Source organism: Dendrobates tinctorius, unplaced genomic scaffold, assembly GCF_039654945.1.
Source record: "Dendrobates tinctorius isolate UK_male_01 unplaced genomic scaffold, ASM3965494v1 ptg000028l, whole genome shotgun sequence".
Lineage (NCBI taxonomy): Eukaryota > Metazoa > Chordata > Amphibia > Anura > Dendrobatidae > Dendrobates > Dendrobates tinctorius.
In genome coordinates, this window is record NW_027361696.1 from 34,453,375 (window position 1) to 34,575,270 (window position 121,896).

Here is a 121,896-nt window from a genome sequence, read left to right on the forward strand (position 1 = left end):
GGATTCGGAGAATGAGTGTAGGTCAAGGTGTTTAAGATTCCTGCGAGGGTGTGAAAGTTTGTGGGGTGGGGATTGTAGACATGGAGTGAAGAGGGAAGAGAATGTGAGCAGGTTGTGGTCAGAGAGAGGAAGAGGTGAGTTAGAGAGGTTAGATAGGGAGCAGAGGCGGGTGAAGATGAGGTCCAGTGTGTGGCCATCTTTGTGGGTGGCTGTACAAGACCATTGAATGAGGCCGAAGGAGGAAGTGAGAGATAGAAGTTTAGTGGCAGCTGAGAGGGAAGTGTCAATGGGGATGTTGAAGTCGCCCATGATGATAGTAGGGATGTCCGCGGAAAGGAAATGAAGTAACCAGGTGGTGAAGTGGTCAAAGAAGGTGGTGGCTGGCCCTGGGGGGCGGTAGATGACAGCCAGTTGGAGGTTGGAGGGGGAGTAGATGCGCACAGAGTGCACCTCAAAGGAAGGGAGGGTAACAGAGGGTGGCAGTGGGATTGGGGTGAAGGAGCAGGTATCTGACAGGAGAAAACCAACTCCTCCACCATGTTTGCTGCTGGGGCGGGGGGTGTGAGAAAGGTGGAAGCCGCCATACGAAAGTGCAGCAGGAGAGGCTGTGTCAGAAGGGGTGAGCCAGGTTTCGGTGATGGCGAGGAAGGAGAGTTTGGTAGTAACAAAAAGATCATGGATGTAGGAAAGCTTGTTGCAGACAGAGCGAGCGTTCCACAGAGCTCCTGTTAGTGGGACTGGGGAAGCGGGGGCTGGGTGAATGGGTATAAGGTTGGAGAGGTTACGGAAGATTGTGATAGAGCGTGGATGGGAGGTAGAAATGACTGTGGGAATGTGGTGAGGAGGACCAGGATTTGGAGAGATATCACCAGCAGTGAGAAGGAGCAGAGAAAGTGTTACCAGGTGGGAGCAGGAGAGGGCATGAGGGGGCTGTCTGTGTTTGGAGACAGAGGATTGTATGTTAAGGAACAGTTTTGAGGCGGAGGTGAGGTGGATGGGGAGGATTGAAGAAGAGATGAACAGTTCCTTACTAGGAGTAGGGATTAGGGGAATTAGCAGAAAGTGAAGGATTATTGGGGTGAAAGTGAAAACAAACAGAAACATTGTTTACAGTGACTGTGTCCAGTTTCCTTCAGTTCCCTTCTGGTTCAATTCTGGTTTTAATTCTTAAATTAATCTTCACATTAATCTAATGATGTAAGGCATGAATCCCTCTAATTCCCTGCAGCTGTCACATCACATGGTCTAGCCCAGCCAATCAGGGGGCCATCTCATCCATTAGAAAAAATGAGGTCGGCCAAGGAATGCTAATTTAGACCATTCCAACAGAAGGATTAAAGTCAGAGCACACAGCTCATTCCATATAGCAACATAATAAGACTAAATCTCATTGTGGTGTACTTGTACAGTGCTAAATCACACTGGAAATGGTAAAGGTAGTCTCTGAATAATAAAAATGAAAGGGAGGTGCAGGACCTGCATAGCAGGTGGGACTATGAATTGATTGATATGTGATATACTGCGGTAGCAATCCTTTAACAGCTGCTATTTTTATTCTTCACACACTTCAAGCAAGGAGGGGATATTAAGGGTATGTGCACACGTTGTGGATTTGCCGCTGCGGATCTGCTGCAGATTTCCTAGTGATTTACAGTACAATGTAAATCTATGGAAAAAAAAACTGCTGTGCACATGCTGCGGAAAAATGTGCGCGGAAAAGCAGCGGTTTATTTTCCGCAGCATATCAATTCTTTGTGGGGATTCCGCAGCGTTTTTACACCAATTCATTTATAGGAATCAGCAGGTGTAAAAACGCATGCCAAATCCACACAAAATCTGCAATAAATACACAGGAAAAATGCGCACATTTTTACCTGTGGATTCTGCCAAAATAAGCAGATTCCGTGTGGAAAATTCCGCACACGAATCAGCAACGTGTGCACATACCCTTAAACCACTCAGTTCTAATTTTCTTACTGAAGAAAAATCCTGAAGCCAAGGCTTGTGTGTCACAGAAAGCAGAGAATGCTCTTCCGAGTTATGAAATGGGCGAGTCATATATGTCTAGAAAGACCAAAATAAATCTTTAGCACAGCAAAGAGGGTCACAGAAACAAATGCAGCAAACCCACTTAATGAAGATGGAGGCAATAAAACTGCAAAATATTGATGAGACAATTACTAATAGCTTATCAATTCATGCTTAGTATTACTTTTTAATGCTAATACTGTCACCTTTTTTTGCTGTATTAATTCTTTAATTTTGGAGGAATTTTATTTCCTGTTTCCTTTGGCTTTGCTTTCAAACAAATTATCTAAAACAAAAGTCTTAAAATCGTTATGTTTTTACATAATTCTTTTACTAGAGTAATTTATCCCCTTAGTGACCAAGCCAATTTTTACAATTCTGACCACTGTCAATTTATGAGGTCATAAATCTGGAGTACTTTAACGTATCCCATTGATTCTGAGAATGTTTTTAGTGACATATCGTACTTCATGATAGTGTTAAACTTTATTTGATATGACTTGCATTTATTTATGACAAAAATTGAAATTTGGCAAAAATTTACAAAAATGTTGCAATGTTCAAACTTTTAATTTTTGTGCCCTTCAATCAGGGAGTTATGTCACCCCAAATAGATCATAAATACCATTTCCCACATGATTAGTTTACATCAGCACAATTTTCATAACATATTTTTTTTGGTAGAAAGTTATAAGGGTTAAAATTTGACCAGCAATTTCTCATTTTTACAGCAAAATTTACAAAACCATTTATTTTAGGTACCCCATCACATTTAAAGTGACTTTGAGGGGCCTATATGACAGAAAATACCCAAAAGTGACACCATTTTCAAAACTGCACCCCTCAAGTAGTTTAAAATCACATTCAAGAAGTTTATAACCCTTCAGTGGCTTCACAAGAACTGAAGCAATGTGGAAGGAAAATATTAACATTTAACTTTTTTCACAAAAAAATTACTTTAGACCCAATCTTTTTTTTATTTTCACAGGGGTAACAAGAGAAAATGGACCACAAAATTTGTTGTGCAAATTCTCATGAGCATGCCGATAGCCCATATGTCGGGAAACCCACTGTTTGGTCACACGGCAGGGCTCGGAATTGGAAGGAACACCGTTTGAGTAAAATTGACTGGAAACAAGAGCATGTCGTGATTGGAGAGCCCCTGATGTACCGAAACAGTGGAAACTCCCCATAAGTGAAACCATTTTGGAAACCACACACCTCAACATTAGGTATCATATTGAAAATGTAATTAGTGTTGAGCGCAAGTGCTCACAACTCCAGTTTGCATCCGATGCTTTGGTATACACCAAATATTGCGGGTGCTTGAGGGAAATGCTCGAGTCCTTGACCCGCATGTTTCACAGCTGTTAGACACCCAAAAAACATACAGGGATCCACAATACTCTGTTCATGCCCATCACCCAACGCAAGCTCAAGTTGTGAGCATTTGTGCTCAACACTAGTCGCCATATCATCATTTTTGTTTTACTTTTGAAAAAAATCCAATTCTAACTCCAACTCTAACACAACCCTAACCCTAACACAACCTTAACCCTAACACCAACCATAACCTTAACCCCAACTCTAACTGCAAAGAATGGAAAAAAAATTCAATTTTTTATTTTATAATTTTTATTTAACTAAGTGGGGGGATTTGATGTACTATTTTTTTGGATCACTATGATAGGGTCTACATAAAAGTTATATCTCAAATATAGCTCCTATTTTAGTGACACATATCATTTTATACTAATAAACCTTGAATATTTTCTTGTCTCTAACTTTTTTTTATGCTTAATGGCAGCTATTTTCTGCAGGTGCAGGAGGGAACACAATGGGGATCAAAATCTCCTCTTCACTTGCAAGTCTAGTTATGTCATGATGGGAAGAGTTGTGCATGTTTTCTATCAATAAATCGCTTAATTGTTGTTTTATTAGGTGGCGTGGATGCTGCATTGACGACCTTTTATTGGCACTATGTTGCGATGTGGCATCCGTGATACTTTTTTTTTACTTTGTCAATAACAATAATTGCAACCCAAAATTCTCAATCAATATTGAATCAGGTAGGTATCCTACACCATCTTTGTGTCTGACTACTTGGCTATTTTATTTGTGGTTTTTAAAGAAACACTGGATTGCGCGAGAAGGGTAGAATTTCTTTGTATTCTTTTTTGTCCTGCCGGCTGGCAAGTTTCTTGTGTTTCAATGGAAAAAGATGAACAGTTGGGCATTGAAATATATTGCTGGGTAAAAACTTTAATTAAATCACAGGTGTATTTTATCTGATCTTGTCTTCTTCTTTGGAGACTAAACCTGCTATCTGCGTTAATGCTTCTTGTTCTGCTTGGCTAAGACTTTGTTCATGACTCATATCTATACCCTTTGCTTTATTTCTGCTTTCCTGGAAATAGCCCACACTACGCTCTGATAGCATTGCCAATCCATAACTATCTTAACAATTGTGACCTGGGAAACCTTCTACAGCCGTGTCAATATTTCCTTGTCATAGAAAAGGGTGAAGACTATCATTCCACTCTCTAACTAAGTGGGCATCAAATGGACTATGCCAGAGTCCACATCCCAGACATAACACAATCCCTATGAAAAAAATGTGTTATTAGTATAAATTGGTCTCGTTTTCAGATATTTTCAAATAAACCATCATTTTCGGGAAGGGAACTTCTAAACCTTTTCTATTTGTATAAAATCATTTTGCTCATCTCCTTGTTTTTTTATTATAATAGAAATATATAAAACAATATAGTTTTAAATATTATATAAATATAATTAAAAAATAGTAAACTGAAACAAATTGATAAAAATAACTGCATGCTATTAACTGTATATTAGAAATGTAACAAATGTTTTATTTTAATTTCAAATATTTATTTATTTACTAAACTACTGCTATTATTATTAGGATTTATCATAAATCTAAGATTTTCTACTGGATTTACAAAACAAATACAAATAATACATAACAGCTGTGGACCATTGAGGTCACTTCACTCCATCATCCGCCCTTCTAGTTACCCACCTGTAGCTGAGATGCTCCATAAGATGCAGAAGAACAGGAGACATGAGCTTTTCATGACTTTGGAGTTCCCGGAGAATGATCTGCAAACAAGTAGTTTACTGTGCTGTCTGGGTTCAGATTTACTTTACAACAGGAGCGTAAGATTAATAAGATTATACCTTAAAAATCAGACAGGGGAGGGGATAAATAAAATGGAAATGGCTAAGAGCAGGACAGTAAAAGCCTCAGTATTACATCAGGTGTGTCTGAACTATCAGGAAATGGGATGTGTGGTGATCATGGCATGCATTATTTATCCTGTACTGATCCCGAGTTACATCCTGTAGATCTTTTATTATACAAATTAAAAACATAATAATAATAACAGAAACAAAAAAAAAAAAATCAGCCAGAAAAATAATCCGTATAATGAACACTGGTCCAGACGCTCATTCTCTCCTGTCACACATATAGACAGAATAATAACTAATATTAAGTACTTAAACCTTCTGGTCCGGTCACCAACAAACTAATTATAAACAAATAAAATAAACAATAGCAAACAAAAACTATAAACATACTTTTTTTTCAATTTTAAATAAAATAACCACAAACTATACAAATATATACAATACTAAGCTAATCACCACCCCACGCTCAAGCCCACCATTCCAAACCCCCGCACTGACCTGAGAGCTGGTCCTGCGTCTCATGCCTCAGTCCATGTCCTATGTCCATAGGCCAGATCAGGCAGTGCTAGTGTTTCCCCCAAACACCCCAGTGTCCCATAGTCCCACAAGATAAACCCACCCCCCCCCTTTTCCCACAACCCAACCTAACACCTACACCCAAATATTGATCCCTATATACAATATATACAGAAACAAACACTACAATACCCACAAATCACAAAGCCCAAGTTCGGAGCCTGCAGCACTACATCACTGTTTACTTATCACAAAACAAAACTCTTCAGTGTCAGCAGCAGCCCACCATCAGGAAAGGAGATGACCAGACTAGGGCACACTAAAAGAAAAGCCCCTCCAGAGGAGAGAGGCCCTATGTGTGCCCAGTCTCTCATAATCCAGAGAGTGCACCTTCACCAGGTCACCAAGTATGGTCCTAAACACATCGTCCACTGGGAGGATTTTCCATTGCGTCGATACTAAGCACCGTGCTTTCCATGTGTGATACCTAACCACTGTGTTAACTATAAATAAGGTGCAGTGGTCCCGACCACCAAAGTCTCCGAATGCCCCATAGGCCCATTCCGCATAGGAGAGACCGGCCAGCCGAGACCAGCCAATGGAGGCGCCCACCCTGTTGTACACCTCTGTGTTGAAGGGACAATGAAGCATGAAATGGTCCATGCTTTCCAGCATGGTACCCCAATGCTCCCAAGGACAGTTCCTGTCCTCAGAGCTCCTACACTTCAGATTGTCCTTCGCACACAGTTTCCCATGGAAGCAGTGTCAATCCAAGTCCCAAAATTTTGTGGGGATCCTGACAGAATTTAAATGATGCAATCCCACCCCAAGATCGCGACTTGGGAAATCCCTGAGCACCAGAGGCCCCTGGAAATGGGTCACCAGAACCCTATTGTCAAGGAGTTTCCTTGGCAAAGTCCTGATCTCCCACATTTCCAGACCCCACCGGTGAATTACCTTCAGAACCAAGGTAGCGTAAGTTGAAACATGTCCATGTGGTGCGTGAAGATCCTTCGCTTGCCCTCCTGTCTCCCATTCCTGGAAGAAAGGCTGAAACCATCCCCTATAGGAGAATACCCATGGAGGATGCCTCTCTTTCCAGAGGATTGCAAAATTGATCTTAATGAAGGTATCCACAAGGAATACCAAAGGGTTGACCATACCCAACCCTCCTAGTCTCCTCGTAAGGTAAGTAACCTCCCTCTTGACCAGGTTCAGTCTATTCCCCCATAACAGTTGGAAGAAAAAACTGTAGACCCGAGTTCAGAGAGACTCCAGCAAGATGCACACACTGCCCAGATAAATCAATAAAGGGAGCAGGTAAGTTTTGATCAAGTTTATCCTTTCCCTTAGGGCCAAAGACCAACCCTTCCATTGGTTCACCTTCTGAGTGGCGATCTCTAGCCTGCTGCCCCTATTTTGTTTGGGGTAATCCCCCTGGCCAAATTTGATGCCAAGGCCTTCTGCAGAGACTTTGAGTCCTAGAAGGGTGTCCGGGAGATCACAACCAGGATCTCCTCCTCCCAGCCAGAGACTCTCACACTTATCCCGGTTGATCTTGGACCCGGATACGTCCAAGGAGCGATCTACCTCTGACATCAGCCACTCTGCCTCCTCGTGAGAGAAAACAAAACAGTGACATTATCGGAATACACCATTACCCTCAGAGTGGCTTCCGGTGCTACCCGGTCCATCCCGATCCCGGCCAACGGTCCACGCTCCACCCTCCTAAGAAGTGGGTCAATCGTAAACATGTACAGCAGCGGGCTCAAGGGACAACCCTGGTAAACACCAGATCTAACCGCAAAATAGCTGTGAATCCAACCATTCACAAGCGGGAAACTCTTTGCCCCACCATACAAGGTTATAGGCCAAGCAACAAACCCTCCCAGCAGGCCATCTCTCAGAAGGACAGACCAGAGGTACTCGTGATTAACCCGATCAAATGCTTTTGCCTGATCCAGTGACAGCATGTACCCCTTCCAGTAACCAGCCCTACCCTGCTCCAACATCCTCCTGGACACCGAGCACAGCACTAAATGTGCTGCGACCTGGAACAGAGCAATGTTGGGCCTCCGAAAGGAGTCGGGGTGCAAATTTCACCAGCCGATTAAACAGCACCTTTGCCAGAACCTTCCTGTCTGCATTGAGAAGCGCTATGGGACGCCAATTCTCAATGCAAGCTAGGTCCTTACCCTTTGACAAGATGATCAAGGCAGACCTCCTCATTGACTTTTGCAGAGTGCCCGAGGAATGACACTCATTGAATACCTCAGTCAAGAGGGGAACCAAAGCATCCTTAAAGGTCTTATAGAACTCAGATGTTAAGCGATCTGGACCAGGCGATTTTTTTTGGGCAAGCCCTTCAATCGCTAACTTAACTTCCTCTTCCCTGATCATCTCTGTCAAAACATCAAGAGAGGGGTCTACCCCTGGTTCAGGAACGGCTTCAGCCAGGAATGCCGACATCTCATCCCAATCAAGATCCCTCTTCCCCAAGAGGTGCAATTAGAAGGATCTGACAACCTCCGGGATCCCTGCTCTGGATCGCCTCAGGGACCCCGTAGTATCGGCCAGTCCTTTAACCACTTTACTATTCACTGACATCTTGCAGTTTCTGTAAGGGTCGTGTGAGCGTTACTTCCTGTAATCCCTCTCAAAAACCAAAGATGCGTGTCTATCGTACTGACACCTCATAAGCAAAGATTTCACTTTGGAGAACTCCTCACGGCTACATCCAGTTAAGACAAGATGCTCGAGTTTCCTCCTCAGACCCTGATACAGGTGGTACCTGCTCAGACTCCTGAGGCTCGAGAGCTGGCGGAAGAATCTCACCACCCTTTTCTTGAACATCTCCCACCACTCTTACTTACTACTACAATGATCCAGAAAGGGTACCTGGCTCTGAGGAAAATCTTTATTGGACTATCTTATCTCCGCTTCTTCCAAGAGAGACGACTTGAGCCTCCAAAAGCCTCTTCCCATCCGGAGGGTCTCTGTAACATTCAGAGAAAACAAAATTAAACAGTGGTCGGAGAACTCCACCTCAACAGACACTACTGAAGAGTCAGCTCCTCCTTTAAACAATACCTATCTATTCTGGACCTACAGTTACCTCTATGATAGGTGTGAACCTGTCGTGGCCTTGGGTGTGCCGAATGTGGACATCCACAACGTGAGCCTCACTAGCTATACTATTAAGGGCAACGCTATCATAAGTCAGCTTGTCTCTGGAACCTCCTCTATCTTGGGGTCTCATGACAGTATTGAAGTCCCCTCTAAAGACAACCTACCGACTTGTAAACAGGTAGGGCTTGATCCTCATATAGAGACACTTTCGGTCCCACTTAGATTGGGGACCATAGAAGTTAATGAGCCTGAGCTCTTGTCCCTTCATGAGGACATCTAAGATCAGGCACCTTCCCATTTCTAACTCAATAACCCGTCGGCATTCCACCGCTGCGGTAAAAAGGACCGCCACTCCGCTATACGGCTCTGCCGCATGAAACCAAAAGGAGGTCCCGAGTCTCCACCCCCTTTTAACTTTAAACACGTCTGCCATATTTGGCAGCCTGGTCTCTTGCAAAAAGAAAATATCAGCTTCAACCCGGCTGAGAAAATCAAAGGCCTCAAATCTAGCTGTATTTGACTTTATGCTTGTGAAAGGGGTATTGGGGTGCGTCGTAATTCTTGGCAGTCCTTCCACTCACTGCATAGGCTATAGCAGTTTAGCAGACCAACTGTTTAATAATGGCCCTTTAAGCAGATTAATGCCGCCTGATGCCCCAGTAAAAATAGGCTCTGTGACTTTAAGAGTCCCTCCTTCATAAATTAATCAAAATATGTCAGCTTATGTGACACACACCACATGGCCAGCCAGGGTTGGTAAATTTTGCAATGACATTTCCCAGTAAAAGCATTTTCTTTGGTTGAAAGCAATGTGAAAGTTGAAAAACGCTTCAAAAACGCTGCGTCTGAACATAGCCCAAGTGGGGGAGGAACATTTTGGTCTGGGGTTAATTATTTACAAGTCATTAACCTGGAAAGCATGTACCTTAACATTTTTCCCAGCAAAATCTATTTTGGATTTGTTTTGGTATGTTTTTTGGTGCACCGGTAAAAATGGCATGAAACTCTGACAACATTGCTTAAAGCTGTGACCTAGGAGTCAGGAATGCTTCCAGGGGCGATCCCCATGATGTTCCTGTGTCATTTGAGCAGTGTTTCCATCATTTTCAGACATTTTTAGACCTTAAAAGTACCCCCGAGGGGATCGTGGTAAAAATGCTCGGGTCTCCCATAGACTTACATTGGACTTGTTGTTCTGTCCGAGTACCCGAATATTCCACTTTGCTCGACCCGAACAATGAGCACCCGAGCATTTTAGTGCTCGCTCATCACTAAAACTGAACTCTCACCATGCAGGTCTGACCAAAACAATGTAAGTAAATTGTATGAAAGTTTTTGGAACTGTTTGCAGAACTAAAGTATAAGGTACAAACTGATCATTACCCTGTCTAATGTTTATTATTCTCTGCTGCACCATTCCTGCTCCAACTCCCCTTGGAGCCTGCCCTAGTTGGGAAGGGGTTACTCATCTGGCACTGTCCATCACCACCTACTTCCCAGGGACCCCCATCAGTGCCCGGTCATACCAAGCCGAACATCCCAACTGGTGTCACAAACCTTTTTATTATTTTATTATTAACCCCCCACAATTGACAAAGTCTGACGTATGCCCCCGGGTGGACCATACAAGCACTCGGACCGCCGTGCACCATTACCCTAACTGCAGTGGCTCGGCCCGGGCGGCACATATCTGTGAGAGGTTGCCAGATGGTGCTGAGTTATTGTGTGATGCATTGTCATCTAGAAACACTATAGATTACTAGCTTTGTATTGGCATTTTTGGGTGGTAAATGGAATCATTGTGCTCATGCATACCAATCTGAGACTGGCATTAATTAGGGGTACAGATACTGATTTTAGCAATGTATCACTTACTGGGCTGCTTGCTGAGGATGGAGTTCAAATTAACTTTGCCATTTTTTTCTATCATTGCTGTCTATGGCATCATTGGGGGTTCCCTTCTGTATTCCATTTTTAGGAGTTTCCGATGGCAGCCCTTGGATGAACTTCATAAATGCAGTGTGAACAGGGCTTAACCCTACATTCACTGACATGATTCTGCTGACACTGCACATAGCTGTTAGTCTGGAACTTTTTGGCAGAGGGTGTCTGATCACCAGATGAACCCAGAGCAATGGAGGCGAGCTACTGCACCATCATATGCCTCATAGACAGAGCCAAATCTAACCTGGATGCCAACTAGATTTTTTTAGTCTTGGCCAAGTTGTTTCAACATCAGGGTACTAAACTACAGTAGCTAAACCCCTGTGAAATGTTGAGCTCTTTGACTCTTCTGAGGGTCTGAATTCCTTTTTGTGACTCCTCCATCTCCTGTAATTGTGCATTGGCCACATTTCTGATGATCATAAATGGCATTAACAGATATATTGCGAGAAAGTAGATGAAAGCTCTGGCCAGATGGATAATCACAAACAATAAATTATTCAGGTCATTATGTAACTCTGGCCAAATCCATCATCAATTAAATATAAGCTATAACTGTTCGACAATGCACACAAGTAAATCAGCCAGCGATGAAATCTCAACTGCATAGTAAAATGACCACTCTAGGGAAAAAAAACTCACTTTAGTAACATACAGAAACACTGAGCATTAACGCATGTGAATGGCAAACTGTACAAAGACAATTGTTCACAGGAGCAATTCAAAGATTACTGGTGGAAAAGACATCTCAGACACATGAGGGGTGGAGGTTGTCAGAGACACCGCACTGCACTTGCTCATAGAGCCAGTGCGTGTGTCCTGAGTACAGAAGCAGTGCTGAAAGTTACCTGTAGAGACGGGCAGCAGAGGTGACCATGCGTGCTTCAGGTTAATAGTGTCAGGGTCCAGTCAGCGATGGAAAGTAAAGAGGCATAGGACCTGCAGACACTGAAACTGAATAGTCTGCACGGGACCTATGGTCATGTGACTGCAAGGGGGCGGGGCTTAGCGTCCTGTATTCAGATAGGACAGGGCACCATACAACAACTCAGAGTCAGGCAAAACAGAGGTCACAGCAGTACGGGCAAACGAGGTACAGGAGGGACAACAGACGGGTAGTCAGACAGAGCCAAAGGTCATACACAAGAGGGCGACGTGGTACCAAGGGGACGAGCAGAGATAAATCGGGTCACAAGCAGAGAGTCATACACGAGAGGTAGCGCAGTACAAGAGGGTCAGGCAGAACTCGTAACAGGGACAGAACCAGATCACAACCGAACAAGCAAGCAAGATATCAGGCACAAGGCACACGTATACAAGAGGTCACTTAACTCAGCCGAGGGCAGGAGTATAACTGACACCGGACCCAGGTCCAGTGAGCACTAAATAGCCTCCTGCTGCCAGAGAGAGGCAGCACAATTAACCCATAGTCTAACCAGGATGGGTCAAAGCAAAATCCCATCCTGGATCATGACAGTACCCTCCTCTCAATGGGGGGCCACCGGACCCCCAGGTCTCTCAGGGTACTTGGCGTGAAAGGCTCGGATCAATCAATCTGCATGAACTGATCGAGCAGGAACCCATGAGCGTTCTTCAGGACCGTAGCCTTTCCAATGTATCAGATACTGAAGGGCGCGACGGACCAACCTGGAGTCGACAATTCGTTCCACCTCGTACTCAGCCTGCCAATCTGCCAGAACCAGTGTCGGGGAAGATGATGATCCCTCCCCACTGGACCTCACAGGTTTCAAAAGGGCCTTATGGAAAACATTAGGGATCCTTAGAGATGGCGTAAGACTCAACCGAAAAGCCACCGGGTTAACTGCTTCGGTAATTACATAGGGACCTATAAACTTGGGTCCAAGCTTCGCAGAGGGGACCTTGAGCCTTATATTTTTGGTGGATAACCATACCTTATCTCTGACCTGAAACACTGGACCCACGGATCGTTTTTTGTCCGCAAAAAATTTAAATTTGTCCTGGGCCTTCGTAATGTTATTCTGGACCTCCCGCCATACCTCCCCCAACCGCTGGATCGTCTCGTCCGCCCCAGGACACCCAGAATTCAAGCGGGAAAATTCTCCAAAATGAGGATGAAACCCATAATTGCAAAAAAAAGGAGATGTACCCGTAGACTGGTTAGTGCGGTTGTTAAATGCAAACTCAGCCAATGGTAGCACAGAACACCAATCATCCTGTCGGGCTGAGGTCAAACAACGCAGAATTTGCTCCAGAGACTGATTGGTCCGCTCAGTCTGTCCATTAGTCTCTGGATGGTAGGCGGATGAAAAGGACAGACCAATACCCAACCTCCTACAAAAAGCTCTCCAAAATCTGGACACAAATTGCACTCCCCTATCAGACACCACATTCAGGGGTACCCCATGCAACCGCACCACATGCTCCACAAACAATCTGGACAATGTTTCCGCATTAGGTAGAGCTGCCAAAGGTACAAAATGTGCCTGCTTACTAAACCTGTCCACTACGACCCAGACCACGGTATTACCCTTGGAAGGGGGAAGGTTGGTGATGAAATCCATGGACAGATGAGTCCATGGTCTCTCAGGAATTGGCAGTGGTATGGGGAGTTTTCGCACGGGCACAAACCTCACATGCAGACACATACTCCCCAACATCAGAGGCTAAAGAAGACCACCAGAATATTCTAGCAATGGCCTTCTGGGTCGCTGAGATCCCTGGATGTCCACCCAGAACTGAGTCATGGAACTCCTGGAGGACCTTGAGACGAAACTGAGCTGGCACAAAAAGTTTATCCAATGGCTTAGCTGGAGGTGCAAGAGCCTGGGCTTCTCGAATCTCCCATTCCAACACATTAGAAACCTCTGCCACCACCACCCCAGGCTGAAGAATGGAAGATGGAGGTTCCGGGGGGGACACCGGATCAAGACTGCGTGACAATGCATCCGCTCTGATATTCTTGGATCCTGGTCGAAAAGTGATCGAGAAGTTGAATCGGGAAAAAAAAAGTGACCATCTAGCCTGTCTGGGAGTCAACCTTTTAGCTGACTCAATGTAAGCTAGGTTTTTGTGGTCCGTGATTACCGTTATAGGATGAACAGCCCCCTCCAAAAAATGCCTCCATTCTGCAAAAGCCAATTTTACGGCCAGAAGTTCCCGATTCCCCACATCATAGTTTCTCTCCGCAGGGGAGAACTTCTTTGAGAAAAAGGCGCAAGGTCTTAAATTGGTCAAAGTGGCGGGTCCCTGGGACAATACCGCCCCCACCCCCACCTCTGAGGAGTCTACCTCAACAATAAATGGTTCAGAGGGGTCCGGTTGGATAAGAACCGGGGCCGACATGAAACATTTTTTCAAAAACTGAAATGCCGCTACCGCTGCGGTTGACCAATTCTTGATATCGGCCCCCTTTTGAGTCATGTCTGTGAGGGGTTTAACCACCTGTGAGAACCCCCTTATAAATTTCCGATAATAATTAGCGAACCCTAGGAAACGTTGCAGACCCTTCAGATCACACGGTTGAACCCACTCGAGAATGGCCTGCACCTTATTAGGATCCATGCGATACCCTTCAGCAGACACGATGAACCCCAGAAAGGACAGTTCCTGAACAAAAAATAAACATTTTTCAAGTTTAGCAAACAGACAGTTCTCCCTGAGCCTTTGGAGAACTGCCCGAACATGACCAATGTGAGTCTGTTTATCAGGCGAGTAGATTAAAATGTCATCCAAATACACCACCATAAAACGTCCAATCAAATTGGAGAACACATGATTTATGAAATTTTGGAAGACCGCTGGAGCGTTGGTCAGGCCGAAGGGCATGACCAAATTTTCAAACAACCCTTCAGTAGTGAGAAAAGCGGTCTTCCATTCATCTCCGTCCCGGACTCTGATAAGGTTATATGCTCCCCGTAGATCTAATTTCGAAAACCACTTAGCTCCGGACAACTGATTGTATAAATCAGGAATAAGTGGAAGGGGATAAGTATTCCTCACAGTTATTTTATTTAACTCACGAAAATTGAGGCATGGGCGCAAACCACCGTCTTTTTTTTTTACAAAAAAGAACCCTGCCGCCACAGGAGAGACAGAAGGACGAATATGTCCCTTACGGAGGCTCTCGGAAATATATTCCTTCATCGCAGCCCGTTCCGGACCCGAGAGGTTTTACAGGCGGGCTTTGGGCAATTTAGCACCTGGAACCAGGTCAATGGCACAATCAAATGGGCGGTGTGGTGGTAAAACCTCAGCCTCTTTTTCGGAGAAAACGTCAGTATAATCTATCAGGCACTCCGGAATGCCTTCTAGACCCACGGACGACACAGACACAGAAACAAGACATTTCTCAGAGCAATAGGGACCCCATTTAACAATATCCCGAGATTCCCAATTAATCCCAGGATTATGCAGCTGTAACCAGGGGAACCCCAACACCAGTCCCGCAGGCAGGTTGTTCATTACAAAACATGAAATACGTTCCTGGTGTAAGGAACTCACTTTAAGGAGAAATTCTTCAGTACAAAACACAATGTCATTCTTAACCAGTGGTGTTTTGTCAATAGCAACAAGGTGAATCGGAGTTTCCAACCTAACTGTCCCTAACTTACACCTGGCCACCAAGTCAGAGTCAGTAAAGTTCAATGATGAACCGCAATCCACGAAGGCAAAAGTGGATGTGGAGACACCCCCACAACAAAGTTCCACTTGAAATGACATTTTAGAAAATGCAGAAAAGGGTACCTGAGAGCCTGGGTGACCTCCACGATAATCACCCGGGCTCAGTCGCTTCTTGGTTAGAGGCCGGGAGGGGCAATCCTTTTTCCAATGTCCAGACTCGCCACTGTGAACACAGCATTTTCTCACGTGCCGTTGTCTCCTTTCTTCCTCCTTAAGGTTGATGGTTCCCATCTCCGTGATTTTCAATGAAGAACTGGCTCCCCTTCCTTGGGAGAATAATGATGTCACAGTTTGTATCACTCCCCTTGCCCGTAACCTGCGATCCATTCGGACGGCCTGTGTCATAGCTTCCTCCAGGGCATCAGGTGGGGGGTGGAGAGCCAAGGCGTCTTTCAGATGCTCAGACAGGCCTCTACGGAACAACCCCCGGAGAGCGGCGTCGTTCCAGCAGACCTCAGCAGCCCAGCGTCTGAACTCTGAGCAAAACCACTCGGCTGAGTGTTTCCCCTGGCAAACATTCATCAGCCTGTCCTCAGCCATAAGCACCCGATCAGGCTCATCATAAATATGCCCCAGGGCCTCAAAAAATGCATCCACAGTCAAACGCTCAGGGGCCGTGGTAGGAAGGGAGAAAGCCCAAGCTTGGGGAGCTCCCCTTAACAGAGACATAATGACCTCCACTCTCTGACTTTCATCCCCAGAAGAGTGTGGTCTTAAGGAAAAAAAAAGCTTACAGCCTTCCTTGAAAACTCTGAAGTCATTTTTATCTCCAGAAAAGGTATCTGGTAACTTCACTGGAGACTCAGGGGAAATTAATGTAACATCCCGAGCCCCCCATGAAAGAACTCCCTGCACAGTGTCAGCGATCAGCTGCTGAGACTGAGCCAGGACTCTTTGTTCTCCAAAGAGTTTCTGAGACATCTGCGTCAGATGCTTAACCTGCTCAGAAAGAGTGTGCATAGGATCCATCACACACACAGGTGAATGGGAGCAGAGAAAAAAAAATGGTATGGGTCAGTTATAATGTCAGAGACACCGCACTGCACTTGCTCATAGAGCCAGTGCATGTGTCCTGAGTACAGAAGCAGTGCTGAAAGTTACCTGTAGAGACGGGCAGCAGAGGTGACCATGCGTGCTTCAGGCTAATAGTGTCAGGGTCCAGTCAGCACTGGAAAGTAAAGAGGCATAGGACCTGCGGACACTGAAACTGAATAGTCTGCACGGGACCTATGGTCATGTGACTGCAAGGGGGCGGGGCTTAGCGTCCTGTATTCAGATAGGACAGGGCACCATACAACAACTCAGAGTCAGGCAAAACAGAGGTCACAGCAGTACGGGCAAACGAGGTACAGGAGGGACAAACAGACGGGTAGTCAGACAGAGCCAAAGGTCATACACAAGAGGGCGACGTGGTACCAAGGGGACGAGCAGAGAGAAATCGGGTCACAAGCAGAGAGTCATACACGAGAGGTAGTGCAGTACAAGAGGGTCAGGCAGAACTCGTAACAGGGACAGAACCAGATCACAACCGAACAAGCAAGCAAGATATCAGGCACAAGGCACACGTATACAAGAGGTCACTTAACTCAGCCGAGGGCAGGAGTATAACTGACACCGGACCCAGGTCCAGTGAGCACTAAATAGCCTCCTGCTGCCAGAGAGAGGCAGCACAATTAACCCATAGTCTAACCAGGACGGGTCAAAGCGAAATCCCGTCCTGGATCATGACAGAGGTATTACAGCTTTCAATTTAAATATTTGGAATATGTGGCATTAAATGTAACTCTAGTAATTTGTCTCCCTTTACATAAACTCTTTCCTTTCCAGTCTATCCTGAATGAGGTATACAGGATCATATTTGGCTCTTACACAAATGTCTCCACCCTGTAACTGTCATTGCACTGGTTATCCATCTACTAAAGAGTACACTTTAACCTTATCTATTTCATCTACAAAGCTCTCCAGTTATGAACCACGCTACATCTCTTCCCTCATCTATGTTTACCACCCTGCCCATCCTCTCCACAGTTATGTACTGCCTTCAAGCTGTGCCAGTCATTGCACTGGTTACCCATCCACTACAGAATACAATATAAACTTATAACTCTCACCCACAGCACATCCACAGTGCTGCGCCGCTCTACATATGCTTCCTCATCGCTGTCTCCCAACCACCTCATACTCTCAATTCCACTTATGACCTAAAACTAATATCCTCTATAATCCAAACCTCACATTCCTGTCTCTAAGACTTCTCTTGTGCTGCACATTTTCTCTGGAATTTACTAACCCAAATTCCCAATATAGACAGTTTTAAGCGGTCACTGAAAACAAAATTTGTTAAGCTTGCTACGTCACTAATTTAACAATTCCCTGCTCTGGTTTCTCAGAATCTGGCATGGTGCCCCTGAGGGTCCAGTTGCCACAGAGGTACTGCACCTCAACCAGAGGCGTAGTATCCCACCTTTCAGGTAAGATGGAGACACCTGACCTGGCTCTGATACAACACTGCATCCACCACACCACAGCAGCAGGTGTTGTGCTTCACCATCCCTGCTGGCTAGGAAAGGGTGTTAGAAGGTGGATGGAGCTAGAGGGTTAGAGCGAGAGAATAGAAGGGAAGATAGGTTCAGTCTTCCCATAGGGGAAGAATGGGAAAGACGTGCATAGGCAACCTTCCCGTAGGGGAAGGAGGGAAGCGATAGAATTGAACAGCAGACCCCTGGTCTGGGGGCTGCTGGTACGGACTGAAGGACTGAAGGAAGCTCTCTGAAGTGGGAAAGGGATTTCCCAGAGGCACGGGTAGAGAGAGTGCTCCCCATGGGGCTCATTCCACGCTGACTGACGTCAGGTGGGGGGAAAATCTAGGTCACAGAAGGGTCTTGGCCCCTTGACCTAGTGGAGTTGACAACAGGACTCAGCTAGCAAGCCTACAGGTGTGGCAACTTTAGGGGCCACAGCCAACCACCACAGTTATCTTCTCCGGAAAAGCAGTCAGACAGGATCAAGGAAACGTTTTGGCATGTTATCCGACAGCTGGCCTGGGACACTGACTGTGATGTGCTGGGAAGTAAGTGATGTGGAAATCAGCACTGTGAGATGGCCAGGGAAGGCACATCCTGACAGGGAGTTCTGGAAAGGTGTCTTCTTTCTGCCTGGAGGTCGGCTGGTTGCCTCACCTAGAGGACGTGGCACTAAAGCGGGCATCTGTGTGCACCAGAACTGTGAGTAAAACTTTGGAACTGCATTCAGCTATGTCTTCTGCATTCTTCCTGCGTCACCAACTCAGCACTGCAATATACCTTACTTCACACTACATCACCATCTTCCTCAACATCTTTCATCTGCCCTGGGACTAAGCCCTGCCTGTGGAGAGCTATTCCAACTCTGCTGCATCACATCATCAGTCCCAGAGGATCTGCCCTGCAGTGCTGGTCCCTTCTGATCAGATACCACAGGTGGCGTCACGAACACTTAATACAAAACCTCTTTATTCTTCATTCATCTGTAAATACTCCCCTTTTATGGGACGCCCAGGGCCACGGACCAGGTCACAGCCGCAGTGACACTGACCCCTTTAAGAAAGCGGCCCGGTACTGAGTACCCCACGGCCCTGGCAGTTGCTCCACCGGTCTCTATCATCTGTTTTCACACCCTCCTTGCACTCAGTAGCACCTTGTAACTGTACATATATAGACACTGTCTGATGTCAGCACATGTAGCCTCTATTTATTATATTGAAGCTAGCCCATGCAACACATTCCCTTTTCACTATTTTTGGGGGTCCCCCTATTGCCTCATAGACTGTGAACTTGTGAGCACTACCCTCACTCCTCTAAGGATGTGTTGAGTTATATGTTACTCTCTAATGTTATTTTGTTTGTAAAAATCCCCTCTGTGTTAAAAAGTGCTAAGGGTTATGTTGGCCAATTGATGAGAGCCCACCAGACACAACAAGGTTTATCTTAATTTGAAGAAAATCCAAACTTAATATTTATCAGATATACTTCTTCCAGAATAAAAGCTAAAAATATAAAGGGCAGCTAGAATACAGCACTAAATAAAAACAACCTCAGGCTGATGGAAGGAGCTCAGTCAACTATGGAGGCAGTAAACAACTCCAAATGTATGATATAAAGGAATATAACCCTGACCAGCACCGAACAGAATAAAGCAAATGTGAACAGGTGCAAGATGCTATTACTACATATTATACAAACAAAAGAATACAACAGCACAATGTGTGCACTAAGATGTGCAAACATTGACTATATCAAAATGCTCATATCTCACTATCTATTATCAGTTATCTATCTATTATCTATAATCTATCTATCCATTATCTATTTATTATCTATCTATCTATCTATCTATCATATAGCTATTATATTTGTCTTATCTATCTATTATCTATATTTCCATCCATTATTTATCTATATATCTGTCTATCTATCTATCCATCTATCTAGCTATTATCTACAGTATCTATCTATCTATCTATCTATCTATCTATCTATCTATCCATTATCTATTTATTATCCATTTATTTATCTATCATCTATCTATAATATATTTCTTTTCTATCTATTATCTATCTATCATCTATTTATTATCCATCTATATATCGATCATTATTTATCTATCTATTATCTATCTATCATCTATCTATATATCTATAATCTATTATCTATATATCTATTATCTATTATCCATCCATCTAGCAATAGAACATTGTATTTAGCTGATAATTTCCTTTTATGCTTTAATTACAGAACACTGAGTGATTCACGTAATGACGTTTGTCCTGCCGTAACCCCTGAGATCTTCTTAGGAGCTGTGTTCTGGTCTGTAGATTTCTCTGGCTCTTGAAAAAAGACGTCCATCATTTCATTTTATATAAGGACGGTATTCTCAATAGAATCTTGATGGCTATATCCTGAGATTTTTGCCTTAGTTATAAATACCTGTGTGTGATACAAGGATAAATGGTGTCTGCTGTGCAACAGATTTATGCTGAATCATCTCTGCAGATCTTGATCACAGACAACACCAAAAGCCTGAAATGAGAGAAACTATCAGAATAATGTTCTCCCCATCAGTCCTGCATGTATCGGAGGACATCTAGTGGTGAAATGTGGGTATTACAATCTAATTTAACCATACATCTCACTGCATCCTGTAGAGAGACCATTCTTTTACTTCTGAACCACAATGTTTCTTGCTGCACTTTCTTAAAAAGTAATAACACCTAGCGTAAAGTTTTACATTTTATAAAATGAGCAGACACGTTAACATTTCATCTTCATGTTTTGCGTGCATCTTCTTAAGTGCAGCTTTTAAGTGTACTTTAGAAATATACCAGAAATGTCACAGAAGGGTTAATAGGTTAGAGCTACCACTGCTTATTAACTGTACTTACCTTTCACCATGCTTACATTTGACCTTACAGTTTTTACTTCACTAATCCTCACTTGTTTTTGCTATCTCCAAACCCCATCACTCTCCAAACAAATAATTATTTCACCTTCCCTCTACCTGACCTCTTCTCCAGACATGTTCCTCAACCTCAGATCCCTTCTCCTCCCACCTCCTCTCTCTCCTCTTCTCCTCCCACCTTCTTTCCCTCTCCCATTCTTCTTCTCCCATCTGCTCTCCCCCTTCCCTTCTCCCATCTCCTTTCCCTCTCCCCTTCTCCTTCTCCCACCTCCTGTCCTTCTCCCCTCCTCCTTCACCCATGTCTTCTCTCTCTCCCCTTCTCCTTCTTCTATCTGCTTTTCCTCTCCCCTTCTCCTTCTCTCTTTTGCTCTCCCTCTCCCCTTCTCCTCCCATCTCCTTTCCCTCGTCCCTCCTCTTTCTCCCGTGTCCTCTCTCTCCCTTTCTCCTTCTCCCATCTGCTCTCTCTCTCCCCCCTTCTCCTTTTCCCACCTCCTTTCGCTCTCCTCTTCTACCACTCCCACATCCTCTCCCTCTCTCTGCCTCCCCTCATTGCTTGTGACATATCTCCCAATTCTTTACCTTCACAGCTGATGCCTCCAATTAATTCTCCCTCCCAGAGGCAGACACTGACATGGGCCCCCCTTCTTTTATGGCGACAAAGCTATATATGTATATATATATATATATATATATATATACATATCTATACGCTGCTCAAAAAAATAAAGGGAACACTTAAACAACAGAATGTAACTCTGAGTAAATCAAACTTCTGTGATATAAAGCTGTCCACTTGGGAAGAAACTCTGTTTGACAATCAATTTCACATACTGTTATGCAAATTGAATAGACACAGATGGAAATTATTGGCAATTGTCAAGACACCCTCAATAAAAGAGTGGTTCTGCAGGTGGGGACCATAGACCACATCTCAGTACCAATGCTTTCTGGCTGATATTTTGGTCACTTTTGAATGTTGGTTGTGCTTTCACACTTGTGGTAGCATGAGACGGAATCTACAACCCACACAAGTGGCTCAGGTAGTGCAGCTCATCCAGGATGGCACATCAATGCGAGCTGTGGCAAGAAGGTTTGCTGTGTCTGTCAGAGTAGTGTCCAGAGGCTGGAGGTGCTACTAGGAGACAGGCCAGTACACCAGGAGATGTGGAGGGGGCCATAGGAGGGCAACAACCTAGCAGCAGGACCACTACCTCAGCCTTTGTGCAAGGAGGAACAGGAGGCGCACTGCCAGAGCCCTGCAAAATGACCTCCAGCAGGCCATAAATGCGCATGTGTCTGCACAAACGGTTAGAAACCAACTCTATGAGGATGGTCTGAGTGTCTGATGACCACAGATGGGGGTTATGCTCACAGCCCAACACCGTGTGGCCCTCCAAAGAAATGCCACCCCACACCATTACTGACCCACTGCCCAACTGGTCATGATGAAGGATGTTGCAGGCATCAGAACACTCTCCATGGCGTCTCCAGACTCTGTCACATCTGTCACATGTGCTCAGTGTGAACCTGCTTTCATCGGTGAAGAGCACAGGGCCTCAGTGGCGAATTTGCCAATCCTGGTGTTCTGTGGCAAATGCCAAGCGTCATCCCCATCATTGCCCTTTCCACCACATCCAACATTTCCTCCTCCCTCACCATCCCAATAATTGCCCTTTCCACCACCACCATCACTGTCCTTTCCACCACCATCCTTGCCCATTCCACCACCCCCACCATTCCCCCCCTCCACCACCATCATTGTCCTTTCCACCACCACCATCTTTGCCTATTCCACCACCACCATCATTTCTTCCCCCTCCACCCCCTCATTATTGCCCTTTACACCACCTCCATGCCATCATTGCCTTCTCCCCCAAAACGATCATTACCCATTCAAACACCTCAATCATTTCTTTCTCCCCCACCACCCCCATCATTGCCCATTCCACCACCTCCATCATTTCCTCCTCCCCTCTCCCACCACCCCATCATTGCCCTCTCCTAACCTACACACACAGACACACACAGCACCAATCACCTCTCTGCACATTACCCCGCAGCACAAAGCATGCACGCACACGCACCTCTCCGCATGCTCTGCTGCAGCATCACCATTGCCTTCCTCTCTGTGGCACAGCCGGACGCTGAATGATGACATCGTCCAGCTGCTGTCTGTGTGAGAGGAAGCGCGGGCAGGAAACAAGACAGATCGCTTCAGCTCTGCTCTGCTGCTATTTCCTCTTGAAGGCAGCGGAGCTGCTGGGATCTCTCCCTGCCCGCCGCACATGAGGGAAATCTGGCCAGGGGCCGGATTGCCCTCATTATTAGCCACCCTGCAGTGGCCCCCCTCCACCTTCGGGCCCCGCAAAGGCTGCACATGCAGTATGTCCGCCCATGCTCCCTCCTATCAGTACCAACTAAAATAAACTACCGCAATAGCTGCAACATAAAGCCTATTTCTTTGACCCCCTACTCTGCCGTTTCTATTCTCTATATTGCTCTGGAAATCCCATTCCATCTGCAATAAGCTCCACATTATTCACAACTTCTTTACCGCTCGTAACCTATCCTTCCCGGACCTCACTGAAACATGGCTGACAGTCTCCAACATGGCCTCGCACTGCAGTCTTCTGGCTCCACACTGTCGCTGTAACCCCGTGACAGCTTGTGCCTGATTCATGCTGCTCAGGTATGGGCACCGTATTTCTGCAGTCAGGTTCACTTTAAAATGAGCAGTGGCCTCTATGATTGCGTTAATACACAGGATTATAGTGTAGTATATAATAACACCAAAGTAAATTTAGCAGGTTGGCCCTACCTTTTTGTTAATTTCTTGAAATTTTACCTATCACAATGAATTTGACTTTTTTTTTTAGGAGAAACATTATTTTTCTTTTCTTTTATTTTTTTTTTACATTATAGGCAGGTTTCCTCTGTGAACCTTACAAATAGGCAAAAAAAGTAAACACAGTTTTCTTCAAATATGTGTGCTATTGGATATGGGCTAAGATTGTAAACCATAGCATGAATGTAAAAGAAGAAACTTTTCTAAAGTTTATTATTTGTAGAATTACACATGCAATTGCAGAAATATTTGGGTATAGTTTTACCTTTGGTCCTATTTTTTCTGAAATCTGATAAGAGAGGTTTTAGAAAAATAAAAAAATTATATTTTATTACAAAACATATAATTTTTGTGTTTTCTAACGAACCATTTTATTATCTTAACGCAAAACCTTAACCATTACCCTAAAATTAGCCCTGAGTCATTTCTAGGCTGCAGACTCAAGCAGAAATACAAAGTTATAAAAGTTGAGTTGTTGGCTATAAATTTGTTCAGTACAGTATAAAAAAATAAAAATCATTGTAACACTATAAAAACATATTTTATGTTCCATCGGCTTAAAATGTCAGTTGTTATTAGTCCTGGATTTTTTGGGAATCTTTGGCCAAAATGCGGTTGAATTTATGCAAACTCGACTCAAAAGTAGGTTTTCCGAGATTGATCATTCTGTGGAGAACCAGGAGAGAATTGAGGAGGGATTTAAATCCGCTCATGAATGTTAGAAACTATAAGTGATGTGTTTTAAGGATAGCTCTTAAGGGGGTTTTACACATAGCGATATCGCTAACAATATCGCTAAAGCATCACCGATTTGGTGACGTAGCAGCGATATCGCTATGTGTGATACTTACCTCCGACCGGCTCCCCTGCTGTCCATCGCTGATTGCACAAGATCGCGCAGCTCCATTTCTCGTCGGGGGCTTCCTGCTGGCGCCGACGAGCGACGCGTGGACACGGAAGGGAGGACGCCAGGATCGCTGCGTCTGAAAGGTAAGTAACGACCGCTGTATCGCTGCTGCATCGCTGTGGGATCTGCCTGTGTGGCAGCTCACTAGCGATCATTTAGCGATGCACCAGTGATCCTGACCGGGTCATATCGCTGGTCGGGATCGCTGGTGCTAAATGTAAAGGGGCCTTTTGGTATTAAAAGATTAGGGGCACAAGCCTAAAGACATATGCCTTCCACTCTATGCTGCTAAGTTTCACTTGCTTGCTGTTTTTTAGGACCCTTCCAACCATCTACACATATTTTTCATCCTATTGACCTTTAACAGTACCATCCTGCTGCCTATGTAATACCCTCATTACTGTACATGCTGTGCTTCCAAATACTGCTCTTCAAATATGAGGATGTCATAACTATAGTTACCCACAAAATAATAGTGTCACACTATAACGTGCCACCTCAGTGACATTAATACAGCAGTGTGCCTACTTAGTGCCATCAGATAGTAATAGTTTCTTTCTCCTTAAGCCCCCGTTACACACTGTGATATCGCTAGCAATATCGCTGTAAAGTCACCGATTTTGTGACGTAGCAGCGATATTGCTAGCGATATCGCTGCATGTGATACTTACCTCCGACCGGCTCCCCCGCTGGTTATCGCTGATCGCGCGAGAAGCTCCTGGACCATTCCTCGTCGTCCACTTCCTGCGGCGCTTCCTGTGGCGCTGACGAGCGACACGTGGAGTCGGGCGGGAGGACTCAGGATCGCCACGTCTGACAGGTAAGTAGCGATCCCCATCCCCAGCGATGTCGCTGGTGAGATCTGCCTGTGTGGCAGCTCACTAGCGACCACCAAGCGATGTACCAGCGATCCTGACCGCATCATATCACTGGTCGGGATCGCTGGTGCATCGCTAGGTGAAATGGTACCCTTAGAGACATTAGCACAGCAATGACACTGGCAAGTGACATTGACATGTTAATGTGCTCACTTAGTGACATAGAAAAGGTATTGTGTCCCCTTAATGACATCAACTCAGTAACAGTGCCCACTTAATTTCATCAACATAGTGATAGCGACCCCTTAAGCCCCAGTTACACATAACGATGTCCCAGGTATCCCACCAACAATCCGACATGATGGGATTGCTGGGACAGCGTTAGGCTGATCGCTGGTGAGCTGTCACATAGACAGCCCCTCCAGTGATCAGGACCAGCAAGCAAGCTGATTTCTAATGTAAACATCGGGTATCCAGGAGCCGCGCGACTCCTGGATACCCGATGTTTACATTAGAAACCAGCGTCCAGTGTCGCTGATCGCTGGACTCTTGCTGCCACACGCAGCGATGCGTGCTGGGCAGCGGGAGACCAGCGATTGAAAAACGGCCCAGGCCGATTGAGTACGATCATCAATAACCGGCAGGGGGGCCGGTCGCTGATCCCCATCACACACAGCGATCTCGCTGGCGAGATCGTTGTGTGTGACGGGGCCTTTAGTGACATTACCATAGTAATAGTGTTTCCTTTATGCCATTAACATAGTAATAGTGCCCCCTTACTAACATATACACAGTAAAAGTGCCTCCTTTGCACCATTAACTCAGTAATTGTGCCCCTTTACTTATATCAACACAGTAATTGTGCCAGCTTACTGACATCAATACAGTAATAGTGCCACATTACTAACATCAATACAGTAACAGTGCCAACTTACTGACATCAATATAGTAATAGTGCCCCCTTACTGACATCAATACAGTAATAGTGCCACCTTACTGACATCAATACAGTAACAGTGCCACCTTACTGACATCAATACAGTAATAGTGCCACCTTACTGACATCAATACAGTAACAGTGCCACCTTACTGACATCAATACAGTAATAGTGCCACATTACTAACATCAATACAGTAACAGTGCCAACTTACTGACATCAATATAGTAATAGTGCCCCCTTACTGACATCAATACAGTAATAGTGCCACCTTACTGACATCAATACAGTAATAGTGCCACCTTACTGACATCAATACAGTAATAGTGCCACCTTACTGACATCAATACAGTAACAGTGCCACCTTACTGACATCAATACAGTAATAGTGCCACATTACTAACATCAATACAGTAACAGTGCCAACTTACTGACATCAATATAGTAATAGTGCCCCCTTACTGACATCAATACAGTAATAGTGCCACCTTACTGACATCAATACAGTAATAGTGCCACCTTACTGACATCAATACAGTAACAGTGCCACCTTACTGACATCAATACAGTAATAGTGCCACATTACTAACATCAATACAGTAACAGTGCCAACTTACTGACATCAATATAGTAATAGTGCCCCCTTACGGACATCAATACAGTAATAGTGCCACCTTTCTGACATCAATACAGTAATAGTGCCACCTTACTGACATCAATACAGTAATAGTGACCCCAGTACTTACATCAACACAGTAATTGTGCCCCCTTACTAACATCAATACAGTAATAGTTCCCTCTCACTGACATCAATATAGTAAGAGTGCCCCCTTACTGACATCAATGCAGCAATAGTGCCCCCTTACTGACATCAATACAGTAATAGTTCCCACTTACTGACATCAATGCAGTAATAGTGCCCCCTACTTACATTAACACAGTAATAGTGCCCCCTTACTGATATCAATATAGTAAGAGTGCCCCCTTACTGACATCAATGCAGTAATAGTGCCCCCTTACTGACATCAATACAGTAATAGTTCCCACTTACTGACATCAATGCAGTAATAGTGCCCCCTACTTACATTAACACAGTAATAGTGCCCCCTTAGTGACATTGATACAGTAATAGTGTCATCTTACTGACATCAACAGAGTAATAATGACCCCTTATTGATATGGGCATAGTAATAATGTTCATTTGGTGACATTGACAATGTATTATGCCCCATTCTGTCAATAACCAATTAATAGTATCTCCTTAGTGACATCAACAGAGTAATATTCACTTTTCAGTGACATCTAAAGCAGAAAAAAAGAAACAAAGTAATAAAGTAGTAGTGTCTACTATATCAACACAGTAATAATGCCCTCTTAGTGACATCAATATAGTAATAGTGCTCCCTTTGTGATATCAGCAAAGTAATAGTGCCCGCTTAGTGACATCAATAAAGTAGTAGTGTCCCCTTTATGATATCAACAAAATGATAGTGTTAGGCATCGGGTTCCTGTCGCTGCACAGCAGGAATCCTGAGCCTTGCCTTCGGCGGTTGCCCATTTGTCTACGGCAGCAGAGGAGGCTGCTCAGCAGACTCCTCGATCCCGGCACTCTGCTCAGGCTAGCACTGTGGGTTTGGTTGCTGCCGCCACCTCTGGTCCAGCTATAGCAACGCATGCTGGTCAGCAGCGAGGTACTCCAGGGACTAAGTTCTCCTTTCAGTCCACTAAGCATGCCCGTGGAACGATCTCCCATTGGAGATCGGAGGTCACATACTCAGGTCCTTCTTCAGTTTGGATTGGACCATCGGGAAGGTCCTGGAAGGACGCTGCTATAAAAGGGTCACATGGCCGAGGGCTAGAATAGACTGCATTTTCAGACTATGTGGAGTGAGTGTTGTATGCATGTATGAGTGTCTCTGGTGAATGAATCATTAAGAAACCCCTACCCTTGGTGCGCATGTGTTGTGCAGCCTAGTCTGTTAAGCGCCCAGGCTTAGGTGTAGGTAGAGGCAGAGTCTGAGACTGGAATCAGTGTCCACCGGTGGCTCTGCACGCCACGGTGCACTTGCTCGACACTCCACCATAGTCAGCGTCTACAGTGGTGTCCACAGGTGCGACGCCGCACGCTCAGAAGGTCTAAAGGGACTCTGACCCCGTGTCCTTAGGGCAGAGTTCTGTGACCGTGACCGCATTCTGTGCGCTCCATTGCTGAGCTCTGTGAGCTTAAACAGGCTCCGGCATTTATGTTCTGCGGTAGTGCGGCTCTTTGAGGTAACAGAGTTCGCCCTGTACACACCATGTGACGTTAACCCAAGTGTGTTCTTCCTTTATACCGCCATATAGCGTCCACCATTACCGAGCAGCAGTTACCATCTCTACACGGTGAACCCCGGGCTGCGAACTCACCTTATACCTTTTTATTATTTAGTGCATTCTGCCAGCCTGTAACATAATACTAGAGCCAGGGTCTGGCAAGTAATGGACGAACAGCGACTCCTCCGGATATCTAGCAGCTGGAGGGCAGGCTGGCAGCTCTTGAGTGCTCAACCTCAGCTGTGCTTTTTGTAGGGGATTCATCAGCCAATGTACCATACAGGTAGAGCTGCTGGCTGCACGATTCCCCTCCGAGAGGGCTAAAGTGGGATTTGTTATTTCCCTCCTGTCGGGCAGGGCTCTGGAGTGGGCCACACCGCTGTGGGAGCGAGGTGATCATGTGGTACAGATTTCCTCGCAGTTCTTGGGCACTCTGAAGCAGGTCTTCTTGGGACCGCGAGTCACCCATGATACCGCGCTCCAGCTGCTGGCATTATTGCAGGGCTCGTCTCTGGTCAGCCATTATGCCATCCAGTTCCAGACGCTGGCTTCTGAACTGGAATGGTCAGATAAGACCCTCATTCCGGTGATCTGGAGTGGTCTGGCTGGCCATGTAAAAGATGCTCTGGCCACCAGGGAGATTCCCGCCACACTGGAGGAGCTTATCACCATCTCCACCCGCACAGACCTTCGTTTTTCGGAGCAAAGATTGGAGCGGTCCCAGTGTAGGCAGAGGTTTAGGTTGGCACCCAATTTTGTTAAACCTCTGGAACCTCCCGATCGGGTGTCTGAGCTCCAAGAAGCCATGGGGGATTCTCGCGCGGGATCGAGATCCCGGTCCGCGAGAGTACCCGTGGTCTGTCACGGTTTCCAACAGTCTGGTCACCCAGCCAACAGGTGCCCACAGCAACCGGGGAAACGCTCATGTCTAGTGGTCGTAGGAGGCAGCTCACTAGAATCTGCGGCATTTTCCTCCAAGCTGTCCTTTAAGGGGACACTTGAGTTTGGTTCTTTCACTCTGGCGGTGGAGGTTTGCGTGGATTTCGTAACAGAGGGCAATTTTATGTCATCTGCCTTTCACTCAACGGCATGCAATACTACTGGTTATGATATCTAAGCCAGTCACCGTCAGAGTAGTGAACGGCGCGACTCTGCCCTCACAGATTACCCACCAGACCACTCCATTGATACTCTCGGTGTCTCCATCTCATCAGGAAATGATATCCCTCCTCATCATGCCCGAGGGTATTGACCAGGTCCTTCTAGGGGTCCCCTGGTTGTGGTATCATTCTCTTCATATAGAGTGGTCCTCGGGAAAAATTCTTGGTTTGAGTAAATCATGTGAGGGTAGATGTCTGAGGGAGTGCGTTCAGGTTGCCTCCACCGAGGTCCCCGCAGATCTTTCCTCGCTCTCCAAACACCCTTCCACCGCATCGCCCCTATGACTGTCCTATTGACCTCTTGCCAAGTGCTGATCCTCCCTGGGGTCGAGTCTACCCCTTATCTCTCCCAGAGACAGAGGCCATGTCTCAATACATCAGGGAGAATCTGGCAAGAGGATTCATTAGGATGTCAGTGTCACCAGAGGGGGCGGGATTCTTCTTTGTCGAGAAGAAGAATGGAGAACTGTGTCCCTGCATTGATTACAGGGGTCTTAACGCTATCACCGTTAAGAACAAGTATCCTCTGCCCCAGATATTGGAACTGTTCGATAGATTACGAGGAGCGAGAGTTTTCACCAAATTAGATCTGCGGGGGGGCCTATAACCTGATACGCATCCGTGAGGGGGATGAATGGAAGACAGCGTTTAACACCAGGGATGGCCATTCTGAGTATCTGGTCATGCCCTTTGGTCTTTGTAATGCGCCAGCTGTCTTCCAGGACTTTGTCAATGATATCTTTCGGGATATGCTCTTCACTTCAGTGATTGTCTATCTAGATTAAATCCTCATCTTCTCTCCTGATATGGACTCCCACCGGAGAGAGGTTGGCAAAGTCTTCGCCCGCTTGCGAGCTAACTCCCTCTACGCCAAGTTGGAGAAGTGCCTGTTTGAGCAGGAGTCCTTGCCTTTCCTGGGCTATATTATCTCTGCTCAGGGTTTGGCTATGGATCCTGCCAAACTGCAGGTGGTAATGGACTGGCAGGAACCCCACTCCCTCAAAGCAGTGCAGCGCTTTTTGGGGTTCATGAACTACTACCGCCAGCTCATTCCCCACTTCTCCACCTTGGTAGCTCCCTTGGTGGCCCTCACCAAGAAGGGAGCAAACCCCAAGTTATGGTCGGAACAGGTCTCCAAGGCCTTTTCCTCCGTCAAGTTCCACTTTGCTAGCGCTCCTATTCTACATTGTCCAAATGTAGATAGGCCATTCATCTTGGAGGTGGATAACTCTTCCGTCGGAGCTGGAGCGGACCTCTTTCAGGACGCTCAGGGTCGGAAGCACCCTTGCTTCTTCTATTCCAAGACCTTTTCACCGACGGAGAGGAACTATTCCATAGGGGACAGGGAGTTGCTAGTAATGGAATTGGCCTACTCGGAGTGGAGACACCTCCTGGAAGGGGCTCGGTTCCCTTTCCAGGTGTTCACCGACCATAAGAACTTGGTCTACCTACAAACAGCCCAGCGGCTGAACTCTCGCCAGGCCAGATGGTCCCTTTTCTTCTCCAGGTTCCACTTCACCCTTCATTTCCTTTCCAGTGAGAAGAACGTCCGGGCTGATGATCTCTCTCGCTCTGTGGTGTCAGCGGAGGAGGAGGATGTGAAGCCTCGGCTAATTGTCCCATCTGAGAGTTTGAGGACTGTGGCTCCGGTCGCCCTTGAGTCAGTGCCTCTGGGCAAGACATGTGTCCCTGCCCATTTGAGACCAGAGATCCTCTCTTGGGCTCACACATCCAGGGTGGGTGGACACTTTGGGACGAAGCGGACCTCTGAGCTACTGGCGAGGACATATTGGTGACCGCATGTGGCCCGTGAGGTTGGAGACTACATTCGGGCATGCATCTCCTGCGCCCAGAACAGGCCTTCTCGGCAAAGGCCAGCTGGGTTACTTTACCCCCTGCCAGTGGCAGAGTTCTGTGACCGCATTCTGTGCGCTCCATTGCCGAGCTCTGTGAGCTTAAACAGGCTCCGGCATTTATGTTCTGTGGTAGTGCGGCTCTGTGAGGTAACAGAGTTCGCCTTGTACACACCGGGTGATGTTAACCCGCATGTGTTCTTCCTTTATACTGCCATATAGCGTCCACCATTACCAAGCAGCAGTTACCATCTCTGCACGGTGGACCCCGGGCTGCGAACGCACCTTATACCTTCTTTATTATTTGGTGCATTCCGCCAGCCTGTAAATAGTGCCCGGTTAGTGACATCAATAAAGTAATCGTGCCCCTTAATGATATAAATATAGTAATAGTGCCCACTTAGTGATATCAATAAAGTAATAGTGTCCCCTTACTAATGTCAACACAGTAATAGTGTCCGCTTACTGACATCAGTATAGTAATAATGCCCCTTTAGCGATATCAACACATTAATTGTGCCACTTTAGTGATATCAAGAGAGTAATAGTGCCCCATTACTGATAGCAAAACAGTAATAGTGCCCCGTTAGTGCCATCAATATAATAATATAATGCCCCCTTAGTGACATCAATACAGTAATAGTGACCCCTTACTGACATCAATGCAGTAATAGTGCCTCCTTAGTGATATCAGCACAGTAATAGTGCCCACATAGTGACATCCATAGCGTAATAGTGCACCTTACTGATATCAGCACAGTAATAAGGGCCTTAGCAATATTAATAAACTAATAATGCCCCCTTAATGATGTGAACATAGTAATAGTGGATGCTTAGCGACATCAATAAAGAAATAATGCCCCTTACTTATATCAACACCCTATTAGTGCCCCCTTAGTAACATCAATAAAGTAATAGTGCCCCCTTACTGACATCAACACAATAATAGTGTCCGCTTAGTGGCATCAATATAGTAATAATGCCCCCTTAGTGACATCAACACAGTAATAGTGCCCGTTTACTGATATCAACATAATAAACAGTAATAGTGCCCCCTTAGTGATATCAACACAGTAATAGTGACCACTTAGAGACATCAATAAAGTAATAGTGCCCCCTTACAGATATCATCACATTAATAGTGTCTCCTTAGTGATATTAATACAGTAATAATGCCCCCTTTAGTAACATCAATAAACGATTAGTTTCACCTTAGTAATATCAGCACAGTAATAGTGCTATCAATATAGTAATAATGACCCCATAGTGATTTCAACATAGTAATGTTAGGGACGGTGGAACGCGCTAAATATTAAATAATAGAGAGTGCGTTCGCCGCCCGGTGTCCACCGTGCAGTGGTGTTAAACTGCTGCTATAATAATGGCAGACGCACCGAATGGCGGTATGTCGCACACGGGTTGAATGTCACCCGGTGTGCACTGGGCGTACTCTGTTATCTTCACAGAGACGCCTAATGTATTAACATAAATGCTGAGCCTGTTGGACTCACAGGTCTCACAGAAATGCGCGCATGGTATATGGTCACAGGAGCTGGGCCCGAGTCAGCGGGTCAGAGTCCTTCTAGACCTACCATGCATATGGCGTCGCTACCGCGGATGCCCTAAAGTGTTGCTGACGGCAGCGCGGTGACTGACACAGCCGCTATGCGACAATGCCCAGGAGTGGCGCACTGTCGACACTAGCTCTGTGGAGATGAGCACTGTGGCTTGTAGCATGCCACTGACTGGCGCTGACTCTAAGGCTAAGTCCCTATCCACACACGTAATATCAGAGGGAGGGGATCTTAATGAGTCATTCGCAGGTTCATGCATCCATCATCATTCACACAGTAGCAATTAGAGACTATACTAGCGCATGGCCGAACGGCCATGCGGACCTTTTATAGCCGTGCGCTTCCAGGACCTTCCAGATCTCTGAGATGGACCAATCAGATCAGGAGAAGGACCTGAGCACGTGAATCCCGATCTCCAATGGGAGATCGTCTCGTGAGCATGCCCAGTAGCGCGATGAGAGGACTTAGCCACTGGGGTGGCTTGCTGCAGGGCAGCCTGCGCTGCTATTTCTGACCCAGAGGTGGCAGCAACAACCAGTCCTACAAAGCTGGTCTGAGCAAAGAGTCTGGGACTCCGAGATTGCTGTGTAGGCTCCTGAGCGGTCGGAGGAGAGTGGGAAACCGCTGGATGTAAGGCTCTGGATTCCTGCTGTGCAGCTGCAGGAACCCAACGCCTAACAAGTAATAGTGCCCACTTAGTGACATCAATAAAGTAATAGTGCCCTCTTACTGATATCAACACAGTAATAGTGTCTGTTAATGACATCAATAATAGTGTCACCTTCGTGATATCAAAACAGTAATAGTGCCATCAATATAATAATATAATGCCCCCTTAGTGATATCAATATAGTGATAGTGTCCCCTGGTATGAATGGGTCACCGAGGAGGATAACAGGCCCAGGCTAAGCTACAGAAAACCAGAGAGGTTGGTAACTAAGCGGATCCTGTCCACACAACTAGCAGTAACCGTGGAGCGTACCTACGATGATCCTAGATGCCTCGGCATAGCCGGAGAGCTAACTAAGCCTAAAGCAAGAAAGGGGAAATCTAAACTGCCCCGTAGCAGACCCCAAAGGAATAGATAGCCCCCAAACATATATTGTTGGTGAGACAAGATGAAAACACAAACGCAGGCAGAAAAATAGACTGAGCAAACGATGGGGCCCACACTGACTAGACAGGACAGGAAAGGAAAGACACTGTCTGCAATCATGCAAAAAACCCTGCAAAAGTCCAACACGTCTGATACACTGAAGTCGCACGACTTCGCCCCAACTATTTCAGCACTCTGGTATATTCTGAAAGCAAAGCAAAAAGAGACCAATATAAAATGGGACAAAACAAACTGGCACAAGCAGTAACATATGAGTGGTGATTAGTGTTGAGCGATACCATCCGATATTAAGAAATATCGGATCGGATTGGATCGGCCGATACCCAAAAAGTATCGGGTATCGCCGATTCCGATACCGGAAGTCCCATTCAAGTCAATGGGACAGAAATATCGGAATTAAAAAAAACCCTCTCTTTACTTGTACATCCAGTTCGAGAGGGGGGCGGTGCGTGGGCGGACACTGTGCGTGTCTGCATGTGCGGGCAGGGGGGGGTTGTGTGTGTATGCAGGCATTGTCCGATGGCACTACAAGTCCCATCGGGCTATGCCTGCTACAATGACAGTGATTGACACATTAGCCAATGATGGGACAGTAGTAGTCCTATCATCCGGCTAATGTGTTGAATGTAAAAAAAATATATATATATATGCATACTACATATATACAACATTCATACATACCACATACATACTTCATATATACTACATTCATGCAGCATATATACAACATACATACATACTACATATATACAACATACATACATACTACATAGAATCATAGAATCATAGAATCATAGAATCGTAGAGTTGGAAGGGACCTCCTGGGCCATCTGGTCCAACCCCCTGCTCAAAGCAGGATTCGCTAAATCATCCCAGTCAGATGTCTGTCCAGCCTCTGTTTGAAGACTTCCATTGAAGGAGAACTCACCACTTCTCGTGGCAGCCTGTTCCACTCATTGATCACTCTAACTGTCAAAATGTTTTTTCTAATATCTAATCTGTGTCTCTTCCCATTCAGTTTCATCCCATTGCTTCTAGTCTTTCCTTGTGCAAATGAGAATAAAGTTGATCCTTCTACAATGTGACAGCCCTTTAGATATTTGTAGACAGCTATTAAGTCTCCTCTCAGTCTTCTCTTTTGCAAACTAAACATTCCCAAATCCTGCAACCTTTCCTCATAAGACAGGGTTTGCAGACCGGTCACCATTCTGGTCGCTCTTTTCTGAACTTGCTCCAGTTTGTTGATGTCTTTTTTAAAATGTGGTGCCCAAAACTGGACACAATATTCCAGATGAGGTCTGACCAAAGAGGAGTAGAGGGAAATAATGACTTCACGTGATCTAGACTGTATGCTTCTGTTAATACATCCTAGAATTGCATTTGCCTTTTTTGCTGCTGCATCACACTGTTGACTCATATTCAGTCTGTGATCTATTAGTATACCCAAGTCTTTTTCACATGTGCTGTCACTTAGCCCTATTCCTCCCATTCTATATATGCTTTTTTCATTTTTATTGCCCAGATGTAGTACTTTGCATTTCTCCCTGTTAAAAACCATTCTGTTAGTTACTGCCCACTTCTCCAGTTTATTTAAATCTTTTTGAATCATCTCTCTCTCCTCTCTAGTATTAGCTATCCCTCCTAGCTTTGTGTCATCAGCAAATTTAATCAGTTTACCCTCAATTCCTTCATCTAAATCGTTGATAAAGATGTTGAACAATACAGGGCCCAGGACAGAGCCCTGTGGTACCCCACTTGAGACATTCTTCCAACTGGATGTGCAGCCATTTACGACCACTCTTTGGGTCCGATCACTAAGCCAGTTATGAATCCACCTAACAGTTGCCTTGTCCATTCCATACTCAGTCATTTTTTCAATAAGGATTGTATGAGAGACTTTGTCAAATGCTTTGCTGAAGTCAAGATATACTATATCTACAGCATTTCCTTGATCCACCCAATCAGTGATACCGTCATAGAAGGAAATTAAGTTAGTCTGACATGACTTATCAGTTACAAACCCATGCTGACTCTGTTTAATCACTTCATTCTTATCCAGGTATTGACATACATGTTGTTTAATAATTTGTTCAAAGATCTTTCCTGGTATAGAAGTCAGACTCACCGGCCTATAGTTGCCTGGGTCCACCTTCTTCCCCTTTTTGAAGATAGGAACAACATTTGCTCTTCTCCAGTCTTCTGGCACTTCTCCTGTTCTCCAAGAATTTTCAAAGATTATGGAGAGGGGTTCAAAAATTTCTTCTGCTATCTCCTTTAGTACTCTGGGGTGTAATTCATCTGGACCTGGAGACTTGAATTCATTTAGGTTAGCTAAGTGTTTCCTCACTATCTTTCTGTTTATAGATATCCTGGATTCTTCTATTCCCTTAATAGGACAGTGAATAACAGTTGATGTAGCATTTCCTTTCCGAGAGAAAACAGATGCAAAATAGGAATTTAAAAGTTCAGCCTTCTCAACATCCTGTCTTACCATTTCATCATTTTCATCCTGTAAAAATACTATAGCATCTTTGACTTTTCTTTTACTTTTGACATATCCCCAAAATCCTTTATTATTGCTTTTGACATCTCTTGCAAGCCTCAGTTCATTTTCAGCTTTAGATAATCTGATTTGTGCCCTGCAGGTTCTGCAGACAGCATTATATTCTTCTTTAGATATGCCTCCCTCTTTCCATTTTATAAACATTTTTTTCTTCCTTTTTAGCATGTGCTTAAGTTCTGTGTTCATCCATCCTGGTTTCCTTAAATGCTTCCTATTCTTCCCTCTTTTCGGAATTGTTAACAACTGTGCATTGAGAATTTCATTTTTCAAGATTTCCCATCCTTCCTGGACATTTTTGTCTTTAAGGATATCCAGCCATTGGATCCCTCCAATTCTCTTTCTGAATCCCTTAAAATCTGCCTTTCTGAAATCTAACCTTGACGTCTGAGTCTTCACAGGTCTTCCACCTCTAGTTATCCAAAATTCTAAAATAGCATGGTCGCTACCTCCTAGGGTCCCAGCCACTTTTACCTCCTCAACCATTTCCTCCCTGTTTATAAGGATTAGATCCAAGGTAGCAGTTCCCCTTGTTTTCTCCCTTACCTTTTGGAAGATAAAGTTGTCAGCAAGAGAGGATAAGAATTTCCTTGACCTGTTAGTTTTGCCTGAGAGAGATTCCCAACAAATGTCTGGATAGTTGAAATCTCCCATGACAACCATGTCATATTTTTTGGAGAACTTGGCCATCTGATGCATAAAGAGTTCATCTATATCTTCGGCTTGCACAGGCGGCCTGTAGTAAATGCCTACAATGGTGTCCTTTCCATTGTTCTGTCCTTGTATTCTTACCCAAACAGTTTCCACAGAACTCCCAGTCTCTGAAGCTTCAATCTCTGTGCAGATATACGCGTTTCGAACATACAATGCGACACCCCCTCCTCGTTTATCAAGTCTGTTTCTTGCAAATAAGTTGTATCCTTCTAGTCTTGTATTCCAATCATGTGTATTGTCCCACCAAGTTTCAGTGATTCCAATGACATCATATTTCTTTTCCTGTGTTAGTAGTTCCAATTCTCCTTGTTTGTTGCCCATGCTTTGTGCATTAGTATAGAAACATTTTAGTTTGTGATTGGTTTCTCTTTCTCCAATATTTTTATTAATTAGATTCTTTCGTCTTTGTTCTTCCTTTCCACTTCTAATAGCAGAGTTCTCAATAGCATTTGTCAGGTGTATGGCTTTTTCTGGTCTTTTGCTTCCCTTCCCATGTTGTTCTAGTTTAAAGCTCTCCTTACAAGTGTAGCAAGGCGACTTCCAAATACATGCTTTCCAGTCTACGTAAGGTGCACCCCATCTCTAGCAAGTAGTCCATCGTATAAGTAGTTCACTCCGTGATCCAGAAATCCAAATCGTTGCTGACGGCACCATCGACGTAGCCAGTTGTTCACCTGCAGAATCTTATTCCACCTCCTTGTTCCATGGCCATCCACTGGGAGGATGGAAGAGAAGACCACCTGCGCTCCCAGTTCTTTCACTTTCTTGCCTAAGTCTTCAAAGTCTCTGCAGATGGTTTCCAGGTCGTTTCTTGCGGTGTCATTTGTCCCCACATGTAGTAGCAGGAATGGGTAGTCATCTGTAGGTCTGAAGAGTCCTGATATCCTGTCAGACACATCTTTAATTTTTGCACCTGGAAGACAGCACATTTCTCTTGTAGTTATATCCGGTCTGCAGATAGCGGCCTCTGTTCCTCTCAGCAGGGAATCCCCCATGACCACCACTCTCCGTTTCTTCTTCACAACATTTTTCTTTCTCCATCCAGGAGGACTCTGAAGGCGTACAAGGTTGCTGCTTGTAGGCAAAGTCTTATCCTGATGTATTTCTTCATTGTTTTCCTGCGTGAGAGCCTGGTACTGGTTTCTGAGCAGTATGGGTGCTGACTGCCTCCTGATCCTCCTGCTTCTCTGGGTCACATGTCTCCATTCCTCTGTTTCTTCAGGTGCACTTCGAATTTACATACAACATTCATACATACTACATACATACAACATTCATGCATGCTACATATATACAACATCCATACTACATTCATACAACATACATACATGCATACTACATCCATACTACATACATACTTCATATATACTACATTCATACTGTACAACATACATACATACATACTACATACATACTACATACTTACTACATACAATACATTCATACATTCATACAATACATACATATAGACATACAGTACATATAACATAGAGTACATACTCACCATCACTTGCCACTTTGTTCCCCGAAGCCAGTGTCATCTATAAAAAATGTGAAAATAACAAACAAGCGATATACTCCCTGATCCGCAGAAATCCACGAGTGTCCCACCACCATCTCCTGTGGAGAACAGCAGCATCAGCTGATGCGATCACTCTCTTGGGGCTCCGAAGGTAGGTATCCTTCCGCACTGTATTCCTCCACCACTGTAAAAAAATAGTCCCTAGTCTCACTTTTGGCATTGCTGTGTGAGAAAGTTCCCATGCAGCTTTTGCCATAAAGTGAGACCAGTGAACTATAGTAACCTCTCAGTGATGCAGTACAGGAGATCGTCGTGGGACACTCGTGGATTTCTGCAGATCAGGGAGTATATTGCTTGTTTGTTTTTTTCATATTTTTCACAGTGAGATGACACTGGCTTCGGGGAACAAAGTGACAAGTGATGGTGAGTATGTACTCTATGTTATATGTACTGTATGTCTATATGTATGTATTGTATGAATGTATGAATGTATTGTATGTAGTAAGTATGTAGTATGTATGTAGTATGTATGTTGTATGTCTGTAGCATGTTGTATGCATGTTGTATTTATGTAGTATGTACTATGTATGTATGTTGCATGTATGTAGTATATATGTAGTATGTATGTAGTATGCATGTATGTTGTATGAATGTTGTATATACTGTATGTAGTATGCATGTATTATGTAGTATGTATGTATGTATACTGTATGAATGTATATAGCATATATGTAGTATGTATGTAGTATGTATGTATGTTGTATGAATGTAGTATATATGAAGTATGTATGTAGTATGTAGTATGCATGTATGTTGTATGAATGTTGTATATATGTAGTATGCATGTAGTATGTATGCATGTATGTATGCTGTATGAATGTAGTACAGTATATATGTAGTATGTATGTATATTGTATGAATGTTGTATGAATGTAGTATATATGTAGTATGTATGTAGTATGTATGTATGTATGTTGTATGAATGTAGTATATATGAAGTATGTATGTAGTATGTAGTGTGTATGTATGTTGTATGAATGTAGTATATATGTAGTATGTATGTACAGTCAAGGCCAAAAGTTTTGAGAATGACACAAATATTATATTTTCACATGATCTGCTGCCCTCTGGTTTTTGTGTGTGCTTGTCAGATGTTTTTATCACATACAGAAATATAATTGCAATCATATTATGAGTAACAAAACGTTATATTGACAGTTAGAATGAGTTAATGCAGCAAGTCAATATTTGCAGTGTTGACCCTTCTTCTTCAGGACCTCAGCAATTCTCCCTGGCATGCTCTCAATCAACTTCTGGATCAAATCCTGACTGATAGCAGTCCATTCTTGCAAAATCAATGCTTTTATTTTGTCTGAATTTGAAGGTTTTTGTTTGTCCACCCGTCTCTTGATGATTGACCACAAGTTCTCAATGGGATTAAGATCTGGGGAGTTTCCAGGCCATGGTCCCAAAATCTCTATGTTTTGTTCCCTGAGCCATTTAGTTATCACCTTTGCTTTATGGCAAGGTGCTCCATCATGTTGAAAAAGGCATTGCTGATCGCCAAACTGCTCTTGGACGGTTGGGAGAAGTTGCTCTCGGAGGACATTCTGGTACCATTCTCTATTCATGGCTGTGTTTTTAGGCAAGACTGAGAGAGAGCCCATTCCCTTGGCTGAGAAGCAACCCCACACATGAATGGTTTCAGGATGCTTGACAGTTGGCATGAGACAAGACTGGTGGTAGCGCTCACCTGGTCTTCTCCGAAGAAGCCGTTTTCCAGATGTCCCAAACAATCGAAAAGGGGATTAATCAGAGAAAATGACTTTACCCCAGTCCTCAGCAGTCCACTCCCTGTACCTCTTGCAGAATATCAGTCTGTCCATGATGTTTTTCCTGGAGAGAAGTGGCTTCTTTGCTTCCCTCCTTGAGACCAGGCCTTGCTCCAAGAGTCTCCGCCTCACTGTGCGTGCAGATGCACTCACACCTGCCTGCTGCCATTCCTGAGCAAGCTCTGCACTGCTGGTAGCCCGATCCCGCAGCTGAAACACTTTTAAGAGACGGTCCTGGTGCTTGCTGGTCTTTCTTGGGCACCCTGGAGCCTTTTTGGCAACAAGGGAACCTCTCTCCTTGAAGTTCTTGATGATGCGATAGATTGTTGACTGAGGTGCAATCTTTCTAGCTGCGATACTCTTCCCTGTTAGGCCATTTTTGTGCAGTGCAATGATGACTGCACGTGTTTCTTTAGAGATAACCATGGTTAACAGAAGAGAAACAATGATGCCAAGCACCAGCCTCCTTTTAAAGTGTCCAGTGGTGTCATTCTTACTTAATCATGACAGATTGATCTCCAGCCCTGTCCTCATCAACACCCACACCTGTGTTAATGGAGCAATCACTGAAACGATGTTAGCTGATCCTTTTAAGGCAGGGCTGCAATGATGTTGAAATGTGTTTTGGGGGATAAAGTTCATTTTCTAGGCAAATATTGACTTTGCAAGTAAATGCTGTTAAGCTGATCACTCTTTATAACATTCTGGAGTATATGCAAATTGCCATTAGAAAAAATGAAGCAGTAGACTTTGTAAAAATTAATATTTGTGTCATTCTCAAAACTTTTGGCCATGACTGTAGTATGTATGTATGCTGTATGAATGTAGTATATATGTAGTATGTATGTATGTTGTATGAATGTTGTATATATGTAGTATGTATGTAGTATGTATGTATGTTGCATGAATGTTGTATATATGTAGTATGTATGTATGCTGTATGAATGTAGTATGTATGAAGTATGTATGTAGTATGTAGTATGTATGTATGTTGTATGAATGTTGTATGTATGTTGTATGAATGTTGTATATATGTAGTATGTATGTAGTATGTATATATATATTTTTTTTACATTCAACACATTATCCGGATGATGGGACTACTTCTGTCCCATCATTGGCTAATGTGTCAATCACTGTCATTGTAGCAGGCATAGCCCGATGGGACTTGTAGTCCCATCGGACGATGCCTGTACACACACACAACCCCCGGCAGACGCGTACAGACCCCCGGCAGTCCGCACAGACCCCCGGCAGCTGGCACAGACACCCGGCAGGCCCGTACAGACCCCCGGCAGTCCGCACAGACCCCCGGCAGCCGGCACAGACCCCCGGCAAGCCCGTACAGACCCCCAGCAGGCCCGCATAGACCCCCGGCAGTCCGAACAGACCCCCGGCAGCCGGCACAGACCCCCGGCAGGCCCGTACAGACCCCCGGCTGTCCGCACAGACCCCCGGCAGCCGGCACAGACCCCCGGTAGGCCCGTACAGACCCCCGGCAGGCCCACACAGACCGCGCATCATGATGCGCACAGACCGCGCATCATGATGGCATCATTTCAGCAGCCAATCACAGCCACAACAGTGGCTCATTGCATTATGGGAACTTCCGATTCCGGTATCCGATATTGTAAAAATATCGGTACTCAGTATCGGAATTCCGATACAGCGAATATCGGCCGATACCTGATATTTGCAGTATCGGAATGCTCAACACTAGTGGTGATTCAGCACAGCCCCAGCTGGATCTGGCTGACCCGCACAAAGCAGAGATAGACAAAACCAGATCAAATGCAAACAGAGTAGCAAATGAACCAATTAGCTGAACATGCAGGGACAGAGCAGGAGACATCAGACCTCAGGAGGCACAGGAAGAAAATCACCAGCAGGGATAGAGGGAGTCGGCTGTCTTAAATCCCAATCTGAAACCCCAGATCTCCAGTCGTCTTCCTCATTATCAGGTGGCAAGCCTCTGTCAATCAGATCAGCTCCACTACCTCCAGTAACCACCAGAGGGAGCCCAGAAAGAGAACTTGCAGTAATAATGCCCCCTCAGTGACATCAATACAGTAATAGTGCCTGCTTACTGATATCAACACAGTAATAATGCCCACCTAATTCCATCAATATAGTAATAATGCCCCCGTAGTGATATCAACACAGTAATAGTGCCCGCTTAGTGACATCAATAAAGAGTGACCCTTACTTATATCAATACAGTAATAGTGCCCCCTTAGTAGCATCAATAAAGTAATAGTGCCCCCTTACTGATATCAATAAAGTAATAGTGCTCCCTTACTGATATCAACACAGTAATAGTGCCCCCTTAGTGATATCAACACAGTAATAGTGCCCGCTTAGTGACATGAGCATAGGAATAGTGTTTCCCCAATGAAATCAATATAACAATAGTGATCCCTTAGTGACATCAACACAGTAATGGTGACCCCTTAGTGACCTCAATATAGTAATGGTGCTCCCTTAGTGACTTCAACAAAATAATAGTGACATCAACATAGTGCTCCTTAGTGACACCAATATAAAAATAGTATGCTCTTAGTAGCATCAATATAGTAATATGGTCCCCTTAGTGACATCAGCAAAGTAATAACATACACTTAGTGACATGAACACAGCAATAGTGCCCCCTTCATGACATGAACAAAGGAATAGTGTTCCCTTAGTCATATGAACACAATAATATTACCCCCTTTGTGACATCAATATAGTATTAGTGCCCCCTTGATGGCATCCGTATAGCAATAGTGCCCTCTTGGTGATATCAATACAGTAATAAAGCCCCCTTAATATTGAAGGGAGAACCCAAACAGTAATGTTCAGGGTCTGTACCGAACACCTACTGTTTGAGCATGGACCTCAAATAAAGAATTCTCTAGGAAGTCTGTACTACTGTTTGGGTGCGGCACCTCAAACATTGGGCATTTCCCACATGGTCATCTGCATGACAGTGTGAGAAACACCGGTGGCTCTGATCGACGGTTAGATTCTTACCGCTGGTCAGAGTGCTGTGGTGAGTCGGTCACAGAGGCATCAGCTGATATGAGTACTACTCCTACACCTGCTGCCGCTGATAACAGCAAGAGCATGCACCACAGATAAAAATATTCATCAGCCGGTGCCTGAGCTATAAATAAATCAATTTACAAAAATGATGTGGGGCCTGTTGTCAGGTCGGCGTCATGAATATCTAATCAGAGCACCACATACATGAACCCCGCCTTAGGACACAAGAATCTCATTAACACAAAACTGAAAATAAAAATGAAAGAAACAACCATAAGATGGATTTCATGACCAGCTATCATTTTAATCAGTATAACGGCTCTGACCTGACACTGTCTGTAGATTACTGAGCACAATCATGCTGACAGGTTCCCTTTAAGTGTTCGGACAAACCTGCGGGACCCGAAAATCCAGGGGTTCGCCCATTGCTACCCCTTAACGACATCAATAAAGTAATAATACCCTTTAATAACAATAATGAATCAATAGTGTCCCTTCAATGACATCACTAAGCTAATAGTGCCCCCTTAGGGTCATCAACACAGTTATAGTGCCCTCTAATTGACATCAATAGATTAATTTTACTCAATTATTGACTTCAACACATTAATAGTTTCCTCTTAGTGACATCAACACAGTAATAGTTCCCCACCTGATTAACATCAAAAAAATTATAGTACCCCCTTAATGACATGAGCACAGTATTATTGCCCCCTTAGTGACATTAATCAGTAAGAGCCCCCTAAACGACAGCAGCACAGTAGTAGTACCCCCTTAGTGACATTAATCAGTAAGAGCCCCATAAACGACATCAGCACAGTAGTAGTGCCCCCTTAGTGACATTAATCAGTAAGAGCCCCATAAACGACATCAGCACAGTAGTAGTGCCCCCTTAGTGACAGTAATCAGTAATGACATCAGCACAGGACTAGTGCCTCTTTAGTGGCATTAATCAGTATGAGCCCCCTTAACGACATCAGCACAGACACACCTCAGCTGATGCAGAACCTCATAATATCCACTGATGAGCAAAAGGGTAGCAATGTTTTGAACTTTTGACTTTCAGGCTCAATATCTCACCATCCGTTACTGCTTTGAATGTGAGTGTCATGATCTCAGTGCAGGCTTTTGAGCTGCACACCTGGGGTTAATGTCTGGAGATCGGCGCAGGTTTTAACCTGCACACCTGGGGTTAATGATTGTGGCCTCTTTCTGGTTCTGGGAGAGCTTCTTAAACCCCTGGGAAGCTTCAATCCCTGCCAGTTATACTTTTGGCTTTGGCCTAGTGTGCTGACCCCCGTGTGCCTGTTTGTTGCTATAGCTTGTTTATATGGTTCTGACCCGCCTCTGTTTCCCGTTGTGAGTTTGCCTGTTGATTTTGTACTGCGTTATTATCTCTGTGTATGACTCATTGCCTGTGACCTGACTACTCTCTGCTCGCCCCTCTTGTACCTTTGCGGCTATCTCTGTGTGTGACTCATTGGCTACGTCTTGACTATTCTCCCTGTCTATGCCCCCTGGTAACTTTGTCTCGTAGGTACCCTGCTAGGAGTTATCGTGCAGCTCCTAGCACTGTGGAGTTTAGGCCACGCCCCTAGCAGTCACGTGCTTCGGGTCCTGCGGCTCTGAAGTACGCATCTACTCGGCTGCTGCCCGCTCCACAGGTATCTTTGAGCACTGCTCGCTTTACTCAGGACACGCGCACTGGCTCAGTGAGCAAGTTCAGTGCCGTGTTCCTGACATTATAACTGGCCTACAATTTTTTTTTTCTCTCCTCACTTCTGCAGCATGGACCCAATGTGTGCTTTATCTGAGCAGGTGAAATGCTTGACTCAGTCGCTGCAGAAGCTTAGTTTGGAACACCAAGCTCTGGCCCAGTCCCAACGGCGGGTGGAGGACTCAGTTCAGGGGGTGCTTTCCGCAGGCTTCCAGATGTCATTTTAGTCCCACCCTAATCCCCAGTTAAATTGCCATATACATTTTCTTGTAACAAAGATGATTTCAGGGCATTTAAGGAGGGCTGTAAGCTCTTTTTCTCTTTGAGACCCCGCTTCTCTGGGGATGAGAAACAGAGGGTGGGGGTGGTGATGTCCCTGCTTAGGGGGTCCCCACAAGCCTGGGCATTTTCGCTTTCATAATCTGCCCCTGAGAGAATGTCTGTGGATGCGTTTTTTGAAGCCTTACGGCTTATTTATGATGAGCCTGATAGAGTGCGGTTGGCTGAGGACAAGGTGTTGAGTGTCTGTCAGGGCGAGCACTCGGCCGAATGGTTCTGTACTGAATTCAGACGTTGGGCAGCCGAGATTTCCTGGAGTGATGCCGCCCTTCGGGGGTTGTTCCACAGAGGCCTGTGTGAACGTCTGAAAGATGCTTTGGCACTTCATCCTCCGCCTGACTCACTGTAGGATGCCATGATCCAAGCGGTTCGCATGGATCGCAGGCTGCGGGCTAGAGGCATTATGCAACGGGAAACACCATTATTCTTCAGTGGAGATGAGACCCAGACTCTTCCTATGGCTATGGAGGTGAGCGCAGTCACCTGTGAGGGAAAAGAAAGAAGACGCCGCCGGGAAAAGCAGTTGTGCTTCTATTGTGGGAAATCTGGACATTGGAAGAAGGACTGCCCCTCCTGTCCATCATCCTCCAAGATGGCAGGAAACGACTAGGTCTGGGTAGTAGTCGAGGAGGCTACCCAGACCGTCAGGTACAATTTTCCTCATGTGCAAAAATGGTGCTGCAGGTGGAACTGGAACTTGGTTATGGTCCTGTTCAGACTACTGCTTTTATTGACTGTGGTTCTGCTGTGAACCTGATTGATACCAAGGTTATGACTCTTAATAAGATAGGGACAGTCAGGCTTCACGATCCTGTTAAACTTGTGGCAATTGACTCGTCGCCTCTTACCCAAGACGGTATCTGTTGCAGGTCTGAACTTTTTTCTCTAAAAGTGGGTTCCACTCATGTGGAAAAACTAAGTTGTCTTGTGCTAGATAACTTGGCTGCAGGACTGGTACTGGGGATGCCTTGGCTTCAACGCCATAATCCTACCATTGATTGGGTTACAGGGGAAATCACTCAATGGGGATGCAATAATAAATGTGGTAACCTGGGACATCTTTTTAACACTGTTAAATCCATGTCTGTGTCGTCTGTCGGTCTGGAAGGTATTCCGGAGTACCTGAAGGATTTCGAAGATGTTTTTTCCGAAAGTGAGGCTGAGGCGCTGCCACCACATAGACCCTACCATTGTGCCATTGATTTAGTACCTGGAGCCAAGTTACCTAAGGCTCGATTGTTCAATTTGTCTGGGCCTGAGCGCCAAGCCATGAAGGAGTACATAGCTGAGAGTCTCCGCAAAGGGCATATCAGGCCTTCTGTGTCACCTGTGGCAGCAGGGTTCTTCTTTGTGAAGAAAAAAGATGGTGGTTTGCAGCCGTGCCTCGACTTTCGGGAACTGAACAAGATAACGGTTAGGAACTCTTACCCGCTTCCCCTAATCCCAGACTTATGTAACCAGTTAGCTGGGGCCCAATGGTTCTCCAAGTTAGATCTGCGGGGGGCCTACAATCTGGTAAGGGTTCGGGAAGGGGACGACTGGAAAACTGCATTCCTCACATCAGAAGGACTCTTTGAGAACCTGGTAATGCCGTTTGGGTTAACTAATGCACCTGCTATTTTCCAAAATTTCATCAATGTTGTGTTTTCTGATCTGATAGGCCGTTTTGTTACTACTTATTTGTATGACATTTTGGTTTATTTCCCGGACAGTCAATCTCACTTGCAACATCTAAAGACAGTTCTCCAGAGACTCAGGGAGAACCAATTGTTCGCTAAATTGGAAAAATGTTCGTTTTTTGTACAGGAGCTGTCTTTTTTGGGGTTGATTGTGTCCTGTGAGGGGTTTCGTATGGATCCTAAGAAGGTGCTGGCGATCGCTGACTGGGTTCAGCCTCGAGATCTCAAGGGGCTCCAGCACTTCTTAGGATTTGCGAACTATTACCGGAGGTTCATTAAAGGTTTCTCACAAGTGGTTAAACCACTCACGGATCTTACCCAGAAGGGCGCTGATGTAAAAAATTGGTCTGTACTCGCTAAGGAATCCTTCTCAGCAATTAAGAAATGTTTCATGTCTGCCCCGGTGTTGGTACAACCTGACCCATCCAAACCATTCATTGTGGAGGTTGATGCTTCTGAAGTGGGGGTGGGGGCTGTGCTGTCCCATGGTCCGGCCACCCATACCAATCTCAAACCCTGTGCCTTCTTCTCCAAGAAGTTCTCTTCAGCTGAGAAAAACTATGATGTAGGCAATAGGGAACTTCTTGCGGTCAAGCTGGCGTTTGAGGAATGGAGGCACTTTTTGGAAGGGGCGGCTCACCCTATCACGGTTGTCATTGATCACAAAAATTTGGCATACCTTGAATCTGCTAAGAGTCCGTTGGTCACTTTTTTTTTTCACGATTTCAGTTCTCCATTACTTTTCGACTGGGGTCCAAAAATGTTAAAGCGGATGCCATGTCCAGAAGTTTTGATCCAGTGTCTCCCCCTGAGCCGCCGTCCTCCATTCTTCCCCCTGGGGTGGTAGTGGCGGGGGTCTCAACTGAGTTGGAGCAAGAGGGCTCAGGCCCTAGCTCCGGCAACCAGGCCAGGGGATAAACTGTTTGTTCCAGATTCATTGCAGCCTAGACTTCTGCAGGAGTTTCATGAGTCTAGGCTGAGTGCTCATCCAGGTACCACGGCCACTAGAAAGGCAGTAGCCAGGGGTTTTTGGTGGCCTTCATTAAGGTCCGATGTCAAGGAATTTGTTTCTGCTTGTGGCATGTGTGCCCGTTCCAAAAGCTCGCATAACCAACCGGCTGGGGAACTCATACCTTTACCGGTTCCTGATAGGCCATGGACTCATCTTTCCATGGATTTTATTACCGGGCCAACCACCTTCCAGGGGCAATTCCGTGATCTGAGTGGTGGTGGATAGATTTTCTAAACAGGCCTATTTCATTCCCTTGGCAGCATTGCCTTCAGCAGAAACATTGTCAAGGTTGTTTGTGCAGCATGTGGTCCGATTGCATGGGTACCCCTGAAGGTTGTGTCTGACAGAGGTGTGCAGTTTGTGGCCAAATTTTGGAGGGTGTTCTGTATGAAATTGGGCATCTCACTCTCCTTCTTGTCGGCATATCACCCGGAGAGTAATGGTCAGACAGAATGCACCAATCAATCCCTGGAACAAATTCTCAGGTGTCTGACCTCCGCCAGACAGGAGGATTGGTGTGATGCGTTACCGTTGGCTGAATTCGCTTTTAACAACCGGGTGAGTCAGTCCACCAACATGTCCCCATTCCTGATTGACTATGGGTTTAATCCGTATTTTGGGGAGTTTTCTCGGGTGGATTCCGGTTGTCCAGGGGCAGAGGGGTCCGTTCAACGGTTAAAAAACTTCTGGGCAGAAGTCCGGCGTAATATCTCTCGGGCCCAGGGGAGATACAAATATTTTGCTGACAAAAAGAGAGCCTCGGGGGACATGTTTCAGGTGGGAGAGAAGGTTTGGCTCTCCACACGTAACATCAACTTAAAGGTACCATCAGCTAAGTTGGGACCAAAGTTCATTGGTCCGTACGAGATTATGGAGATAGTCAACCCAGTGGCATATAGGTGGCGTCTCCCCGCCACCTTAAAAATATCCAATGTGTTCCATAAATCTCTGTTGAAACCCGCAGGATCTGTCAAAGAGAACTCAGAGTCTGTTGTTCCTCCAGTGCTGGTGGAGGGTCAATTGGAGTATGAGGTCGGACATATTGTGTACTCTCGGCGGGTGTGCCGCTCTTTGCAGTACCTGGTCCACTGGAGGGGATATGGACCAGTGGAGCGCTCATGGGTCCCTGCTCGCTCGGTACATGCAGATCGCCTGGTTCGGGCTTTCCATGCCAAGTATCCAGGGAAGCCTGTGGGTCCAGAGGCCCCCCGTTGAGAGGAGGGTACTGTCATGATCCCAGTGCTGGTTTTCGAGCTGCACACCTGGGGTTAATGTCTGGAGCTCGGTGCAGGTTTTGACCTGCACACCTGGGGTTAATGATTGTGGCCTCTTTCTGGTTCTGGGAGAGCTTCTTAAACCCCTGGGAAGCTTCAATCCCTGCCAGTTATACTTTTGCCTTTGGCCTAGTGTGTCACGTGCTTCAGGTCCTGCAGCTCTGAAGTACGCATCTACTCGGCTGCTGTCCGCTCCACAGGTATCTTTGAGCACTGTTCGCTTTACTCAGGACACGCGCACTGGCTCAGTGAGCAAGTTCAGTGCGGTGTTCCTGACAGTGAGACTACCATCATTTTATAGACAAACATCTTGCCTATCTCGTACATAAATTTGACTTGCATCTATTTAGCATATGATTAGTTATGCAGATTCTTGTCCTGTTACTGTATTGTTACTGTTTTGCTCCTAAAAATCTAAATTTAAATTTTGTTAGTATTTTGTAAATCCACCCTTGACTTTCACCATGGCCTGAATCCTTCAGGGCTGAACTCGATCAGATTCAAACATGTGTCACCTGAAATCTGATCCCAGGTCTCTTCTCTAGGTTCCCATAGTTGGTTAAAAAGAAACAGCTTTATGCTTTTTTTAATCCAAAAACAGTGTTTACTAAATACCCTGTGTTAATTATTTAATGCACACATTGTGTTATATTTGCTTCTGCTTGTTCCCATAGTTGGTGCAAACTGGTCACCTCACTTGGGTCTGTATACAGCCTTTTTGTACTACTTGCAGATGTTGTCCTTGGTGGGATTCAAACCCAGGACTCCAGCGCTGCAAGGCTACAGTGCTATCCACTGAACCACCATGCTGCCCTCCTTGTTTCTTTTGGACTCAGTTGACCCCATCAGAACCTAGTCTATTGACTGTCTTCTCATCACTCCAACTCACCCATTTCCAATTTTCTACTGTCCACTTTTCATACTTTTTTTGAAAACTCCAGTCGATGCTTCTTTTAATGATATTGACGTTGAGGCATCCTCACCTTTTTTCGGTCTAGACTTATGTAATGTGCATGGTAGGGTACATGCATGGACATCTGTGATCTTACTATTACGAAGCATACGAGACACCTCCACTGCCGTGTTGTCACCCAGAACTGATAGACCCTGTGACGAGATGACTTGTTGACTCCAATATTTTGCCTGGACATCCACCTCTTGGCTTCTGAATGAACATGGATGGACATTTTGTATTCTTCCAGCTGTCATAACGCTCACATGATGCAGTTTGGCAATTTTCTTGACTGAGATATCGCTATCGATGAGCTGGATGAGGCTGTCTCTTTTTTCTTGGGAAAGCTTCATAGTTGCTTCTTGATTTGAACCAGTGACCTTTCGCTTGGGAATCATCCTAATATGCGTAACAGACTGAACATCAGGGAATGTGAGAACAGTTTATAATTTGTAGTATACAGGAATAAAAAAGGTTTTTCCACTACCAGGAGCAAAACAGCAACAATGCAGAAACATGACAAGAATCTGCATAACTAATTATACACTAAATAGTCACAAGTCAAATTTATGCATGAGATAGCCAAGAATATTATCTGTAACATGATGGTGGGCTCAAATTTGAAACAGGAGTGGAAGGAGAGCTATGGAACCTGAAAGTCAAAAGTTCAAAACATTGTTACCTTTTGCTCAACGGTGTACCTTAGTTGATGCAGAATCTTATGCTACTCTGTAGCTGCTGTAGAACCTCATCTTACACCTCATCTGCTGCAGAACCTCATCATACACACCTCAGCTACTCCAGAATCGCATAATATGTAAGGGTCAGCCAGGACCGCAGTTGTGGCTGAGGACTCCGGGGCAATGGTGTCCTGGTCTTCCCTCACATAGACATGACAGTTTTCTGTCAGGAAACCGACAGGTCCATTCTTCTCACCCTCAGGGCCTTTTTTCAAGTGAAAGTATATTTTTTCCAAGAGTTGTGGTACAAATGGACGGAGACACAGTACGGCACAACTTTGACAATAATAGCTTTACTCTTTTTTGTACACAGCACATCCATTTTCTTTACAATGGTTACCTCAGATTCACAGTGCACAATTCTGTCACTTTCCCTATGCTCTCACTATCTTCCTTCAGCATATCTCCAGGACGTCCCATCCTGTTAAGCATCACAGCATCCTCCCTGTCCAGCTCTGCCATTTTTGGTAGTTCCCCTGTCTGTTTCGCCCCAGACAAAAGAACGTCTGCCCACATAGCAAGCTGCCTCATATTGAGAGATCTGTGCTGCCGTACAGCTGCCAACTGTCTCACTACCATCTGCAGTGTAGTCATCCGCACTGTTATGTTCTGCGCTGCTGTGATCTGTGCGGCTGTTATCTGCGCTGCCGTGTTCTGCAGTGTTGTTATCTGTGGCCCTTAGGCCCTAAATGGCTGGGCCCATGTCCATGACATTACAGAGCTGACTGCCCTGTCAGGGTGCTCCCGCCCAACTGATTTAAATTTCAGCTATTCCTCAGCTTAATGCCCGTTAGCTCCTCCTACTTTAACTATTTACAGGCTAAGTATGCGCTCCACCCCCAGCGCATACTCAGCCTGTAGTTATACATAGCATTAACATAAATATACATTACACTTTTATCCCTTAAGGTAATACACAGAATAGTGTAGCAATACCTATGTGACTCACACATAATGGTAATACACATGAACGTGTAGCAGTACCAGTAAAATGCGAGAAAGAGATAAAAGACCAATAACATTTTCCATTCCCTTACAAATGCACAAAATAATTTATTCATTTATGATTGGATTGGCAAATGCTGTGATATCGTCTTCTGCAAGGCTGTGTGCACACTAGAGTGACCGGATCTCTAATGGGGGGAAAAAAATGTCGGAATCTTGTTCATCTGGACCCCACAAAACGATTAACCTTTCCAGATATTGAGATAGCCAAAATTTGAGCTCGATCAAACGACGTTAACCCGTGCCGCTCGTCGCTCAAAGTTTGAAAAAATCCAAATTTTTGGCCTTTTTTCAAACTTTGAGCGACGAGCGGCACGGGTTAACGTCGTTTGATCGAGGTCAAATTTTGGCTATCTCAATATCTGGAAAGGGTAATCGTTTTGTGTGGTCCAGACGAACAAGATTCCGACATTTTTTTCCCCCCATTAGAGATCCGGTCACTCTAGTGCACACGTTGCGGATTCTGCTGCGGATCCGCAGCGTTTTTGGCCCTGCGGATCCGCAGCAGATTTTGCTACGCTGTACATTACCTTTGTATTCAATGAAAATTAAAAAAACGCAGTGCACATGCTCCGCAGCATGTCAATTCTTTGTGCGGAATCTGCAGCAGTTTTACACCTGCTCCATTGTCCAAGTGTGAAACCGCAGGGGAAAAATGCAGGCTAATCCGCAGGTAAATCGCAGATCTTTTGACCTGCGGATTTTTCCAAATCCACAAGGAAAGATCCGCAGCACCATCTACTACGTGTGCACATGGCCTAAGAGTAGGGATTGGATATGACGATCACTGTAGATATTCTGTATTTCCCTTCCAGTGTCCGGCTTCGATCCTCAGAGGGATGGACGGACCAGACAATATTATGTATCTGCACATAGTGATGTGTCCTGTGTCGGGGATGAAACTTACTGCAGAATGGAAATGAGACATCTGTCCGGTGAGATGTGAAGTCACTCAGGTCCACGCTGCTGTCACGTGTCATTTAGTTATTTTACAAGAATATAAAACTCAGTGTTCTATATATAGAGGGGAATCTGCTACCCAGTAAGATATAGATAGATAGATGGATGGATAGATAAATAGATAGATAGATAGATAGATAGATAGATATAGAAAGGTTCCTGTTTGGCCTGAAACGTTGCCTTTTGGGCTTTTTAAATAGCTCTTTTTTTCACTACAAACGGTGTGCTTCCTCCATTTTTTCTGGATTTCTTAGATAAATAGATAGATAGATAGGTAGATAGATAGATAGATAGATAGATAATAGATAGATAATAGATAGATAGATAATAGATAGACAAATAACATAATAGATAGATAGATAGATAGATAGATAGATAGATAGATAGATAGATAGATAGATAAATAATAGATAGATAATAGATGGATGATAGATAGATGGAAAATAGATAGATAAAAATAGATGAATGCATAGATTGATAGATAATAGATAAACAATAGATATATAATAGGCAGAAGAATAGTAGATAGATAATAGGTAATAGATAGATAAATAATAGATAGCTAGATAGATAAATAATAGATATATAATACATAGACTATAAATAATAGATAGATATATGATTGATAGATAGAGAGATCGATAAGATAGATAATGGATACATAGATCATAGATAGATGCGAGATAGATAGATAAATATTGGATAGATATATGATAGATAGATAAATGATAGATAGATAGATAGATAGATAGATAGATAGATAGATAGATAGATAGATACAGAAGGAACAGCAGCACTATGTGTACGTTTAGGCTATGTGAAAACATGGAAAAACTTTTAATCTAGATTTTACTACTCAAAAATGACATACTTGCAAAAAAGTTTGAATGATTCTGCTCTCCACCCATTGACCTGCAGGTGGCCGTAATCAGTTCTGCCTGCCCTTAAATTGTAGACTAAATTCCTGAGAGACTTCAGTTAACTGTAGTTTGATAGCCCGAGAGTGGCATGTACAGTAGAACAGGGACCCATCAGAGGGAGGTCACCTTGCCGTGGTTGATGGGCATACGTGAATTAACCAATTTAAGCGCTAAGAACCCTTATATTTGTAAGTACATCATTTTTGAGTAGTAAAATCTAGATTAATTTTTTTTTATTGTTTTGACATGGCCTACACTTATACATAGTGCTGGTGTGCTGACTTCTTTTGCTATATAATGCAGTCTTCGCAGCTTACACATGTTCACACTTAGGAGGTGCTGGTCAGGTTTTTCTGTATAGATAGATAGAAAGATGATAGATAGATAGATAGATAGATAGATAGATAGATAGATAGATAGATAGATAATGCATAATAGATAATTGATAGCTACAAGATAGATTGATAATAGATGATAGATAGATAGATAGATAGATAGATAGATAGATAGATAGATAGATTAAAAGAGAAAAGCAGCAGCAGGGAACAATGTGTCTGGGTGCCATTCCTCCAAGGCAGCAACCAATCCTCTATACAAGAAACAAAAAATGGAGGCAGCACCCCAGTATAAGGTGAAAAAAGTGCTATGAGCTATTAGATAAGCACTTTTTCACCTTAAACTGGTGTACTGCCTCCATACTTTGTTTCTTAGATAATAAATAGATATATAATAGATAAATAATAGATAGATAGATAACAGATGATAGATAGATAGATACTGTAGATATATAGATAGATAGATAGATAGATAGATAGATAGATAGATAGTAGGGATGAGTAAGTGTGCTTGTTACTCGAGCTTTCTGAGCATGCTCGGGTGTTCTCCGAGTATCTTGGGTGTGCTCGTAGATTATGTTTGTGTCTATGCAGCTGCATGATTTGTGGCTGTTAGTCAACCTGAACACATGCAGGGATTTCCTGTTTGTTAGGCAATCCCCACATGTATTCAGACTGTCTAGCAGCTGCAAATCATGCAGCTGCGGGGACACAAACATAATCTACGAGCATGTCCGTCCAAGATACTCGGAGAACACTCAAGCATGTTTGGAAAACTATTATAACGAGTACACTCGCTCATCACTTAATAGATAGTTAATTTAACATTGTCTTTTGTCCACTATTATTTTAGGAGAGGCGCATGATTCTCACCTCAGGACCCATTATTTTCTTTTCTCCTTTGGGGGTCAAAGAATCAAACTGAGGTTTTCTGTGGGAGTGGAATCTCCTGGAGACTGAACTTTTCCACTTTGAATACGATGAGTTTTGCTATTTAATTTCTCCTTGTTCTGGGACACTTTCAGTAAATAATGCCTTTAATTTGCACTGGGACCCTCTTCAAACAGACAATAACAGCCCACTTCTCTGGAGCCCCACCATCAGCCAGAGACGCCAGGAAATAAAGTGCTACTGTAGTGGCTTCTGTGATGACATCGGTTGAGTACAGAGGAAGTGTCCTTCAACAATATTTTTTATTTCCAATGCACCCTTAAACTTTAAAATGCCTTATTCAATAATTTAATACCTTCTCATCCACACTATGAAAGATATGAGTCAAGCTGTTGATCACAATCATATTGGTTGGGTAAAGTTCTCGTTTCTCGACCACTGCACATGATGAGTGCAGAAATTTCCAAACAATGGCTGAAAAAAGGATTGGATCTCTTCCATATTCCAAAAACATCTTGATTTGTTATTTTTATGAGATTGTTCAGGGCGTTCACAACTGAGTTGTTGGGTGTCCCTGGACTAGGGTCTCCTTTCCTGTCCCTAACGCTAGAGGCACCCTAGCTCACCCTGTTCCCTAGATTACTTCTGAAAGTAAAAATGCAGGGGCCACATACCTTGCCTTAGCTCCTGAAGCCGCTTTCAATCTGTATGCTTCCCCCACCCAGGGAAGAGGGGAGTAGTAGGGTACCGCAATACACCAAACATACTAACAAGGCGATACGAACAGAGGTAATTAAAAATACCAAACATTCAAATATACTCACACATACAACAAAGAAATGCATCGGGGAGTGGAGGATAGGGTTAATTCAAAGTAGGAGAAAAAAGGGAATTATCACACACTCAAAACCTAGAAAGAGTCACAGATAAATCCACCAACCGTCTTCTCCAATAAGAACCAACACCAGTCTCCAGCCATGCAGCAAAAGCTCTCTATGACAATGAGTGCTAGCCATGGCCCAGAATATATAGGATATGGGAGTGGCTAGCAGTGCACAGCTGAGAGCCTTAATGCAGGAAAGCTTCCAGGAGCTCTCAACTGAGCAGATTAACTGCTGTAGTGCTAAAAGTTATTTACACTGTTTAATAAGATGGTAAAGTGCTTCTAATCAGTTTAGGAGTAGGAGAAATCAGATGCTGCAGTCCTCTGGCTCCTCTCTGTCATGGTAAACCCTTGACAAGGACATAGAGATTGTATAGATTGCAAAGGGACAAATGGATAGCTATCCTTGTTAGGTATGGGCATGGTGTGTCTACCAGAGCAGATCTGTTTCAGCTCATAGAGAGGGTGATGAATGGGGCCCACTCCTTCATGATACTCATATATCCTCTTTACACCCCAAAACACACAAATGCACACAGACATCTAAACCACAACACACACATAACATGCACATATACAAATCGTGACACACACACATTCTGACTGTGACACACACTTATATGTTGTGAATTCTCTCTCTGGCTTCCCGCTGGTGATTACTGAAGATAGTGGGGCTGGTCAGATTGAGAGTTCTCTTTCTGGGCTCCCTCTGGTGGTTACTGGAGGTAGTGGAGCTGATCTGATTGACAGAGGCTTGCCACCTGATAATGAGGAAGATGATTGGAGAACTGGGGTTTCTGATTGGGATTTAAGACAGCTGACTACCTCTATCCCTGCTGGTGATTTTCTTCTTGTGCCTCCTGAGGTCTGATGTCTCCTGCTCTTTCCCTGCATGTTCAGCTAAGTGGCTATTCATTTGCTATTCTGTTTGCATTTGATCTGGTTTTGATTATCTCTGCTTTGTGCAGGTCAGCTAACTCCAGCTGGGGCTGTGCTGAATCACCGCCCATATGTTACTGCATGTGCCAGTTTGTTTTGTCTCCTGTTGTGAGTTCATTTTCCCCTTCACTACTGAGGCCCGAGGAACTCCCTCTTCTGGTGAAGAAAGGTAGTGAGCCTGATTGTCAAACACCTGGGGCTGATGATGATGACTGGCTGAGTGGAGTTAATGACTGGATATAAGGCTGCCGACGCCCTTCTGGCCTGCGGGTGATTTCTCTGTGGACTTCTAGGAAACCAGTCTGATTCCTGCTTATCTAAAGCTAAGATTTCTGCTTTGCCTTTTTGCATTAGTGTATTTGTTTCCCCTGCTTTTCTGGATTCTGCCATTCCCTGCTGGGGTGAGCTGAATCTCCGTTTGCCTGTTGCTCTGTCTTCAGAATATTCTTGAGTACTGACATAGCCTTTTTTGAAGCCTAGCGTCTTCAGGGCCTTTTTTACTGTCAGTTTGTTGGCTCTTAATTTCATAGGGTTTTTCACGGATTGCAGACAGCAACCTTCCTGTCCTTTCCTATCTAAGCTAGTCTGGGCCCCATCTTTGCTCAGTCTATCTTTCTGTCTGTGTTTTGTTCTTTCTTCTTGCTTCACCGTCATTATATGTGGGGGGCTGCCTTTTGCTTTGGGGTCTGCTCTGGGGCAGTTTAGATTTCCCTTTCTGTCTTTAGGCTATGTAGTCCTCCGGCTGTGATCGAGAGGCCTAGGGCATCGTAGGAGCCCCCCACGGCTACTGCTAGTTGTGTTGATAGGTTTAGGGGTCTGCAATCCGATAGCTGCCAACTTCTCTGGTTTTCTGGACTTAGCTAGCATTTCTATTTTTGCCTCCTACGGTGACTCAATCATTACAGTCTCCTTTTATATTGGTCTCTTTTTGCTTTCAGAATATACCAGAGTGCTGATTAGTGGGGGCAAAGTCGTGCGACTTCAGTGTTTCAGACATGTTTGAATTTTTTGCAGGGTTTTTTGCATGATTGCAGACAGTGTCTTTCCTTTCCTGTCCTGTCTAGTCAGTTTGGGCCCCATCGTTTGCTCAGTCTATTTTCTGCCTGCGTTTGTGTTTTCATCTTGTCTCACTGACAATATATGTTTGGGGGCTATCTAGTCCTTTGGGGTCTGCTCCGGGGCAGTTTAGAGTTCCACTTTCTTGCTTTAGGCTTAGTTAGCTCTCTGGCTGTGCCGATGCATCTAGGATCATCGCGTAGGTACGCTCCACGGCCACTGCAAGTTGTGTGGACAGGATCGGGGTCTGCATCCGCTTAGTTACCAACCTCTATGGTTTTCTGTGGCTTAGCCAGGGCCTGCTATCCTCCTTGGTGACCCATTCATAACACTTATACAAACTGTGACGCACACACATTCTTCTGACTGTGACACACACACATACAGAATTTGACACAGAAATACAAACTGCGACCTACACATATACAGAGTGTGACACTGAACTATACAAACTTTTTATCTCTTGGAAGGGGAGAAGGAACAATTAAAAAATGACCCATTGGTATCTTTATTCCCAAAGGCTGCCTAAACCTGGTGCCAAAAAATAATATTGTACACAGTGCTCAACTAATAAAACCACAACTGATGAAGAATGCTATCTAGAGTGTGTGTTTCAGTGTCATGATGTGAGCTGCACTTACACTATCGCTAGCTGTGAACGGAATGATGTTCAAAGTGTAAAATATAGAAATTCTGCGCAATTCATCGTTATAACATTTCCATGGACTGCAGATAGGTTTGTATTTAATTGATATTAATTATTTTGAAAAATATTATATTTTTTAAAATGTGTCCTGGCTTTCTCATATCTGTTTATGTGGCTATGTACTAGATGCCACTTCAGATTGGAAGCTTTCTGCCAATGCACAGTGTACACAGAGAGCTGCCAATCAGTGGTGTGGGCTCAAAATTAGAGAGTTGCCAGGTCTGCTGCAGAGAAAATAGTTTTTAATCAAAACTGACACATTGTTGGAATTAGGGTCTCTGCAGCTACATCATTCTGCTCTCAGTTGGTGTCGAAAAATACCTGCTGATAGATTCTCTTGAAATCTTTAGACAATTGGAATTTTACAACTCTTGGAAAGAAAAAGGCTGCCTGCAGAGAATGCTAGGAGTTGTAGTTCTATAACTGCTGTAGAAGCACAGAATTACCCTCCCCCCATTAAATTCTTATTCGAGCTGCTGAAACAGCTGCACTTTGGTGCCCATCTGTCAGTTTACACAGGTCACATGATACAAAGCACCAGGATTATTTTAGGAAATGGTCACAGGTCTCAAACCTGTCACCACCGCCATCTTCCTGGTAATTCTCAGTTATATAAGTGCTGTATACATGTATACGGTATATAAATATTATTATATACCCCCATCAGTGTAATTCCTTCTCTCTGCTAAATCCCGGCCTCTGTGGTATATCTCTGGTCTCTGGATCAGCTCTGAGCTCTCGTCTCCGCCGGTAAGTGTTATGTGCAGATTGTAAATTACTAGATACAACTTGTATTTTCCAAAAATACTGAATAGTATAATTATATGGATAATTTAGCTTCAAAGGGAAATGCTCTATTGTTGCATTGCAAGAGATTTTTGTTAATAATACTAATAATAATAATAATAATAAATTTTATTTCTATAGCGCCGACATATTCCACAGCACTTTACATTTCAGAGGGGATTTGTACAGACAATATACATTACAGCATAACAATAATCACATAGATTATAACAAATACCAAGAGGATTGAGGGCCCTGATCGCAAGCTTACAATCTATGAGGAAAGAGGTAGACACGAAAGGTGGGTGGTAACAGTTGCCCTGATTGTATGGATCAGCCATAATGTTAAGTGTGTAATAACTTTTGAGTTCCCAGATTGTAGTCTGTTCGTGCTCTGCAGTGTCATTTTCTTCTATAGCTACCTGGAAACCATCAACAAGCTGCTGTTTATGTTTTGTAGGGTTTTGCGCACGCTCAGCTGTGGTTGAGGTAGGCACACGAAGCGGTTACATTAAAATATCCAGGCAGATTTCTTAGAACTGCATATACCACTCAGCATAAAGTGAAAACAAATAGAAAATAACCAGTCCATATAGCACTTTAGTTCCACCCACTTAGGTCAGTGTCCTTCAGCAAACATAGTGGAGGCCTTCACACCTCCAGTCACAGACACTGAATGAGACACTTGGTCTCCATTTTATCTGCCAAACTATGCTCCTGGGGGATATGTAAGCAGTCAGTTTCACCCATCTCTTTGGACTGCTAGTAAAACCTGGCTCTGAAATGCCCTATTAACTCTTTCTTCACTATACGTGATGAAGCCTGCTTTCCTGGGTTTTCATCACTGAAGCTACAAACCTCGATGATACATATCTCTCCTCAAGGACCTGTCCTGTGGCCATCTTGCAGTATCTATTATGAAACCCTTAACTTCACATACAGTACACTTATGTAGTTAGGAACTGTGATGGGCGAACTCGAAATGTAAAGTTCAGGGTCTGTACTGAACACCTACTGTTTGGGCATGGACCCCAAATGCAGACTTCTTCAGGAAGTCTGTGTTACTTTTCAGGTTCTGCACACCAAATATTGAGTGTTTCCCTCACTGTTATCTGCATAACAGTGCGAGAAAGTACCGTTACACCTAGCGATGCACCAGCGATCCCGACCAGCGATATGACGCGGTCAGGATCGCTGGTGCATCGCTAGGTGGTCGCTAGTGAGCTGCCACTCAGGTAGATCTCACCAGCGACATCGCTGGGGAGAGGGATCGCTGCTTACCTGTCAGACGCGGCGATCCTGCGTCCTCCCGCCCGGCTCCACGCGTCGCTCGTCGTCACAGCAGGAAGCACCGCAGGAAGCCGACAACGAGGAATGATCCAGCAGCTTCTTGCGCGATCAGCGATAACCAGCGAGGGAGCCGGTCGGAGGTAAGTATCACATGCAGCGATATCGCTAGCAATATTGCTGCAACGTCACAAAATCGGTGACTTTACAGCTATATTGCTAGCGATATCACAGTGTGTAACGGGGGCTAAACACTGCCGGCTCTGATTGGCAGTAACATCACTACCATCAGTCAGATGAATGGGTAGCCTGAACATCTACTGTTTGCCAAGTTGTCATCTGCATGACAGTGCAGAAAACACTGCCTCTGATCAGCGGTATGATCATTGCTACAGGATAGAGAGCTGCGGTTCCCCCACTGTAAGATGACAGCGTGAGCTAGCAGCTGTGACCAGTGGTATAAAGTTCACCTCCGGTCACAGAGGTGTTGGCTGATGTGAGTAGAGTTGAGCGAAACGGGTTGGCCAAATTCAGAATCTGCCGACTTTTGCTAAAGTCGGGTTTCGCCGATCGAAACCCGACCATAGCGTGAGGTCGGCCATGAGGTCGCCGACTTGAGCGCCAAAGTCGCATTTCAAATAATGCTTCCAGTGCCTTTTCTCTGCCAATCATCAAGGACGCTTAGTGTGGGCAACGCGATTACATCAGCAGCGGCCCCCACCATGTTAGAGAAGGGCATGCAAGTGATTGGTTGGCTTTGTGTGGCGTCACAGTGCCTATAAAAGGCCGTGACCGCCGACCACCATCTTACTTCTGCCGATCTTAGAATAGGGAGAGGTGCTGCTGCTGATTCTGAATAGGGAGAGTGTTAGGCAGGGAAGAAGAAAAAAAAATTGCTTCTGCTGCTAGCGCTTTTCACTGTACAGTTAGTGTGCAGTGAAAGGGGAGGTTTTTTGTTGTGTGCAGCAGCGCTGGTGGTGATTAGGCAGCCTTTTAAGGCTACCTGATAGCTGCATTGGTGTGTGCACACTGCTGTTCAAACTGCTTTTTTCAAAGCACTCCAACTTTTATTATTTTGTTCTGCTCAGTTACCGAGCGTTCATTTTTTCACACACCGTATAGCGGTGTACGCTCCTCACACACTATCGTGTACCGGCTGGTATCACGGATAAATACAAGCTATATGTGTGTGACTCTGGAAAAACAAACCAAGGAGATTTTCCATTTTTCCAGACCTACACCGTATAGAGCTGTCCGCTTTTCCAACAGTGAAGCTATCTGTGTGTGACTCTGGAAAACAAACAGAGCAGATTTTCCATTTTTCCAGACCTATTCCGTATGGAGCTGTCCGCTTTTCAAACAGTATCATATATCTGCTATTTGATGATGGTCAAATCTGTACAGAGACAGCGTGTGTCACTCCGTATAAAAATAGACGGAGATTCACAATTTTCCATACAGACACCGTATAGAGCTCAAACAGTATTGTATATCTGCCATTTGCATTATGGTCACATCTATACAGAGTCAGCGTGTGTGTGTGACATTCCGTAAATACATATACGGACATTTCCATTTCTCCATACACCGTATTGAGCTGTCCGATTCGCAAACAGTATTGTATATCTGCTGTTCGCATTACAGTTGTTAGGCGTCAGGTTCCTGTTGCTGCACAGCAGGAATCCCGAGCCTTGCTTCCGGCGGTCTCCTATTCCTCTCCAGGCGCAGAGCAGGTTGCTCAGCAGACTCGTCGGTCCCAGAGCTCTGCTCAGACTAGCTCCGTGGGTTTGGTTGTTGCTGCCACCTCTGGCCCAACTATAGCAACGCATGCTGGTCAGCAGTGAGACTCTCCAGGGACTAAGTCCTCCTGTTGGTCCACTGAGCATGCCCGTGGAGTGATCTCCCATTGGAGATCGAATGTCTTGTGCTCAGGTCCTTCTCCAGCTCAGATTGGTCCATACGAAAAGCTAGGAAGGTCCCAGATGCACGCGGCCATAAAAGGCATTATCAGACTATGAGGAGCAAGTGTTGTATGTATGTATGAATAGCAAAAAAAAAGAAAAAATATATTCAGCCTACCGTACATCAGTGTCCATATAGTCCATAAGCGGTCTGATGCCAGGAGATGTCCAGTGCGGTTCAACTGGCGCTATAAATCCAAATCCAAATGAAAAAAAGAGGGGGTCTCCAGCACCAAAATTAGTGGAAAAAGATAAAACTCACATTTATTAGGAAGGTTTTAAAATCATATTAATAAGCCACCATGACAGGCAAGGCTATCTTACATGTTTCAGACAGATATGACATGTCCTTAGTCATAGGTATATCTTATCAAAACTAGGAAGCTTAAATAAATGAATACATGAGGAGACTGCAGAGTGAACACCCAGTTTCAGGTAATTAATTAGCTCCACCTTAGTCAGACCTAAGCAATAAATGCTGCTAAACAAAGCTAACATATAAATAAGAAATATATGTTTACAGACATAAATGAACACAAACAAAAACAGCAATAAACCATAAATCACAATAGACTTAAATAGATGAGTACTGCAAAAAAAAACCCATATTACATTATATATTGCAAATCTGATCTATAATTTAAACCTTTCGGTGCATGAGCATCAAGAAGCAGGATCCCTTTAGCCTCAGCTGATAATAGTGCAGCAAGCCAATCACCACCTCGCTCCGCTCTGTTAATTCTCTCTATGCCCCTCACGGACAACATAGATAGATCACCTCGATGCACATCTAAGAAGTGTTTTGATAAACCAGAGCTAGGTCTTTTATTGTTATAGCGATCAGTAGTCTCCACAGGGGCAGAAGCATAAATATGTTCAGCTAATCGTTTCTTTAACTTACGTGATGTACAACCAACATAATATTTGCTGCATGCTTCACAGCTAGCTAAATACACTACATAAGTTGTTGAACAGTTTATAAATGTTTTTATCTTATAAATTTTACCATTATTATCCGAAAACTCTTTACAATTAGCCATATATCTGCACAGATTACATCTGGAGGTACCACACCTAAATGAACCCACTGTGCTGAGCCACATATTACTGTTTCTAGGGGTGATATACAAACTTGGCGATAGCAAATTGCCCAAATTTGTGGATTTTCTAGCTACAACGTTCACACCATTTGACAGAATTTCCTTCAGAATTGGATCCTGTTCCAACATAGGTATATATTTAAGAAAAGCCTTTTTTATGTTAATAAAATCCATACTATATGGGGTAGAAAATGTAAGCTGATTTTATCATCTAATCCTGGTTCATTATCCCTCAACAAATCTGATCTTGATTTTTTAGTAGCAATAAACAAAGCTCTCTTAAGAGATTTATTAGAGTACCCTCTCTGTTTCAATCTATCAAATATAACTCCAAAAGAAAACGCGGACGGCACCGCTGTTACCGTGTACATGCTGGTGATGTACGGCTATCAGAAGACCAACAAACCAGGATCCCGGGTGCTGGACCTCGAAGTGAATACGTCTTGAAATCTTTATAGAAGAAAGGGGTCACACTCAACGGGATGAATTTTCAAAATTTATTGACACATTTGTTACATGTCAAGGTCGGAAGGGTGACTTCCAGAGTGCAAAAGGCTGACAATGGCCGTTTCGCGCTGCTCAAGCGCTTCAACGAGTCCTTGACATGTAACAAATGTTTCAATAAATTTTGAAAATTCATCCAGTTGAGTGCGACCCCTTTCTTCTATAAAGATTTCAAATATAACTCCACATTCTGAATGAAAGGAAATTTCAGTCGAACACAATCTACGTGCCCTCACAAATTCTCCAGTAGGTAAGTTACGGATGGTATTAGCCGTGTGTGAACTAGTAGCATGTAATGTAGAATTACCGCTTGTAGATTTTCTATATAAAGCAGTGGTGATCAAACCTGTCTTATCATCTCCATGTAGAAAAACATCCAAAAAGGGAGCAGAATTTTTATGAATATCCACCTTGAATTTCAAATTTAGGGGGTTATCATTCAGATATCCACACAAGACATCTGTACATCGTGTTGTGAGTTAGTACGCTAGATAATCACCAAATCGTCTAAGTATCTGGCGTACCAGCAAATTTTGTCACAGAAAGGGTTAAATGACAAATGAATATAAGTCTCTTCCCTCCATGACGTATATAAATTCGCCAAAGAAGGTGAAAAAGATGATCCCATAGGGCAACCACACACCTGAATATAAAACTGCTTATTAAAACTAAAAAAATTATGTTTAAGCAGAAAGTCTGCAACCTGTAGAATATACTCAGTGTGGGAAGCCTCAAAATCCCCATATTGTTCCAAATGGAAATTGAGAGCTCTGATAAATGGTGAGGGATATGAGAATATAGGGCTTCAACATCAAAAGTAACCCAAATGGAATCTTTGGACCAAGAGCCAAGACATATTTGACAGTGCTTGTAATAAGTTCTCTTAACAAATGGCTGCAAAATCTTATCCAGCCAGGCAGATAGTCTCTCTGTGCAAGATCCTATGCCAGCCACAATAGGACGAAAGGCAGGAGGAAATACCTCTTTATGCACCTTAGGTAGACCATGAAAAATAATACACACAGGGTTTTCAGACACAAGATAATCAGTCATTTTTCTGTCAAAAATGCCCAAAGCTTCCCCTTCACCTAATAAACATCTTAATTTCCTATTAATTTCTGATGTAGGATCAGCGTCCAACTTTCTGTAAGTATTACAATCTGATAACATACTCTGAATTTCTCTTTCATATAAGGTATTATCCAAGATAACCAGAGAGCCCCCTTTAGGATTACATGATAAATCATTTAAAGCCTTTTTTTCCGCTTTTGTTAGATTGTTTACAGCTCCTATGTCAGTAGTTAGAATATCTCTTATTTCCTTCTCCAACACATCCTGAAAGCTATCCATGATGGGAACCCTTGCTGAAACAGGATAAAAGTCTGGATTTGGAGTTTGTATCGGTTTTAGTTCCATAGATTTTACAATCCTCCGATTAGTATCAAGGCCCATCAAGGTTTTAGATGCTATCTGTTCAGTCAAAGTCATAGATAATGGAGTAACAGGAAATTCAGATGCTGTATCAGCAATAGATGTTGACATAGTAGTAGAAGCCGCCACAAATTGAAGAAAGTGTTTTTTTCACTGCTAACAAGTGAACAAACTTATTGACGTCTTTAATAGTTTGTAATGGGTCGCCTCCGCTGGCTTCACCCAGGGCTGTGGGGTACTCGGTACTGGGCCGGTGTCAGGGGGTTGAGGTGTCACAGCAGCGGTCACCCGGTCCGTTGCCCTGGGGCCCAATATCAATGGCGGTGGTGTTTGTTTGTAATGTAAAGTTCGTGACGCCACCCGTGGTATTTGGCAAGTAAGATGGTAAGCCAACGTTGCTTGCAGATCCACTGGGACTGATGGTGTGATGCAGCTAAGATGGTGTAGCTCCCCACAGGTGGAGCTGTAGTCCCAGGGCAGTGTATAGGTGCGATGGAGGAGTAGGGGCACAGAATGGTGTAGATGTTGATACCCCCGATATAGCGGTGCTGATGCGGGAATGAATGGAGGACACCAGGGCTTGCAGTTTCAAAGCTTTACTCACAGTTCGTAGTGCACACTGGTGCCCGCTTCGGTACCATGTCCTCCGGGACAGAGGCCCAGCCAACCTCCAGGCAAGATAGGGCTCTCCCTGTCAGCACCCCTCCAACATGTGCCTTTGCTGAACGACTCCTCTATAGCGCCTATTGGTGTGAAGAGCTCCAGCACCGTGGTTCTCTGAAGCTCCTCCCGTCTGATGTTCCTAACAACTCTCTCACTTGTATGACAGACAGCTGTAGCCTGCTTCGGGGACCCCTTCTCCTGAATCCCGGCTCTCTATCCGTTTCGCTGTTGTGTCCCAAGTCTTGGATGGGAGTAGTGCATTTACAGCCAACTACTCCACCGGTGTCTGCTGCAGAACCATAAGTGTCCATGCAACCTCGGGGACCGGGCCCCGGCCGTGCGCTGAGAACCTATACGCAGGGTTCCTATCCATCCCACTCCTCCTCTCTGTTCTCCTTCCACTTCGTTCAGTACTTGTCTTTCTCTCTCTTATGGAAATGCAGGATACAGTTCTACGTCTCTCTCTCTCTCTCTCTTTCCCGTGCCAGCTGGCTCAGGTCACTGAGGCAGCTGCAGCACTCTTTCTTCTCTTTGTTTCTTCGGGAGCTCTCCACTAAGACCAGTCTTCAGCCTCTCCCGACTGACTGTCTTTCTTCCACCTGAACTCCCGACAGGCTGACCTCCTGCCAGCCTGCTCTCCTCTGGGACTCACCCCAGACTGAACTCCGGTCAGACTGACCTGTAATTCTATCTTTCCCAGTCTTTTTATACTAACTCCACCCACCTCCCAGCACATCTCGTGTTATGAAGCAGGGTTCCACGAAGGGTGCCCTGCTACCCCCAGCCTGAAGCTGCTAGGTGTCTCTGCTGAACTATCCTGTGTGTGGGTTGCAGGTGTTGGAGTGTGGCAGGGAGTTCCCACCTTATCTGGATGGTGGGGCACTACACCTTAGGAGAAGGTGCAGTACCTCTGTGGCGACCGAGCCTCAGGGGCGCCACATACCCCCTCGTTAAACACAGCACGTCCACGGGCTGCAAGAAAACAAAGCATACAGCAGAGAAACATACAAAAATGTTATATTGCATAAATAACTTTTCTTACTCTAAGCTTCCTAATATAGGAGGTACTCATCTTAAACGTTACCATCAATCCTATCAAAAATTCTATGTTAAACAGTGCAAATATCTAAGTGCAATTCTTACTCTCAAAGTGCTATTCTCTGTAACACATTTCTTTATTACTTTTCTCTCTTTTCCGTCACTTCATTCTCATTCTACTAGACGCAAGACACTGACCTCACATACTTGGCCTGTCACCTGTCTCTATCAATTCTTCATCTACATTGCTCATCTCTACATCAGACATTCCTTATTCTAGCTACATAAAAGCCATTTCTCAAATATCAACACATTATCAAATACTTTTTCAATAAAACATTATAAGCATTCTTGTAAGTGCTGGACACTGCTCCCAGCCGGGATCTCTTGCAGTGTCCTTTGAGGTAGACATCATTCTTCGAAAAGTGTCCATTCAAAAACATCATTTTCGCAAAGTGTCTATATCTGTAAAACACTATCTTCACAAAGTGTTCCTTTATGTAAAACCGAGAAAGGGCATCTAAAGAGGTGCAACTATTTACAATATGAGTTCGGATCAATCAGCGCCTATGATCTCTTTAGTTCCATTTCAAAATTAATGCTGCCAATCAAAACTGGGCAACAAAAAGGAAAAATAGCAAAAAGGCACAACTGGTGCAACAAACCCTCCTGGGTAACGAGATTTGAAAAATAACACAAAATCCTTTAATGGTGGTCCCTTCCTGGGGTTCTGGAAACCGAACTGTCTTCAGAAGTGGTACTAGAAATGTCCTCATCTTGCTGCTGGCTGGCCAACCGCATGTACTCGACTTCCCACAGGGAGAGATAGGGACTGATTGGGGTGATCGAAAGGGCCATAGAAACATCCACCACCGGCGGGGATAGCACATCCATCGTGGGCACCACTGCCGATTCCTCAGGGTCTGATTCCTCCGTGTCCATTGGGGTTTCAGTCAGCGGTACCGCAGTCGGGGGCTGTCGGCGGAGGTCAACCAGGCCATCCCTATCCTCAGGTGTCGCTCCCAAAGCTAAGGTCACCCCTGGGGCAGTAATCGTACCTGGTGGTTCCAGCCACGGATCTAGCTCCGGTTCCGGGTAGTAACTGGCGGCGGCCGCAACTCCCGGAGTGACGGACGGAATGGACCGCAGTTGCACCCGAGCCGGGGCTAGACCAGTCTCGGCTGGGATCGTTGGTGGAGTTCGGCACAACCGCGCTCGTTCCAGGTGGGGGCGCGGTCATGGGTCTCCATTCTGCTCCAGGGCCCTCATATACCTTCTCCGCACGGGGCTCACCCAATGGCAGTATCAGGGGTGAGGTGGTGGCGGCCGCCGCTGGGGATGTATCAGCAGTCGCAGCCTCCGCGTGGGCGGCCTAGGGGCAAGCAAGTCCTCCTCCCCCTGTTCTTCTGTCTTCATGTCTTCTTTTATCATGGCGTTCTGGCGTTCTTCTTCCTGCCTTGGCCCCTTTCCCAACACTGGCGTCTTCTGCCCTTCCTTCCGGGAACGGCGTCTTCTTCCAGTGCCTCCATACCAAGGCAGTATGCGAACCCCTCGGGGGGGTGGGCCATGTATCTGTCACATAGTAGTATATCTGCAGACCGGATATAACTTCAAGAGAAATGTGCTGTCTTCCAGGTGCAAAAATTAAAGATGTGTCTGACAGGATATCAGGACTCTTCAGACCTACAGATGACTACCCATTGCTGCTACAACATGTGGGGACAAATGACACCGCAAGAAACGACCTGGAAACCATCTGCAGAGACTTTGAAGACTTAGGCAAGAAAGTGAAAGAACTGGGAGTGCAGGTGGTCTTCTCTTCCATCCTCCCAGTGGATTACCATGGAACAAGGAGGTGGAATAAGATTCTGCAGGTGAACAACTGGCTACGTCGATGGTGCCGTCAGCAACGATTTGGATTTATGGATCACGGAGTGAATTACCTTTACGATGGACTACTTGCTAGAGATGGGGTGCACCTTACGAAGACTGGAAGTCACCTTGCTACACTTGTAAGGAGAGCTTTAAACTAGAACAACAATGGAAGGGAAGCAAAAGACCAGAAAAAGCCATACACCTGACAAATGCTATTGAGAACTCTGCTATTAGAAGTGGAAAGGAAGAACAAAGACAAAAGAATCTAATTAATAAAAATATTGGAGAAAGAGAAACCAATCACACACTAAAATGTTTCTATACTAATGCACAAAGCATGGGCAACAAACAAGGAGAATTGGAACTACTAACACAGGAAAAGAAATATGATGTCATTGGAATCACTGAAACTTGGTGGGACAATACACATGATTGGAATACAAGACTAGAAGGATACAACCTATTTGCAAGAAACAGACTTGATAAACAAGGAGGAGGTGTCGCATTGTATGTTAGAAACGCGTATATCTGCACAGAGATTGAAGCTTCAGAGACTGGGAGTTCTGTGGAAACTGTTTGGGTAAGAATACAAGGACAGAACAATGGAAAGGACACCATTGTAGGCATTTACTACAGGTCAACTGTGCAAGCTGAACATATGGATGAACTCTTTATGCATCAAATGGCCAAGTTATCCAAAAAATATGACATAGTTGTCATGGGAGATTTCAACTATCCAGACATTTGTTGGGAATCTCTCTCAGGCAAAACTAACAGGTCAAGGAAATTCTTATCCTCTCTTGCTGACAACTTTATCTTCCAAAAGGTAGGGGAGAAAACAAGGGGAACTGCTACCTTGGATCCAATCCTTATAAACAGGGAGGAAATGGTTGAGGAGGTAAAATTGGCTGGGACCCTAGGAGGTAGCGACCATGCTATTTTAGAATTTTGGATAACTAGAGGAGGAAGACCTGTGAAGACTCAGACGTCAAGGTTAGATTCCAGAAAGGCAGATTTTAAGGGATTCAGAAAGAGAATTGGAGGGATCCAATGGCTGGACATCCTTAATGACAAAAATGTCCAGGAAGGATGGGAAATCTTGAAAAATGAAATTCTCAAAGCACAATTGTTAACAATTCCGAAAAGAGGAAAGAATAGGAAGCATTTAAGGAAGCCAGGATGGATGAACACAGAACTTAAGCACATGCTAAAAAGGAAGAAAAAAATGTTTATAAAATGGAAAGAGGGAGGCATATCTAAAGAAGAATATAATGCTGTCTGCAGAACCTGCAGGGCACAAATCAGATTATTAAAGCTGACAATGAATTGAGGCTTGCAAGAGATGTCAAAAGCAATAATAAAGGATTTTGGGGATATGTCAAAGTAAAAGAAAAGTCAAAGATGCTATAGGATTTTTACAGGATGAAAATGATGAAATGGTAAGACAGGATGTTGAGAAGGCCGAACTTTTAAATTCCTATTTTGCATCTGTTTTCTCTCAGAAAGGAAATGTAACATCAACTGTTCTTCACTGTCCTATTAAGGGAATAGAAGAACCCAGGATATCTATAAACAGAAAGATAGTGAGGAAACACTTAGCTAACCTAAATGAATTCAAGTCTCCAGGTCCAGATGAATTACACCCCAGAGTACTGAAGGAGATAGCAGAAGAAATTTTTGAACCCCTCTCCATAATCTTTGAAAATTCTTGGAGAACAGGAGAAGTCCCAGAAGACTGGAGAAGAGCAAATGTTTTTCCTATCTTCAAAAAGGGGAAGAAGGTGGACCCAGGCAACTATAGGCCAGTGAGTCTGATTTCTATACCAGGAAAGATCTTTGAACAAATTATTAAACAACATGTATGTCAGTACCTGGATAAAAATTAAGTGATTAAACAGAGTCAGCATGGGTTTGTAACTAATAAGTCATGTCAGACTAACTTAATTTCCTTCTATGATGGAATCACTGATTGGGTGGATCAAGGAAATCCTGCAGATATAGTATATCTTGACTTCAGCAAAGCATTTGACAAAGTATCTCATACAATCCTTAATGAAAAAATGACTAAGTATGGAATGGACAAGGCAACTGTTAGGTGGATTCATAACGGGCTTAGTGATCGGACCCAAAGAGTGGTCGTAAATGGCTGCACATCCAGTTGGAAGAATGTTTCAAGTGGGGTACCACAGGGCTCTGTCCTGGGCCTTGTATTGTTCAACATCTTTATCAACGATTTAGATGAAGGAATTGAGGGTAAACTGATTAAATTTGCTGATGACACAAAGCTAGGAGGGATAGCTAATACTAGAGAAGAGAGAGAGGATTCAAAAAGATATAAAAAAACTGGAGAAGTGGGCAGCAACTAACAGAATGGTTTTTAACAGGGAAAAATGCAAAGTGCTACATCTGGGCAATAAAAATGAACAAAGCATATACAGAATGGGAGGAATAGGGCTAAGCAACAGCACATGTGAAAAAGACTTGGGTATACTAATAGATCACAGACTGAATATGAGTCAACAGTGTGATGCAGCAGCAAAAAAGGCAAATGCAATTCTAGGATGTATTAACAGAAGCATACAGTCTAGATCACGTGAAGTCATTATTTTCCTCTACGCCTCTTTGGTCAGACCTCATCTGGAATAATGTGTCCAGTTTGGGGCACCACATTTTAAAAAAGACATCAACAAACTGGAGCAAGTTCATAAAAGAGCAACCAGAATGGTGACCGGTCGGCAAACCCTGTCTTATGAGGAAAGGTTGCAGGATTTGGGATTGTTTAGTTTGCAAAAGAGAAGACTGAGAGGAGACTTAATAGCTGTCTACAAATATCTAAAGGGCTGTCACATTGTAGAAGGATCAACTTTATTCTCATTTGCACAAGGAAAGACTAGAAGCAATGGGATGAAACTGAATAGGAGGAGACACAGATTATATATTAGAAAAAACTTTTTGACAGTTAGAGTGATCAATGAGTGGAACAAGCTGCCACGAGAAGTGGTGAGTTCTCCTTCAATGGAAGTATTCAAACAGAGGCTGGACAGACATCTGACTGGGATGATTTAGCGAATCCTGCTTTGAGCAGGGGGTTGGACTAGATGGCCCAGGAGGTCCCTTCCAACTCTACGATTCTATGATTCTATGATTCTAATTCAGGCAGGGCAGGCCCAATACTCTTCGTGGTCTTTTCTTAGGACCTCCTATCTCTTCACGCCCTTCTTCTCCGCGCCAGTGGCCATTTCTAATGTCCATTTCACAGTCTATCAAATCAGGTCTTCTACACATTTCCAAAAAGTCAAAGTTCAACAAATTTCAGGCACACAGGACCCGATGGTGTCGGGTCTCGTCATCCTGTTCGTGACGCCAAAATTGGGTCGCCCCCACTGGCTTCACCCAGGGCTGTGGGGTACTCGGTACCAGACTGGTGTCAGGGGGTTGAGGTGTCGCAGCAGCGGTGACCAGGTCCGTGGCCCTGGGCCCCAATATCAATGGCGGTGGTGTTTGTTTGTAATGTAAAGTTCGTGATGACAGTTCTCTTCTCCCCATTCCGTTCACCATGCCTGTGTGGCATATACAGAAACACTATGTAAAGCTTTAGTCGAGTCCTTTTTTTATCTGGTTTTAGGTGTGACTTTATTATTTTTCACACCTGTTACTTGCCACAGGTGAGTTTGAATGAGCATCATATGCTTGAAACAAAGTTGTTTACCCACAATTTTGGAAAGGGGCCAACAATGTTTTCTGGCCCATTTTTTAAGTTTTGTGTGAAATTATGTAGGCCCGATGCTATCACATTGGGAGGGTGTTAATGTCACAATGGGGCAGGCTTTGTAGCATTGAGAATCTCTCCTCCCCATGTGCTCACCCACCTATCCACTCTCTCTTTCCCCATGTGCTGACTTCTCCCATCTGTGCTCTCTTCTTTGACCTGTCAACCCCATGTGCTATCCCCCTTGTCTGCTGTTACTCTCCTTCCTGTGCTGCATTCTCCCCTCATGTGCTGTCCCGTTTGAGCTGTGTCTGACTGTGTACAGAACAAACCACAGCTCCTGTGCAGGGGAGGAAGAAAAAGACAATACTGACATTACAGCAGGGGATCGCAGGGGATATATTTTGTGAGGTAAAATATTGTATAAAAACAGTCAGTGAAATATTTTACCTCACAAAATGAATCCTCAGTGATCCCCTGCTGTAATGTCAGTATTGTCTTTTTTGCTTCCTCCCCTGCCCAGGAGATGTGGTATGCTCTGTACACAGTCAGACACAGACAATTTTTAAAATGAACTTTCGTTCATGGGAAAACCTCTTTAATGTGACTGGCTTCCTTTGCCTGTAGACACATAGCATATCTGCTGCCAGGATCAGCCGAATGATTCACTGCGCCTGCGTGGAATTCGCGCAGGCGCAGTGAGACAGTGTTCCGCTGGTGTCACCGCATAAGAGGCTGTGTGAGTGTGAGAGTGAGTGTGTGAGTGTTTGTGTGTGGTGCGACGGTGTTCCGCTGGTGGTACCACACAATAGGTTGGTACCAGCAGCAGTTTCCATATTGAGACACCCATCACTTGGATGTCCCAGTATGGTGGTCAGTGAACTTCCTCCGCTTGGAATTCTGGGATACGGTGACATCTGGACAGAACAAGAAATGAAAACATTACAAGGCAGTTATATAAATAGATGTGCCTTTGTCTCTTTTTTTGTGTTGTTCCAATACACACAAATGAAATAAACATGTATAACAAAACAGGTGGACTTGCAATAATAATAATTTCATTTTCTGGAACAATTTCAAGTGTGCAAAGACTTTTGGCCATGACTGTAGTTCAGAGTCAACTGAATAGAGTTGAGCGAAACGGGTCAAAAAAATTCAAAAGTCGCCGACTTTTAGCAAAGTCGGGTTTCATGAAACGAAACCCGACCCTAGGATGAGGTCGGCCACGAGGTCGGCGACTTACGCGCCAAAGTCGCGTTTCAAAAGTTTGTTTTGCGCTCTTTTTCAGCCAATCAGGATCCACGGACAATGTGGGCAACGTGATGACATAGGCACGGGTCACCACCATCTTTCAGAAGGGCATGCAAGTGATTGGCTTGCTTTGGTGGGCGTCACAGGGGGTATAAAAGGGCGTGCACGCCGACCGCCATCTTACTTCTGCCGATCTTAGCATAGGGAGAGGTTGCTGCTGATTCTGTAGGGAGAGCGTTAGGCAGGGAAGAAGACAAAAAACTGCTTCTGCTGCTAGCGATTTGGCCTGCACAACACACCAGTCACTGTGTGTGCAGTGCAAGGGGAGGCTATATAGTGGTGTATCAGTGGTGTTGGTTGTTGGGCTGCCTTTTAAGGCTTCCTGACAGGCTGGCATTGCTGTTTACCCACTGCTCCGCAAACTGCTTATTTAAAAGCTATCCAATCTCCCTTATCCTCTAGTCACTTTGGTCACAGCTGTGCCATCGAGCCTGTCACATAGCGCTCAGATATTCATTGGGCCTCACACAATCCAAAAGTGTCCAGTGTCCAAAAGTGTGTGCAGATATTCAAAATCTCCCTTATCCTCTAGTCACTTTTGTCACAGCAGTGCCATCGAGCCTGTCACATAGCGCTGAGATATCAGTGGGCCTCACACAATCCAAAAGTGTCCAGTGTCCAAAAGTGTGTGCAGATATTCAAAATCTCCCTTATCCTCTAGTCACTTAGGTCACAGCAGTGCCATCGAGCCTGTCACATAGCGCTGAGATAACAGTGGGCCTCACACAATCCAAAAGTGTCCACTGTCCAAAAGTGTGTGCAGATATTCAAAATCTCCCTTATCCTCTAGTCACTTTTGTCACAGCAGTGCCATCGAGCCTGTCACATAGTGCTGAGATATCAGTGGGCCTCACACAATCCAAAAGTGTCCAGTGTCCAAAAGTGTGTGCAGATATTCAAAATCTCCCTTATCCTCTAGTCACTTAGGTCACAGCAGTGCCATCGAGCCTGTCACATAGCGCTGAGATAACAGTGGGCCTCACACAATCCAAAAGTGTCCACTGTCCAAAAGTGTGTGCAGATATTCAAAATCTCCCTTATCCTCTAGTCACTTTTGTCACAGCAGTGCCATCGAGCCTGTCACATAGTGCTGAGATATCAGTGGGCCTCACACAATCCAAAAGTGTCCAGTGTCCAAAAGTGTGTGCAGATATTCAAAATCTCCCTTATCCTCTAGTCACTTTTGTCACAGCAGTGCCATCGAGCCTGTCACATAGCGCTCAGATATCAGTGGGCCTCACACAATCCAAAAGTGTCTAGTGTCCAAAAGTGTGTGCAGATATTCAAAATCTCCCTTATCCTCTAGTCACTTTTGTCACAGCAGTGCCATCGAGCCTGTCACATAGCGCTGAGATATCAGTGGGCCTCACACAATCCAAAAGTGTCCAGTGTCCAAAAGTGTGTGCAGATATTCAAAATCTCCCTTATCCTCTAGTCACTTTTGTCACAGCAGTGCCATCGAGCCTGTCACATAGCGCTGAGATATCAGTGGGCCTCACACAATCCAAAAGTGTCCAGTGTCCAAAAGTGTGTGCAGATATTCAAAATCTCCCTTATCCTCTAGTCACTTTTGTCACAGCAGTGCCATCGAGCCTGTCACATAGCGCTGAGATATCAGGGGGCCTCACACAATCCAAAAGTGTCCAGTGTCCAAAAGTGTGTGCAGATATTCAAAATCTCCCTTATCCTCTAGTCACTTTTGTCACAGCAGTGCCATCGAGCCTGTCACATAGCGCTGAGATATCAGTGGGCCTCACACAATCCAAAAGTGTCCAGTGTCCAAAAGTGTGTGCAGATATTCAAAATCTCCCCTGTCCTATAGACACCTTGTACCTTGTTTTACATTACTATATAGTTTGTTGGATTTTGTCTACATTTCTACCAAAAATGAGGAAGGCTGGTGGAAGAGGCCGTGGAATTGGGCGGGGGGTTGGCAGCTGGTAATGATGGTGTTGGTGTTGGATCTGATGGTAGTGGCAAGAGCAAAATAGGACCGAATGCAGGAGGTGCTGACCCTGCGTCATCTTCTGGCTACATAAGGCCTCGAACGCTTAGTTTTCTAGGAGTTGGCAAACCGCTTTTAAAGCCAGAGCATCAGGAAAAAGTTTTGTCTTACATTGCTGACTCAGCCTCCAGCTCTATCGCCTCCTCTTCTTCAGTTGTAAAAAGTAAAAGCACTGAGTCGTCATTGGAGGCTCATGTTCATGAACCACACCTTTCCTTGTGTCCTTCACCCCAACCAAGATTGAAGGATGACGCAGGCCATACTACTGATTACTCCATGGAGCTGTTTTCACATACCATGCCTGGATTATCAAGTGAAATGGTAAATTACCCAGGCCAAGATGAATCTGACATGGAGTGCACTGATGCACAGCCGCTGATGGATGATTCTGCTGGTACATTCACTCAGAGCACTACATTGTCCTCGCAGTGTACAGAGCCAGATTCTGACCCTGATGAGACTCAGGTGCCCCTTCCCGCACACTATACCACCATACACGGTGACACAGAGGAAGGTGCACATGACATAGAAGAGGAGGTGATGGATGACCCAGTTGTTGACCCAGATTGGCATCCATTGGGGGAAGAGGGTGCTGCTTCCAATAGCTCAGATGAGGAGCATCCACAGCAGACATCGGCATCGCAACAGCTGTTATCTGGCAGGCCCGGAGCACTCCAAAGACAGGTTCCAAACATCAATAGAGTTGCTGGACAGCTTGTCCAGAGGGTCAAAAGATCACAGCGTGCTAGGCCGCAAAATGTCTGCCAAAGTAGGAAGAGTGCAGTGTGGCACTTTTTTGACCAAAATCCTCATGATCAGGCCAAGGTTATCTGTAAGAAGTGCGCAAAGACCTTTAGCCGAGGGAAAAATCTGAAAAATTTGAATACCAGTTGCATGCTTAGACATTTACCCAGCATGCACTTGGAAGCGTGGACACAACACCAAACCTCAAGTGCCACATGTGCAACTGATCACAACGAAGGTAGTCAGCAACGCTACATTGTTTCCCCCACTGTAAGCCCACCGGTTAGCACAGCAGCAAATGTTGAGGTGTCGTTGCAAGACCACAGCAGTCAGGGAATCCCACTGTTATATCAACGAAAGACTGATTCTAGGCCATCAGAAAGAACACCAACTCCATCACCATCATCAACCCTCTCTCAGTCCGCCCTGTCCACCGCTACTTCCACCATATGCAGCTCTCAAGTCCAGCTCACCCTCCCAGACACTATGAGTAGGTCAAGAAAGTACTCAGTCTCTCATCCGCGTACACTGGGTTTGAACGCCCACATTGCCAAACTAATCTCGTTTGAGATGATGCCCTTTCGGTTGGTGGAAAGCACAGCTTTCCGCGAACTCATGGCCTATGCAGTACCACGCTATGACCTACCCAGTCGCCACTTCTTCTCTCGCAAAGCCATCCCAGCCCTCCACCATCATGTGAAAGACCGCACTGTCCATGCACTCAAGCAGTCAGTGAGCGGAAAGGTGCACCTCACAATTGATGCATGGTCCAGTCGGCATGGCCAGGGCCGTTACGTGTCCATCACTGCGCACTGGGTTAATGTGGTGGATGCAGGGTCCACAGGGGACAGCGGTGGTGGGACAGTGCTGCCTAGCCCACGGTATAGGAAACAGTTGGCTGTAGGCGTTCGACCCTCCTCCTCCTCCTCCTCCTCCAGAAGCGAAAGCTCGTCCACAGAGCGCAGTCGTACGAGCACTCCATCTGCAGCTGCCACTGTTGCACACGATGTGTCCCCCTATCGAGCAGCTAGTGGAAAGCGTCAGCAGGCTGTGTTGCAGATTATGTGTTTGGGCGACAGACACACCGCCGAGGTGCTGGCCGAGTACTTGAAGCGACAAACTGAGTCATGGCTGGGCAGTGTACATCTTGAGGCAGGCAAGGTAGTTAGTGATAACGGCCGTAATTTTGTGGCAGCCATAGCCCTTTCAAAACTCAGCCACATACCTTGCTTGGCTCACACCTTGAACCTGGTGGTGCAGTGCTTCCTCAAAAATTATCCGGAGTTAACAGCCCTGCTCCAGAAGGTGCGAAGACTGTGCGCGCACATCCGCCGGTCGCCTGTACACTCCGTTCGTATGCAGAAGCTGCAGCGATTGCTCCACCTTCCCAACCACCGCCTCATTATCGACATTGCAACAAGGTGGAACTCCACCCTGCACATGGTGGAGCGGCTGTGCGAGCAGAGGCAGGCCATAATGCATTTGTGGGAGGATACACGGCCAGGCACTTTGAGAGCAGACATGGAGTTGACAGGTGTGCAGTGGTCGAAGCTGAAAGACCTTTGTAAAGTCCTTCAGTGTTTTGAGGAATGCACACGGCTGGTAAGCGCAGACGACGCCATCCTAAGCATGAGCATCCCACTTATGCGTCTGCTCATGCAAACTTTGACGCACCCTAAGGAGCAGGCGTCTGCAGCCAATGTTGATGAGGAGGAAGAGGAGGAGGGAATCCTTGATGACATTCAGCCATTGTCTGCTCAGGGACCTCTCCTGGACGAGGTGGAGGAAGAAGAGGAGGAGGAGGATGATGATGGGGATGATTACTTAGGGGAGGAGGATGCATCTCGTGGGGCAAGTGAAAATGTTGGCGTGGCAAGGTCTGGTACAGGGTTTGTGCGTGACTGGAGGGATGTGGATTTGCCAGAAAGTGCTCCTCCACCCAGCACTCGCAGTGCATCATTGACACCGGGAACATTGGCCCACATGTCAGATTATGCCTTGCGGATCCTAAAAAGGGACCCCCGCATTGCCAAAATGATGAACGATGACGACTACTGGTTGGCCAGCATCCTGGATCCATGCTATAAAGGCAAATTACAAAACATCATGCCACAGGAGAACCTTGACCTAATATTGGCTAATAAACAAGCAACTCTGGTAAATCGGTTGCTTGAGGCATTCCCAGCACACAGCAGCGGTGATGGTTCTCACACGAGCCGTACGGGCCGGGGGCAGCTTGGCAGAGGTGTTTGTGGTGCACACAGCAGAAGTGGCGTTGGAGACAGGGGTTTCATGACAATGTTGTGGACTGATTTTTCAAATACCGCTCACACAACTGGTAATACTGCATCGATGGAAAGTGACAGGAGACAGCAGTTGTCAACTATGGTTACAAACTACTTTTCCTCCCATATCGATGTTCTCCCACACAGGTCATTCCCCTTTGACTATTGGGCCGCTAAACTGGACACCTGGCCTGAATTGGCCCAATATGCCTTACAGGAGCTCGCTTGCCCAGCTGCAAGTGTGCTATTGGAAAGAGTCTTCAGTGCAGCTGGATCAATCCTGACAGAAAAAAGGACCCGTCTGTCAACCCAAAATGTGGATGATCTAACCTTCATTAAAATGAACCACGCATGGGTTTCCAAGGATTTTGTCCCACCTTCCTCTGATGACACATAGGGTGACAGAAAAATGGCTTGCTTTGGTCCACCTCTTCCTGGTACTTCACCTATTTCGCCTTTTGCATCAGCTGAATGTCCAACATCAACATATGCCACTTTCTAAAACTCCCTAACTGTGCTGCCTCCCCCCCCATGGCCGGGGTCACCACCTAGCGCACGACACCGTGCGAGTGCCGTTGCCCTGGACAGGTGGGTAGGCCGACTCTTTGGCGTGGGCACTGGCACAGGGTCCCTCATAGTGCAATCAAGTGTCTCTGACGGTGGTGGTGCACACCCGCCGTCAGACACACCGCTGTACTATGAGGGGCCCAGTGCCAGTACCGACGCCCACGAGTGGGCCCCCCTTGCTTGGGCAGGGCCCCAGCATTTGCAATCTTTACCTCTCCCTGCTCCTCTGCTGCGTAATCTGGGCCGTCAAATCCATACTGTGCCTGACACCGTCTGAGCCTGCCTCCTGATGTATAGACATATATTTTGAATGTGTACGCTATCCATACATGTTATCCGGGGATACGGTACCCTTTCTAACCTTTGTGCAATCACGTGCAATCCATACTGGGCCTAACACCGTCTGAGCCTGCCTCATGCTGTATAGACATATATTTTGAATGTGTACGCTATCCATACATGTTATCCGGTGATACGGTACCCTTTCTAACCTTTGTGCAATCACGTGCAATCCATACTGGGCCTAACACCGTCTGAGCCTGCCTCATGCTGTATAGACATATATTTTGAATGTGTACGCTATCCATACATGTTATCCGGTGATACGGTACCCTTTCTAACCTTTGTGCAATCACGTGCAATCCATACTGGGCCTAACACCGTCTGAGCCTGCCTCATGCTGTATAGACATATTTTGAATGTGTACGCTATCCATACATGTTATCCGGGGATACGGTACCCTTTCTAACCTTTGTGCAATCACGTGCAATCCATACTGGGCCTAACACCGTCTGAGCCTGCCTCCTGAGACATATATTTTGAATGTGTACGCTATCCATACATGTTATCTGGGGATACGGTACCCTTTCTAACCTTTGTGCAATCACGTGCAATCCATACTGGGCCTAACACCGTCTGAGCCTGCCTCATACTGTATAGACATATATTTTGAATGTGTACGCTATCCATACATGTTATCCGGTGATACGGTACCCTTTCTAACCTTTGTGCAATCACGTGCAATCCATACTGGGCCTAACACCGTCTGAGCCTGCCTCCTGAGACATATATTTTGAATGTGTACGCTATCCATACATGTTATCCAGGGATACGATACCCTTTCTAACCTTTGTGCAATCACGTGCAATCCATACTGGGCCTAACACCGTCTGAGCCTGCCTCATGCTGTATAGACATATATTTTGAATGTGTACGCTATCCATACATGTTATCCGGTGATACGGTACCCTTTCTAACCTTTGTGCAATCACGTGCAATCCATACTGGGCCTAACACCGTCTGAGCCTGCCTCATGCTGTATAGACATATATTTTGAATGTGTACGCTATCCATACATGTTATCCGGTGATACGGTACCCTTTCTAGCCTTTGTGCAATCACGTGCAATCCATACTGGGCCTAACACCGTCTGAGCCTGCCTCATGCTATATAGACATATTTTGAATGTGTACGCTATCCATACATGTTATCCGGGGATACGGTACCCTTTCTAACCTTTGTGCAATCACGTGCAATCCATACTGGGCCTAACACCGTCTGAGCCTGCCTCCTGAGACATATATTTTGAATGTGTACGCTATCCATACATGTTATCTGGGGATACGGTACCCTTTCTAACCTTTGTGCAATCACGTGCAATCCATACTGGGCCTAACACCGTCTGAGCCTGCCTCATACTGTATAGACATATATTTTGAATGTGTACGCTATCCATACATGTTATCCGGTGATACGGTGCCCTTTCTAACCTTTGTGCAATCACGTGCAATCCATACTGGGCCTAACACCGTCTGAGCCTGCCTCCTGAGACATATATTTTGAATGTGTACGCTATCCATACATGTTATCCAGGGATACGGTACCCTTTCTAACCTTTGTGCAATCACGTGCAATCCATACTGGGCCTAACACCGTCTGAGCCTGCCTCATGCTGTATAGACATATATTTTGAATGTGTACGCTATCCATACATGTTATCCGGTGATACGGTACCCTTTCTAACCTTTGTGCAATCACGTGCAATCCATACTGGGCCTAACACCGTCTGAGCCTGCCTCCTGAGACATATATTTTGAATGTGTACGCTATCCATACATGTTATCTGGGGATACGGTACCCTTTCTCACCTTTGTGCAATCACGTGTAATCCATACTGGGCGTGAGAACAGCTGGCGAGCTGTTAAGCAAGCTACAGCACCTGTCCAGACAAGTACAGGGATTCCCTAGCGAGGAGACTTATTTGATTGTTTTCAATGTTGGGACAGCAATTTTTGGGGAGCACTATACTCTGGAGAATGATAGATGGGGCCCACCATACACTGGAACATTCCAAAGGTGGACATCAGACACTGGAGCAGCATTTATAGGGCCCATTATACACTAGAGCATTAGAAATGGGGCCCATTATGTTTGGAGCATTATTTGGGCCCATAAGACAGTGGAGCTTCATCCATGGGGACCAACATATACTGTAGCATTATGTGGAGCTCATCATATACTGTTTCAAACATTATATGGGACCAATGATTCTGTATGGAGAAATAGATGGGCCTCGTCATGAGATGTAAAAAGTGAGGTATTTTTCATTGGACTATACCGCTATTTCTCTGCCGTATCGGAGCATGATGAGTTGTGGTATGTGTTAAAGGGGCGCTCTTTCACCCAGGGCACATGAAAACCTGGAGCCAGCCCTCCCCCACCACAGTTTGTAGCCAAATAACCCCCATTTTTCAGTGCGTAACTTGTATTATGAAGTTAATTAAGGTTGACAAGCTTAAGAAAGAAGAATTGATGCTTTTGGCATTCAAATGGGCACTGTAGGTGTGTTTCCTGTCCTCCTCTCACTGCCGACTTTTATTCCCCATTGACTTACATTGGGTTTCGTGTTTCGGGACGACCCCGACTTTTCCCTATAATCGGACGATCTTGCTCGACCCGACTTTTGGAAAAGTCGGGTTTCACGAAACGAAACGCGACCCTAAAAAACCAAAAGTCGCTCAACTCTACAACTGAAATTTAGATGTAGGTCATCTAATGGGCATAAATAGTGTTACTCCTCATTTACACATACATGGCAGTTTATGCTGAAAAGTTACCCACCTGCATAATTCCACTCTCTTCTCTCTACTAGATAATTGATTGTTGCCAAATGGAAACAATCAGCAGTCGGATATTAATGGTTCCAGGATTTTTAATATATACAGTACATTATAGTTATATATATTGTATATAGTAGTTGATCTGTAATTTCTTTCGGTTATGCATTATAAACACAGTCAGAGGTTTTATTTATTTTTTGATATAATGGTATTGGTCATCCAGTGAGCACCAAAGGTGATTTCTGAGCCAAACCTTCGCTCTCGCTCTCTCTTTTGTTCTCACTCTATCACTTGCTCTCTCACTCATTTTCTCTCTCATGCTCTCTCTAGTGCTCTCACTATCTCATGCTCTTTATCGCTCTCTCCCGGTCTCTTTCTCTATTTCTCACTGTTTCTCTCACGCTCACTCTTGCTTTCTCTCACTCAATCATGTTCTTTCTAACTCTCTTGTACTCTCAAGCTCTCCATCTCTCTCTGCTTCACTAACTTTTACTCTCTTTCTTGCTCTTACTCTCTCACTCTATCTCTTGCTATTTTTCAGTCTCATTTTCTCTCTCACTCTCTCTTGCGGGACCCCAATGCGCGTTTCGAAGAAGCAAGTAGCGAAACACGCGTTGGGGTCCCGCAGCCCACATCACGGAAAGGTTGGTCTTGGCTAAAGGTTTGGAATTTGTATGTATTGCATATAATTAGTTGTTGCCTGTTATATCTGGATAGTAATCATAACTAACATTGACTTATGGCTCCCTTGTCTGATGTTGTATTGTAGACCCGGCTATAGGATCACATTATTCTCTTAAGACTAGTGTATGTATTACGGCAGCAGTTATATCAAATATCAGGCTACATTTTTCTTTCTCTATATTCCATGTTCTACCTTGTAGGTCCTTTGATTGATCACTTTATTATGCACTTCTGCACCTTATATGAATGTTGAGAAGGAATTGTGCCTTTTCTCTTCAAAGGATACATATGTACATGTGTATGTATTTTTTTGTATCCTTTTCCCTCCTCATTTGTGATGTGTCATAAATTTTGAACACTATCATTTTTTAAGCACTCTGTTAGGTCATAATTAGTGTTGAGCGATACCTTCCGATATCGGGAAATATCGGATTGGATCGGACCGATACCCCAAAAATATCCGGTATCGCCGATTCCGTTACCGGAAACCCATGCATGTCAATGGGGCACAAATATCGGAATAAAAATAAACCCTTTCTTTCCTTGCACATCCAGTTCGGGAGGGGAAGAGTGTGGGTGGTGCATGGGGGGACACTATGCGTGTCTGTGTGTGGGTGGGGTCTGTACGGGCCTCTCGGGGGTCTGTGTGGGACTGCCGGGGGTCTGTGCGTGCTGCCGGGGGTCTGTGCGAGCCTGCCGGGGGTTTGTGCGGGCCTGCCGGGGGTCTGTACGGGCCTGCCGGGGGTCTGTGCGAGCTGCCCGGGGTCTGTGCGGGCTTCCGGGGGTCTGTGCGGGCCTGCCGGGGGTTGTGTGTGTGCAGGCATCGTCCAATGGGACTACAAGTCCCACAGGCTATGCCTGCTACAATGACAGTGATTGACACATTAGCCAATGATGGGACAGTAGTAGTCCCATCATCCGGCTAATGTGTTGAATGAAAAAAAAAACCAAAAAACATACATACTACATACATACTACATATATACAACATTCATACATACTACATACTACATACATACTTCATATATACTACATTCATACAACATACATACATACAACATACATACTACATATATACTACATTCATACAACATACATACATACTACATACATACTACATTCATACAACATACATACGTACTACATACATACTACATATATTCTACATTCATACAACATACATACATACATAGTACATACTACATACATACTACAGACATACAACATACATACTACATACATACTACATGCAATACTTTCATACAATACATACATACAGTGGGGAAAAAAAGTATTTAGTCAGTCAGCAATAGTGCAAGTTCCACCACTTAAAAAGATGAGAGGCGTCTGCAATTTACATCATAGGTAGACCTCAACTATGGGAGACAAACTGAGAAAAAAAAATCCAGAAAATCACATTGTCTGTTTTTTTTTCATTTTATTTGCATATTATGGTGGAAAATAAGTATTTGGTCAGAAACAAAATTTCATCTCAATACTTTGTGATATATCCTTTGTTGGCAATGACAGAGGTCAAACATTTTCTGTAAGTCTTCACAAGGTTGCCACACACTGTTGTTGGTATGTTGGCCCATTCCTCCATGCAGATCTCCTCTAGAGCAGTGATGTTTTTGGCTTTTCGCTTGGCAACACGGACTTTCAACTCCCTCCAAAGGTTTTCTATAGGGTTGAGATCTGGAGACTGGCTAGGCCACTCCAGGACCTTGAAATGCTTCTTACGAAGCCACTCCTTCGTTGCCCTGGCGGTGTGCTTTGGATCATTGTCATGTTGAAAGACCCAGCCACGTTTCATCTTCAATGCCCTTGCTGATGGAAGGAGGTTTGCACTCAAAATCTCACGATACATGGCCCCATTCATTCTTTCATGTACCCGGATCAGTCGTCCTGGCCCCTTTGCAGAGAAACAGCCCCAAAGCATGATGTTTCCACCACCATGCTTTACAGTAGGTATGGTGTTTGATGGATGCAACTCAGTATTCTTTTTCCTCCAAACACGACAAGTTGTGTTTCTACCAAACAGTTCCAGTTTGGTTTCATCAGACCATAGGACATTCTCCCAAAACTCCTCTGGATCATCCAAATGCTCTCTAGCAAACTTCAGACGGACCCGGACATGTACAGGCTTAAGCAGTGGGACATGTCTGGCACTGCAGGATCTGAGTCCATGGTGGCGTAGTGTGTTACTTATGGTAGGCCTTGTTACATTTGTCCCAGCTCTCTGCAGTTCATTCACTAGGTCCCCCCACGTGGTTCTGGGATTTTTGCTCACCGTTCTTGTGATCATTCTGACCCCACGGGGTGGGATTTTGCGTGGAGCACCAGATCGAGAGAGATTATCAGTGGTCTTGTATGTCTTCCATTTTCTAATTATTGCTCCCACAGTTGATTTCTTCACTCCAAGCTGGTTGGCTATTGCAGATTCAGTCTTCCCAGCCTGGTGCAGGGCTACAATTTTGTTTCTGGTGTCCTTTGACAGCTCTTTGGTCTTCACCATAGTGGAGTTTGGAGTCAGACTGTTTGAGGGTGTGCACAGGTGTCTTTTTATACTGATATCAAGTTTAAACAGGTGCCATTACTACAGGTAATGAGTGGAGGAAAGAGGAGACTCTTAAAGAAGAAGTTACAGGTCTGTGAGAGCCAGAAATCTTGATTGCTTGTTTCTGACCAAATACTTATTTTCCACCATAATATGCAAATAAAATGAAAAAAAAACAGACAATGTGATTTTTTGGATTTTTTTTTCTCAGTTTGTCTCCCATAGTTGAGGTCTACCTATGATGTAAATTACAGACGCCTCTCATCTTTTTAAGTGGTGGAACTTGCACTATTGCTGACTGACTAAATACTTTTTTGCCCCACTGTATAGACATACAGTACATATAACATAGAGTACATACTCACCATCACTTGTCACTTTGATCCCCGAAGCCAGTGTCATCTGTAAAAAATATTAAAATAACAAACACACTATATACTCCCTGATCCGCAGAAATCCACAAGTGTCCCACGACGATCTCCCGTGGAGAACAGCAGCATCAGCTGATGTGACCGCTCTCTAGGGGCCACAGGAATACAATGACGGGAGGTAGGTATCCTTCCGCACTGTATTCCTCCGCCACTGTAAAAAAATAGTCCCTAGTCTCACTTTTGGCATTGCAGTGTGAGAAAGTTCCCATGCAGCTTTTGCCATAAAGTGAGACCAATGAACTATAGTAACCTCTCAGTGATGCACTGCAGGAGATCGTTGTGGGACACTCGTGGATTTCTGCGGATCAGGCAGTATATCGGTTGTTTGTTATTTTAATATTTTTTACAGTGAGAATGACACTGGCTTCGGGGATCAAAGTGACAAGTGATGGTGAGTATGTACTCTATGCTATATGTACTGTATGTGTATATGTATGTATTGTATGAATGTATTGTACGTAGTATGTATGTTGTATGTATGTAGCATGTTGTATGTATGTTGTATGTATGTAGTAAGTATGTAGTATGTATGTATGTTGTATGAATGTAGTATATATGTAGTATGTATGTATGTTGCATGAATGTAGTATACATGTAGCATGTATGTATTATTTAGTATGTATGAATGTAGTATATATGTAGTATGTATGTATTATGTAGTATATATTGTCGAGGTAGCTATTTTGGGAGGACTAAATTAACCCTTCACGGTTGAGCCAGTGATTTCCAAATTATTCCAGTGTTGCTAGCAACTCAAATGACCACACGGAGACGGGGTCTCTGTACGGGAGGATCGAGGCAGATCACTAAGCCCCTTTATTTTAGTCACTTCTTTTATAGCATTTTGCTTAATTATGCAAAGTTCTCATCTACCAATAAAATCATTTCATTTTATAAGCCAATAATATTGCAAGAAAACCGGAAACTACATATATGTCTGTACCTAAATAGCGTAGAAAGTAGTATAATGGCATATTCTTCAGAGTTTTACACCCCCGCCTCCCTTATCTTTGTACCTGATGAGAACAGTCTGGTTTCATGACAGCCCATGCCAATTACAAAAAATTATCTTACAACAACAAAAACGGAGAAACAAAACCTCCAGAGAATGGATAAAACGAAACTTCAACTCTGATTTTAGTATTAACCCTTCACATTCCCCCCTAGATAAATTTTTCAACACATATGCAGCATCAGAGGTGCTATCCCAAGCTAACAGCTTGAGGGGTACTGGTCTTCACATGACTGATGCCGTGTTATCAGTCATGGCTGTTGCAGCACACCCGTCCCCCCTGTATACTGCAATTCACGAATAACAATTTTTGATGACAGTGGTGGGGATATTTTGTAGGTAGCCATGTGCTTGGCTTCAACATCTTCGTCAAGTAGCCTTTTGAGATCGGTGCAGAGAAGAGCAGGGGCAACGACATCTTTGGTATCATCATTAGCTGTCTTTGTACAGACTTTCCTAATACATACAGAAATACACCAAAGAACAAGTTTTAGTATCACATATACAACAAGGATACAGGCAGCAATGTGTTACAAGATTTGTAAGACCCCAGCTATCCAGCCCCCAATTCCCTTAAATCAATTGGCTGGATTGAGAAAGGAGAAAGTGTCTGACCACCAACTGTCCTTATTACGATCATTGTCTTTATCATATTGATCTGTGAGTCTTTGAATATTTTCTAACTTTAACTTTAACTTCTACCAATAATAATATGGAAAATGCGAAAAACCAAAACATTATGCCCCCTTATTTGCCATTGGCTTCTTGGGTGATGAGGAGGACTTGATAGGGGCCGTCTTACAAGGGTTCTAGTCCATGCTTCCTGACATGCCTCTTCACGACTACCAAATCACCAGGCTTCAGGTTATGACAGGTGTCGGTTTCTGCTGAATCTGGAAAAAAAAGAAAACTAGAACATAGGTGTTAGCAAGATTTTTACTAAGCAGAATAACATATTGAACAACACGGTCAGTTTCTTCTGATAACTGCTGGGGCTGGAAATTTGCAACTGGGGGCCTAGCACCAAACAATATCTCATATGGGGACAGGCCATGTTTTGCAATAGGGGTAGTACGAATGTGGTGTAGTACAATGGGTAGGAGCTCTGGCCATGGAGCCGTAGTCTCCTGCCTCATTTTGGTCAATTGTCCCTTCAGTGTGCCGTTCAGCCTCTCATCTTCCCCACTGGATTGTGGGTGGTACAGAGTATGGAGGGCTACAGTGGATCCAAGCATTGTCAGAACTTCTTAGTACACATGAGAAGAAAAGGCCGGGCCTTGATCACTTTCAACAACTTCTGGAACCCCATATCTGCATATAACTTCCATCACCAGTTTCTTCGCTGTGGGCTTTGCAGTCATGTTGGTAACAGGGAATGCTTCCGGCCAACTGGAGAACCGGGGCCCAGTAGAATTTTTGCACCAGGGCGAGGGCCTGATTCTTTCTTTGATATATAGGTCCATGTGCCCATATGGCAATAGCAGGGTACATCCGCTTAGGGAGACACGAATTGGTCCTTTTTCCAGAGACCATTATCCATTCGTGCCCCATCAGTCTTCCATTGCTTCACCTCTTCCTTTGGAAACATTCTCTGCATCGTCATTAAGCGGTCTCGCGGGGTCCGACAGAAAACTTCAGTCTGTTGTAAATCATCAGGTTCTTGTAGGGTCAATGCTTCTTGTAACTGTTTACGCTGAGAGCGTGTGGTCACCATAGTTGGTTCAACGGGTAAAAGAGCGGCAGCTTTTGCTTGCATATCCGCAAATGCGTTGCTAACAGTCTATGGATTGTTCCTAGGACCGTGCTCCTTAACTTTGATAATAGCCACCTGAGTAGGTAATTTGATCGAGTCCATGAGGGTTTTAACAGCTTCAGCATTTTTCAATGGGGTTCCGGCAGTAGTAATAAACCCTCGATTGGCCCATAAAGCCCCAAAATGGTGAGCAATACCAAATGCATACCGTGAGTCTGTGTATATATTAGCCCGTCTGTTCTTGGCCAAAGTACATAAAGTAGACAGAGCCTGGAGTTCTGCTTCTTGTGCTGACTGTGAGGGCGGGAGTGCAGCTGCGTGCACTACAGGGTCCTCTGTGGTAACAGCGTATCCCGTGTGGAATCTACAAAACTCGTCAGCATATCTTGAACCTTCCGTGCATAACACCAGATCAGGATTTGGGAGTGGATTCTCACTGACATTTGGTGGAGTAGCTGTTTCTTCTATCAGAAGTTGGGAACAATCATATTGGAGGTAATCCTCATCACTGCCATCTTTCCTTATAGTTCATTATGCCGTCTTTCAAAGCGTTGTAAAGAGGATGCATTATGCGGGATGCATCCGGTATCCTCTGACAACAATAAGTGCATGGTTCAAGAAAACGCTGGAGTTCAGCTTCATCTTTTGGGAAAGGAAGGGAGCTGACAGCTATTTTTCTTTCTTCTGCGAGGTGTCTGACACCCTGAAGGAGACAGTGACCCAAGAATATCACTTGACTAAGGCAGAACTGAAGTCTCGAGGCCGAAACTCGACAGTTCAGTGCTGCCAGATGCTTTAAGGAGGCTAACAATGGCAGAAATGGCAAAAGACACCTGCTCATATTTTTTTTGCAAACTGGTTGGGCCTGTTTTGGGCCCCTTGTGGCATAACTGTCCATGTTAACTGTCGTTCCTGCTAAGTGAATGCAAATAGAAACTGGCAGTCTGGGTGTAATGGAATGCTAAAGAAGGCATTGGTAATATCAATAACTGTAAACCAAGCAGCATCCTGGGGTATTTGGGACAAAAGAGTATGTGGATTAGGGACCAGGTTTGAGAAGCACTTTTACTGGTTCTACAGGCATTTTCCCTATATCATTTGGCCCTTTTGACCAGAGTTTAGATGGTATCTCTGAGAGGTATGTCGTGAGTCGTTGATCCTCAAGCAATATTGGGGGTGGATCTGAGCCTATCAGGGCCATCATAACAGTAGGAAGGGCATGCAAAATACAGATTTCCTCACTGTCTTCATCTACATAGGGATTATATAACAAAAAAAAAACATCTGACCATCATCTTGGAATTGTATTCTGGAGCAGAACCGTGATAATAAATCTGCCCCTAGTAAATTTACTGAACATGTGGGAGAGATCACGAACTGAGCAGTAACGAGAATTAGCAGGGAGGGGCTGAGGAGCAGGGTTCCCACTAGCTGAAGTCTGAGGGGGGCGAGAGTTTGCTGTGTGGGCTGAAGGGCACACTGTGTGCTCGCAGCTGCGGTGGGGGCTAGAGGCTGCTGTTTGCTCTTTTTTTTTTTCTCTCTTTCTCTCTGCTGAACAGAGCGGGTTAAAGTCTTGTGAAAACTTTTTTTTTCCTCTGGAGCTGGTAAATGGAAGGGGTGGATACTCAACCACTAGCAATAACGGGGACTAAGGCTGGCGGCAGATGATGATAGGTGCCGTTAGCAGAGGTGGGGGCTGCAACTCTCGGTCTTCTTGTGCCACAATTATAACAGACATCTCTCCACTGAGGATTAGTAACTACACATACAGCACAGATCCACCCGGCAGGATCATAGGGTGGGGGCATACTGAGTTTTGGTAGTCCAGGATACATCGGTGCCTTAGGGTTAAGGGGCACAGAGCTTACAGTCGGGAGGAGGCTTGATTTCCTGGGGAGGAACCTTATCATCTAGCAGGGAAACTTCTTGTTTCAAATCATCACTTTTAACTATTCGACTGCCTGACACATTGTCTGGATCTTAGTTCCTTCTTTAATCAATCACATTCTCATACCACAGTCACTTTCTTGAACCAAAAAACATCCCGTCCCTGTCATAATAGACAATTTTTCCTACTTCAACATAGCAGTAACAGAAACAATCAGAACTCACTTGCTGTTCAATATCCACATAACCTTCATTATACAATTCATGTGCCAAGCCACGGAATTCCTCAGCGCCTTCAAGTAATCCATCATCAGTCAATCTCCCTTTATTTATTTATTTATTTATTTTAACTCCTTCATCCCATAGCGTAGGCTGCAACCTCCCGCCCTTAGGAAATCCCAGAATCGAAAATATTTTTCCTGCATTCCTGACACATTTCTTTCCTCGTCTTTGAATCATAAGACTAACAGTATCTGATCCTTCACGCAATTCCAAACTTTTCTTTTTCTTCCACAGAAACATAATTCTCTCCTTTAGAGCTAAATATCCTGACAAATTGTTCGCAATACTGGAGCAGCCGTCTCCGTTTGTTCCACAGGGTCAACCCCCTCTGGGAAGCCCAAAATTCGCGGTACTCAGTGAAAGGAGGAGGGCGTCTCAGACTATCCCTCCGGACACCTCTGGTTATATATATCTTTCTATATATACCTGAGTTACGTATCCTACCCATTCTTCGATCACATGACCACGCCCAATACTAATAATGATCGGGAATTTCAGGATATTTTGACTATAAAGAGAGTCACAATCACTGGTCAATCCGAGGTGTCCGTCCCTTATGAGGTACGGTTCGAGCACTGGGCCGCCAACGGGACTACACCTCTATATGATTCCACCCATGAATCACCCCACCAGGGGACAAACCTCAGATCCTCTTTGCAGCAACAAGCACAGGAAAACCACACCAAAACGGTCAGTCTGAACAGTATAACTGCCAACTTACCATGGTTGTGGGGGGGTGATCAGTCCCAATATTCCAGCACCTGTGTCCGCTCCGAGGGTCCTTTGTCTTGTTGTCCTCCGGGAGCAGAGGCGTCCCTATCCGGGGGCCCCACATTGGGCACCACTATCGAGGTAGCTATTTTGGGAGGGCTAAATTAACCCTTCACGGTTGAGCCAGTGATTTCCAAATTATTCCAGTGTTGCTAGCAACTCAAATGACCACACGGAGACGGGGTCTCTGTACGGGAGGATCGAGGCAGATCACTAAGCCCCTTTATTTTAGTCACTTCTTTTATAACATTTTGCTTAATTACGCAAAGTTCTCATCTACCAATAAAATCATTTCACTTTATAAGCCAATAATATTGCAAGAAAACCGGAAACTACATATATGTATGTACCTAAATAGCGTAGAAAGTAGTATAATGGCATATTCTTCAGAGTTTTACACCCCGCCTCCCTTATCTTTGTACCTGATGAGAACAGTCTGGTTTCATGACAGCCCATGCCAATTACAAAAATTTATCTTACAACAACAAAAATGGAGAAACGAAACCTCCAGAGAATGGATAAAACGAAACTTCAACTCTGATTTTAGTATTAACCCTTCACAGTATGTATGTTGTATGAATGTAGTATATATGAAGTATGTATGTAGTATGTCTGTATGTTGTATGAATGTTGTATGTAGTATGTATGTAGTATGTAGTATGTATGTTTTTTTTTTTACATTCAACACATTAGCCGGATGATGGGACTACTACTGTCCCATCATTGGCTAATGTGTCAATCACTGTCATTGTAGCAGGCATAGCCCGATGGGACTTGTAGTCCCATCGGACAATGCCTGCACACACACAACCCCCGGCAGGCCCGCACAGACCCCCGGCAGCCCGCACAGACCCCCGACAGGCCCGCACAGACCCCCGGCAGCCCACAGACCACCGGCAGGCCCATACAGACCCCCGACAGGCCCGCACAGACCCCTCGGCAGGCCTGCACAAACCCCCGGCAGGCCCGCACAGACCCCCGGCAGGCCCGTGAAGACCCCCGGCAGGCCCGCACAGACCCCCAGCAGGCCCGCACAGACCCCCGGCAGGCTCGCACAGACCCCCCGGCAGGCCCACACAGACCGCGCATCATGATGACATCATTTCAGCAGCCAATCACAGCCATGCCATTAGTTAACATGGCTAACACAACTGGCTCATTGCATTATGGGAACTTCCGATTCCAGTATTCGATATTGTAAAAATATTGGTACTCGCTATCAGAAATCCGATACAGCGAATATCGTCCGATACCCGATATTTGCAGTATCGGAATGCTCAACACTAGTCATAATCAATATTTGTAACTGGTCATTTGTAGGTCCTTTCAGGGATAACTTCATTATGCCCTAATGCACTTTATATAAATGATAAGTAAAAACTGCGCCTTTTCATATCAGGGATATATACATATATATACTTAATATATTTTTTGTATTTATATCCCCTCCTTATTTGTGGAGGGTAACAACATTTTTAACACTATTCATAATTTTTTGTGCATCCCACTAGGCCATTGTCATGATATGCATCTGTTTGCATATTGCCATTTTTTAACCCTCCTTATCCATGTGTGGTAACTGGGTGTTGCTGATTCCCTTATATATTTCCTAATCTGTGATTGATTTATTACAAACTTGCATTTTATTAATTTTTGAATAACAATAAAATTATATATTTTATTCATTGCTCTTGGTTCCATTTTTTCTTTGGTATATTTTCTGTCACTTAGCCTCTCTATTCCCATTGCCCTGTGGTGGTGGCTAATGTGTTAATAACAATGGGTTAATGTCACCTTGCTATTGAAAGGTGACATTAAGCCGGAAAAATAATGGAGAGTTGTCAATAAGACACCTATCCATTATTAACCCTAGAATAGTAAAGGGTTAAAAAAACACACACAGACATTAATTAAAAATTCTTTTAATTAAATAAACACACCTAGTTTTTGACCAAATTTATTCATCTGCTAATCCAAAAAAAGCCATGGATCTGCGCGAAGTCCCCTAGCTGACCTGAGGTGAACTGATGAGAGTGGGAAAAAGTTCAGAAACTTTCCCATGCCTATTAGTTCATCTCTGGTCAGCCGGGGAGGCTGCGCAGAGATGAATTAATTCTTTCGGCAGTGGTTTGCAGCGGGGCTGGTCACATTATCACCGATCCCTGTTGCAAACTAGTTAACCCCTTCTGATGGATTGCAGTGGGGGAACCTGACTGAACAGCGGAGAGGTATGTATATTGTTTTTTTTACTGATCCATGGCTTTTTTTTGGATTAACAGATGAGTAAATTTGGTCAAAACTAGGTGTGTTCATTTCATTAAAAGAATTTTTAATTAATGTCTGTCTTTTTTTAACCCTTTACTATTTTAGGGTTAATAATGGATAGGTGTCTTATTGACACCTCTCCATTATTAATCCGGCTTAATGTCACCTTTCAGTAGCAAGATGCCATTAACCCATTGTTATTAAGCCATTAACTACCACTACAGGGCAATGGGAATAGAGAGGTTAAGTGTCAGAAAAGGCGCATCTTATAGATACGCCTTTTCTGGGGTGACTGGGGGCAGATTTTTTTAGCTGGGGGGGGCAAAAACAATGGTCCCTCTCTAGGCCATTAATATCTGCCCTCTATCACTGGCTTTCCCTTTCTGGCTGCTAAATTACCGCGGGAGCCCACACAATTTTTTTCAATGAATTAACCCCTTATTTTAACACCTACATGTCCCAAATTTTACACACGTGCCCTAATCTAATTATTAGTCAAACACATAGAAAAAACTAAATGAAATTAAAGGTTTACTGTTTGTAAACCATGTGTCATTTCATGTTGGGTTTTGTATTGATTTTACACAAGCCGACAATTGATTTAGTGGCTGTTCTGCTATGCAGAACTCTATATATATATGTCTCAATGACATGTGTATATATACAGTATATATATATATATATGTATACAGTATATATGTATTCTATTTGTCTATATCTATTCTTTTGTTTGTGTTTTAACCTGTCATTGGGCTCCATTATGAGTCCATTTTGCAAGCCGGCAAGAAAATCTCGGCATACCGATGCCATACGGATTACATATGGATACCATACGGATGCTTACTTGCGCAAAAAACGCAGCCACACCTTGACAATGGATGACATACGGAGCACTGTTCAGGGAACATTTCTGCATATTACGACAGGAAAATACGGTCCGTATTTTTATAAACCAAACTCTCCCCTCTCCAATCTGTATTGAATCCTGCAGCCAGGATCATATTCCTCACCAATCGTTATACCGATGCCTCTACCTTGCACCAGTCATTACACTGGCTACCCATCCACTCCAGAATTCAGTATAAACTTATTACCCTCACCCACAAAGCCCTCCATGGCTCAGCACCACCCTACATCTCCTCCCTTGTTTCAGTATACCACCCTACCCGTGCCCTCCATTCTGCTGATGACTTGAGGTTAGCATCCTCAATAATCAGAACCTCGCACTCCCGTCTCCAAGACTTTACACGTGCTGCGCCAATTCTTTGGAATGCACTTCCCAGGTCAATACAATTAGTCCCCAATCCCCACAATTTTAAGCGTGCCCTGAAAATGCATTTATTCAGACTGGCCTACCGCCTCAACACATTAACCTAATCTATCCCTGTGTGGCACAGTCAAAAGTTTTACCATAACCAGGTTCCCCGCATCATGTTCCCACATGCTTTATGCATCCATTAGCCCTCTGTGTCTGTACTGTTACACACTTAACATTATGGCTTGTCTAAACAATCAGGGCAACTGTTACCACCCACCTTTCGTGTCTACCTCTTTCCTCATAGACTGTAAGCTTGTGAACAGGGCCCTCTTTCATCTTGGTATCTGTTATCATCTATGTGATTATTGTTATGCTGTAATGTCTATTGTCTGTACAAATCCCCTCTGAAGTGTAAAGTGCCGGGGAATATGTCGGAGCTATAGAAATAAAATTTATTATTATTATTATTATTATTATTATTATTATTATTATTATTTATACGTTGTGTCTGACTCCAGCCTTACTCTCTTTCTCACTCTCTCTCACTTTCTTTCTTGCTCACTCTCACTATCTCTCACTCTCTTCTCTCTCACTGTTAGGGTGTGTGCACACGCTGCGGATTACTCTGCGGAATTTTCCGTGTGGATTTGAGGAAAACCACAGGTAAATCCGCAGGTCAAAAGACCAGCAGTTTTTCTGCTGTTTTGCCTGAGGATTTCCCTTGCGGTTTGACACCTGTCATTGACAGGTGCTAAACCACAGCGGAATTCGCACAAAAGTGACATACTGCGAATTTGTAACCGCAGCAAATCCACGCGGAAAATTCTGCACAGTGTGCACTGCGGATTTCATTTTCCATAGGCTAAAAGGGTACTGTACAACGCAGCAGAAACTGCTGCGGACCTGCAGGGCCAAAACCACGGCGGATCCGCAGCAGAATCCACAGCGTGTGCACACAGCCTAGCTCTCACTCTCTTTCTCACTCTTTGTCTCTCTTTTGTTCTCTCTTGCTCTGTCTCACTCTCTCTCTTTCAGTCACTCTGGTTACTCTCGCACTCTCTCTCTCGCTCCTGTCCTATGATATCAGTTAAAGCTTTGACTGTTGAATATTTCGAAGTAGGGAAAAATCCCTGTAAATTTGCCATTCAATATCCATGAAAATAAATATGACACCCACTGTAGGCGCGGCAATAATGGCCATACTGGTTGTCTCCCAGCTTTCCCCAGAAACAGAAACACTGGTAACTAAGAATCATTGAAATATTCTACTTGACAGATGAGAATGTCTCAAGATCCTGTTTTTTTTTTTTCAGTTTTTTTTATGGAGGAATTTTTTAAGTTCTGTACCTTTTTTAAAGGGTCCCTTTATTTTTTGGGGTCAATATGCTCTTTAAATTCTGTACATTTTTTGAAGGGTCACATATTTTTTTTTTGTTAACGGACTTTTAAATTCAGTACATTTATATATAAATATTGGGTGGTAAAAGGGCTGTTTAAATTCTGTCCATTTTTTTTTAAAGGTCCCCTTATTTATTTTTTTTTTGGGGGGGGGAGTTGAGAGGCTCTTTAAATTCTGTCCGTTTTTGTGAATTGTCCCATCATTTTTTGGGAGGGTTGAGATGCTCTTTAAATTCTGTCCTCTCTTATGAAAGGTCTCTTTAAATGAATGAATTGCGTTCTGGGTATGGAAGGTTTGGGGCTCCATAGTCTTTAAACTTCTTGCATTTTTATGCTTGGGATTGCTCCAAGATCCTCCCTCCCCTCAGACATCAGTCAGTTCTCCTCCTTCTTCTTCTGTCCTACAGGCTGCACAGCACCGCAGTCTACGAAGCCCCCAAGATGGGATCCTCAATCTTAACAACCTGCATCCTTTCCACCCTGGTGTCTATGGGTAAGAGAACATCTATGGGATATTTCTTCTTTTTTTTTTTTAAATATGTCTATTGATCTTATAGGCCCTCTTATTATCACCGTCATCACCGGAATCTTCGTGTTATTGATATTTTGTAAATATCTGTATTTGTTGCTTATTCTACAGCTCCATCATTTCAGACCATTGGTTACATATCTCCCTGTTGTCTGTTCCCACCCCATGTGGATTTTCTTCCGCTCCTTCATACAGATCCTCCCTGAATACATTGTATCTCCAGTAACTTGACGTATTTTTAGCTTTTGCTGTGTGATCACCATTGCTGCTGTTCCCCTGCAGATGCTCAGTGCAGTGTAGCTGCTAGGATGCAGCCTGCCCAGATCTGCAGCATCCTGCACCAAGCAGGGCTGGAAGGGGTGGGAGCTGATTATGTCATTTTTTTATTGCCCACCGTGATATAATTTCATTAATTTCTCTGGGATTTAATACTCTACAAACAATTGCAATCTGCAAGGCAGAAGTAGCATAAACGAGTTTATCGGATGCAACCTGGAAGCGGCAGATGATACAATGTATCAGTGTTGTGTTTCAGCTCTGCTACATCCATGGAATTAAAGGGATGCTTATAATGCATTATTTTTCACCATTTATTAAACCGATCTACCCAAAATTAGAATTTTTTTTTAGATATTCAGCTGCCTCTAAGGCCACACCTCGTATATGATTTATGACCCAGTGGACACTATTACTATTCCTATATGCGCTTCGCAACAGAAATATATATTTTTGACATCAATTTGGCAGAAGGATAGAGCATCATTTCATCCATAAGTATTTATTTTGCTGTAGTTTATCAACAGATCAATATGTAATGCTTCATTTCTCCTGTGGTGGCGCTGCAGGGGAATTAAGCACTAGTTCTGGTAACTCCTGACATATAGCAGCAAATCACTGAGGTGGGGGGGAGGGCGGATCCCAGCAATAAGGGTGGGGGATCACACCAATAAATTAACATATAAGCAGCCTGATTTTTAGGGTTTCTTCTATTTTTTCACAATGGAAGCCCCCTTTAATTGTCAATATCGATACATACAAATACTGTAAGTCTCTAAGCAGGTGTGCAAAATCCATCATATGATTTGTATATACCAGGAGGAGCCACTCAATTTGAAGTGAACGAAATTAGCTTAAAATTTCACAAAATTGAATATTGAATTTTCCACAATCAGATTTTTTTTTTTTTTTGCTTATTGCTTTTTTTCGATCCTTATTTTTGCTTAATCACTTTTAGATTCAGAAACAAGTTACAAAAATAATAAAAATATACATATTTTACTCACCTTATTCATCACTTGCCTTGGCAATTAAGCTCCCTGACTGATCCTCCGTTGGCTCGCTTCCTCCAATTTCCCTTCCGTCTTCACAATTTTCAATCTTTGGTGCCACCAGCACTAACTAGCCTTTTATTGCCTTCATAAAATCTCGGAACGACGCCCGTCATCATGTCGCACGAGACCTAGCGAGCGTCAGAGGTGCAGAAGATTGAAGTGTCAGGAGAAGACTACAGAAGTGAGCCAACAGAGGATCAGGCAGGGAGCTGCGGTGCCAGGTCAGGCGAGAGATGATAGCATATAATGTAATTTTATTTTTGTTTATTTTTTAACCTCTCCGTTTTCTTAAACTTTGAGGTCTTAATTGACATTAGAGCATAAAAAATTACCTTCACTAGAAATTTTCAGCAAATAAATTTGCATAAATTATATTTTCTGGCCAAATATAAAGCATAATAATCCCCTCCATTGTCCGTGCAGGACACTGCCCTCTTCTTATTCTCTCATCAGTTATGAGATCTGATTTAATTTTGCAGAAATTAATTGCACACTATTATTCTAATCGCCGCTCCACAGATGCACAGCCGGGATAATGAATATACAAACCACACGATGCTAATGTGCGCAGATGGAGCAGAGTTTATTGCTTCGTTTAGCCCATTGGGACTGTGCACTCGTGGGCTTTGTGATAAGATGATGATGTGATGAGTCTCAACCCCCGATGGCACATTTTGCGCTCACTTAGCTCTGCTACATCTGAGAACACGACTTTGTTACTTTTCTTACTGTATGAAAACGAGTTGTGTAATCAACAAAAAGCCCAAAAGTTCTGGTCCGAAAAATTCCGTGCATAAGATTCGTATCAGGATTAGCTGAACACATAAATCAGGCTCCTAAGTAAAGAATCACAGATCTACATGACACCATTAGGAATCAATGATTTAAAGGGATTGAATTATTTAAGAAAGGGGTCAAGGAGCTGGGGGCCCCCATGATCAGCCGATCTGCATGGCGGCACCTGATTTATCTCCAGCACCATCACCAGAGCGGGTACAAGATAAGTCTGCAGTATTATAAGGGAGACATGGTATCTGAGAGCCGAAGTTCAGAAATGTCACAAAGTTCTAAAACACGTTATTTTTATTTCAGGTTATTCCATCACTTGTTTTGTCTGTAGAACTGAAAAAGAATCTTCATGCACTGGAGAAGAAAGGTCTTGTCCTAATGACTATGTGTGTGCCTCCACCAGCACTATCACTATTATGGGTACGTTAATAAGCTTACTTTAATTCGAATTTGGCATGGTGAATAACATGGAATTCAATTTGCATTATGCTACAGAGCTGCACTCTCTATTCTGCTGGTGCAGTCACTGAGAAATGGCCGGAGTGAGCCTCCCAACCCCCTAGAGGAGGCGTGGGCGGAGGCCAACATGACGGGGGGTTGGAAGTTAGTGAGGGAAGGTGAAGGGTTAAAGGGGAGGGGGAGCTAGGGGGTATTTAATGCAGGGTCTGGGGGGTGCCCGCCCTCTGTTCCTGTTGTCCCAGCTCCTGAGCAGTCCCACAGAACTTACCGGGATGTCGGGGGTGGACCAGGCCCTAGACAGATTGCGGGCGGCAGCGGCAGGGCAGCCTCCTGGCTGGCTGGAGGCGCAGGTGGCCGGCCTGCTTCACCGAGCGCCGGGGCAGGCCGAGGTGAGAGAACAGAGGCCCCGGCGGGCGCGGCCTCCAGAGCGGCTGTCCCCCAACACCGCTCCCCGGGCCTCGCGTCGCCGCCGGAGCCCCTCCCGGGACCCTCCAGGCAGCGCGACGCAGCCTTCCCTGTCCGGGGGTGCGCGGCCTGGGAGGAATCCAGTCACGCGGCGAGGCCCTGTGGCGGCGTCCGGACCTTCGCCCCGTGGCCAGAAGGGGGCGGGGCCGGCGCGCGCCCGACTTCCGGCGGCACCAGGTCCTTCGGGGGGCCGCGGCGGTGGTGGACGAGCCACGCGGCGTGCTTCGGCAGGCGTTTCGGCCGCGGGTGGAGTAGCGGCCTGCCAGGCGGCAGGGCCGAGCCGGGTCGCGTCCCCCGGCCGTGGGGGGGAGCTGGCTGGAACGGGGGGGCACTGCTGCGGTGCCCCTGCAGCAGTGCTCGCCTCTGACCCCCCGAGATTGTGCCACAGCCTTATGACTGCAGCGGGACCGGACGGCAGCCCGGCGGAGTCTGTGCCGGCTGCCAGAAGATTGGAGCGGAGGACGCTGTCGGGCTCCCAGTTGCCGTGGGGGGCCCTGAGCGACCGGGTGCCTCGCGATGGCGTGGCCGAATTGACTCTCGGCGGGGGGAGGCAGGAGCCTTCTTTTGTGGGGGTGTCGCGGCCCAGTTCCGTCGGGGGGTTCAGGCCTCCCACCCTGGCTCAGTCTGCAGGGGTGTTCGGGCCGCAGCAACGAGGCGGTGAGTTCGCCGCCGGGAGGCGCGAGGTCCACGAGGCGTCATCGTCTGGGGATCCAGGATTTCCGGCTGGAGGGCACACAGCCCCCTCGCAGCCCGGTGAGTATGCGTCTATGTCCCCTGTTTGTCACACGCTTTTGTCTTCGTCTGTGGTGGTGGGGGGCCCCTTAGCAGAGTCCGGGGGTGGTGGGGTTGAGGCTGGTTTTAGCAGTTCAGGGTCGGCTGGGGGAGTATGTGATGTGTTAGCGGATGTGCGTAGCTTGCTTTTACGTTTGGAGCAGGGTTTTGTGGGGTCGTCGCCGGTTGCAGCGTGGGTTGGGCCACAGGGTGGCTGGTTGGCGGGTCAGGGTGCGGCTGCGTCGGACCCTTGTGTCAGTACGCCGGTGCAAACCGAGAAGGAAAAGGAGTGTCGTGTGCATCTGGATGATCGGGCGCATGGCGAGGTGTATGTGTGTTTTGAGGGTTCGTTGGGGGCCCATTTGAAAAAGGAGGTGAAAGAGCGGATTTGGAAGGATGAATATGTTGAAATATTTTCGCTATTGCCTCTTGAGAAGTTTAATTTGGACAAAAGTAAGAAAGAGGATAGCAAAAAGGAAGAGGAAGAAAAGCGGAGGTGGCGCTTGATTCCTCAGACATTAGTAAATTGGCAGCAGGCGTTTGCTATTTTGGCGAGTGTTATCGGGGAACAGGCCCCTGTTAATTGCTCCGTGTTATTTTGTTATTTGGATGCTATTGGGGAGGCTTATAGAGTATATGGCGGGCAGGCGTGGCTGCGGTATGACGAGCAGTTTCGTCAGAGGAAAGCTGTGCGTCCGGCTATCCGCTGGGACCAAAAAGACATTGGCTTGTGGATGCGGGTGATAGCGCAAAATAAGTCTGGGAGTTCCTTTCTTGGGGGGGCTGGAAGCACCAGCCAGAATAGCGGGACTGCCGGCTCTACGGGTGGCGGGGGTCAAGGGCAGTCGGGAACGCACAAGGAGGGGGTGTGCTGGCAGTTTAATGACGGCCAGTGTAAGTTTGGGGCCAACTGTAAATTTAAACACCTCTGCTCAAACTGCAACGGTACTTCACATGGGGCATCAAAGTGTTTTAAGAAAGGGAAGTCCAAATCCGGGAGGGGTAATTCGCAAGGGGGAGACTCCAGTGAATCTGGAAAGGATGGTCCCCTATCTAAATAGATACCCTGATAGGGTAGGAGCGGAGCTGTTGTATTCTGGTTTTCAGGAGGGTTTTCGGATTCCGGATCCTCCGTTTGAAATCCCGTTTGTTTTAAAAAATTTGCGCTCTGCGTTGGAGCATCCGTCAGTTGTTTCGGAGAAGATCCTAAAGGAAGTTTCATTGGGGCGCATGGCAGGCCCTTTCGTGTCTCCTCCTTTTCCGAATTTGGTCGTTTCCCCGTTGGGGGTGGTTCCGAAGAAGGAGCCCAATAAGTTTCGGCTCATTCAGCATTTGTCTTACCCACGGGGGAGGTCGGTTAACGACGGTATCGATCCGGAGATTTGTTCAGTGGTATACTCTTCATTTGATGAAGCGGCAGGTTGGGTCCGGAAATGTGGTCGTGGGGCCCTTATGGCTAAGACTGATGTTGAGTCCGCTTTTCGTTTGCTTCCGGTTCACCCAGACAGCGTGAGGTTGTTGGGCTGTTTCTGGGAAGACAGGTTTTTTGTAGATAGGTGTTTACCTATGGGTTGTTCCTTGTCTTGTGCGTATTTTGAGGCTTTTAGTTCTTTTCTTGAGTGGGTCGTGTGCGATGTTTCTGGTTGTGATTCGATAGTTCATTATTTGGACGATTTTTTGTGTATTGGCCCGGCGGATTCTTCGCGTTGTCTCAGGATTTTGAAGGCGATTGAGTGGGTGGCGGATCGGTTCGGGGTTCCGTTGGCACCCGGGAAAACTGAGGGCCCCGGTACGTGTTTGCGTTTTCTGGGGATCGTCATCGATACGGTCGAATGGGAATTCCGGTTGCCGGAAGACAAGCTTGATGATTTGAGGGCTGAGGTTGTTCGCGCACGTCGGTTGCGTAAAATATCGTTGAGGGACCTTCAGTCGCTGTTGGGAAAGCTTAACTTCGCTTGTCGGGTAATGCCGATGGGTCGAGTTTTTTCACGTAGGCTGGCTAGCGCTACTTCGGTGGTTCGGGCTCCCCATCATTTTGTGAGATTGTCGGCGGAGCTCAGGGCCGACTTGGAGGTTTGGGAGTCCTTTTTGGTGAAGTACAATGGTCGTTCGTTGGTAATGGCTGATGTGGTCTGCAACGATGCTTTGGATTTGTTTACGGATGCGGCAGGCGGATTCGGTTTTGGTGCTTATTTTGGAGGGCAATGGTGCGCCGCTCAGTGGCCTGCCGCTTGGATTTCGGCTGGGTTGGTGCGTAACATCACGTTGTTGGAGATTTTTCCGATTCTGGTGGCAGTTCAGGAGTTTCGGAATCGGCGCGTTCGTTTTAATTGCGACAACATGGGGGTGGTGAGCGCGATTAATGGTCTTACTGCATCATCCCCTCCAGTGGTCAGGGTTTTGCAGAAGTTGGTGCTAGCATGTTTGTCTTTGAATGCGCATGTGACGGCGACACATGTGCCTGGAGTGAAGAATGAGATAGCTGACTCTCTCTCTCACTTACAGTGGGATCGTTTTCGTTCCTTGGCCCCGGAGGCAGAGTTCGAGGGTCTGATTTGTCCAGAGGAATTGTGGAGGGTGGCTTACAAGCCGCGGAGTCACTGATCGTATCGTCTTTGGCACCAAAAACCTGGGAGGCCTACCGGAATGTGTGGTGTGCGTAGGAAGAGGTCATTACGGCTGGCTCCACCAGTGGGGCCAGGCTTGAGCAAGTGGGTCTGTTGTTGTCATGGTTGGGGCAGGGCGCAAACGAAGGTTGGTCTCGGGCAAAGGTGACACGTTTGTTGGCCGGATTGTCTTTCGGTTTTCAGTTGCGCGGGCACAGGGATTTGACAAAAACGTTTTTGGTTAGACAGGCGGCGAAAGGTTTTCACCGCTTTCGGGGGGGGGATTTACGGCGGCCAGTGTCGTTTAATATGCTTGAGCAATTGGGTTTAGTCCTGGAATTGGTATGCGCGGTTGGTTATGAGGTTGAGTTGTTTCGGCTGGCTTTTTCCTTTGCTTTTTTTGGGGCACTGCGGATCGGGGAACTCGTGTCTCACAATAAAGAGTCTGTGGGCGGGTTGTTAGCCAGGGATGTGACGTTGACCACTCAGGGCGTCGAATTCTGGCTACGGAGGTCGAAAATGGACCAGGCTGGGAAAGGCCGTCGAGTTGTGTTGGGGGTTGTCTCTGGTTCCGGAATGTGCCCGGCTCAGTGTTTGCGTAGATTTTGGGATCTTCGTCCTAGTCTGGGCGGATCTTTGCTGTGTCACGCAGACGGGGGAAGTCTGTCTCGATATCAGTTTGGTGCGGTGTTTAAGAAGTCAATTTGGTGTTTGGGTTTGGACAATTCTAGGTTTGTTTCGCATTCTTTTCAGATTGGTGCGGCGACTGAGGCAGCTGAGCGTGGTTTGGGTCCCTCTTTCATACAGCGTATAGGAGGGTGGAGGTCTAATCGTTATCGGAGTTATGTTCGGCCTTCTGGCGTGCAGGAGGTGTGTCCGGTTGGTGTGGTCCATGGGGTTGACTAAATATTGCAAGTATTGGAGCGTTTTCTTGCGATATGTTTCTGTGAGTGTCGTTTTGTGTTTCAGGTACGGAACCGCTGCTGGTTTGGATATTTGGTCACTCCTTTGTTTACTGGGGAGCGGTGAGAGCCGATGTCAGGACCGACGGCAGGCATTTGGGAATTTCCAGATCGGCGGCGGTGGTGCGGTGGATCGGTTTTCGGGGCCTGGTGTGGCGTCGGGTGTTGCCGGAAATTCACGAGTGTGTTCGTTTGGACCGGGCACCAGATGTTCTCGTTATTCATGCTGGGGGTAATGATCTGGCTGTTCGTCCTTTCCGGGAGTTGATCAAGGACATTAAGCAAGATTGCTTGCGGTTGTGGGTGACTTATCGGGAAGTCACGATTGTGTGGTCAGAGATCGTGCCACGCAGGCGTTGGCGGTCCATGAGATCGCTGGAGAAGGTCAACCGGGCAAGGATCAAGGTTAACAGAGCGGTGTCCGCTTTTATAGTTAAAAATGGGGGAGTTGCCGTGCGACATTTTGATTTGGAGAAGGGTGAGGGCGATTACTGGTTGGCGGACGGGATTCACTTGAATGCAGTGGGTTCCGATATTTGGGCCCTCGCCCTTCAGGAGGGTATAGAGAAGGCTGTCGCTTGGCGGGTTGTGGGGGTCTCGGGTCATTGACGTGTTCAAAGGCCCCTCGTTGTGGCAGTTTTGGGGGAGGGGGAGTCCTTGAAGTCGGTGGAAATTGGTATGGGAGACTCTCTGGGTAGGGTCTCCTTCGTTTAAAGGTATGCTGGTCATGATCTGGTGAAAGGTGGATGGGGAGTTTTCCGTCGGAAGAGGGCGGATCCCCAAGGAGTTTGTGGACAACATCTATTGGTGTGCTGGTGCTCCCGAGCCTGTGGGGTAACGGCTGGGAGCAAATGGTCGGGGGTTGTCAACGATATTTGTACTATTTCACCACGATCTTGTGGCTTCAAGGACTTCTCCTTCCAGGGTTAAATTCATTGTATTGTTTATGATACAGTGTTTATTGTTTGTTTATTGTTATAATAAAAGGCTGCTGTGGCCATAAAATTCCAAAAAGAAATACCGGTGTCTGTGTATTAGTTGGCGCCGGGTTGGGGGTGGTCATTTTATGGTCACGGGGGGGGGGGGTTTTGGGGTAAGTCAAGACGCTTGATATCCCCTTACGAGGTAAATACTTGACAATACCAACGTCATGTACATACATTACATTACTGATCCTGAGTTATATCCTATATTATACTCCAGAGCTGCACTCACTATTCTGCTGGTGCAGTCACTGTGTACATACATTACATTACTGATCCTGAGTTACATCCTGTATTATACTCCAGAGCTGCACTTTCTATTCTGCTGGTGCAGTCACTGTGTACATACATTATATTACTGATCCTGAGTTACATCCTGTATTATACTCCAGAGCTGCACTTTCTATTCTGCTGGTGCAGTCACTGTGTACAGACATTACATTACTGATCCTGAGTTAAATCTTGTATTATACCCCAGAGCTGCACTCACTATTCTGCTGGTGCAGTCACTGTGTACATACAATACATTACTGATCCTGAGATACATCCTGTATTATACCCCTGAGCTGCACTCACTCTTCTGCTGGTGCGGACACTGTGTACATTCATTACATTATTGATCCTGAGTCACATCCTGTATTATACTCCAGAGCTCCACTCTCTATTCTGCTGATGCAGTCACTGTGTACATACAATACATTACTGATCCTGAGTCACATCCTGTATTATACTCCAGAGCTGCACTCACTATTCTGCTGGTGCAGTCACTGTGTACATATATTACATTGCTGATCCGGAGTTACATCCTGTATTATACCCCAGAGCTGCACTCGCTATTCTGCTGGTGCAGTCACTGTGTACATACAATACATTACTGATCCTGAGTTACCTCCTGTATTATACTCCAGAGCTGCACTTTCTATTCTGCAGGTGCAGTCACTGTGTACATACATTACATTACTGATCCTGAGTTGAATCCTGTATTATACTCCAGAGCAGCACTCACTATTCTGCTGGTGCAGTCACTGTGTACATACATTACATTACTGATCCTGAGTTACATCTTGTATTATACCCCAGAGCTGCACTCACTATTCTGCTGGTGCAGTCACTGTGTACATACATTACATTACTGAGCCCGTGTTACATCTTGTATTATACCCCAGAGCTGCACTCACTATTCTGCTGGTGGAGTCACTGTGTACATACATTACAGTACTGATCCTGTACTGATCCTGAGTTACATCCTGTATTATACCCCTGAGCTGCATTCACTGTTCTGCTGGTGCGGACACTGTGTACATATATTACATTATTGATCCTGAGTCACATCCTGTATTATACTCCAGAGCTGCACTCTCTATTCTGCTGGTGCAGTCACTGTGTACATATATTACATTACTGATCCTGAGTCACATCCTGTATTATACTCCAGAGCTCCACTCACTATTCTGCTGGTGCAGTCACTGTGTACATACATTACATTACTGATCTGGAGTTACATCCTGTATTATACCCCAGAGCTGCACTCGCTATTCTGCTGGTGCAGTCACTGTGTACATACATTACATTACTGATCCGGAGTTACATCCTGTATTATACTCCAGAGCTGCACTCACTATTCTGCTTGTGGAGTCACTGTGTACATGCATTATATTGCTGATCCTGAGTTACCTCCTGTATTATACTCCAGAGCTGCACTCACTATTCTGCTGGTGCACTCACTGTGTACATACAATACATTACTGATCCAGTACTGATCCTGAGTTACATCCTGTCTTATACTCCAGAGCTGCACTCACTATTCTTTTGGTGCAGTCACTGTGTACATACATTACATTACTGATCTTGAGTTACATTCTGTATTATACTCCAGAGCTGCACTCACAATTCTGCAGGCGGAGTCACTGCGTTCATGCATTACATTACTGATTCTGTACTGTTCCTGAGTTACATCCTGTACTATACTCCAGAGCTGCCCTCACTATTCTGCTGGTTGAGTCACTCTGTACATATGTTACATTAGTAATCCTGTACTGATCCTGAGTTACACCCTGTGTTTTACTTTTAGGGTATGTTTCCACGGGCCGGATTACATCCAATCCGCAGCGTCCAGATGTTACTGCATAGTGGAGGGGATTTTATGAAATCCCGTCTCCACTATGCGTGCAAACATGCATCTGGTGGCCCTGTATTTCCAGATATGCGGCGCATCTTTTTAGACTGCAGCATGTCTGTTTACCTTACGGCGATGCTCTGTCTCTGCAAGGTGAAGAACACAGTCCTATGTATAGGGTGCAGCGATCCCGGATGTGTTCAATGAAAACATCCGGTATCACCGCACGTACAGAAGGGGGTGGCACTTTGGTCGGAGCGAGGTTTCAGCTCCATCCAAAGCGCCAACAATCCAGACCATGGAGACGTACCCTTACAGTTACATATTGTGAAGATTTGAGGTTGTGGGTTGTATTAATCACCTTGGCAGTTTACCAATGCAGCTAATTTTATTTCTTCTATCCATGATCATACAGCAACTCCAGATAAATTCTGTAAAGAGATGCCACCAGTCCACAAGGTCCAATCCCAAAACCGGTAGTTCCACTTCTCCAGTACCAGGCAATTTTCACTGTCAATGTCACAGTATACCCATCTTGGAAAAGTCCTATCTAATGTATTTAAAACCTGATCATGTGAACAGTACCTATATGAGCAGGATTGAGAAAGGTGCTGCCTGATGTGGGCACGTTGTGCAAGACGGCTCTTTATGTGCATGTCTCACAAGAGAGTGGCGGGAAACTCCCAAAACTTGTGGAAGCAAGAAACTAATAGATTAAAAACACATGAGACAAGCACAAAAGTGAACAGGTTGGTAGGACAGTGTTCACACCACCCAAAGACTGAAACACAAAGAAAAAACACAGTATGACAAACATGCAAAAATACTCTGTTGTAAAAAATATATATAACAGTAGACAGCAAGTGCTAGTAAAAAGATGATAACAAAAACACTTTCTGTCTACTGTTATATATATTTTTTACAACAGAGTATTTTTGCACATTTGTCATACTGTGTTTTTTCTTTGTGTTTCAGTCTTTGGGTGGTGTGAACACTGTCCTACCGACCTGTTCACTTTTGTGCATGTCTCATGTGTTTCTAATCTGTTTTTAATATTCACTGTCTCCTAACTTTTGGTTGACCCACAGCTTTTGTTTCTTTTTCCAGTATATTCTTCAGTCACAGCTTATACTCCTTCAGATGACGGATACCACGACCATTGCACGTGTATCCGGCTCCATGCAGCAACAACCTCCCCATTCCCTTGTCAGTGTATTTAATACCTCAAGCCGCCCCACCCCCATAATTGAGCTAGACCCTTTGAAAACACTCCCCTCAAAAGCTAATTGTGCATTGGTGGAGGTATTCTCTTGATGCTGAGCCCATCATCTGGGACTTCATGAGAGATCTTTTGTGGCACCGGCTCCACTGGGTCTACTATCCCCATCCTCATAATAGGACTGGTGGCTGGGAAAACAATGGCTTGAGGCCTCTGTGACACTAATGCCAGTAATGGAATGATTGCTTTACCTGATTAACAATCTTGTTTCTGGCCTTATGTATGATAAAATGCAGCCCGCATGTCTTCCTCTGCTTACTGTCACTGAATGAAAACATTTACTTGAGACTGAACTCTTTCCATTTACTTTGAGGCTGAATTCCTTCTGCCCTTAAACTGATGAGCAAGCAAATCCTTAATAAAACACAACAATAAGATCGATGTATCTGGTGCTCTGTGCTTGAAAAAATCTGCATCCCATAGAGCCATGGATTCCAAGGCCAGCTCCTGCATTCCCTGTGGGAACACTGCTACATGCGGATTATTTCTTCTGCACTGGTGTACCACACGGCCAATCCCTGATTGTAGGCTGGCTGTTTCATTTGGTATTTATGCACCTGTACAGCTGCCATTTTACTTCGGTCTGCTGCACCTTGGATTAGTGCAGATGCATTTGGGCCTGTCTGGTTCGAAACTGCATGCACCAGGAATTGTCCCACCGAACGCCAACTCTCCTTTTAACGTGGGCATAACGCTACTCAGACAACACAGGGTGAGGGTAAATAGTGTGGCAATGCTTTATTGAACCTCAAAACATGTAGATAACACATATAACAGTCCTAGAAAAATACCCAAGATGGTGAAAATTTACAGAGTCTCACCCTTCCTCTGACTCACCGGGATAATAGCATTTGTTCTTTCAGATTTTCCAGGGACGATTATCCCAGCTGTGGCATGCACACAGAGAGGAGGTAATGACAAGCGTAGGAAGATGACAGTCCTTTCAGGTGTAAGGTGACCAGGGTGGTAGTTGTGGCAACGGGCTGTATGGTTCCCACACCCTGGCACCCCACAGATGAAATTCAAAGTTCCTTCAGCTGTACATGCAGCATAACACTTACAGTTACTGTCACTCTGGCTCCATGTTTTCATGTTCCACAAAACCCTGCAATGTCACAGTCCTTTTCAAACAGTTGAACTTTACTTATAACATGGGTACTCATCACCTTGGCAGCATGTTTCACACAGAACCTCATATCCTGTGCTTTCCCTTCCATGTGTGCAGACTCCATTCCTTCTGTATCCTCTCCTTCTGTTCTCCCGGCAATCCCTGCCGTTTCTGTGGCCATTCCATGTCCAAACTGTACTTCCTGCATCACCAGCTCCCTGTTGGTTGTAGACACCAGATCATTCCTGGGGATGGTCCTGCTGAGCTGGTGCCCGCATGCACTATTTTCTAGCCTCGGGCCCCTTTCTGCCATGGCAGCTTTATCCCCATGGCCTGTAACAGTCTCATCCACTGCATGCACCTTGCCCTGAGCAGGCTGTCCAGGCTTCTGCCTCTAATCAGGAAGAGCTTGTCCTATAACTCCCTGCTCTGTGCTGCTCTGCTCTGTGACTCTCCAATTTACTTAACCCCTATGCTGCCTGTTATGAATGGGTCACCAAGGAGGATAGCAGGCCCAGGCTAAGCCACAGAAAACCAGAGAGATTGGTAACTAAGCACATTGCAGACCCCTGATCCTATCCACACAACTAGCAGTAGCCATGGAGCGTACCTACAATGATCCTAGATGCCTTGGCACAGCCGAAGAGCTAACTAAGCCTAAAGCAAGAAAGGGGAAATCTAAACTGCCCCGGAGCAGACCCCAAAGGAATAGATATCCCCCAAACATATATTGTTGGTGAGACAAGATGAAAACACAAGTGCAGGCAGGAAAATAGACTGAGCAAATGATGGGGCCCACACTGACTAGACAGGACAGGAAAGGAAAGACACTGTCTGCAATCACACAAAAAGCCCTGCAAAAAGTCCAACACGTCTGATTCACAAAAAACACTGAAGTCGCACGACTTCGCCCCCACTATATCAGCACTCTGATATATTCTGAAAGCAAAGCAAAGAGAGACCAATATAACAGGGACAAAACTAACTGGCACAAGCAGTAACATATGGGCGGTGATTCAACACAGCCCCAGCCTGAGCTGGCTGACCCGCACAAGGCAGAGATAGATAAAACCAGATCAAATGCAAACAGAATAGCAAATGAACCACTTAGCTGAACCATGCAGGGACAGAGCAGGAGACATCAGACCTCAGGAGGCACAGGAAGAAAATTACCAGCAGGGATAGAGGGAGTCGGCTGTCTGAAATCCCAATCTGAAACCCCAGATCTCCAATCGTCATCCTCATTATCAGGTGGCCAGCCTCTGTCAATCAGATCAGCACCACTACCTCCAGTAACCACCAGAGGGAGCCCAGAAAGAGAACTTGCAACCCCTCTGTCAATCTGACCAGCTCCACTACCTTCAGTAATAACCAGAGGGAGGCCAGAAAGAGAATTAACAACAGCTGCCTATACCTTACTAACTCTTACAGCTATTCTATACTATCCTTTCTCTATGGTCCTATTCTATCCCTAAGCTAAAGCACAATACATAAATGCATCAGATTACAGTACATGTCAATCAATTAGTAAACTGCACATTACATTGATAAACACTGAGGTGTCGCACATCGTCGTGTGAATAGCATCCAGGAGAGAGAAGGCACTTGAGGTTCTCCACCACCTCCTTACAAAGCCAGATGACAGGAGTGTCACATCCTGGTTTCATCTTTCAGGGCCAGTTACTACTGCACATAGAGAGGAGGTAACGACAAGCATAGCAAGTTGACAGTCCATTCAGGTACTGGAGGGTCACAACCTGGCTTCTCCGAACATCTCCATGGAGCCTGGAAACCAGCAGGTCCCAAGCCTGGCTTTTTCCAAACGTGTCCTTGGATTTTCAATGGTCAGTGGAGGAGATCTGTATTCTTCCAGTGGGGGTCGAAGTCCCCTAAGCTGGCATCCTGTAGGATAATAAATCTGTGTCCCTTGTGATGGAGCCATGATATCTTGGCTGCAGTCCTGTAAAGCCCCTGGATGTTTCAATGTCTTGACTGAGTCTCTATCTGTCTTCCTGTCTGTCTATATAGAGGCATGTAACCTCTTTTTATAAATAACAAGTGTCCTTCAGTCCAGCATCACAGATAAGGGGAAGAATGGTGAGGACAAAGTTGCATTGTTTGATTATGTAATCTATTTGCATAGATATTCCTCCTCTGTTTGAAATGTCAACAAACTGGCTAGCATGGACAATGTATAATTAGCATGTTAGTAAACATCACTAGTTTTCAAAGATAAGAACACAATACGTTGTATCAAACATCAACTTACAAGTCAATATTACAGGTTTACACAAGCAAAAATCTGTTTTCTTGACCAACCAGAAAGAAACTCATAAATTGAAAAGTCAACATATAGATAACAGTCTATTCTTTCTGGCTTGCTAAAAATAGGCATCTGTTATTTAAGATACAATGCTGTGTCTCACATACTATAACCCACAATGTTATGTGTACTGAGTAAGTTATCCAGCCTCTTTTAACGTGTCTACCATTACTACCTCTTGTGGTCAGCATTCAACAGTCTGATTGCTTTAACGGTAAAGAACTCTTTCCTATTTAGCTTCATGAATCACCTTTTTTCCACCAATAAGATAATGAATAAGCTCTCTGTGAGAAATGAGATTTATACCCACACCTCCAGTAGAAATTGCAACCTAAACTCAGCGCCTTTGACCGCACAGTCATCTTTGCAAGTATAAAGCCCCCAATTATCATTAACCTGCTCTTATTTCTCACCTTATTGTTGTCTTCTTGGTTTCTCAGATGGGATGCAGTCAAAAGTATTTACCAGATCTTGTGAAAGAAGAAACTCTTGTGGAGTATCTGGAACAATCGGCTACCAAAGAGGACAAGTCAAGACAGCGACATCCTGCTGTTATGTCGACTCCTGCTCTCCCTCTACCCCTGCATGTAAGATGAATGCTATTGTTGGGTACATTATATGAGGCATGTTGTGCTCTTCGAGTATTAACCCCTTCCTGACATCAGACGTACTATCCCGTCCATGGGACCCGGGCCCCTATGCCCATGGACGGGATAGTACGTCTACCGCGATCAGCGGCGCCCACGTGGTGAGCGCCGCTGATCGCGGTCGGGTGTCAGCTGATTATCACAGCTGACACCCGGCACAATGTGTCAGGGGCGGTCACGGACCGCCCCCGACACGTTAACCCCTTGCACACCGCGATCAAACATGATCGCGGTGTACCGGGGGTTAAAGGGAAGCATCGGCAGGGAGGGGGCTCCCTCCGTGCTTCCCTGAGCCCCCCACGGCAGCGCAATGTGCAACGCTGCTGCGGGGGGCTCCTTTCCTGCAGGCCCCCGAATCCAAGATGGCGACGGGGGCCTTCGGGGGCCTGCAGGAAGCTGGCTTCCTCAGTGCCTGCAAAGCGCAGGCATGAGGAAGCCTTCTGCACTGCCTGTGACAGATCGCTGATCTGTCACAGTGATCTGTGATGTGACAGATCAGCGATCTGTCACAGGACAGTGATGTCCCACCTGGGACTATTTAATAAAGTTAAAAAAAAATAAAAAAAAGTGTTAAAATAAATTTAAAAAAATCGCCAGATAAATTAGAAAAAAAAAAATATTCCCCCAAATAAATCCATTTTTTGGAAATAAAAAAAAAAAACAATAAAAGTACACATATTAGGTATCGCCGCGTCCATAACAACCCGCCCTATAAAACTGTCCCATTAGTTAACCCCTTTAGCAAACCCCTTAAAAAATAAAAATAAAAAACGAAGCAAAAAATAATGATTTATTATCATACCGCCAAACAAAAAGTGTAATAACGCGCGATCAAAAAGACGCATATAAATATCCATGGTACCGCTGAAAACGTCATCTTGTCCCGCAAAAAACGAGCTGCCAAACAGCATCATCAGCAAAAAAAATAAAAAGTTATAGCTCACAGAATAAAGCGATGCAAAAATAATTATTTTTTATATAAAATAGTTTTCATTGCATAAAACCGACTAAACTTAAAAAAAGACCTAAATGAGGTATCGCTGTAACCGTACTGACCCAAAGAATAAAACCGCTTTATCAATTTTATCGCACGCGGAACGGTGTAAACGCACCCCCCCAAAAAAAATTCATGAAACGCAGGTTTTTGTTCATTCTGCGTCCCAAAAATTGGAATAAAAAGCGATCAAAAAATGTCACGTGCCCGAAAATGATACCAATAAAGACGTCAACTCGTCCCGCAAAAAATAAGACCTCATATGACTCGGTTGGTCAAAATACGGAAAAATTATAGCTCTCAATATGTGGTGATGCAAAAACTATTTTTACAATAAAAAGCGTATTTTAGCGTGCGACAGCTGCCAAATATGAAAACCACCATAAATAGTAAATCAAACCCCCCGTTATCACCCCCTTAGTTAGGGAAAAATAATAAAATAAAAAAAATGTATTTATTTCCATTTTTCCATTAGGGTTAGGGTTAGGGCTAGGGTTAGGGCTAGGGTTAGGGTTAGGGCTAGGGTTAGGGTTAGGGCTAGGGTTAGGGCTAGGGTTAGGGCTGAGATTAGAGTTAGGGGTGTGTTGGGGTTCGGGTTGGAGTTAGAATTGGGGGTTTCCACTGTTTGGGCACATCAGGGGCTCTCCAAATGCAGCATGGCGTCTGATCTCAATTCCAGCCAATTCTGAGTTGAAAAAGTCAAATGGTGCTCCTTCCCATCCAAGCCCTGCCATGCTCCCAAACAGTGTTTTACCCCCACATGTAGGGTATCAGCCTACTCAGGTCAAATTGCAAAACAATTTTTGGGGTCCAATTTCTCCTGTTACCCTTAGGAAAATAAAAAATTGGGGGCAAAAATATCATTTTTGTGGAAAAAAATGATTTTTTTATTTTCACGTCCGAGCGTTATAAACTTCTGTGAAGCACTTGGGGGTTCAAAGTGCTCACCACACATCTAGATAAGTTCCGTGGGGGGTCTAGTGTCCAAAATGGGGTCACTTGTGGGGAGTTTCAATAGTTTAGGTACATCAGGGGCTCTCCAAACGCACATGACACCCGCAGACCATTCCATCAAAGTCTGCATTCCAAAACGTCACTGCTTCCCTTCCGAGCCCCGACGTGTGTCCATACAGTAGTTTTCTCCCACATATGGGGTGTCAGCATACTCATGACACATTGGACAACAACTTTTGGGGTCCAATTTCTCCTGTTACCCTTGGGAAAATGAAAAAATTGGGGACTAATTGATCATGTTTGTGGAAAAAATACGATTTTTTTATTTCCTGCCCGGGCATTATAAACTTCTGTGAAGCCCTTGGGGGTTCAAAGTGCTCACCACAAATCTAGATAAGTTCTTTAGGGGGTCTCATTTCCAAAATGGGGTCATTTGTGGGGGGTTTCCACTGTTTAGGTACATTAGGGGCTCTCCAAAGGCAACATGACACCCGCAGAACATTCCCTCAAAGTCTGCATTCCAAAACGTCACTACTTCCCTTCCGAGCCCCGACGTGTGTCCATACAGTAGTTTTCTCCCACATATGGGGTGTCAGCGTACTCAGGACAAATTGGACAACAACTTTTGGGGTTCAATTTCTCCTGTTACCCTTGGGAAAATAAAAAAATTGGGGACTAATTGATCATGTTTGTAGAAAAAATAAGATTTTTTTATTTTCATGCTCTGGCATTATAAACTTCTGTGATGCCTTTGGGGGTTCAAAGTGCTCACCTCACATCTAGATAAGTTCCTTAGGGGGTCTAGTTTCCAAAATGGTGTCATTTGTGGGGTGTTTCCACTGTTTTGGTACATCAGGGGTTTTCCAATCGCGACATGATGTCCGATCTCAATTCCAGCTAAAAACGTCAAATGGCGCTGCTTCCCTTCCGAGCTCTGCCATGCGCCCAAATAGTGGTTTACCCCCACATGTGGGGTATCAGCGTACTCAGGACAAATTGCACAATAACTTTTATGGTCCTGTTACCCTTGGGAAAATAAAAATTGGGGTGAAAAAATATGATTTTTTAATTGTACCGCTGTACGTTATAAACTTCTGTAAAGCCCTTGTGGGTTCAAAGTTCTCACCACATATCTAGATAAGTTCCTTGGGGGGTCTAGTTTCCAAAATGGGGTCACTTGTAGGGGGTTTCCACTGTTTAGGTACATCAGGGACTCTCCAAACGTGACATGGCGTCCGATCTGAATTCCAGCCAATTTTGCATTGAAAAAGTCAAACGGCGCTCCTTCCATTCTGAGCTCTGCGATGCGCCGAAACAGTCATTTCCCCCCACATTTAAGGTATCAGCATACTCAGGACAAATTGCACAATAACTTTTGCAGTCCAATTTCTCCTGTTACCCTTGGTAAAATAAAAAAAATTGAGCCTGAAGTATTTTTTTTGTGAAAAAAAGTTAGATGTTCATTTTTTTTTAAATATTCAAAAAATTCCTATGACGCACCTAAAGGGTTAATAAACTTCTTGAATGTGGTTTTGAGCACCTTAAGGGGTGCAGTTTTTAGAATGGTGTCACTTTTGAGTATTTTCTATCATATAGACCCCTCAAAGTGGCTTCAAATGTGATGTGGTCCTAAAAATAAAATGGTGTTGTAAAAATGAGAAATCATTGGTCAACTTTTAACCCTTATAACTTCCTAACAAAAAAAAATTTTGGTTCCAAAATTGTGCTGATGTAAAGTAAACATGTGGGAAATGTTAGTTATCAAGTTTTTTGTGTGCCGTATCTCTGTGATTTAAGGGCGTAAAAATTCAAAGTTGGAAAATTGCGAAATTTTCAAAATTTTTGCCAAATTTCCGTTTTTCTCACAAATAAACGCAAGTTATTTGAATGAAATCTTACCAATAACATGAAGTACAATATGTCACGAGAAAACAATGTCAGAATCACCGGGATCCATGGAAGCGTTCCAGAGTTATGACCTCATAAAGGTACAGTGGTCAGAATTGTAAAAATTGGCCCGGTCATGAACGTGCAAACCACCCTTGGGGGTGAAAGGGTTAATTGAGGAAATTATCTTACATGATTAATTCGTAGTACGATAACTTTTTTCCCAATGCCCGAGAAAACAAAAACTTTATAATACGCTGTATCTTATTACATAAAATTACTTTCTTCTGCTGAACTGATCAGTCATTCTAAAAGTTCTTAATTCACAAGTAAAATCCGTAATTACAGTTGGTACTTACAAAGTTCAATGGAAAAACGTAACTGTCGTTTGAGGAGGAGTTTCAGTAGAATATCTGTTTATGCTACTAGCTCCTCCTACTCTTAATAGAGTTTTAAAAGCACTAACTGTCATCTCCTATCCTTTTATTTGTAAAATCTCTCTTCACTGAGTACTGATATTGCCACTGAATTGAGAGTGAAAGATAAGTCCAGGAGGTGAAAGAAGCAGATTTTCTTCTGATTAGCTATATTACAAATTTGCATATTTTCATATGTGCGATTGATTCATGAAAGAAAACTGAAAACAACGGATATTTTTTAAGTGTGGATGTAATTAGGGATCATCACATGGAAGGAGCCTCTTGTGCCAGGGCTGTGGATATGCGCCTCATTGACATAGCTGTGTACCTTTTCTAGTGCCTGTTGATGAAGCACGTAAGAACGGGCTGATTTGTTCTAGCTGCACGGCCCACGATTCAGCATGGTGTATGAGCAAAGAAAGAATTGATTGCACCGGACAAGAAAACAAGTGTATCTTCATGAGTCATGTATATTCAGGTACTTTATGAGCAACAGTAATAGAGTTTTATCTGTTCCGCCATCCATTCCGAGTCCAAAATGTTGAACATTTTTTGTCCATTTTTATACACAATGAAACGACTCCTCATAACAAAAAAAATACAATGTTTCATTGGACACTTTCCATAAAACTCAAAATACATGGTGTGGCCCTAGATCATACACCCATATGGCAGTATAAGGGTCATTTATCATACTGCATTAATCCAGTATAGGGCACTATAACTCTATTTTATTTGTTTTTTTATTTTACTCACTTATATAGCGTCATTAATTCCACTGCACTTTACAGACATTATCATTACTGTCCCCATTGGGGCTCACAAAGTATATTCCCTATCAGTATGTCTTTGGAGTGTGGGAGGAAATTGGAGAACCCTGTGGAAACCCACACAAACACTATCAAGGAATTTGTCAAGGAAGAACACTCCTCCACCTCCAATCGTTAGGCCAATACGCAATTGACCAACAATTGATAGACGAGTTGACAACTGATTTCTCTACGATGCCTATTATTGGGAAACTTCCATTAACCATATAGTAAATACACCACCAATTCCAAAGCATGGAATTTATATATATGTACATGTGCATGTATATGTATGTATATATATATATATATATATATATATATATACATACAGTATATATATATATATATATATATATATATATATATATATATGTATATGATATATAAATACCCCTACGGTCACTGCCAAGCTCCACAATAACCCAAGAAAACCCCTAGCTTCCATCACCAATCGCTTTACAGGCCGATTGGACACATGATACAGGTAGTGTATGGCTTTAGGGGGCGGTTTACAGTGGAAGAGGAACAGAACTTTTACATTTTTATATATTTAATCCCAAAAGCAGGCAGTGTTTTTAAAAGTACATTACAGATTTTGCAAAGGAGTCAAAACAATACAGCATATACATTTACATAAAATAAAAAGGAATAACAAAAGAAAATTACTAAGCCTGAGTCACAGAATTGGCTCAGATTCATGGAGAGAAGAACTGCATTGACGCGTGCATCAATCCTACACAGCAATGTAACTTTTCGACATTGCATTACTGTAGACCAGCCCCTGCTTATTGGCCGTGAAAATTTTAAATGGAGCTTATCAACAAGGAAATAGGCCGGATATCACACATCTGGAATTAATAGATACCCATGTGCCCTAAAGAGCGAGTGTCTACATTTTTAGGGATTTATTTCCAAAAAAATAGTGGTATTGGAGAATTAATAACCACCCCCAATCCATCAGCATGGGCCAGTAGGAAAAAAACTAAAATACTGCAACTTCTCTTAAAGGGGTTATCTATCTATAAGATATGGCTAGGTGGAAAATTATGTTCACTTAAAAATGACCCTTTTTATGTTTATGCAATTAATATTTACTTGGTATGATGCTGTAACAATATTGTTACATAAAAACATTGAACATTTAAAATAGAAATTCAATTAATTGGAAATTGTTTTTGTTTTTCAGGAGGAAAATACAGTAAAAATGCTTTCCGTGGGTGCGGAACTAAAGCAATTTGCGACCTTGGAAGCCAAAGCCATAACTATGGGGGGGTCAGTCTCCGAACAGAAATCACTTGCTCAAACCTTGGCTCTACCATTCATTCTGGTGTTTTCATTTTGCTGGCAGCTGTTGCAATCTCATCCAAATTTCATTTTTAGCCTGCTCCTCATGGGTGGGGCTCTAAAATTTAACACTGAGCCGCTGTGTTAACTGAGCGCATTCAAATTTTCTCCAGGTTTGAACAGCGGGAGCACAACATTTCCTGGCTTTATAATTTGTGTTTTTATTAGTTTTTTTTAACATTAAGCACTTTATTGTGCGCATTGATATGAATATGCTATGCATGATACAAGACTTCACTGCAGGTTACCATATACGTGTCTGCTTTGGCCCCAGCCTCCCGTTAGTGTTAATACCATGACTGCATAAAAAATATTGGCCTGTGAGCATGCAATTTAAAGACACCGCACACTAATTAACACCCCAATGCAATTATAATATGTCCAAACACAATAAACATTTCCTATTACCCATAATCCTATCCTGGTATGTAATTTTCTTACCCTAATTTTTGTAAAGTGTACTGCAGCTACACCAAGTTTTCAAGCTAATCCTAAAATGCATATAATGAGGGTTAGTCATAATTCCAACCCTAAAAAATAATTAGAGATGTGCGAATAAATTTGAATCAAATCTAATTTGTTACAAACTTTCCCTCAAAAAATTCAGATATTTTCCATTTGATTTGGACAAATTTCAGCAAAAATGTTGACCAACCAACAAAAAATCGTCTACAAAACTCTCTTCAGCCCTCCTCATACCTGTCCTGCTTCCACTAGTCCTCCACTCTACTTCCCCTGTTTCCAGGCCTATGGCACTGCAGTTCTTCATTAGGCCCTCACTATCACATGGGTTGCAACTTGTGTTAAGGATGAGCATTGAGTTCCTCGCTATCATTTAGAATGTGATATACATCATTGACGCCATATAAGTGCTTCATGCCCCACGCCTAGTGAAAAAAAAAAACAACAAAGCCAAAGACTC

General features: G+C 44.6%; 1 protein-coding gene across 1 annotated transcript; it reads left to right on the forward strand.

Annotated features, from left to right (window-relative positions):
* The first annotated feature begins 60,104 nt into the window (after positions 1–60,104).
* Positions 60,105–121,580, forward strand: LOC141085283 (phospholipase A2 inhibitor and Ly6/PLAUR domain-containing protein-like). Its single transcript, XM_073570560.1, has 6 exons — positions 60,105–60,263; positions 98,604–98,689; positions 101,149–101,265; positions 114,358–114,504; positions 119,156–119,296; positions 120,817–121,580. The coding sequence occupies exons 2-6, from the start codon at positions 98,638–98,640 to the stop codon at positions 121,008–121,010; spliced, it is 651 nt and encodes a 216-aa protein (XP_073426661.1). The 5' UTR covers positions 60,105–60,263; positions 98,604–98,637; the 3' UTR covers positions 121,011–121,580.
* Positions 121,581–121,896: the final 316 nt, after the last annotated feature.

Excerpts from the sequence above, each read along its gene's own strand:
- LOC141085283 (XM_073570560.1), top strand. The coding sequence starts at position 98,638 with ATGGGATCCTCAATCTTAACAACCTGCATCCTTTCCACCCTGGTGTCT. Across the intron at positions 98,690-101,148 it reads TTCCACCCTGGTGTCTATGG|GTTATTCCATCACTTGTTTT; the intron begins GTAAGAGAACAT and ends TTTTTATTTCAG. Across the intron at positions 119,297-120,816 it reads CATGAGTCATGTATATTCAG|GAGGAAAATACAGTAAAAAT; the intron begins GTACTTTATGAG and ends TTTGTTTTTCAG.